At 39.1% G+C, this 144,179-nt stretch overlaps 2 long non-coding RNA genes across 2 annotated transcripts; one reads left to right on the forward strand and one right to left on the reverse strand.

Moving 5' to 3' along the window:
* Window positions 1–37,023: 37,023 nt before the first annotated feature.
* Window positions 37,024–102,082, reverse strand: LOC122214608. Its single transcript, XR_006199991.1, has 3 exons — window positions 101,965–102,082; window positions 38,118–38,292; window positions 37,024–37,074 (listed from the first exon to the last, which is right to left on the reverse strand). It is a non-coding gene; the product is annotated as an uncharacterized LOC122214608 (long non-coding RNA).
* A 37,121-nt stretch (window positions 102,083–139,203) lies between these two features.
* Window positions 139,204–143,258, forward strand: LOC122214607. The gene is made up of 3 exons (XR_006199990.1): window positions 139,204–139,364; window positions 141,207–141,224; window positions 143,010–143,258. It is a non-coding gene; the product is annotated as an uncharacterized LOC122214607 (long non-coding RNA).
* The last annotated feature ends 921 nt before the right edge of the window (window positions 143,259–144,179 follow it).

The raw sequence follows: 144,179 nt of genomic DNA on the forward strand, positions 1-144,179 counted from the left end.
GAGCATGCACATGAGTGGGGGAGGATGAGGGGGGTAGAGAGAGAATCCCAAGCAGACTCCACACTGTGAAGATGGAGTCCAACATGGGGCTCAATCTCACAAACCGTGAGATCATGACCTGAGTCAAAATCAAGAGTTGGATGCTTAATCAACTGAGACACCCAATGCCCCAATTATATTTCTTTAATAAGAGGTAGTCAAAGAATTTAAACTCTATACCCCTCAGTTTGCGATAGTTATCTGGTGAACTCATTCACACTAAGACATGAAAATATAACTTCACCCAAGCATATCCGACTTTGAAGAGCAAGAGGATAATGCCTAGAACTTACTAGATGGGAATTTCTGAGATCATTTATAAGATACGCACGAGTAAATTAGTGTTACTGGAACCTTCCAAGTTAATTTTCTAAATTCCTCCTTTGACCATGCTTAAGATAACTAACTGGAACATTTTGCTTACATAAATTTCTGGATATCCTTCTAATGTGGGGAAGAAGTGAAGAGGAAAATAAAGATATGATCCCTCCCAAGTAATAGAAATCCAATTCTAAGATTACTGGATGCAGGGATTGTCTCATTCTCATAGAAACTATGTCACCCTACAAAGCTCTACTTGTTCCAGTTGCTGCCATAGGAACTATCCAATGAATACATATTGTTACCTCCATTGGCATAGAATGGTCTGGAGTACTATTATTCAGCATTGGTTGCTTTGCTCACTTACTTATGAGCAAAGAGAGACAGATACAGATGGTATGGTGTTGTTCTGACAGAATTATGGGAAGATGGCAAGGGGCATAGTCTCACATTTCTATCCCCTACTAAGTGAGTATACCAGCCTCTCAGTCCCTCCTAGCCCTTATTCCTTCCCTTTGGAGTTTCCTTATTCCTTTATCCTATAGCCTTTCTGCTGTATACTTCCTGCCAATCCCCAAACCTGGATCAATCCCACATATATGCTTTCTCCACAACTGCTCCCAGGATTCCTCCTAAGGGTTAGAGAAAACTACAATTATGCCCTTTTGGCTACATCATGTTTTCTGAGTCATACTTTCACAGCTTCTCCTTGGCCTTTCTTCACATTCTTTCTCATTGCCCATGAGGCCTTCTCCAAAGTTTACCAATTCAATCAAGCATCAAGGTTCCACCTCTACCTCCTTCCATTCACACAATAGCTCTACTTGTTCCACAGGAGAAAAAAAAATACATGCCAGTGTGCCACCACCTCCAATTTTAGCAATCCTTCCATGCATGGTTACTTACTCCCTTCTGACTCAGGGGAATAGGGTTTTCTCTCCCATCAAAGACCAACTTCTCCACTTGCTGTGTGTGTGTGTGTGTGTGTGTGTGTGTGTGTGTGTGTGTTTAATTTACATCCAAATTAGTTAGCATATAGTGCAACACTGATTTCAGGAGTAGATTCCTTAGTGCCCCTTACCCATTTAGCTCATTCCCCCCTCCCATAACCCCTCCAGTAACCCTCAGTTTGTTCTTCATATTTATGAGTCTCTCCTGTTTTGTCCCCCTCCCTGTTTTTACATTACTTTTGTTTCCCTTCTGTTATGTTCATCTGTTTTGTCTCTTAAAGTCATCATATGAGTAAAGTCATATAAGACTGTATCAAGAGATGCATAAGGGCATTATATCATAATTAAGGGGTCTATCTACAAAGACCTAACAATTGTAAACATTTATGCACCAAATGTGAAAGCACCCAAATATATAAATCAATTAATCACAAACATAAAGAAACTCATTGATAGTAGTACCATAATAGTAGGAGATCAACAGCCCACTCACAGCAATGGACAGATCATCTAATCAAAAAACCAATGAGGAAACAATGGCTTTGAATGACACACTGGACCAGATGGACTTAACAGATATATTCAGAACATTTCATCCTAAAGCAGCAGAACATACATTCTTCTCCAGTACACATGGAATGTTCTCCAGAATAGACCATATACTGGGAAACAAATCAGCCCTAAGTAAGTACAAAAAGATCAAGATCATATCATGCATATTTTCAGACCACAACACTATGAAACTCAAAATCAACCACAAGAAAAAATTTGGAAAGGTAACAAATACTTGGAGACTGAAGAACATCCTACTAAAGAATGAATGGGCTAACCAAGCAGTTAAAGAGGAAATTAAGAAGTATAGGGAAGTCAACAAAAATGATAACACCACAAACCAAAACCTCTGGGATGCAGCAAAGGTGGTCATAAGAGGAAAGTATATAGTAATCCAGGCCTTCCTAAGGAAGGAAGAAAGGTCTCAGATACACAGCCTAACCTTATGCCTTAAGGAGCTGGAAAAAGAACAGCCAATAAACCCCAAACAAGCAGAAGACAGGAAATAATATAGATCAGAGCAGAAATTAATACTATCAAAACCGAAAAAAAAAAAAAAAAACAAACAGTAGAACAGATCAATGAAACCAGTAGCTGGTTATTTGAAAGAATTAACAAAATTGATAAACTATTAGCCAGTTTGATCAAAAAGAAAAAGGAAAGGACCCAAATAAATAAAATTAAGAATGAAAGAAAAGAGATCACAACCAACACAACAAAAATAAAAGCAATAATAAGAGAATATTATGAGCAATTATATGCCAATAAAAAGGGTAATCTGGAAGAAATGGACAAATTCCTAGAAACATATACACTACCAAAACTGAAACAGGAAGAAATAGAAAATTTGAACATACCCATAACCAGTAAGGAAATCGAATTAGTAATAACAAATCTGCCAAAAAACAAGAGTCCAGGGCCAGATGGCTTTCCAAGGGAATTCTACCAAACATTTAAGGAAGAGTTAACACCTATTCTCTTGAAACTGTTCCAAAAAATAGAAATGGAAGGAAAACTTCCAAACTCTTTCTATGAAGCCAACATTACCTTGATTCCAAAACCAGACAGAGACCACACTAAAAAGGAGAACTATAGACCAATTCCCTGGTGAACATGGATGCAAAAATCCTCAACAAGATATTAGCCAACTGGATCTAATAATACATTAAAAAAATTATTCACCACGACCAAGCAGGATTTATACCTGGGATGCAGTGATCGTTCAATATCCACTTGCCGTGTTTAATCTACTCTTCTCTAGGTTATACAGGTAACTATTCTCTTTCTCATTCATTTCAATTCCTCTGTCTCAACCAAATCCATTCACTTTAAAAGTATTGGGGGATCTCAATGTTCATAAACTATTTAACTTTCACATTCCCCCGCCCCAAACCTGAGGTTATGACCTTTGTCTCTTTATCCCTTACCTCTCAATTTCTTGAAGAGTTGTACACACTCATGACTCCATTTCCTCACCCCTTTTCTCAACTCTAATCTAGCAGTTTGCTCAAACCATTCTAATTAGACCATCAATGAAGCACTAATTGCTTCAACTCTTGGCTCTTTTCAAGCCTCAACCTTCTTGGGATCTCAGTGGTGCGTGACATTGCTATCCCACCTTCTCCTCCCAGAGACGTCCTTTTTCTGCCTTCATGAAGCCAATCTCTGCTTTTAGCTCTGTCAGCTTCCATACTATCTCTTTCCTTAGTGTCAGTGCTTGTTTCTCTGCCATCCATGAAATGCGGGATTCCCTAAGCCGTCACCATTGATCTCCTCATTCTACATATATCTGTGGGAGTCCTTTCCCCACTCACATGGTGTCAACTATGGTTCAACACCACTGGTTTCCTAATATGCATCTCTAGACAAAAGTCCTCTACTAGGTCATCCTGCCTTGAAAGTCTTCCCCTCTGAGCAAACTGTATCACCTCAGCAAACTCTATACACAGATTTGATCACTGCCTTAAAAATTACAGTGGGTCCCTTGGTCTTCAGGGTGAGATCACCTTCATTACTAGGTTTATCAGTCTTTTCCAAGCTTGTTCTAGTCCTCCTTTTCAAACTCCATCCAGTATTTGTTGGATCAATGTAGTAAATATTACCCAAATACAGCGTGGTCTGCCTATAATGCCTTACCCTATCCCCACTCCTACCCATAAACCACCCTCCCCCATTAATCTCACCCAAAATACTAATTCCAAAGAAAAGAACTAATCATAGCTGGTATTTATTGAGTGTTCACTACATGTCAGAGACTATGGTGAGTTCTTCACATGCATTATCTCATCTAATCTGCAAAACGACTTGATAGATAAGCATGATTATTATTATTACCCCTTATATATATAGAAAAACCGAAACTTTCAGGTTTAAGTAATTTCTTTAATGTCACAACGTTAATAAATAAATTTGATCTGACTCCAGAGCCTTCTCTCCTCAGCACATGACCCAAAGTCTTGTGTTTTTCCTACATATTTCTGTTTGTATTCATATCACACTCCTCCTTAACTACTCATTCATACTTCCATCCTCTGGTACCATATTAAAAACTGGTTTTATTCATTTATTCCCTCTCCCCACCACACCCCTCCAACATTCTTGACAAATACTGGTGGTTGAACAAATGCTTTCTACATCTGAATTTGAAATAAGGGCTTTATACATATTGACTAAGGAGTAGAGTGAAACTTCAATGCAAACTATCTAATAAGCCTGACTGTAAAGGTGACTGCCAGCACTTTAAATGATCCATTTACCATTGAGTCCCAGAAAATGGCAAACATGTACAGCTCATTCTCTGTCCCTCAATCTCTAAACCTCTTGAAATGTTTTCTGTGCAGAACTGTCCAAATCACAGTGACTTACCTTGAAAGGATTTTCTGTTGATAGAAATCTATGGTTTTCATTTTTTTACAAGATAAACACTCAGAATTGTGACTTAGCAGCCCTGTGAAACTGAGATGTTAAGGCCAAGTGACCATCCATTGAAAATATTACAGAGGCAGAAATACAGCTCTCACAGATTACAGTCACAATAACAGTTTCCTATTCTCCCTAGGATATTCTGTGACATCTTACATTTACCTTGGATGGAGAGCCTGCATACTATAAAGTAAATGGTGAAAGAAGGGAGGAGATGGTCAAGTAAGCAGAAGGGCATAAAATAGAGTTATCACCATGCTCTCATTGTATCAATTTGTCTTTCTCAAATACAGAACCTGTAAGTCTCTCTACACCTCTCCAACACATTACAGGGTAGTTTATCTTCAGCTGTACCCCAATACTAAGTACTAGCTTTCCAAAATCCACTAATGCTTGACTTTTGAAATTAGTGACAGGTAGCTGTATTTTACTTGGGAATAAAATGGATTTATTCCTTCAAATGGATGTAAAAAGTTTCCCTTTTTTAAAAGTGCTGGGAGTTATTTCTTTTAAAAAGGCAAACATGAAGCCAATGTGCTATAACCACCTGTTGGCTTGAGCCCTTACTCTATCTTTCTTGGGGTTTAGTCCTCCATATTTTCTCCTCCTGACATCCATCACCATAATACGAGGACAAAATAATGAAAGACTTCCTATGTAGGCTAATAGAATTTCAGGGCTGATAGAGAGAATGGGGAAACCACTAACCCAAACTCTTCATTCTGCAGATGGGAAGAATGAAAGTCAGGGAGGAGAATGACTTTCCCAGACTTCAAACATTTTGGGAAAGTCCTGCTGAATCTGGCAAGAGACAAAACTGTGTATCACTTCCCAACTCTGCATTCAGTGATATCATGTTTGTAGATTGACAATGGTCAGAGTGGAAGTAGGTACACCTGTAAGACACTACAAATTGGGTACTGTCTCCCCCCAGAGAGCTGGTTTACTAGCACACCACTGTTATATATTTGTAATATATAAATGAAACCTAACAATCTGTTTATATTCTCATGAGTCATGTCTTATTTCTTTTGCCCTCTTTTTCTTGCCTGATTGTCTGCTTTCATTAATTCATAAACAAGTGGCTGTTGACCACTTTTTATATACCAGGAACAATGCAAATATTTGCAGATAATGTGATAAAGAAAACAACAAAGTCCTGCCTTCATTGCACTTACTCTAATAGGGCACATAGGCATTTAGCATATGATAGTTATAGCTATAAATAAAAGGCTTAATATGTGCTGAAAGAGCATGTACAAGAGAGACATAATCTAGGCTGGGGCACTGATATATTTCAAGGAGATCTTCTTGCCAACCTATCACAACATGGTCTATGTGATTCCAGAATATGTTTTGCAGCCAGAAAGAAATGAGTTTGAGTCCCAGCTTTAAATATTCTTGTTGTGTGACCTTGGACAAACTCTCAAAGCCTTCATTTTCTCTCAACTAAAATGAGGATCATCACCTTCTCCATAGGGATGATGTGAGGATTGAATTGATAAGCACATGGAATATTTAGCCTCAAGGCTGGCACACCACTGGTGTTCAATGAATAGCACCTATGTTTATGATTGGGATGATTAGTATTATCTTTTCTTCCTACTGCATGTCTAGAATGTTCACTCTGTCCATGTCTTTACAGGACACCAGCTTTGCCTCCATGTGTAATTTCTCTGAAAACGTGGGGGACTTGCAGAGGCCATCTGGCAATTGTGGACACTAGCCAAATTATCACTAATTGCCTAAATGCTCTGGCTCTCTTTGGTAATGGCTATGGCAGGTCTAATTAGTGCAGACCACATGACATCTTTGAGTTGCTGCTGTTGCGAGCTTGAGCCCAAGCCAGCAGCTCCAGTTTCCTCCAGAGTTTGGAGAGGAGCCTTTGGAGAATCATATTAACAAAAAGCTGGGGTTGGGGGGGTCCTGTCTTCTCCCACACCCTTCATGTGGGAGCTTGCTGTGACTAAAAGAAGCACAGAGATTGTGATTAGAGGGACAGATGGAAAGTGGGAACATTCACTTAGCAGCTTTTAGTGACCTCTGAGGAGTGATCTTTAAGCAGCTCCAAGCTCTTGGCCTGGATTTTGATTTGCAGAGCTAAGGCCAGGGTCCCCCAGCCTAGGGTAGGAAGCATATGCTAGTTCCAGGATTTACCTACCATTTAGCCTCACAGCTGCCTCTTTTTGCATTGCCATATGTGGTCATGCCTCAGTCTCAGTAACAAACACCAAGATATATGTTTACTCAGTATACTGTCTGCACACAGTAGGAACTCTGCAAATGTTAGCTGAATAAACAAGTACAGAGAAGTGCTATGGTGTCCTTCACTGTGGTGTGCTTCCTGATTATTACACATTCTACCCACCACCCCGTCTTTTGTTTATGCTGAGAGTCAGACATAATATAAGAGGAATGTATGGAAAACCCTTGCGTGGAACACGGCAAATGACCATACAACTTTATTATCAGGTGCTATTTCCAAAGACAAGCAACAAGACAATGTTTCTCTAGGCTTAGCCATGGATAATGTCAACATACATTTGAATGACATTAGCCCCTATGCCCCTGCACTGTGGCCTTGACTGAGTTATTACAGGTATTCACACCCTCGGCTTTTTCTTGTATTGAAGGTCAGAGAGAAAAATGTTAGCATCTGCTGAATCTTGGGTGGTCCAGCAGTTAATAGTTTACAAGGCTATTTTCAATGCAACTGTCTCACACTGCCCTCCTCCAGCCCTTTTGAGAGAGGTGGGGATTATCAACTCTGTTTAACCTTTGTAATCAGCAGAGATGCCAGTCTCAGCAACCTGTCCAAGGTCACAGAGCTCATATAAGAGATGAGAAAAACAGAGAACATCACTAAATTCTGCAAACTCTTCCTGCCACAACACTCCAGGGTGGCATTTTTCTTTTTCCAGACAAATTCTACAGTCACTAGTATTTACTTATACCAAAGCAGGAGAGAGAGGGGCTCACAAACATTGCTTGATTTTTCATTGTCAAAGTAACCTGGCTGAGGGAAACCACATGAGGATTTTCCACCAGGGGATGAAAAGGATTTTTAGACACAGAAGTATGGCCAGAAAAAAAGGGAAGTCACAAGTAAAGAAACTTATGTATATATAATCTGCCTCAAAGGTACACCACAGAAATAAATAATCAAACTTAAATGTGTCCCCTAGACTAGCCTGTAAGTCCCCAGGGAACTGTGATTAAGTGTCCAATGGTTGTTTAAGCACCCACATTCTCTATCCCAGCTCCACTTCACACAAACCACAAACTGATAATTTGTACAGCTGGTGACAGTGGGGGCCAAGTTGCTTTCACATTTCCTTTACACCATGACTTACAAGTTCCTAGAGCGATTTTGTGGAAGGCAATTTTCCCACTTCTCCAAAGGACTCCATACTCACTTCTATAATTCATTCTGGCTTTGAAGAATTGAGAAAAAAATATTACAAAACTCTTTCAGTAAAGGACAAGTGTGTGTGTGTGTACTGGGGGAGGAGGGCTGGATGGGGAAGCCTGCAGGGTTCTGAGATTAGGCAATACTAATGACATTAAACAAACTCTTGATTTCTTCCCCAGGCTGAACCACTGATATTATAATAGGTTTGCTATTGGAGATTTTTATTCTTTCAGATAAATCCAGAGTCTGACACCTAAACTCTCCCTTAAGCAATGGCTCATGTTTACACGTGTTTTTCAATAAAAAGCAACCTAGAATTTGAGAGTTGGAAAGATGTCTATGGAGACAGACTGCATGAATTTGAACCAGAATGTTCTACTGAATTAGCTGTGTAACTTTGGGCAACTAAGTTCAGCCTTCTGAGCCTTTTTTCCCATGGAAAGGACACCAATGCAAATCCTCTAGTTAAGCCACTGCTGAGGCAAACAGGTCCATGTGGGCTGAGGCCAGCTTTGCAGAAATGCAGCGTGAAACTCACACATATCCCTTTAGGTTCCCGGGCTTCACTGCCACAGTGGTGTGAGAAGCATGCAGGAAAGTGACTGGTACTCACACGTCTGCAACCCAGACCTGTGGGGTCACCCTTGAACAATTGGGAGATCATTGTTCTGAGTACTTCCTTAGGGCTCTGTAGGGAAAAATGTGTGGTTTTGTAGAAAACTAGACCCTGCATTGCCTAGACCCTGGAAGACTTTTTTTTTTTCATGTTTATTTTTGAGAGACAGAGACAGAGTGCAAGCAGGGGAGGGCAGAGAGAGAGAGAGAGGGAGACACAGAATCCAAAACAGGCTCCAGGCTCTGAGCTATCAGCACAGACCCCAATGCAGGTTTCGAACAAACAAACTGTGAGATCATGACCTGAGCTGAAGTTGGACACTTAACCGACCGACCCACCCAGGTACCCCTAGACTCTAGAAGACTTCTATAGAAGCTATTTTACACACACACACACACACACACACACACACACAAGTGATTAATTTGTAATGATGTCTGAAAACCACACTGTTCAGATGCTTCTTTCAATCATCTAGCTGAACTTTCTGGATGGAGTCCATAGGTGTCTCTCTTTTAAAGACTTGGGCTATAGGGTTATACCTTTCCTTTTCTTAACTCCTTGCAATAAACTTCCTCAACAACATAGTCAAATACTGTTAGAGAACATAAACTCCAATAATTACACAGAATCTGAGCTGTCATGACTCTTACTGATGATGTGCCCATTGAAGATATCAAAAAGCCCCCTTCCATAATGGCTAGGTAAGATCCATTTCTTCCTATGTGCTGGCTATTAATGAATAAAAATAATCACTTGGTGTGATCCAGAGTCGGTGTGATCTTTAACTGTGTAACAAGAGACACAATTAGCACCAGGCTTGGGAACTGTTATTTTAATGAGTGTTGATATAAAAGGATCATTACCTTTTTTTAGTATAGGAACAAAAGACTTAATATGCCAGTTGGTGTCTGTAGACAAGCTAAATGGCTTAATTATCACCATTAGGAATCAGGTATTGAAACTGTGTTACAAATTGCTGAGGACTGAATTTTGTGCAGAGAGGGGTGTCATCAGAGAAAGGAAGGAGGAAAGAGGTTGTTAACAGACATTCTGACAGGTCATTTTCCTATTTCATTTCATTGTACGCACATAAGAACTCCCTCTGAGGTTGATGAAAGCAAGGAGTCACAAGTATCCAGAAACACTGATGGAACAATCATGGGGTTCTCAGAAGTGAGACTTTGTAGGGCTCCTGCAGCTGTTCTTGAGGTGGGCAGGGGGAGAAGGGGCCCTCTGAGAACTCTTCACACATTCCTCCATGTTCTGCTGCCCTCTTTAACATGGTCTTTTCCCTCTCACCCTCCACGGCCTGCTTTGTACTCTTTGCCACCTTCATGTAATTCCTCAGGCCACTTTCTATCTTGAACTTCCTACACAATCCTTTTTGCTACTTTAAATCCTACCTACTCCTCTTGAATCCATTCAAATCACTCTTAACCAAGACAGTTTCTGCAGAATTCTAGCCCACTGTGGTGTTCTGAATTGGTTTTAGTCAGATCTATGGCAACCAGAACTTAATCACTCATGAGTGGCCTCCTCATGTCAGCTCCACCTTTCACTTAGATGCCTATGTCTTTTGGTATCAAGGACTGCTTGAAGGAAAAGGGAATGCATCAGTTAGGATGAGGTTCAGTCCTGAGTGACAGGAAACTCAACATGTACGTGTGGTGGCATACTTCACAAGACAGACATTTGCTTCTTTTTCATGTAAGCACTAGAGATAATATAGTGGTTCTATGACTGTTGGAGACCCAAGCTCCTTCTATTTTGTCACGCTACCATCCTCCACACACAGCTTACATTGTTAGTTTCAAGATTCCAATTAACTTTACCAATTTATCCAAATAATAACAAACATTTATAGAATAACTTCTACATCTTAAGCCCCTGTCCCAACCCATTCCTTACCCCCTCAAGGCAGAAACCAAAATAAAAGCTTACCTACAGGTAGTTTACTTGGGAATGTGACATTAAAGTGCCAGGAGAAAGGGATAAGAGGCAGTGTAATGGGTTCAGGGAGGGAAAAACAATACAAAATTGTGTTACACACAAAGGCTATTGGTATTTAGTCCCTTGGGACATTAAAAGAAACTGTTAAAAGATAATTTTTCAAGTTGAGTAAACCATGATTCTCATACAGATAGAAAAATGGACACATGTTAAATATTTACCTCATAATCCATGAGGGAACTAGACAGATATTTTAATCACTTTACAAAAGAATCCAAAGAACAGACATATTCACAGATGAGGAATATTGAAATGAATGTACAAATGGAGGCAAGCTTGCTTTTGCCACAGCAGGAAAGAAAGTCTTATGAACAGGACATAATATGTCTATAGACAAGAATAATTTTGCATTGCTGTGAGTCACTTATAATTTAGGGTATTGTAAAATACTTCATAGAGAATCAGATAATCTGGAAGGGTATCCTCTAGTATCTAGACAATTCAGGGGCGAGTTTTCTAGAAAACCACACATTTTTCCCTACAGAGTCCTAAAGAAATACTCAGAACGATGATCCCCCAATTGTTCAAGGGTGACCCCACAGGTCTGGGTTGCAGACGTGTGAGTACCAGTCACTTTCCTGCATGCTTCTCACACCACTGTGGCAGTGAAGCCCGGGAACCTAAAGGGATATGTGTGAGTTTCACATTGCATTTCTGCAAAGCTGGCCTCAGCCCACATGGACCTGTTTGCCTCAGCAGTGGCTAAATTAAAAGGCAGGCTGAGAAGAATTGCATTGGTGCACTTTACATGTGGTGCATTGGTCATCTAATAACTCTATTAGACAGATGGAAAAACTGAGGTGCACAGGATGTTGCCCAAGGTCACACACCTACTTTGGTAAGAGACCCTGGTTTCAAATTCACACAGTCTGTCTCCACAGCCACTATTCCAACTCCTACATTCTAGGTTGCTTTTTATTTGAAGACCACATGTAAACATGAGCTGTTATTTTGGGGAGAGTTTAGGTGTCAGACTCTAGATTTATCCGAAAGAATAAAAATTCCCAATAGCAAACCTATTATCATATAAATGGCTCAGCCTAGGCAAGAAATTATCAAGTGTTTGTTTAATGTCATTAATATTGCCTGTTCTCACAACTGGGTGGGCATTCCTTCTACCCCACAACACACAACATTGTTTTCAGGATGGCCTCCTTTGAGAAACATGAACAACACAGAGCAGAGAAGACAGTTAATGTGTTTTCAGCACTCAGGAGACCTTTCTGACCACACGAGCCATCTAGAATCATGTGTGAAATATAGCAATATTCAAGGTTCAAGGACAAGTCAGAAAAGTCTAATCTCTTTCCCTGCCCCTTAAAAGCCACATCCTCACAGGAAGAACTATGAAAAGAAGGAGAACATGCCTAGAAGTTCTACTTTTCTACAACCTTGTCCTGGTTTTTCTTTTGGAGAGTTATTGGGGTTTAGATTTGTTGTCCCTTTAATCTTTTACAAAATTCCTCTTTCCAAAGGAACATCCTAACATTTTTATAACAACCAAGTAAATAATACAAAACATACATAAGAAAAAACTGTAACCATCGAACCCACTTTTGCTTTTTTTTTCATTCTCCTAGACTAATGGATACTAATAGCGTGGTGAGTATCTTTCCTATTCCCATGTGTAACAAAAACATAAATGCGCACACACAGATTTTTGTCACGTGATTTTTTAATGCATCTTATCATTTGCATTATGCTCTAACTTTCTTTCTTAGGCAAATAATGCATTGTGGACACTATTCCAAATCGTTAGAAGATGAGTTCTTAATTTTTATCATCTACATAATGATATGTAATACGATTATATGGAAATCCAATAGCTAATTTCACCCACACCTCTAGTCTTGGAATGCTTTTCCCTCCATGACCTCATCTTCCCCTTCCTGGCTCTTGTCATGCAGGCAGAGTCAAATCAACTTCCTGGAAATGAGGATGCTTCCGAAGGTTTCAGGCTAAGAACACTGCTCAGAGTCATGCAAGTTCTCCTGGATTTTCAATATCTATTGATAAGGCAAACACCAAATTTGAATAGAATAGTGAAAAGGACAAAAAGCCTCCTGCCTTTTCTCAAGAATTTCTAATTGCTTTTTTCAAGAATTTCTAATTATGCCTAAATCACACAATAAAGAGAAAGGTTCAAGATACAGCAGAATTCAGGGTGTATCCAAAAACACAAATTGATCAGTGATGCAGGTTTAGGTCATTCAGTATAGAATCCACTCCGCAGCCCCATGGCACAGCATCCATAATCGAGTTTGAGTACACTTTTAAGTCTTCCACAAACCACAGAAAGGATGGTTTAAAAATGAGAGATGATGGGAAGAAAGAGCATTGCTCAATTTCTATCTTGCTTCTGACTTTTCTGTAAGGCAAGAGTGACAAAGATAAATGACTGGAGAAAGAAAATATAGACAGATATTGATCCATCAATTTCTAGTTCTATCATATACCAATAACTACTGATACAAGAAAGGTGAAATTCAAGCTGGGTTGAATGCCTTTAAAATGCTTTTTGTGTTTAGGTTTCTGATAAAGAGCATTTGAAGACACCAAGAGAATTCACAGATGAAATACATGAATGGCTATAAGGCATCTGTGAGAAATGCTGGAGAAAGGATAGCTCATTCATTCATTCATTCATTCAGTCAATACATTTGTTGAGCATCTACTATTTGCCAGACACCTATGATAAAAAGGTGAACAAAAGGGCAAGAACCATGCCTCCACATTGTAATGAAAACGTAATGCAATGAACAAGGAAATGAAATAATGTAAAATTTTAAATTGTATCAAGCATATAAGGTCATATGTACTGGTAAGCTTCATGTGAGATGTATCATTCAGATCTGGCTGCCATACCCTCAGTTGAAGCCTGACAAACTAGAATATACCTAAGGAGACAGTTCTTCATGATAAAGAATCTGGAGGTCTTGACATTCAAGAAATCATAGAAAGAAATGATGTTGTGTGGAATAGAAAATTCATAGTTAATGTGACCCTTGTCTTTAAATCCTTCAACAACTGTCACATATATAATCCCTTTTTATATATGAAATCATAAAAGCTGGACAGTCTTGCAATGAGGAAAATGTCAGGTCAATATACAAGACAATGTTCTGACAACTGGAACTATCTGCACATGGACCCTCTATGCTTTGGGAGATAGTGGGCAGTCTATCACTGGAGGAAATAAAACTGAAGTAATAGGTCCACCACCTGGAATATTGTGGAGGGCATGTGTATATAATCAGCAAAATAAAACCAAACCTACTCTTTACTTCCTTCTCCTTCTAAATGGAGTCTAGGAGAAAGAACCTTGGTCCAAGAACTTAGTCCAAGACCTTGAAGTGGTGGTTTCACCCTGAGCAGGGTTTGGAGAAGCTTGAGATATCTCAATTTCTCTTCACAAGAAAGGGAAAAGAATTTGTTTTGATTCTGATTGGGAAGGGATCTAGAAGAGAGGACAAAGGGAAATAAATTTAAAGATAAGAGATAACAAGTGTTGGCAAGGACATGGAGAAAAAGAAAACTTATTATAGGCATACCTCTGAGATATTGTGGGTATGGTTCCAGACCACCACAATAAAGTGAATAGAACACTAACACTAGCCAAATGCATTTTTGGTTTCCCAGTACATGTAAAAGTTATGTTTACGCTATACTATTAAGTATGCAATACCATTATGTCTGAAAAAACAATATATACACCTTTACTAAAAATACTTTATTGGGGCACCTGGGTAGCTCAGTCAGTTAAGCATCCAATTCGGTTTTTGTTTTTTTTTTAAGTGCTTATTTATTTTTGAGAGAGAGACAGAGACAGAGAGACAGAGAGACAGAGAGAGAGAGAGAGACAGAGTGTGAGCAGGGGATAGGCAGAGAGGGAGGGAGACACAGAATCTGAAGCAGGCTCCAGGATCTGAGCTGTTTACACAGAGCCCAACGCGTGTTCAAACCCACAGACCGTGAGATCATGACCTGAGCTGGTCAGATGCTTAACCAACTGAGCCACCCAGGCGCCCCAAGCATATAATTCTTAATTTCGGCTCAGGTCATGATCTCATGGTTCAAGAGTTTGAACCCCATGTCCTGAGCTCTGTGCTGCCTGCTTGGGATTCTCTCTTTCTCTTTCTGCCCCTTCCCCACTTGTGGCACATATATATTGTGCCACACACACTCCCCCTCTCTCTCTCGCCCTCTCAAAATAAATAAACATTAAAAAATACTTTACTGATAAAAAATGCCAGCTATCATCTGAAATTCTGATAGGTTATAATCACTAATTGCAAGTCACTGTAACAAAATAATAATGAAAAATTGAAATATTGTGAGAATTACCAAAATCTGACACAGAGACACGAAGTGAGCAAATGCTGTTGGAAAAATGGTGCCTATACACTTGCTTGATGAAGGGTTGCCAAAAACCTTCAATTTGTAAAAAATACAATCCAAATATCACAATAAAGCAAAACACAATAAAACGAGGTATGCTTCTACATTGTTGGTGGAAATTTAAATTGGTTGAGCCACTTTGAAAAACAACACATAAATTCCTTAAAAAATTTAAAAAATAGATCTGCTATATGATTCAGCAATCCCACTTCTGTGTATATGCCCAAAAGGAATGAAAAGAGAATATCAAAGAGAAATTTACAGTCCTATGTTTATTGTTACATTATTCACAATAGCCAAGATACGAATGAATAAAGATGCTGCGTGCACGCATACACGTGCGCGCGCGCACACACACACACACACACTGGCATGTTTCTCAGCCATGAGAATAAAAGAAACCTTGCCTTTTGCAAAAACATGGATGGACCTTGAGTACATTAGCTAAGTGAGAGAAGTCAGAGAGAAAGACAAATATTATATGATATCACTTATGTATAAAATATGAAAAGCCAAATTTGTAAAAACAGAGAGTAAAATATTGGTAACCAGGGGTTTGGAAGTGGAGGAATAGGAGACATATTAGTTAGGGGCAGAAATTTGCAGCTAGTAGTAAATAAGTCCTAGAGATCTAATGCATAGTGTAGTGAATATACACAGCAGTATTGTGTTGTAATAGTCAAATTTGTAAGGGAACTAGATTTCAATTACTCCCACAACAAAAAAAAGAAATGGTAATAACATGACATGACGGAGGTGTTGCCACCATAATGGCAATCATATTACAATATATAAATGTACTAAATCAACATGTTGTACAACTTAAGCTTACCCCATGTTATATGTCAATCATATTTTAAATAAAAAAGGAGAAAAGAGGAAGGAGGGAGAAAGAACATCTGGAATATGACTTGATGAAATGATCCATCTACTGTTTGAAGAAGAGTTAAGTCTAACATCCATTTTTAATTTGTTAGTAGACCTGATTTCAGAAAGTATTCTGTATGAATGTGTATTTAAATAAAGAAACAGGACTGGGTCCCTTATTTCTGTTGATTTGGAGAAACAGGAACAAAAAAGTTATATTCAATCATTTATTCATTTCATTTATTCATTCATTTAACAAATATGAATGAGGCACCTATAATGTCTTATGAATCTTGCCTTTTGCAAAAACATGTATGGACCTTGAGGACATTAACTGAGAGAAGTCAGAGAGAAAGATGAATATTATATGATAACACTTAGAGCTGCAAGTTTTTAGAGCTCTTATATATTGATGTAAGGTGATACTGATTGTAAAATGCACTATTATTTTATGTAACACTAAGAGAAAAAATGCTTCCAATTAGACTACAACTTTAACTGTAAGTTGGATCCCACTTTCAAAGATGCTAAGATTAAAAAAAATAAAATGTATGTCTTAGAATCCATGAAATACAATAGTCCTATTTTTTCTAGGCCCTGCTTGGAATAACACCTATTAGGTATAGTGGCCACATTTTAAAAAGGAGCTGATGAAAAGGAAGTTTTCCAGAGAACACTGATATTTGGATACAATCAAAAAACAAAGAAAAGTAGAAGAAAAACACACACAAATACAACCAAAGCAAGAATATAGAGCTAAAAAAAAGAAAAATGTAGAACTGGAGATGCCCATGGGAATCAAGTCCATAGGTATTCTCATAAATCTTCCCACTGGTCTGGTATCTTCTCTAATCCATAGAGCAGAGGTTTCAACTAAGGGCAAAAATAATTTTAGAAAATATAGTGAAAAGATATCCCAAAAGAGTATCACATGTAATCCTGCTCTGTAAAGTGTTTAAAAAGGTAATCTTTATTAATCAAAGAAGTTAGGAATAGATTTAATTACAAGAAAATTGAGATAGTATTATTAATTGCAAGAGTTTGCAGGACACTTTATATGCAAAGGTATATTAAAACAAAACCAATACACAAAGGAGCAGTTTTCCCAGGTTTTTTTTTTAACTTTTCATGATAATACACTAAATATTGACATATTTGGAACCTTTTTCTGGAAAACACCAAATTGTCAAACACTTACCTAAAGTACAACTAAATAGCTTTGTTCAAGTGGTGTTCTACCCAGACACCTAATGTGTATGCTTAAAGTGGAGCTGCTCTGATTTAAGGTGAATAGAAAGGCTATAGGGAGGGAGTGGCAGTGCCTAGTAGGTCTAGGTCATCTCAGTGCCCTCAGGGGAGCACTCGAGTCCTCTCCAGGGATGGTTAAATTCTACAAATCAAAGTTTGGAATAATGTAACTTCTAAGGTTCGTTACAATAACGTGCTAAAGTTGCCTCCTATTGATTCTTGAGGGCGAATTCTGCTCATATCTTCCCAACTTCATGGTCAATAACATCAAGTATAGCATGAAATCAGCCACTGTGGGAAGATTTACACCTCAGAAATGAGCAAACACCACAAATCAGAATTTGTTTTCCAGAGTCATTTTTCCAGCACACCACTGCTTGAAATTATGAGTCCAACCTACCACAAATTTTGAGGTGAGAGAGCAGAGGTTGGGGACATGACCATGGCTAGGACTACTTTTAGACAGATTTCGCATTCTTCTGCTTCTTCCAGAATGTCTTCCTAATTTTGATTTCAGCCTATTTAGATATAAAGAGCTTTCCTTACATGTTTTTGCTGCCACGTTTTCTTCTTGCTTTCAACTTCTATTGCATTTGTTCCAAGATACTAGGCTGAGAACTCATCAGGGGTTTGAGAGTTACAGAAAGATTTGCCAAATTCTCTCTCTCTCTCTCTCTCTCTCTCTCTCTCTCTCTCACACACACACACACACACACACACACACACACACACATTTCCTCAATCAAAATTTTTGAAAAGTATATATAAGATCGTGTATGTATGGGGGAAGTATATGAGATAGAGAGGAATTATATGAAAACAGCTAGGAAACACAACTTAGGGCTTTACCACAACTATATTCTATCTTGTATGGTTTGGTGTGCCATTTTTCTTGTCTTCTTAGACTCAGTCTACTCAGGCTGTTATAACAAAATACCACAAACTAGTGGCTTAAATAACAGAAATTTATGTCTCTCAGTTCTAGAGGCTGGAATTCCGAGATCAAGTTTCCAGCAGAGTCTGGTTTCTGATGAGGGCTTCCTTCCTAGCTTGCAGGTTGCTACCCCTCACACATGGAGAGGGGGAGCGCTGTCTCTTTTCTTGCTTTTATAAAGCCACAGAGCCCCACCCATAAGACCTCACTGAACCTTAATTACCTCCTAAAGATTCTATCTCCAAAATTAGTCCCAAATTAAGTCCCACTGAGAGTTAGGGTTTTAACATATGAAAGTAGAGGTGGAGACACAACTCAGTCCACAGCAGACTCCATGTTCCTTAAGGAGAGAGCATAGGTTAGCTATCATTATATGTAAACAAACACCTACAGCATGGGTTACATTACACGTGTTTAAATACACAGTGATTGAGACAGGACCTCCCACCCCCAGTTTCTTCTTTCCATGTTGCCTACTGCTCTTTTCTAGGATTAGATAGAATTTGAGGGTAAGAGTAATGAAGACACAGAGCCTAGAGAAGGGAAGTAATTTGAGTTAAAAAAGTGATTTGACCTACTTCACAGCACAGAGTAGGAACTGAATAGATATTTTAAACTGGTGGACTGGATGTCCCAGGTCACACAGTGATTAGGGACAGTGGTTCATAGGGATAACAGTTAGGTCTTATTTATTTCTGTTTCCATAGTGTTTAACATACCAGGGTCAGGTGCTCAATGTACTTTAATCAATTGATTGTTTGTGACAATGGGGAAGTCTCTTTTATCCTCTTTGGTACAGTTATGTCATCTGTACAATGGAAATAATAATGTCTTAAAGGTAGGAGACTGTATTAACTGGTCTTTTGGTCCCATTGTGCACAGAGCTCTCTGCTCTTTGTTAACAGAAGAGAAGATGATGCAGTGTAGACAGGAAGTTAAAGGGGAAGGCAAGTCCCTTTTCTTTTCCTGCATATTTCAAAACTATCCTGTTCCAGGTCTTTATTCCCTGCTCCTGTTCACTGAATTCTTTATGTGGTTGTAAACTGACCAAAGAATGGTAGAACTTAAGGTTAAGCTGATTTTATGTGACAATGGAAATAAAAGACAGAAATCAAAGTATATGTCTTCCTTGGATGATAAGGTTCTCAGCTATGATCTTGCACAGAGTCTCTATGGCTGTGCATCAACCATCCAGATGAAAAAATTAAGTGCCCTTGAATCACTGCAGTCTTCTCTTATGGCTCAGCTGGATGGTGGAGAATTACAATTGTGTTCATTGCTTACACAGTATTGTGACACTCAGAAGACCAACCTGACCTAATTTGTAATCTCTATAACCACTCATCTGAAATTATATACAAAATATATTTTTTTCTCTCTATATTTTCTCCCAACAGCAAAAATTTTGGATCTCATTTGTCTTAAAATGTACGCATTGCTTCATGGGGTCTTTCAAGAAAGAATAAAACCCAACACAGCTCAGCAAGGGTTATTTAGAAGAGGGTGCCATTTCCTTTCATTCCACGCATTGGGAGGCCTGGCCAATTGGGAGTCAAGAAAGCCTGTCAACTTTATTTAATTAAAATGAAAGGAAAGAAAATCCACTTGAACATTTCTAATCAACAGGAGTCTAATGAGTCATGTTGGTTCCTGGAGTTGAGACACAGTAGGGCATTTTTGGAGCTAATTTGCTTCATTAATATTCAAAGGATGTAGATCTCCCAGCATTTTCTAGGAGACACAAGAGCCAAATACATCAGAGAGAAGTTTTTATTTTGCATGTGATGTTAAACAGATGTTCCTCAACGAACCAACTATAGCACCTAATATAAAATGTCCATTTGAACAATTTTCATATTTCCTGCCTCATTCCCACTTTCAAAATGGATCTGTAACTCTTACCTCTAAGATTTCTCCTCTTCTCAAATTTTTAGATTTGATACTGACGCTACTAAGACAATGGTGCCTGGCTCCGGAATAGTGGAAATCATTTGGCCTTTGGAGCCCATCAGCCTGGGTTCAAATTCAAGTCTATTCAATTTCCAGGTGTTATTTTTAAAAATAATTTGGTTAACTTGTCTTTTGTTCAGTAATTTATAAAGATTTGTTAAGCACTTCTGTGCTAGGCACTAGATCAATGGGAGAATCGAGGCGCTCTGAACCTCAGTTTCCTCTTCTGTAAACTGGGGGCCAAATGTTCTGTTTCACAGGATCGTAGTATTAATGAAATGGGACAGGATAAAGAAGACACACGGATCACAGTGGTCATTCAGTAAATGGTAGTTTCATCTCCCCCAGTCCAGGATCACCATACAGCTACAACTATATTCGGGCATTTCATTGCAAAGTTGTGACTTTGGCATAGAATCGCAAAGTTGAAAGGTAGGGTTTTAAAGGCCAATCTGTAAAGTATGGATAAGCAGAAACTCTCTGCGAGGATGTAACCTAGACCTTGTTGTCATTTATAATGTGATCTATCAGACAAATTATAAGTCAGGTACTATTAATTCCTTAGGCAAATACTCCTTGCACAGGATCTTACATGTAGCATGCATTCAGTAAATGGTTTCAGAAGTAAGAATGACCCAACTAGAGAAAGAGTGGTATTTACATCTCTACCCAGGAATAATAATAATAATAATAATAATAATAATAATAACAACAACAACACTCTACAAAATGTACAAAGCTATGTTCACTCATTTAATTCCTACTTGGTTATGTACATATGTGTGTCTATACACTTACACAGATCCACTATGTTTAAACATAGTTCTAGGCACTGGAAATATTTATAAATAAGACAATGGCCTTGCCCTCACAGAACTCATTTCTAGTGAGAAAAAATGGGCAGTAAGCAAAAAGAAATAGAATGTCAGTAGTGGGAAGAAAATGAAGTTCTTCAGTTACCTCACACATTCCTGTCCCAGAGTCTTTTTGAAGAAAACTGAAATAATATGGGTAAAACTAAAGAAAACCAATATAATATTATATTAAAGAAGTATGTGTTATTTCTTGACAAGGTGGTCGTGGAAGAGGTCTCTGAGAAACTGTTGTTACAATGAAGTCCACAGGCTAAGCTAAAATCTAAGGTAATAACATTCCAGGAAAAAGGAACAGCAAGGGTTGGGACCTCAAAGTGGGAGCAAGATTTGTATATTTGAAGAAGAGCAAGGTGACCTGTGTGGCAAGAGGAGAGGGAAAGTAGAAGAGAGGGCAGAGGTGGTGGGAGATGAGGACCAATTCTAGTAAGTCATGGTAAGGATTTTAGATTTGATCCTGTATGTAATGAGGTGAAAGTATTCAAATATGGCCCCAAGAATCCCTTCCCTGGCTCACACATGTTATTCCTTGAATTAAGACGTGAAGCCAGTTCCCATGCTCTTATATCTAGGCTGCCCATGTGAGAGCTCTGATCAAGAGAATAAGTAAAGTGATGTTCTGGGACTTCAACTCCAGGCCTCAAAAGGACTGGAAGCTTTTGTCTCCTTCCTCTCTGAGCACTGGGAACATTCTATCTCAGAACGCAGCTACCATGTCACTTGGAGAGACTGCATGAAGAATTCATTCGGTCCGGTCAAAAGCCCAACAGAGCCTCTAGCTGACAGCAACATCAACTTCCAGCATATGAGGGAGCCATCTTGAATGTTCCATACCAACAGAGCCCCCAGAGGACCCCAGTAAACACAGAAGGGAGGAGAAGTGCCCAGTCAGCCCACAGAATCATAGAAGATACTAAATCATGATACAGAATCATGGAAGATACTAAAATGGTTTTAATGAAGTTGTGAGTGTAATTTGTTACACTCATCCAAAATAGATGAGAAGCCATTGGATATAAACTCCAGTATGATATCTAATGTTGATACTATCCCTAGAAGGTAGGTTTCACTATAACAGGCATATCTTGGAGATATTTCAGGTTCAGTTCCAGGCCACTGCAATAAAGTAAATCTAATGAACTTTTTGTTTCCCCGTGCATATAAAATTATGTTTACACTATACTATAGGCTAGTAAGTGTACAATAACATTATGTCTAAAAATATACATACCTTAATTTAAAAAAGTTATTGCTAAAAAGGGTTAGCCATCTTCTAACCTTTCAGTGAGTCATAATAACTGATCACAGATCACCACAACAAATATAATAATAAAGAAAAAGTTTGCAAAATTGCAACCACTACCAAAATGTGACACAGACACACAAAGTAAGCAAATGCTGTTGGAAAAATGAGCCAATAGACTTCTTGGCACCAACCTTCAATCTGTAAAAAGCACAATGTATGCAAATCACAATAAGGCAATAAAACAAAGTAAGCCTGTAGTCCCTATTATATATGTAAAGATACAGAAGTTAAATATGAGTTGCCAAAAGTCACAGAGTAGCTAAAAGTCTGGTGTCAAATATGGGCCTTCTGCAGAGTTCCTTCCCTTGAGTATTGTTGAACATGGATCCAACAAAACAGAGCCACCTAAATTTCATGGACATAATGGGTAATTCCAGATGCTCCATTAATCACATTGCTATATACCTGAAATGTGCCTATTAAAGTATCTAAAATTTAAATTTAAAACTAGAATTCTTCCACCATCTGTATCAGACTATTTAATATCCAGACTAAAATCACTCTGGGGATGTTGAATATGTAAGATAACTAAAGACAATGTCTACCAAATGTTTTGTAGCTGAAGGCAAAAAAAAAAAAAAAAAAAAAAAAAAAGAGCAAATTCATGAATTTACCTTTGCTTATTCTGAAATTCCAAAGTCAGTATTAGTCATCTACATTAGGGACTTCCATCTTGAAGAGAGACTACTTATTTGAAAATGTAAGTGAACTTATTCCCGGGGGCAGGGTGGCGGGGGGATGCAAGACTTATGAAAATTAAAAGGTGTGAAAAGTAACTATATTTAGACAGTCAGGTTAAGAAATCAACATTCAATTTGTTTGCTGAGTGGGTAACCTGAAAATAAATGCATGAGTATATTTTCCTTCTTTTGAGTATACTAGAAACAGAGAACAGTAAATGCACTTTCCACCACATGCACTATGCTAACAGCCTTTGAAGTAGTGCTTCTTTTTCTCAATATAGTGTCTAGGTGCAGGGGATGCTCACATTACATGGTGAATTGCCTAGGGTATAGTAGCCCTCAATACATGTTCATTTGTTGAAAATGTCCCTACTCCAAGACTCAGTTTCTTCATCTGTAGATGAGGATGTGGCCTAACAAGGTAAGCAGGTGACTCTATGATCTTTACTTGCAGTGGACACTTCCCCTTGTGAGACTTTCCCTTTGATCCTAGACTCTACCTTACACCCTTTTTCGAAATGGTACTTCGGATGTTCTACTAGTTACTCACGGTAGGTCCTTGAGAAGGAACCACTTATCCTTTGCCAGGCAAGTATATGTTGCTCTCCAACCTCTGAAATTTATGTCCGCATGATCCTCAAACCATGGAAATCTTTAACCAAAATTCTTCTTAAAATGTTTGTCATTTTAACATAAGGAAGATGATTATACCAGTAACTGTACTGAACTACCCACCATGGACTGAGCTGGGTGATTAATTACTTAAGTACTAATTATCACTTCATTCTTCACTGCAGTGTTTATGGCATCTTTGTATATTTAGCATGTAGAAAGCACTTTAGCTCTTTTGAATGACAAGGTGAGCAGAATAGCCTCTCTATTAAAAATGTCTCTATAATTTGTGAGTCATAACAAGTCATGTTTTTATCTAGACTTTAGTCATCAAACTAGAAAGTTAAGATATAAGAAATTGTTCCAGTAGATATAAAGGGGTGGGTGGTGGAGGGCAGAGGAGAATACTAGTAAATAAAAGCAGAGTCACATAGCCTTTGAAAGAGTACCAGCTGTGTGCAAAACATTGTGTTAGGCCTTTAGGGACCTCAAACTAGAGTATGACAGTGTCTACTCTTCAGGAACCCATTGTCTAGATGGACAAATACAATTACCATGGCTCACTGTGCTAAATGTCAAAATGCAACAGGATATGCTCCAGAGATTTGATGGAGAGAAAGGTTGATGTGGGTGGGAGCTTGGACAAAGAATGTAAAGACAACTCCCTGGAGGACAGAGGACCTGTTTATATAACCTGCAGCATCTAGCTAAGTGCCTGGTATATAGTTGATGCTAAAGAAACATTAGGAGAATTCAACATAAGATGTACTTAGTCAAGTAGAGAAGAGGACGTCTGAGTTGAATGCACAGAAAAAGCAAGGTGGGGATGGTTGGTCCCAGTGACCTCTGGAACACAAAAGGCAGGCCTGGAGCAGGATGTCCAAAAGGTGAGAAGAAAATAATGCTTTTTCAAAACTATCTCCTCAAAAAATCTCACCTACATCTCAAAAATGCCTTCTGTTCCACAGACTCGCATTTATTACTTAAACTCTACTCCAAAGTTTGTTGGAGTTTATTCTTTTCTGAAACAGCCATGGGACATCTCTCTTGGAATATTCCACTGGGTCCTCAAAGTCAAGTACTCTGAAATCCTTCTCCTCAACTCCCTCCTAATTTTCCTTTTTTTGGTATTGAGAACAACTTCACACAAGACTTGAAACGATATTGGTACTCTTTAACCCCCTTATGCTCAGACATATTCTTGATGATTCTCCATCGACCCCTTTTGTGGTCATCCACACCCTATTCTCACTGACAGCCCCTTCTGGCAAACAAGGTTCATACCTCCCTTCATCTCCTTTGATCAATTATATATGATTTTATCATCTCCAGCCTGGACCCACTACAATCCTTTCTCTCATATTAACCTCCCAACAGAACAACTTGCATCATGGCATCTTTCATGTACACACCCATTACACCAAGTAAGCACCTACTATATTTCCAGCTCTGAGTTTTCTGATCACCACTCTCCCATACACATACACACAGAATCAGAAATAATTTCTCATTCTTCTTCATTTGTATCATATTTATGTGATCTCTGCTTTTATATTTGTGAGATACTTGGAACCATAATCATGTCTGTCATAGTATTGCTTGAAGCATCCTAGCACCATGGTCTTGCACACAGCTAGTGCTCAATCAATGGTTATGACAAAAAAAACAAACAAACAAACAAAAGAAAATAATGCAGGATGTCAGCACTATACAGCTTGAGGATCCTAAATGCCAGGCTAAGCTATTTGGTCTTCATTCTACAGGAATTTGAAAGCTCTTGAAGATCTTAGGTATATTAAGAGCCATCTGCAAGCCTATGAATTAGGAAGATTGTTCTGCAATCAATAGATAGAGTGATCTGGGGAGAAGAATCCTCTGAGCAGAAAGAGCCTTGATTTTATGAAGAATTGTGATACCTTAGATGAATGAAAAATTGGTTAAGAGAAAATAAGTACAAATATCAAAATGAAAATTGAGAAAAAATAAGTCTATCGTATATCAAGTGTCTCAATAATCCTTTAGAATTACATGAAGATGTCATTACAGTATTTTTCAGTTGTCTGTGGTAATCAGGCAGAGTAGATAGTGTTAATATAACACCATCTTAAATCTTTTCTGGGATAAAGAATAGTAAAAATAAACTATATACCTATGTAATAAAGGAAATAAACCTTTGTTATGTCAGGATCTCTCTCTCTCTCTCCCCCTCTCTCTCTCTCCCTCTCCCTGTCCTTCTCCCTCTCCCTGAGAGAGACAGGGAGAGGGAGAGAGAGAGATTGAGACATATAGATACATAGATAGATAGATAGATAGATAGATAGATATAAAGTCATCATCATCTAAGGTAGAAAAACTAACTTTAAGAAGCAGTTTAGTTTATTTGCACTGACCATCAGGTGAGAGAAGTATATGTGAATATGGAAAGGGTTAGAGAAAATTCAAAAAGAGGTAAACTAAGATCTCTAGAAGTGCTATCGAATGAATTACCAGACTCCAGAAAGTTGTGGCATCCCCATAGTCACATGACATGTACATTGGGCCAAAAGCTCCTCTCAATGATTCATCACCTTGGCCACAAAACTTGGTCCTATTTTCTATGCAACCAGGTAGATATAAGAGTAATTGAAGATTCCTGCCAATGTCCTAATATGAGTGAGGAGAGAAAAGATATACTGACCATCTGGGTTTGGAAATTGACTCTCTTTTTTCTCAGAAAACAAGGTTTATCAAGCTTAGGGATGTATATTTTCCAGCAACTGCTTCCCAAACCACCAGTTTGTTGTTGTTGTTGTTGTTGTTGTTGTTGTTGTTGTTGTTGTCATCATCATTGTTTTTATTCAGAGATGTGCAGCAACCATTTATTATATACATATATATGATGATAAAATATAAAACATATTTATATAAAACATTTATATATTTATATAAAATATAAAACTTTATATATAATATAGTATATATTGTCATATATAAAACTATATATATAAAACATATTTATATACATAAATAGTTACATATAGTTATATATTGCTATAGTTAAGGAGATTCAATAGTGAATCAGATAGATTTGACCCCAATTCTCATGATATTGCAGTCTAGCCAAGAGAACAGGCATTCAGCAATTAAATACCACAAATTGCGATGAGTGTGGTGACTAGGGAAGTTACCACAGGACCTTATGGAGTAGCCAGGGGGTATGAGGGAGAGCATCCAAAACTAGTCTAGCACATCAGAAATATCTCCTTCTGGAACTGATGTTTAAGCCGAGACCAGAGTGTAAAGAGAAGGTAGCAAGTAAAGTGGTGAGGAAACACCCAGCCTAGGAAAGGCTGTGTGCCAAGGCCAGGTGATCTGACAAACTGGAGGAAGCTCTAGGTGGCTGGAATATTGAAAGAGGGTGCACAATGATGAGAATTGAGAGCTAAGAATATTAAGAGGGCGTATGACCTTCTAGTACATGAAGAAACACTTGAAGTGTTTACAGCAGATGACTGACAGTGTCATATTTATCACTAATTATAGTTATCTGGGAGGAAAATGAACTAGAAGAGAGAAGATGAGAAGCCAATGCCTGAAGATGCCACCATCTTCTTCTTCTGCCATCTTGAATTAATTCTTTCAGTGACTTTTTTTGTGAATACATTTCTTTTAGGATGCTCACAAGAATCACATACTAGCACTGTCCTTCTGATGTGATAAAGAATACATATATCTGACACACAATGTGGTAGGAAAACAGGGGTAAGGGCCCTCAGAGCTGGTACCAAGTGTCCATTGAAGACATCTCCATTCACCAGAGAGGATGTTTCCTTGACTCCAACATCTCTGCTGTAGATTCCAGTCAGGTCTCCATGACTTGCCCAGACTTCTTCCATTCCAGCATCAGTTGACCCTATTGTCTTGCTACTCTGGACTCCTTCAAGACTTAGGTCAACTGCTCCATGTCTAACTTGCCCAGGCAGCCTCTGGAATTCTGCATCACATCTTCAATGTTCTGCTGCCCTGCCACCATCAGGGGCATGTTAAGGATTTGGGGGAAAAGGGGAATAACATCACATCCCCAAAGCAAAGAGCAGGGGCAGATTAGCAAATGACACTTGAACATACACTTAACAACCTCACAGGATACACACTTTCTCCTCAAATGATACGTAATTCCATAGAAAAAATTATCTAAGCTGTTGGCTTAAAAATATCTAAACACCTCATTGATTTAGAGATTATTTCTTAAATAGTAACTACTAGTTACTTTGGGTGATGCTATGAAAACACCAGTAGATCCTGGAGAACTCTCTTATTCACCCACTCACTTATCCAGACATGCACAAGTAAACAAGACCAAGACACAACTAAGCAAACAATGCCAATACAATTAGATGACAGCTAAAACAGATAAAGGGTTTTCAAGTCCTATGATGAGTCAAAGAGGGAAAACTAATCCTGTTTGGAGATGTCAGAAAGTACTCTCAACAAAAGTGATGCATGAATAGTTTATTTAATAAAACTCATGGTGGTATCAGTATTATGAATAATAGCAGTATTATGAATAATAAGAACAATTATTGATGAAGTAATGACTGTTAAGTCATAAGTGATTTTTCTTAGATTATCTTATTAATTGCCATGAAAGCCCTATAAGGTAGTTGTTTTTAAGATGTCTTGCAGATGAAAGAACCAGAGACACATAATATTAAGCAAGAGGGTAAATAGTTCAACTATTGTATCCAAATCCAAGGGCTGATATCTTTCCATTGCTCTATGCTCCTAAGACTTAACAAGGTAAGCAGAGATAGGAAAATGGAAGATGGAACATTGTGAATGAAGGCACGGAGCAAAAGAGAGCATGGAACATTTGGGAAGTGAGTGTGATTGCTCTGCATGAATAGAAGATACATGTGCAAATGTGGTGAGCAACTAGAATAGTCAGATCCTTGCCAGCCAATGTGTTGGCACTTTACTCTGAAAGCAACGGTGCGAAGTCTTTGCAGATTATTGAGGCAGAGGGTGGCAAGAGTAGATTAGCATTTTATAACGGTCACTCCAATGTCAACCCCATTGGAGGGAAAGTGGAAATGCAGCTAGGGAGAATGGCTGCAGGAATCCAGGTGAGAGCACTGGGGGCCTGTACTAGGGCACAGCAATGGTAATAAAGAAGATGGCAAAACAAGACAAGTGGATAGAGAAGTAAGTAAGCAAAGCAGAGGGCAATTCTTAGTTTCTAGTGGGAAAATAACCACAGTTAAATCTTTGAATATTATTCTTGGAAAGGAAAGCTTTCATTATCAAGATCATGGTAAAATCAAGTACACAACTATTTTGAGAAATATCCATTACATAACTGTGCATGTAAATGAAAAAAGACCACACATTAAAGTTGTGTGTGTGTGTGTGTGTGTGTATGCTATTTGTTTTTGTCATCAAAATATATATCTATATCAATTATCACATAATAAGCACTTTGGCCAAATGTATCAGTAAGTCCAAACCAGCCTTTCTCTGTCCACATAAAACTCTATCAATGACCCAAACATCTAGCATACCCAAAAGCAGATATTTTTTAATAATTTATTACAAATGAAATTCATTTCCACATAATGATATCCATAAATTCCATCTACAATGCTTCATTCATAGACAAAAGTCAAAAACAGTGATTGTGAATAATTGCAACCCATTGGAAAATCAATCTTGCTAGAACTCAAGAAAGCTTTCTCACTGCTGCCATGTAAAGGAAACAATAGGAAATTGGGAGAAACGTATAATGAGTTGCTTTGGGATGGGGTATATTATTTCACTGAGCCTCTCAGCTTCTCTCTTTTCTGACCTTGATTTCCTATTTACATTTTATCATGCTCTTGTGGAAACAGTCAGAGGCTAAAATAAATCAACAGAAATGTTCTAAGTATTGACAATGGCTAGATAAAAGGTGAGAAGTGTTCTTGGGCCAGAGGCAAAGTGGGTAACAGAACACTATAATGAGTTAGCAACTGCTTGTCACTACTTCCCAAGAAAGCATTCATTTGTATGTTTTATCCACAATATCAAAAGCCCTTGAGAGGAAGGAACAGACTTAATTGTGACCTTCTCTATCCTTAGCACCTATTACAGTTCTTAACCCAGACATGATGACAAGATGGCCATTGTTTCTCACCTCAACACAAGGATGGGAGTTAACTGTCCAGGCTCATAAACAGTCAGTGTGCAAAGTCACAATCTACTTCCATAGCATTTCAGAGATAATGCTCTACAGTAAAACTTTGAGATGTAATTTGTGTATTGGAAAGACAACATTTTAAATTTTGTAACATTATATTGAATTTATATCTAGGTTTACTGGAATTTTATAAGCAACTAAAATTTGTGCCACTGGGTCTAGTTTAGAGTATTATAATGTAAATAGAATACTGTCTGGCTGTCTAAGAGTAGTTTATGAGTATTCAGGTAAACCTCTGCAAGTAGCTTTTTAAAAAAAAATCTGGGAAAATATACATAACATAAAATTTACTACCTTTGCCAGTTTTAAGTACACACTCCAGTAGCATTAGGGATGTTCACATTGCTGTGCAATCATCACCACTATTTATTTTCAGAACTTTTTCATCATTCCAAACTGAAACTCTGCATGCATTAAACAGCAACTCCCCATTCATCCCTATCCAAGCCATTGGTAATCACTACTCTACTCTCTCCATGTATTTGACTACTTTAGGGATCTTGTATAAGTGGAATCCTACAACTCTGTCCTACTGTGTCTGGTTTATTTCACTTACAATACTCTTTCCAAGGTTTATCTATGTTATAACAGAATTTCATTCATTTTTAAGGCAGAATAATATTCTTGTGCATATGTGCCTGTGTGTGTGTGTGTGTGCACCACATTTCACTTATATATTCACCCATCAATGGACATTTAGGCTGTGGGTACCTTTTGGCTTTTGTGAATAATGCTGCTATGAAAATTGTTGTATAAATATCTGTTCTACTCCTTGCTTTATTTTGGACAAATACCTAGAAGTGGAGTTTCTAGTTCTAATCCTGTGTTAATATTATGTTTGTTGGTTTGTTTATTTTTAGGAACCACCACATCTTTTTTCCACAGTGGCTGCACCACTTTATATTCCCACCAACAACACACAAGAGTTCCAATGTATTGATGTTTTTCACAACAATTATTATTGATGCTTGGTTTGTTTGGGGTTTTTTTTGTTTTTGTGTTTGTTTTTGGTTTTGTTTGTTTGTTTTTTTTTTTCATGCTAGGTATGAAGTGGGATCTCACTGTGGTTCTGATTTGCATTTTCCTAATTGTTAGTGATGTTGAACAATTTTTTTGTGTCTTTATTGGTTATTTGTAGATCTTCTTTAGAGAAATACCTATTCAAGTCTGTTGTCCATTTTTTAAACTAGGTCTGATTTTTGTTGTTGAATTCCAGGTATCTTTTCACAACAAGGAAAAAATTTCTTAAAACAGGGCTTGGCAAACTATGACAATGGGCTCTGTGCCTATTGTAAATAAAGTCTTATCAGACTACAGTCACGTTCATTGGTCAATGCACAGCCTACAGCAGCTTTTATACTACAAATGTGGAGTTGAATGACAGCCATAGAGACCATATGGACCACAAAACCTAAAATATTTACTACCTGGCCTTTTACATAGAAAGTTTGTCAACCGCTCTTCTAAAGATGCCATCTGGTTGGGCTATTTTTGAAAAGATACCTGGGGCTAAGAATCATAATTTTGTTCTTTTATATTTTGTGTGCATAATGTAGTCTATGATTGGCCTATGGTTTAGGGTTGCCAGATAAAATAAAACATGCCCAGTTAAATTTGAATTTCTGATAAATGAAAAATAATGTTTTCATATAAGCATATCCCAAATATTTCATTGGTCATACTCACCTTAAAACATTGTTTTGTTCATCTGAATATCAAATTTAACTGGGTACCCTGTATTTTTATTTACCTTTCATGACAATCTTAGTATGGTTTCATAAAATCAGGGTCAGTAATGAGCCCCAGAGTTTTGGGGGAGCAGGAATAGTTTTGGCAGGTTTTACATTTTTCCACATTTTCAAACATTTTTTTCCTGCTGTTCTCTTTGCTTGAAAGGCCTTTTTACATGTTGCCTTGTGAACTCCTGAGACTCAGAACCGTTTGAAGCCTTTATTGACTCACCTCAGGTGAAGCTGGCGCCCTTTCTCTATGATTACCTTGTACAATGTTAATAATATAATCATTATTAGTAGCAACAAGAGCTAAAACAGAGTCGATTTCTATGTTTGAAGTGCTCGAGAACGTGTCGTAGGTCTTCAACAAATAGTTAATGAATAAACTTAAATAAGATGGTGCATGAATTAAATCACTGATGGGCACTCTTTTCCCCCTCCTTTAATTATCCTGTGCAGCCAAGACTGGTTTCCAGCTGTTTAAGAAATTGCATGATACTAGCTTCTGGACCATCTCTTTACCACTATAGCCCAGAACTCTCTTCCTAAGCCTCAGACATGCAGTGTTCCTCCTGTAGCAGCCAAGAGGGGTGGAGTATCCCCATGTGCCTACCAAATGTTCCCCATCAAAGTATAATCCATCCTGCATTCTAAGTCCTTTGACATCCTAGCTTTTGCTCCTCCGTGAACACAGGTACTAGAATATTTGCTGCAAGTGTGTTTGTTAGCCAGGGTACCCTTGCTGATAGGTAGCACCATACATTAACACACTTGTAATGAAAAGTACCTAAGGAAGGGTCTCACAAAAGGTGCTAACTTGGGGACGAATTTTCTTTTTTTTTTTTAAATATAATTTATGGTCAAAGTGGCTAACGGACTCAGAGGCAAAAACTGGGACTACAAATAAAGGGGAAAGCTTCCCCACTTGGCTCTCCTCCAGTCTTTGCCCATTCGCCTTCTAATCAGTTCCTTCCCTATCCTTACTCTTCTGTCCACTGTTTGGGGATGACTCTATAAACTACATTTCTCAAGTTTATTTGCCAAGTGGCTTTCCATTAGGTTCAGCCAGTGGGAGGATCCTGTGGGAAAAGCCAAGGCACTCTCCTCTTCTCTCTCTGTCACAGGCAGTATCTCTGGCAGAGGCTGTGTTTCCACCATGATTACACTTAGCACTGAGCAGCCCTGGCTCCTTGGCTCTGGTCACACCACCTCCTCTGTTTGTTCTTCAAGCTTTGAAGTGACAGTGGATTCCTGTGATTGTTAAACTCTGAGGTGTCTCATACCATTTGGCTTTTGAGCCCTCCCAGCAGCTTTCTAAGAAGTTGCTGCCATTTTATTCATGGTATTAAATTGCTGGCAAGTTCTGTTTCCTAGACCCCTATATGATAAACCTGCCCTTCAGGAAGGGGAATGCAGCAATTTTGTCATCATTTCCCGGGACAGGGCCAGAGCCAGGGGAAGAAGGATTGCTCTGTATTCCCAGGAAATAGTAATTATGCTTGTGCTCATTCTAGATTTCAATTGGACAAGGTAGGAGGAGGATTAGGGAAGAAGGACAGGTATAAATGTCACTAACATTTGTTTACCACTTGAATGTCTAGGATTTTTAATTAATCCTTAGATCAATCCTTCTGGGTATTATTATCCTCAAGGATTGAAGAACAACCTTCAAGGTAAGCAACGAGAAGCTACTGCTTTGAAAGATTGAGCTGAATTTCCAAGGTTACATAGCTAAAGAAGCCACTACTATGATTAGAGCCTAAAAGGGTCTTTTTCCCTCCACTCTACTGATGAGATAATTTTCATAAATGCAGAAAAACTCGAATTCACAAAAATCAAATCAGGTTAAACAAACAGTATGTTCAACTCTGTCATGGTTGTGAAATAATTCCTCACACTTGAGGTTTTTTTAACATTAACATATAATTAAGAATTGATGTATTTTCTGCAAAACAAATCAGATTCACCTATACAGACAACTTCAGACATACTTAGATGCTCTAAAAGGTAATGTTCCATCCAAAAAGTGTATTATCTCATAGTATTTTATGACGCCATCAGGGGGCATCGTGAGCCTCTGGGTCTGTCCATGAAACCCTGGCTGATCTAGATCCACCTGACGATGAAATTACACACATGTTTAGCTGACCACTGGGGGAAGGTCAATGATGGACATAATGAGTCACTTAAACTCCATGGGACATTTGAATGCAGGGGGTCAGCTTTTCTACTTTAGGTAGTGAGTCGTGCTCTAGTTCAGTTTAGCTCAGGTAGCTAATTCTTCTAGTAACCCCAAAGACAAAAATAGAAACCTTATGTTTTAGAGTTCAAGATAATTCTATAATTGAAAAAGCGAAGACACTCTATTTTAACATTAAAAACAATGGAAAAATCATAAGCCAAACACAAAAATGAATACTGTTTTAACTACCTAATATATGTCATAGTGTATATGTATGTATGCATATGTGTGTGTATATACAGATGTATATATACACATAAAAACACAGTATACATACTAAAAACAACTAGAACTAAATGGAGCATTAAAAACACCTAGTATCTATCCCTAACTTTATAAAAGAAGACATTTTGAGCAAAAGAAGTCAAGGTACATGTACAGGATATATCTTATTCACACATATATACACATGTACACACACACATACATGGAGAAAAAGAATGAATACTGTGCATCTATACATCAATTAAAGTCCCTGTCAGTGAAGTGGTAGAAATGACAATCAAATAACAATTATAAGAATTTTGGTTGGAAAAGAAACTGTCTTTGGGCTGCTGAGCCTTTTGAAAAGGTGACTCTTTGATGGAATGGGACGGAGAAGAACATACTGTTCTGAAGAGGAAATAAATAGCATGTGGGGGTGGGACAGAAGAGAGAGAAGAGAAGACTGGAGAAGAGAGGAATGTTAGTAAGAAACATGAGAGGCGTTTTAAAAGCAGACATTTTAGGTATTTAGCTTGTTTTATGTGTTTGTGGTTGTGCCAATATAAGGAACCTCCAGAGCCTCTAACTCTCAGCCAAGTCTACAAAGCACACAGCCTTGTGTATGGGTTTGAGGTAAAATCAAGGTAAAGGTACTGAGTTCTAGGAGTAGGTGGCAAGGAGAACAGGCAATAGGAAGTGAGATTCAAGGAAACTCAACTGCTCAGTAGGAGCAGGAACTCTCCACCAGCAGAGAGCATGAGTCTGCAAGGTCTAGCAAAGGTCTGGAGAACTTGGGACAAACACACTGCCCAGGGCTTGAGCTGACTGCTTGAACCATGCATGCAGGCTTCATGGAAATCCCATTTTTGATGTGCTAGGGATGTGGGCAGGTTCTAGTCCTCTCGTTTCTGGGTTGCTGGGAACAGAGTCTGAAAAGGTAGTAGTGCTCTCTGAGATTTGAGGCTCTTCTGGGGTGGCCAACTAAGAAGAGAGCCACAATCCCACATTCACAGAGGGATGACCAGAAAGACAGAGACTTGACAACCATGGGGTGATGCCTACCAGGGGCAGAGGGGAAGCTCTAGCCTGAAGCCACAGGGGTTGCTGAGGACAGTGAAGCTATGGAATTACTGCCCATTTACATGACTGTCCTCAAATCTCAAACCCATGTTTAGCCTTCTGTTATGGATGGTTACTATCATCTCAGCAAATCAGCAAGATTTGTGTCCTAACAACCAAAGTTAAGAGCTAAAAGCTACACACTACTATCAGAAGGGATGGAAGGTAGAGAGAGACAGACATGTGTAAATTGAGCCAGAGTGTCCACTCCAGATGATTGAGAGTGGGGGACCACATCTGGAAGTCTAAGCTCACACTAGCATCATCTGGAAAAAAATGTGTTTCTCTAGTTGCCTTCTCAACTTGCACATGCACCTTTCAGCTCTGTTCCTTCCTCTTGCATCACTGGAAGGGTCTGGATGGTGGATGTGATGGGAATTAAAAAGACAGCCACACCATTTTTTAACACAAGTGACAAAAACCTGATTCAAAATACCTTAACTAAAAAGAAAGTGTATTGGGTCAGGCAATGGGAAAGTGCAGGTGTGGTACCACCTTTGGGAAAGACCAATATTTATGTGCTATAACAGTAGGGCTTGGTCTCTTGCCTTCCCTCTGTCTCCCTCCATGTTTTCTGCTGACTGCCTTTCCCAGGAGGGGAAGACGGCTTTCAACACTCTCAACTTTACCTCCCACTTAGCAAGTCCTTTGGGAATGAGGACCCTTGTCTCTCCAAACACCCTTACACAAACTCACAAATGGTCTTTTGGCTAATATTTAAAACTCTTATCCATTCCGTAAGTACTTATTGAGCTCTTATGATCTTCAAAGCACTGTTCCACAGCTAACAAGACAAAACCCTTGTTCTTAGAAAGCAGCTATTTATGTGCCTGAGCTATTCCCGGGGAGAAGGGATACTATGCCTGGAATGATCTGGACTAGATACTCACCACCATGGGGCCGTGGCAAGGAGTTCACACTGTGACTGATGGTCCCATTCAGACATCATGGAATGAGGGAGGGACAGTTTTCCAAAGAATACAGGTGTTTCAAGCACACAGAACAATTGATGTACCATACAGCATCTCACTTACTGTTTTCTCTCTTAATAAATTCCAGAGCTGTCACTTCAAGCCCACCAGCTGCATTTACGTATTCAGACAGGAAAGGATGCCAGTGGAGGCTTTTTTTTCTGGGACAGCTTTCATAATCCCAGATAAGGCAGCAAACACACAGGTGTTTAACAGGTATGAGGAATATTGTCTACCACATCCAAGTCTGCAAACTTAGTAACTGTGTTGGCATCTTGGCAGCTGATCTTGTTTGCATTTATAAATTAAGTTTTTAATACTCAACATTTGTATAGGTGGTATTTTTGGCATTTGACTTTTGTCTTGAAATCAAAATGTCATGGTATTTTTTAAAGTGCAGAGATTTGAAACAAATGCAAAGCAAGAGCCTCTGGCTTGGAAAATAACTGGACTATGGTCATCCTGAAATGGGATGTAGTGAGAGACCCAAAAAGACCATATCAATTCTTCTAACAGGGGCCACATCTGGGCATGCCCTTAATCTTGAAATTCCAAATACTTTTAACAGTGTTTGTGTCTGGAGGAACATCATAAATATAATTCACGGCACCTAGGAGATTCAGGAAATGAGATTATATAAATAAGGGGATAGGAAGGTCTTATAGGTGTCACAAGTACTTGGTGGAAGGTTACTAAAAACTAGCTTTTTTGTTTCACTGAATGTCAGAGAAAGTCATGTGGCTGTGAACCTGAGGCAGAAGGATGATAGGAATATTCAATGCATGACAAAAAGGGTGACACCAATCAGCAACCCTGGGCATTGCCCTTCACGAACACTTACCTTCCTGTTTTATACTTGCTGGATCACTTCTCTTTCCTTTACCGGATTCTAAGTTCTGCAAGGACAGAGACCAAATGTTTCTCACTTACCTTTGAAATCACAAGGCCCAGAAAAATGCTTTTCACATGAGGATGAGGATGGGGATGGGGATGGGGATGGGGATGAGGATGGGGATGAGGATGGGGATGGGGACAAGTTTAGTGATGACAGGGTGCCTGGGTGGCTCAGTCGGTTAAGCGGCCGACTTCGGCTCAGGTCATGATCTGGCGGTCAGTGAGCTCGAGCCCCGCGTCGGGCTCTGTGCTGACAGCTCAGAGCCTGAAGCCTGTTTCGGATTCTGTCTCTCCCTCTCTCTGACCCTCCCCCATTCATACTCTGTCTCTCTCTGTCTCAAAAATAAACAAACGTTAAAAAAAGTTAAAAGAAAGTGATGAGAATGGTGATGAGGATGGTGATGAAGATAGTGATGAGGAAGGTGAGGAGAATGGTGATGAGATGAGGATGAGTTTGGTGATAAGAATGGTGATGAGGATGGTAATGAAGATGAGGATGAGGATGGTGATGAGGATGAGGATGGTGATGAGGATGGTGATGAGGATGGTGATGAGGATGGTGATGAGATGAGGATGAGTTTGGTGATAAGAATGGTGATGAAGATGAGGATGAGTTTGGTGATGAGGATGGTGATGAGAATGGTGATGAAGATGAGGATGAGTTTGGTGATGAGGATGGTGATGAGGATGAGGATGGTGATGAGGATGGTGATGAGGATGAGGATGGTGATGAGGATGGTAATGAAGATGAGGATGAGGATGGTGATGAGGATGGTGATGAGGATGAGGATTAGGATGATGGTGATGAAGACAGCCAGCAGTTACTGAGTATTCCTCATTTTCCAGGCACGATTCCAATCACTTTAAATTAATTAATTCTTGGAATCATCCTAACACCCTTGAGGGTGTTATTACCATTACTTTTCCCCCCACATTGTAAAGGCTCATAGAGGTAGTGATTTTTCCAAAGGTACACACCTATGAAATAAAAAAGGTAAGATGGAAGTCCAGGTAATGTGACTCAAGATCCTGAGCTATTAAATACCTGTTGAGTGGATGAGGAAAGGCCTCTTATGATCCAATTACTTTATTTTTAATTCCATGAGAGAGAGGAAAAGAATGAAGCATTCTGGATACTGTCTGTGAGTAGAGAGCGGGGAAGTGAAACACCTTCCAGAACCTCATTTTGTTGAAGTCATAGCAGCAGATCAATCAGCGACCTAAGTGAAGATTTTTTTAATTAAAAAGTTTTAAAATCAAAGTAATACATTCCTTTGAACGAATGTTCACCCACCCTTCACAACCTCAGTCCTGTTTGGCAAAACATTACTGACCCTTGGTTGTTTCTTCTGGTAGTTCTTCATACTTGAACCTCATAATCAATATCAAATTAAGTCATTATGTATCACCTGCCATATAGTAAGGCAAGATTTGGATAACTTATATCACTCTTTTTTTATTTTTTTAAAATTTTTTAATGTTTATTCATTTTTAGAGAGAGATACACAGAGTGAAAGTAGGGGAGAATTTTTTTTGGTCTTTTGATAATGCAGAAAAAGGAAATGAGGAAGGGATATAAAGAGGCCTGTTGCATGGACTCTATCTACAGTGTGGTTAACCACCCTGGAGAGAAGCCTGACCCAGTGTGTGCTCATCTTTCTCCTTTCTGCCAAAGAGAATTCATGTAGTTAAAAGGTAAGGGGGGAAAATCTTGTAGGAAAGCACCTAAATCTCCTATTAGAGTTAAATTCTCTGGCCCTGAACTAGCATAATCATTCTCAAACATGGGGGTACAAAAGAATTACCTAGTCTTTGTAAACCATGCAAATTAGCCAGAAACCAAGAGGTTCTAATCTCAAGGATCTGAGATGGGTCTCAGGGATCGTCATATGGGTGGGCAGGATAGACGTTGGAAAATCACCGATATGACTACTGAAGAGTCTCGAAGGTGGGATCATGCACTGCCAGCAGGACTGCAGGAAAAAAATGTCAGCCCTGATTCCAAGGAAATACACTTTACTAATGTTCAATACATAAATTGGCAGAAATGCTTGTATATAATTTAAAATAAACACATAAATTAAAGCTACAGAATGAAAGAAAATAAGTTTTTAAATTGAACTAAAAATTTTGGAACCACTACAAAAGATCATGCAGCAAAATATATGTATCCTTCCCATTCCTGACCCCCCATTCCTCAAACTCCCCTCTCCAAGTTGACCCATTAGCCCTGATATCTTTTCTTTCCTTCTTGGGAGTCTGTGTATACACAAATACCTAAATCTCTTTTTCCCTGGACACAGATGATAGCTTGTTAAAGACATTAACCAGTATCTTGCTTTTTCTTTATTTCACTAAAAAATATAAGGTGTTGGTTCTGTCTTATCAGCAGATGCTGATGTGTCTCATTCTTTCTAGGTAGAAGGAAGCCACATAATGAAATGATTTTCAGCCCTGACTCTTGGGCTAGAGTGTCTGAGTTGATATTTCATCTTTGCCATTAACTAGCTGTGTGACCTTGAGCAAGTGACTTAGCCACTCTGAACCTTTGTTTCCTCATCTGAAAAATGAGAAGAATAATAATAGCACCTATCTCATAGGACTGAGTGAAGATTAACTTAGTTTATGAAAAGTAATTAGAACAGTGTCACATGCATTGTATGTGCTTATTAGCAAAGGAAAGAATCAGATGACTCTGATGGGAGTGGGCCAAGGAACATACTTAGAAAATCTTGCCCTAAATTAAAATGGTTTCCTATATTTCTTCACTCCTTCATTCATTTATGTACTGAGCACTTAGAATGTATCATATAACAAATGTAAACAAGTGAACAAAAAGAACCCACTCTTGCCTCACAGAGAATCCAAAGAGAGGAAGGAACATCTAAGAGTAGAATTTTAGGATATATACCACCATCAAGGGTTCTTAAAACACACAGAATAATGTAGTCAGCCTCAATAATAATATCTCTCGTATGGTTGCTAGTCATTTAAAATTTATAAAATCCTTGAACTTTTTATTTATCAAAACTTCTCTGTGGGCTTGTTCACTATCCCTGCTTTGCAGAGTAGGAAATAGGGAGACATCACACTTAAACAACTTGTTTAAATTCAAAGTGCTAAAAAGGGCCAGAGCCAAAAGTCAAACCCTGAGATCCAGCCTTCATCTCTGACTGCCTTCCCATCTCACTGTGGTCCACTCTTACTGGGAGCAGAGCCTGGGGAAAGAAGATATATTATTACTATAACCTGCCTATTGTCTCAGAAAATCACACTCCCAATCTTGTGGTGATCATTTATGAACCAGGCATCTGTTCCAGCATCCTGCCCAAGGCCGTGATGGATGTAATTCACCCCTCAGTAAGGGAGGGTTTTCTGTGATCTCAACTGGAAATGCAATCTCCGTGCAGCGAGCTTCCTAATTCAATAGTTTTGGGCCAAAAAACCCACCTCTTCTCTTGTTTCTGTAGCTGTGATGCCCTCTAGTGGGAAAAACTGGCATCATGCCCTGAAAGTTGCGCTGAGTGACAGGATGTCGCTCATAGTCCTTCCTGACAGGGTGTGAATTGCCACGCATAAACTCTGATCTGCCTTGGCCTAACTCAGCATTATTGAAACACTGGGTCACATCCCCAGATTAAGATGTAAGAGCCTCCTTAAAGCCTCAGGATGCAGAATTATGTCACAGATAACATATCTACCTTTTTATTTTAAACTATGTGTATTTCCTACACGTCAGGGGACAGCCTCCTTCCACAACACACACACACATGAATCTAGAAATTATCTGGCCCAGAGACTGCACAGACAACTAACCGAGACTGGGATTGTGGAAGTGTTTTTCATGGCCTGCACAGTGCTTTTTGCTTCTTCATTTGTTGTTTTTTTCTAAAGTGAATTTAAACATTTAAATGTTTTTAGGTGATTTATACTCTCTAGTTATCCATATACTTTTGTTGTTGTTAGTTTTTTATGACTTCCCATTGTTTCAGCTTGATTCCCCCAAAACAGATCCAAGACAAGGACTTGAATACAGGTGTTTCATCTGGGAGAGGATCTTGGAGGCTGTGAGACAGTGGGGAGACTGAGACAGGGAGGAGAGCAATGCCAATAAAGAGTATGTTATGGGATGAACTGTGTCTCCCCAAATCCCCATGATCCAGTCCTAGCCCCCAGTACCTCAGAAAGTGACTGCATATGGCTAGGGGGTCTTTCAAGAGTAAGTAAGGTAACACAAGGTGACATCTGTGGGCCCTGATCCAATAATGACTACTACCTTTATAAGAATTGGAGATCAGGACACAGACACATACAGAGGAAAGACCATGTGAGGACACAGGGAGAAGGCGGCCATCAGCCAGTCAAGCAGAGAGGACTCAGAAGAAATCAACCCCTGCTGACACTTTGATCTTGGACTTCCAGCCTCTAGAAGGAGCAGATACATTTCTGTCTGTGGTCTGTGGTCTCTTTTTATGGCAATCCCAGGAAAAGAATACTGGATGTTTGAATGAACGAAGGGGCCACTGTTGTTGGCAAATGGGGCTCAGTCCTGCTGAGGTCTCTCTGAGAAACCAATGGGAACACACCTCAGAATTGTGCTGCCAGAGATGGAAAGGCTGGGGCATTTGCCCTAGCATGGTCCCCCCTTGGCTGAGGGCTATTTCCAGGAGCACTGCTGATTGCCCTGTGAAAGATGGAGCAGGCTTTTCTGATGTTGGAGAGCAATGTCTGAAGAGAGAGGAGCAGACAAATGCAGGCAGTTGAGGTGAGAAGCTTTCATAGTGTTCAGGATAAATGTCCACCTTCTGTGCGGGTAACCCAGAAGTGGGCCAAGAGGAAACAGGACCAGCGTCAGCTGGGCCTGCTACACTAAATCTCTCTTATCAGTATTAATCTCTATTAATATGCTGTGCTATAACCTCACAATGAACTAACTGCTTTGCACATTTACATCAATGCAAGTGCTAAGGGGACATGTGTACTTCTGCACTAACTGTCCCTCTGCCTTGAGCACCCACCTCCCAGACTCCAACATGTCTTCTTCTGACCATGCATGTCTCACTCAGGTCACATCTCTTCCAGAGAGCCTTCCTCTGACCACAGAAGCTGCCCACCACAGGCATGCTGGACAGACCTGTCCAACTTAGAATCCCTGCCACTCCCCCCATGCATGCAGTTGTGCACATGGCACCAAACATCCCCGAGCCTTTGCATGTGCTGCCTTTTATATGAACATTTATTTCATCATGTGATGTTTATGAATCTTAATAAGAGGACAGTGCTTGCCACTGTTGTACAAAGCAAATGTATGACAGTTATCACTTTGTTTTTCTCCATTTGTCAATTTACCACATCCCCCTTCCAATGACAAGCATTGTTCTTTTGCGTTAGGGCAAAGCTAATGATGATGCCCCTGCATTGAGTACTGTTTCTCAGCCACAAGATGCTTTCAAATGTATCATCTCAGGAGGCCTTCAGACACACTGGTGAAACATAGAAAAGGAGCAGTATCACCCCTACATTCTACAGACTTGCAGACCAGAGGCCAGAGCAACTGTGAGGCATCCCAAGGTCACCCAACAAGGTTGCAACAGAGCCACACTGAGAAACCAGTTCTCTAACTCCCAGCTTGGAGTCATTTAATGTTCAGATGCCGGTAGGAAACAAAGTCTCATTTCACACACAAAATAGGATAGCTCTGAAAGAAAGCAGAGCAGCAAGAATGGCTTCTAAGGAAATTCCCCATGAGAACTGACTGTTTCACTGGCTAGGGATTCCTCTATCTCTTCATTGGAATTGTTTTGTTGTTTGGTTAACAAATTATATAAATTTGAAAAATTTATATAGTATATATAGTATAGAAAAATTTTTCTATATATAGTATAGAAAAATTATATAGTATACTTAAGCAGCTTATCCCTACCGCCATAGCCTGAAGAATCTATTGGCTTATTGTTCTAAAGTTTGTTTTCCATCTAAATGATGTTACAGATTAATAACCAACTATTGCACGTGTAATCATGCCAAAGCCTTCTCAGTTTATTTCTTTGCACTTTTTTTCTGCCCTACACAGCAGCTAGAGTGATCCTTTGAATCCATATGACAGATCATGTCACTGCTTTGCTCAAAACTGTTTCCCACCACAATGAGGGTAAAAATCATGCCCTACATGACCTGCTCCCTGACTCCTCCTCAACTCTCAGACCTCATCTGCTATCCCTCTCCTCATTCATCCTGATACAGCCTCACTGGCCTCCTTTCTGGACATACCGACTGTGTGTGTGTGGGGGGGGGGGGGGGGCCTTTACACTTGAGGTTTCCTTTGCTGGAACTTTCTCCCTGATTTGTGCATGCCTACCCTATGCCTCTTTCATTCTTTGTTTAAACATTATCTTTTAGTGTGACTCTTCACGCAGGAAAGGATTTGCTTGCTTGATTTGCTGTCAAATCCCCAGCTCTTACAGAACTAAATAATATTTGTTGAACTGATAAAGAGGATATCTATATATGTAGTGTTTGAGTAGTTGTTAAATATACCTTATTTAAAATAATTCCAATAAGGAATCTAAACATATGCCATGGATAGATTATGGACAACTCCACTATAAAAATCTCACATATTGATCACTTCTGTAACAGGAAAATATGGGGAAGTCTCTGACATTGGCAGATACACCGTTATTGAAACTGTAAGCTCAGATGTGAGTTCTGACTTACCACTGTCAGTAAGGCAAGTAAGAAAGACAAGAGGGGCATTTGGGTGGTTCAGTTGGTTAAGCATCTGACTCTTGATTTCTGCTCAGGTCATGATCTCGAAGTCATGGGATCGAGTCCCTCATAGGGATCCATGCTGAGCATGGAGCCTGCTTGAGATTCTCCTTCTCTCCCTCTCTCTCTGCCCCTCCCCCACACATGTTTTCTCTCTCTCTCTCTCTCTCTCTCTCTTTCTCTCTCTCTTTCCCCCCCCGACCTTTGTCTCAAAAATAAAGAAGTACACTTAAACAAATAAAATGATAAAATGAAAAAGTAAACTCTCCATTAAAAAAAGACAAGAAGAAAATGTGTCTAAATGCATATGTAACTCTTAAAATCTTTTTCAGAATCTGAGGTTGCATAAACTTCTCAGTGTCTGACTTAAATCTCCCATGTTGACTGTTCATCAAGCACCTACGCTGTGAAAAAAGAAGAAGAAAGCTCTTGGGAGGGACATTGTTTATATTTGAGTTTCCTCAGCAGATCCCAAAGAAAAGGTTGGGGGCATGTAATTGCTTTGGGACATGATGCCAGGAATCAAAGTAGAGGAAAGGGAGAAGAGACAGGGAAGAGAAGGAAGGCAAAAGAAAAGGGTCCTAACAAGCAAATCATCACTGAAGACAAATGGACTCAGTCCTCCTGGGAACCCTGGGAGAGACAGCCTCTGGAAAAGGAGATTGTGTGGCAGTGTGAGTAGCAAAGGCAGGCATGAGCCACCAACCAGCACAGAGGAGGGCAAAGCCCTCTGTCAGAGCTTCAGGAGACATCCTGAGGAAGTGACGGTCAACAGGAGCCTTGCCAAGCAGAGATGATGGAGAATGGCATTGCAGGCCCTGGAGCCAGCTTACACAAAGCATAGACGGGCAGTGGAGACAGATGTCAATTCACATACCTGGGTGTTTTAGACATGTGACTATTTCTCCAATAGCTGAATTTAGTTTTTCCTTTGGGCCATCCACTGGGTGAAAGAAAATCAATTTAGGTCCCCCACCGCCCCCACCTCCCCACTGCCTTCTCACTACAGGGATTTGCAGAAGCTCCAAAGGCAACAGGTAAGGTGAAAGTATCTGGTTCGGTGGTTTCAGGTCCTGATGATTAATTTTATGTCCCAACTTGGTAGGAAGTGGTGCCTGGATATTTGACCAAATACCAGTCTAGATGTCACAGACAAGGTAATTTTTAAATGAAATTAATACTTAAATCAATAGACTTTTGAGTAAAACAGATTACCCTTCATAATATGGAGGCCATAGAGAAGAAAGATGGAACTCCCAAAAGGAAGAGGGAATTTTGTCTCCAGACTGCCTCCAGGCTCGAGCTGCATCAACTCCTCCTTGGGTCCCCAGCCTGCCAGAATCTGGACTTGCCAGTTTCTATAGTCACATGAGCCAGTTCCTTAAAATCAATCAATACTTCTCTTCTTCTTCCTCTCCCACTCCCTCTCTCCTTCTCACTCTCTCTTTCCATCCTATTGGTTCCATTTCTCTGAAAAAACTCGAACATTGACCTACTTGCTTTGGAATCCTTGGAAGTAAAACTGTTGCCTCTGGCCTCCAGTCACACTTCCTCAAAATAGAGGATTCCATGAAAATATCTGTTTTCTCTGTGCCCCTGTAGGAGGGATGGAACACTGGTGGTTCTCTTGTGTATCTCTGGAACCAGAAGAGGCTCTGTGAGGTGTGTGTGACCCTCTGTGCCTAAGCATGTCATGGCAGCCTTTCTGTGGTACAACTCCCTCACCATACTGAGTACGGGGGAACCTCACCAGCCTCAGCCCAGGATGCTTTGGCTTGGGGTCCCCAAACTTATGTTCCCATCCCCAGCCCCTTGCCAGAACTCGATGGGAGCAAGATTGCAGAGGGTGTGGAAGGAAGAATTCTGAGAGCCAGGCTCATTCTCAGGAGCCTTGCTAGCAAATTACCCTAGCTTCCCCTCAGGCATCCCGCCTCTCTCTACAATCTTAAACTGTCATTTGTTCCTCCTGTTCTCTTCCTCCTGTTTTCTCCCTCACAGGATTTTTTATAGTTGTGTGCTGGTTCTTTGTTATTCATCATTGAAAGAGTAAGTTTTCCTTAACCATCTATAGAGAAGGGAACAAGGGTGTGTTTCAGGTGAGCGGGAAATTTTTCTTCCACTCAAGTGTTTATTTGTGAGTTTGTTTGGCCTTTACATCTCTCCAGGGAAAAAGGGGTTTATATGTGAGTTTGTATGGCCTTTACATCTCTCCAGGCAAGAAAAAAGTGGGGGCGGGGGGGCAATGAGACTGTTCATACTTTAATTCTCTCTTTTCTTCCACTACCTCAGTGACAAACTTCTGTCTGCAAACATGGCTTTCTCTGTGTGATTCTTTGCTTAGACTCACCTCCTTAATGTCTCAGACTGAGATTAAATTCAGGGCAACTCCATCTGTCAGCCATGGCCCTGTTTGCCAACCCTACTCTCAAGTAATTTTTTGGTTGACATCAAAGTCTGCTTGCTTGGCTTCTAGAATCATCCTTCCCAGGCTTTTCCTGAGACCTTCAGTTTCTTAACTGCACCCCTGCTATACCTCTATTTCGTGGGTCTGTCTTTCCACCTACGTCATCGTGTGGGGCTTCAGCAATCTCCTTCCACTAAAGGTGAAATTTTTATTTGTCTCTCTGAGAAACTTTCAGCTGCTGTGCTCAAACCAGATGTCTCTTATGGGCTCATTATCTAGTCCAAGAGGACAGGAAACCTGGCTCTGCCCAGTCATACCTTTTTCTGCACTTAATTGTTTAGGTTTGAAAATTCAGGCCCTGAGGTCTCTGGACTTCATTTTGAAGATCAGGTCCTTACAATTGAAAAGCCTTTCTTCTCAGAACTTCTCTGTCTGTAATGTACTTGAAAAGTGTGTTTTAAAACTCAAAAGCCAAGATCTGACTTTGGTGTTACCTGAGATGTGCCCAAACCATCATGTGCTAAACCAACGGATGCTTCAAGTTTCCTGGCAGGCAATGGATTTAAAAAATTATTTCCTGAGGATAAACACATACCAGCTAACATATCAAATTATTATTCTGCCACACAGCATAACGGATAACATTTCAGAGCCCGTATGCTACAGCAGGAGCTAATTATCTTTTATTATGGTGCAGCGAATCATTACAGACAAAATAACAACTAAAAATAAAGAAGTACCACCTAAGTGCAAGGACAGCATTTTGGCAAAGAATCTTTTAGCCATCTTTCCTAGACCAATCAATCTCTCTCCCTGTAACACTAGCTTGCTTGCTCTCTCAGGCTGTTATGATTTAAAACATATTCCTAAATATTTTATCTCCATTTTGTAGTAATTTGACCACATGTCAAAACTGTTACACAAAACACATGATACAAATTTACTATGATTTTGTCAGAGGCAGGGTTATCCAGAAATCATTAATAGTATAAATAAAAATATTTTATAGGCATCTAAAGATATGTATTACATTTCTCCTATCTCTCAGAAAACTATTATTTCTGGAGTCTGCAAACTATAGTATAATGTATATTAGAGCCAAATTGAAAATTTCTAGGTGATAATATTAAATAGCACTAATATTTTTAAATGTTAGCTACTCTTTCTCTCTTTAAATGTTAACAGAATAGAGGTAACTTAGCATGTTTCTCTTGGCACTATCTTGTCGGAAAAATAAACTCTGAGAATTTATTTGTATATGCAGTCTTTATTTCATTCAGTTTTGTATGAAATACCATAACCTTTATTACAGAACACATTGCAACTTTTTATCTTTGGTCTGGAAGTTTTCTAATAGCCTGTGCCCAAAGCAATACAATTCTGACATTTAGATGGAGTCAAATATCCAAATATTTCAAATGGGTTGTTTCATGTTTTTTTTTTTTTTTTTGGTTGAAAGGAATCCAAGGTGATCCAGAAGCTTCTATTGGTTAAAAGTGAATTGCAAAGCATTGTCAGTGATTCTGTATCCACAAAAGGAGGAATTCAATTGAAAAAAATACATCAGGAGAAAAAGTCAGACTAAGAGGTTGACAAGCATGAAGCAAGGGGCCAGAACACCTAGGTTCATGAGCTTATTCTAGCTTCTTAACCAACTTGGGTCTTGTTTTTCTCATTGTAAAATGGGAAAGTAATAATAGCTCCTTAGCAGAACCATTTTGAGAGAAAGGTGGCATGTGAAAAACACTATACACACAGTGAAATATGTGCAACAGGTGCCATTATTAACAGAACATTGCATTTTATCCCAAACCATACATAAAACATTGCATCTCTCAGGGCACCTGGGTGGCTCAGTTGGTTAAGTGTCCGACTCTTGATTTTGGGGTATGTGTGTGTGTGTGTGTGTGTATGTAATTTATTGTCAAATTGGTTTCCATACAACACCCAGTGCTCATCCAAACAGGTGCCCTCCTCAATGCCCGACTCTTGATTTTGGCTCAAGTCGTGATCTCACAGTTCATGAGTTAGAGCCCTATGTTGGGCTCTGTGCTGACACTCTGGAGATTGCTTGGGATTATCTCTGCCTCTCTTCCTCTCTCTTTCTCAAAAATAAATAAACTTAAAAAAACACAACATTTCATCTCTGTGATGTGTCTTCAAGTTATCTCTGACTTAGGCTGGCATCCCTAGGAGAGTCTGAAACCATCATGCTTCTTGGGGAGGAAAAGAGAAAAGGGAAGGAGGAGAAACCAAGGAAAGATGAGGTTTCAGCTACCATCCAGCCCCAGCCTGATCCCCTGGGGAGCTCTGAAGTATGAATGATATCATAAGGTCATCTTCACTTAAAGCAAAGGGGTCTTTAGCACCTCTACATCTGTCACTGTCTGTGGGGTAGGTGGAAGTGATGTAATACCCCAGGCATTTCCAGGTAAAGCAGCTCTGTCAAGGCCAATTCTCCAGCAAAGGGTATAGTTGTGGGCTATCAGCAGCTAACCCTCCCAGCACTGGGGGGGAGGGGGGCATGGAAGGATGCCCCACCTGGGCAAAGGAGGTCTTGACTAGGGCACCACAAGCATCTTCTATAATCAATTTGTTGACCCCAAAACATTTAACCTTATCCAGATCTTTCTCACATTGATTCCCTGTGCAGAATCAAATTCTCTGTTAGTCTACGCAAAGCCTCAACTATAAAACCTGTAGCAGCTTAAAATAGAGAAACTGGTAATGTGTTTAAAAGTCACCAGATTCATATAGTCTTATCATGTGATTCACAGATAAAATCTAGATATGAAAATAAGATTTGCTCTTGTTTATAGATCCAGCTGTTATTTACTGAATTCCCAATATGTGCCGAGCCCTCTGCTACCTATTTCCACACAGTAACTCGTGCCAACCATACAACCGTCTTATGAAGTTGTTATGTATTATCTTCCTTCTGCCCACCTTGTAATTTTATGGCTCAGGAAAATGAAGGCTCCCTTGAAGAGTATTCACTGAGAGATGGAATTGAAAATGTTAATAGTCCAAATGACCAAGATTACCTTCTAGTTCTTAAGGAATGTTAGAGAATGTTGAAAGTTATCCCTGGCATTTCACTTCTACAATTTGTAACCTCGATGTGTGTCAAGGTGCACATAGGAGCAATGATGAACAGAGCAAGCAGAGCTGGTCCCTGCCTTCTAGGAGTTCACAGAAGGATGGGGGTTGTTGGTGGCACCAATGATTCCTCATGAATGGTGGTATCCTGAAGAGAGCCAAGGAATTAATTCAAAATGCCTTTACTGAACACCTTCTCATGTGCCCAGGATTGAACCCAGAGTGCGGTAAGGTACATTAAGGAATAAGCCGCAGTCCCTGCTGCAAAAGGGTGTATGGTCTAATGATCTAATGTGTCCTTATTATTCAACTTTCTGGCTCATAAGTCCTTACCTTAAAATCTAATCTTATCTTTACCTCAGTCTTATGTTTGATTTATTCCAGAATGGACATGTTAGTAGCAGTCCCAAGGGTTACATTGTTCCACCGACGCATTTATATGCAAAACATCAAGTCTTTGCTAGAGAATAAATACTGACATTTGTCCTATAGGGACCACATCAGGCAAAAACGTAAGAACTAAATTAGATATCTTCACTTTAGTAAAACAAAAAAATCACATTCCTAGAGATGTTGTTAAACATCAAGCATAATCTTGAATAATCTGAACTGCAAGAGTTGCCATTTTATTTATTTTTTATTTTTTTAATATGAAATTTATTGTCAAATTGGTTTCCATACAACACCCAGTACTCATCCCACCAGGTGCCCTCCTCAATACCCATCCCACCCCCCATCAACCCTGTTTGTTCTCAGTTTTTAAGAATCTCTTATGGTTTGGCTCCCTCCCTCTCTAACCTTTTTTTTTCCTTCCCCTCCCCCATGGTCTTCTGATAAGTTTCTCAGGATCCACATAAGAGTGAAAACATATGGTATCTGTCTTTCTCTGTATGACTTATTTCACTTAGCAAAGCACTCTCCAGTTCCATTCACGTTACTACAAAAGGCCATATTTCATTCTTTCTCATTGCCAAGTAGTTTTCCAGTGTATATATAAACCACAAGTAATCTACACATTCAATGCAATCCCAATCAAAATTGCACCAGAATTCTTCTCAAAGCTAGAACAAGCAATCCTAAAATTTGTATGGAACTACAAAAGACCCTGAATAGCCAAAGTAATTTTGAAGAAGAAAACCAAAGCGGGAGGCATCACAATCCCAGACTTTAGCCTCTACTACAAAGCTGTAATCATCAACACAGCATGGTATTGGCATAGAAACAGACACATAGACCAATGGAATAGAATAGAAACCCCAGAATTAGACCCACAAAAGTATGGCCAACTAATCTTTGACAAAGCAGGAAAGAAGATCCAATGGAAAAAAGTCTCTTTAACAAATGGTGCTGAGAGAACGGGACAGCAACAAGCAGAAGGATGAAACTAGACCACTTTCTTACACCATTCACAAAAATGAACTCAAAATGGATAAAGGACCTGAATGTGAGACAGGAAACCACCAAAACCCCAGAGGAGGAAGTGGGAAAACACCTCTCTGACCTCAGCCGCAGCAATTTCTTGCTTGACACATCCCCAAAGGCAAGGGAATTAAAAGCAAAAATGAACTATCAGGACCTCATGAAGATAAAAAGCTTCTGCACTGCAAAGGAAACAATCAACAAAACTAAAAGGCAACCAACGGAATGGGAAAAGATACTTGCAAATGACATATCGGACAAAGGGCTAGTATCCAAAATCTATAAAGAGCTCACCAAACTCCACACCCGAAAAACAGATAATCTAGTGAAGAAATGGGCAGAAAACATAGACACTTCTCTAAAGAAGACATCCAGATGGCCAACAGGCACATGAAAAGATGCTCAACATCTCTCCTCATCAGGGAAATACAAACCAAAACCACACTCAGATACCACCTCATGCCAGTCAGAGTGGCTAAAATGAACAAATCAGGAAACTATAGATGCTGGAGAGGATGTGGAGAAATGGGAACCCGCTTACACTGTTGGTCGGAATGCAAACTGGTGCAGCCGCTCTGGAAAACAGTGTGGAGGTTCCTCAAAAAATTAAAAATAGATCTATCCCATGACCCAGCAATAGCACTGCTAGGAATTTTCTGAAGGGATACAGGAGTGCTGATTCATAGGGGCACTTGTACCCCAATGTTTATAGCAGCACTTTCAACAATAGCCAAATTATGGAAGGAGCCTAAATGTCCATCAACGGATGGATAGATAAAGAAATTGTGGTTTATATACACAATGGAATACTACGTGGCAATGAGAAAGAGTTGCCATTTTAAATAGATACATTGGATTTATTGGAATAAAAACTTTGATCATGCCAAGCATTTCAAGTATTCCAAAATTCAAACAATAACTGAGTTTTCTTTATTTAATTTTTTAATGCTTATTCATTTTGAGAAAAACAGGGGGAGAGAGGGAGAGAAAGACAGAGAGACAGAGAGGTGTAGGGGCATGGAGAGAGAGGGGGAGGGTGGGAGAGGGAGGAAGGGAGGAAGGGAGACAGAGACAGAGACAGAGAGAATCCCAAGCAGCTTCCACTATCAAAACAGAGCTATCTCAAGGACCAGATCATGACCTGAGCCAAAATCAAGAATCAGATGCTTAACCAACCAAACCACCCAGGTGCCCCTACAATAACTTAATTTTAATTATTCCCCCTGTTTCATCAGATTCCATCTTGATTCCACCTCAGAAAATAAGTCATTTCTTTGTCTGAACTAAACAGGGATTTATCTATCTATAACTAATGGCAGTGGTCAACTCCTGGCTCACATTAGAGATATTTCTATACAGTTATCATATCTTATCTCTCTTAATGTCTTATCTCCCCTAACACATCCCCTTCTAGATTTTCGGCTCCTTGAAGTCAAAATATTTATTCTGATTAGTCTTTGCTTCCTTTGTGGCACACAGAAGGCATCCAATCACTGATGGCTGGCTGGATTCATGAATGAATGGATGAGTATAGAAATGAAAAATGTGGCATTCTTTGCCTGTGTTCTCTTGGGGCCATTAAAGACTACAGGACATTATATGATTCATCCAGAACAGAGAATGAAGGAAGAGAAACTTAGGGATAGAACACTTGCTAGTGGGTAAAAATGGTTGGCAGAGAACATAAGCCTTGCACATAGTATGTGCTCAAGGAAGCCTCTTTGAATTGTGTCTGAATTCCACAGGTGCAAACTGGGTGAGGGATTTCCTAGACATGCATACCAGGAGCCAAAGATTGGGGGAAAAAAAACAGGAAACAGAAGCAGGGAGCCGGATCCACCATCCCTTGAGCTATCTGAGTACTATCCACTACATCCCTGTCCCACTTGCGCTCCCTGACATCTAAAAACTCTTTCAAGAAAGAACATTTAGAGATAAATATTGATATCTAATTCTCCTGGGTAATTTTCCTGGATACTTATTCTCTGGCCTCTCCACATTCATTGTCTCTTCTACAGGGGACAGCCTTAACTTTCATTTGGGGACCCACTTCTCCCCAGCTTCACCATAGAATCTGGACTTGTGGTGTGACAAATGGTGTGGACCTGAGATAGGTGGTGTGTCACATACTCTGGCCCATTGTGAATGGCTCAGAAGTGGGCATGTGACGCAGAGCAATTTGGTAAGAGTGAGGTTCGGAACTTTTGCTGGGTCTTCTAAATAAAATGTTCACTCTTCCACTGTATTTGAACCTAGAAGAATAGAGGACCTGGGCTGCTAGCAGCCACTATGACTATGCAGAAAGAGCCTTTTTGAAGAAAGCTACCACACAGAGGAAATGGAGACAACTGGATACATGAACCCCTTCATCATTTAGCACCTAAAACAGACCTTCATCTGGACTTTCTTTTTATGTGATCCAATAAGTTCCTTTTGTGCATAAAGCCAGTTTGGGTTCAGTTTACTGTTACTTAAACCATGAGACCCGAGAGAGAGTACAAATGCCTTGAAGGAAGTGTTACCATATGAGTAAAATTTACAGTAAAAAAATAAAGGACTATAGCAGACACAGATGGTGCCTCCCCCAACCCCACCTGCTATATCCAGACTTCCACCCAGGTGGAGGTGAAACTGTAACTTCAGTGGACAAAAGTCATACAGGCTGATGGTTTCCTCAATTGCCCAAATTTCTGCCTGAGGACTTTCTCTAGTCACAGGATCATGGCCATTCCATACACATGGCAAAATGGGGAAGATAATGTACCAAGAAGCAAACTTTAACCAATGAAGGATATGAGTTGCCACCCCTCAGTGGGATCATTCTGATTTGGGTTTTAAAAAGTCTATCTAGTAGAACAAAGTCCTGCTCTCCCACAGTAGTAACTCACTCACTGAAACTACCTTTACTGTTCCTCCCTTCCCATCTTGCCTCCACATTCCCTCACTGCACTACATGGAATCATCTCTCAAATAAACAACTTGCACCCAAATCTTTTGTCCAGATCTGTTTGGGGTGGGGGACTCAAATTTAGGAAATGACTGGGTAAAAAAAAGAAAATGATTGATAAAAAATGTTTCTAGAAGGCAGCAGGAGGAGGGGGAGAGGGACTAGTAGGCGCTCCCATGAAAGAACACAAAATACAGAAAGAAGACATATGAGAACCACTTGTCTGTAAGAAATAGCCCACAACACAACTGTGCAGAGATCATGTGTGTAACCCAAAGCCTTCTCATCTCTATCATAAGGAAAAGAACATGAGATTTGGAACCTCAATATCTTACAGCTCTACCACTTTCTGTTAGTGTTAATTTTCAGTGAGTGACTTAAAACCTTTAAATCTTGTTTTCCTCATCAAGGGCTGATAATACTGATTGTGAAGAGTGGTTTGAGGTCAAAGAACAAAAGACAGGAAAATGAGTTGTAAACTCTAAAGCACCAGGCAAAAGCAATTATTTCTGATTCTCAAGTACAGAAAAGGTAACGTTCCAAGACTAAAACCAGATCTGAACATAGAAGAGAAAATCACACTGAGAATGCAAAGTGAAAATATTCCACCCGAGGAGATTACTCAGACTTGAAAAAGGATAACTACATGACACAAACATGTGTTAATATTAGATGGTGCCACTTCAGTAGTTACTGGTTTATTGTGATCCGTCAAGGAAGAAGTAGAGTATTAATACAAATCCATACTCTACAAATACTATAAAGATAAAATTGGTTTAAAAGAAGATGGTCAACATTATTCTTTGAAGGTCCCAGATGGATATTTTAGAAAAGGAAGTCAGCAGTAAAAGTGTTTTATAGCCTTAGAAACTTAACTAATTTAGAATCAGAAGTTTACTGCTTCACCAATATTTATGTGATTACAAATTTATCTAAAAATTTGCTTTTGTCCCATATACCCAAGGTTATTAATGAGCCAGCTGCTGGTTATTAATCTTCATTTCCTAAAACAAAACTGGCCTATGTTCCTTGCAGACCGTACATCACATACAGAAACCATATCCTGGAAGCCAAATTAAGCTTGAGTCAATAGCCCGTTAAAGCCAAGAGTTGTGGGCAAAAGCCATAGGGAACTGCATGTCTAACGTTGCAGTGATGGAACCACATTCAGATGTAGAAAGGTTTTGGAAACATTCTATTTTTTCACATAGCAAATAACTTAGAGCTTTAAAACTTGTTTTTTTTTTTTTCGTCTTTATTCCACTCTATTTTTGTACAAGTGTTTCATCTACTACAAATTGGGTTTCAAAGACAAGGTATAAAAGGGCTGAGCCAACATCCATCCACTGACAAGTGAGAGACAAAAGTTCATATGAAGAAGAATGCTAATATTATCAACATTGCTTGTGAGTTTAGTAGCTTTCAAGAGGTGCTAAGTGTTTTAGTTACCATTTTATCTCCATCTCACAGATGTGCCATCTGAGACTCCAAAAACTTCCCTGATATGCCAAAGGTCATAGAGATCATTTGTGGTACATCTCAAATCTGAATGTAGTCTCTTCCAGGGCTCTGCTCTTAATAACTCTGTTATCTGTATCTCCCACAAGAAATAAACTAATGGACTTTCATAACTCTTGTTGACCAGGAGGACTGACAGAATGCACTAGGAAGTTGCTCAAACTTTTACTACTCTTCACCAGAGTAGATGGGATTTTACGTAAACTCTCATACTGAATTTGAAACAGACACATGGAAGCCCATCATCTACCAGTAGATGGTAGGTCTTGTATTGTCAAGTCACAGGGGTCAAGCCTTAAGACAAGACAGCAATTTCAGCCAATGCCTTCATTGAAGACTTGTTAGGAACGCAGAGGACTCCACTAGGTCATGCCCAGAGTTGTGACCACAGAAGCTATGAGATAATAAATGTGGGTTGCTTTAAGTCATGATTTTGGGGGTAATTTGCTAAATACCTGCAGATAACTAATATAGTAATGTCTTTACATGTGCACATCTGTAGGCCTTACAAAATCCACAAGAAAATAACCAGTACAATTGTGAAGGTTAGGGTTTTCGATAAGGGCTTTCCACCAACCTTACCTTTAAAAAATCAGAATGGAATATTTGCAATAATCCAGTTTTTGAACATGAAATTTATATACTTCTTTATAAGATGATGCATTTGGCTGAAGTTCTTGCCACAAACAGGCTTTTCATCATTTTAGAGATTTTTTTTAAGTCATTAAGGGGAGAAATAGACATTCACATTTAATGATGACTTAGGACTATCCTACATATTCAATCATAAAGCTTTTTATCCATAATAGAGTAATTAGCATGGAGCAGTGAAATTCTCAATGAAGTTGTGTTTCCAGAACATGAATTATTTATTTCCTATTGATACAATGCATCTCTGTCTCTTTCTAATTTCTTTTCATCGGATGTTTGCAAAGACATCACTTCATAACCAAGGAATTAGAGAGAGGCCAATGACAGGTAAATGGCTTTACTAAATGCTCACAAGTTCCTCCAAAGATTTTAACCTTCATGGGAGATGAGTCATTGTTGGTTCCTAAGCAATTGCTTGCTTAACATCGCTGGTTTATATTCCAATTTACTGAATCGAGATACATGCACTAAGCAATAGCCACTTACTGTCCTCCACAAGTCCTAATGACTATGTGTGGGCATTTTATTATTTTGTTTTCCCACACTAGCTTTCACCTTCTGAGAGGGATTTCTAACTTATATTCAGGTCTTGCTAGAAAAGCAAGTGATGAGAAATTCACTTTGAACGGTGTATAAGGGCTGAAACGTGAGTGACAATAGCTTATATCAGAGAGACAAGGATCTAGAGTTATTAAAGACCTGACTTTACTTACATAAACACCAGGAGATGGGAGGGACAGGACGTATTTACTACCACTGCTGTAAAGGAGCAAGTGAGGCTTGTCCTGGGTAAGTGTGTCTCTATATTCAGTTCTAGAAAAGCTGGTGCTAGGTGTTAAAATGTATCAGTTTCTTTGTGGTCCGCTTGCTAAGTAAATTAGATCCACGGTTACTATTAGACCCTGTCATTAGGTTCAAAGGGTTTATTTTTCCTTGTATGGGTTTTCAGAAAGTGAATATGATAACTGAATCAACATGCATCACGAGAGATGGGGTGTCAGCCATCTGTGACGTCACAGCCATCTGTGATGGTGACGGGCCAGCATCTGACCCCTTCCCCACCAGAAAGACTGTGTAAGAGAATTCTGAGGTCAGTACGTTGATGAGGCAACATGGAGAGCTGCTTCTTTGCTCGGGTCACATTCAAAGTTTCTGCAGACCTGCAAGGCTGTCACTCAAAACGATGCATGGTCATTAATTCACTGGTCATTCCAAGCATGGGGACTTGTCTGGGACCAGGTTGTAGTGTCAGGAGTGTGAAAATTCATGGAGCAGAGAAGATACAGGGTCTTAAAGACAAGCCAAATTGAAAGTGTACCGGCTGTCAAAATGTCTGTTAGTGTACAATTTACTGTCGTGCCAAACCCTTTTGATATATTATCTCATGTAATTTTCCCAGGGACCCTCTGAGACAATGGCTATTTGTGGTTTCTCTCCATGGTATCTATTCATAGCTGAGAAAGCTCTGGCTCAGAGAGGCAAAGTGATTTAGTCAAGGCCAGAGTTCTTAAGTGGAAGGCCCTGGATTTGAACCTAGATTTGCCAGCATGTAAAGCCACACTGGCTGCCCTCTGAAATTGTTGTCTCAAAAGGTTAAAGACAGACTCACAGCAGGACATCATCCAGGAAAGGAAAGGAAGGGAGGAGAGCAAAGTTCATTGAGGACCCCTAAGCCAATAATAGGGTGGCTATTCTTTATCAGGAGTATCAGGGGTCAGGCAGGAGGGCTCAAACTCCACCCAATAAACAGGCATTCTGGGGAAAGCCACTGTGTCTCCAAGGAAGAACAGACAAGGACATTAGTTCATGCATTCTGTCATTTACTCATTCCATAAATATTTATTAAGAACCTATTATGTACCAGGCACTATACCAGGCACTAGTTATATAGTGATGAATAAGAGGAACAGTAAAGTTTCCTGCTGTAACAAGTGCATGTTCAGGTATAGGAGATAGGTAGGAAGGTTTGCAGATTTGCAGATGATTTCAAATAATGGTAAGAACTATGAAGAAAACAAAACAGGTAACAACACAGGCTAATACACCTATCTCTGAGTGTCATGTAATGTAAGTGGTAAGGGAAGGTTTCACTAAACTTAAAGATAAGTTAAGAAAAAGACCCTGCTAAGGTCTGAGGTGAGAGACAGGCACTGCAGGAAGGAAGAGCAAGTGAAAACCCCTGAGGTGGACATAGGCATGGCATGTTTGAGAAACAAAAGAAGGTCATCTGGCTGGATACCAATGAGCAAGAGGGAGGCAGAAAGACACAGACAATAAGAAGACCTTCTCATGTTAAGATAAGTCTGATGAGAAGCCACTGGGTGATTTGTAGTGAGAAACTAACAGGATTTCAATAGGGCCTGGAGGCTGGGAAGAATTGAGATTAGTAGCCATAGCATGTGGTCAGTGCTCCAAAGTGGGATGCTGACTTCAGGGCATGAGGTCAGGGAGGGTTGGGCAGTCACAATACAGAAACAAGAGGAGACAGAGTGGCCATGTGGGGGCAACATGGGAGCCATGGGCAGATCTTGAAATCTGCAACCAAATGCTGTGTGTGCCTCAATGTTCACCGATTCTACATGCATACTGACACACAATCCTGGGTGCACGGATCAGCACACTCATAGAGTTGATGTTCTGGTAGAAAGAGAAATGAAACAGCTATGTTAGGTCATCGCACTCAATAATAAGTGCTCCAAGATAGAGTGGCTGGGCACTGAGCTTCTCTAGATCAGGCAAGACTCCATGGAAGAGGTGACTCCCAAAAGATGCAACTCACAGAGGCAAAGATGAGAGCACTCTAATCAGAGAGAACAGTGTGGAAAAAGGCACAGAAACAGGAAAAAATCTTACGTTGGAAGAAAAGGAAATCAGCCAGGGAGCCTGCAGCTTAGACAGCAGAGGGGAGGTAAGCAGTAAATGAAGGCAAAAGGCCGGTAGAGGCAGTTTAGGTCAGAGCAGAGAATCTATCCTAAAGCACAGAAAGGTTTTCTTTAGAGGAAATGCACAATTCACTTTACCGAAAAAAAAAAAAAAAATAAGTAACAATAGTTAAAAGTTAACTGAGAACTTGCTATTAAGTGAACATTGCATTTGCTGTTATTACTATATGCCAGTAACTGTTACAAGCACTTTACTTAAGTTAGGCTTTTACTCCTCAAAACAACTCTTACAGCTAGGTACGCTTTTGTCATTTTGCTAATGAGAAAACTGAAGAAAGGAGAGGTTCAGCGAGTTTCCAAAGGTCACACAGCTCGCCAATAGCTGAACCAGGACCTGAAACTAGGCATTTGATTCCGGAGTCCCTGCTCTGGTCTCTCACGCTAGGTTGATGTTCTTTAATATTCAAATATATTTGAGTGCAGGAGGTCATAGGGAGATGTGAAAACCAATAGTATGGGTAGAGTCAGCATCTGGGGTCACCCTGAACATAGAGTAAGCAGAGTTATTCTTCACTTTTTCCCCTCTTCTATGTATTCATTCAAAAGTTTATTTGACATTTACTATATCCCACACACCATGTTAGATGTTAAAGATCCCTGGAGAGCAAAAACAGAGATCCTCATTGGTGTGCTCTCAGTCTGTTGGGGGGGGGGGGGACACGGGTATGAAATAAGCAGAGAAATGATAATGATTTGAAATTAAAACAGCAATGGGTATCATAGGGGAGACACAGGTGCTGCTCCAAGAGTAGAGGACTGATACAGCCACCATGAAATAGTAAAACTCAAGAAAGAATTATGTACCTGAAAGGCCTTTTATTTAGAAAGTACTTTTGGCTCCAGATTCCTGAGTGTGGCTACAAAGGCTCAGTGGGAAGGGGTGGGAAGATGGTTAGCATGGAGACATGCCAGGCTCCTCAAAGTGACTCCACAGTCTGGATTTACAGGTGAGAGATAAATTGTTATCTTTAATCACCCTTCTTGATTTTCCAAGTCTGCTCAGTCTAGCAGGTAAGAGAACCGACTCGGGATATGTGCTTGGACCAGGAATAAATGTGGTTATTTGGCTGCATTGTCCTGTGGACCCAATCTCTAGTGAAGCTGGATTTTCCCCCAAAGGCATGGATTAGGAACATCAGTGGGAGAAGGAAGACAGCTCTTCCAGAGATCTTGGCATTTTAGCATGAACCACAAATATTAAGGTAAGAGTGAACTCTAGGAAGCAGGATAATAGGCAGAAAAGTAAGCAAACTCTGGACTCGACCAACCAGGTACCTGTTTTAGTTTGGGTTTCCCCCAGAAGCACAGCCTAAGTCAGGGATTCCAGGGCAAGTAGTGTATCTGGGAGGTGACTGCAAGAAACCCAGGTAAGGGTGTAAAGATGGGAGAAAGGGAAGGCAGTCAAAAAGGGTGTGTTTTCAAGTCAATTACTAAGGAACTAAACCCTGTGAGCTTAATCCTACTAGAGAATCCAGGGTGAAACATGGACTTCAAGTTTATACCATTCAAAGGGTGAAGGAGGTGGGGTGTTTATCCGCTATTCCCATCAGTCAGTCACTGGATGAAGGTAGCTCCGAGGGATGTTAATTCACCAGACTCCTCTACCTGCCCTATTTCCAGGCAGAGAAAGCTCAGGTGAGCCACAGATAGCATCATGGGTATAAGCACATATAAATTAGGCTGCACGCATAGAAAAGGTAGGTGCCAAGGGGATAAGGGCATCTAATCAATAGAAATCTCCATACAAAGAAAGCTATATATACCTAACTTCTTGGGGCCTCAGTTTCCACATCCATAAAGGGAAAATAATAATATCTCAATCTCTCAGGACAAGAGTCCAAAAGAAAGCCAACCTCATAGAGAGATGCTACTTGCACAAAATTTACAGCACATCAAGTGTCCCCACAAAGGTCTGTTCAGTGAATGAATAGATGTGGGTGTATGCTGGAACCAGCTTGCCCTGCCTCACAAGAGCATATTGTTAAATATTCAGGAATTTTGCAAGCCACTTGTTAAACTGTTGGTAGCTCAAAACCAGCCATAATGGGTGGTCTTTACACACTACAAGATCAGAAAATACTGCACATCAGGTTATTGTTTTTTTCTTTTTTTCCTCTGAGAGCCAGATCACGAGCATACCACTGAATATATGTGGAAGTATTTGGCCTAGCATCATACAGGAGGTGCTGTAAAATGTGTATTTTCTTTCCTCCAATGAAATTAAATGTGGTGATGAAAAAGCACTCCTTTGCACTGTGTTTTTCATCTCATTTCTAGTTGCCAGCAAGTGCTCCTCAAAGTGGGCAATTATCTGTTATTTTTTATTCATTTAAAGAATTAGAGGGGAGATAAAGGAAATATGATGAAATGCTAAATCTAGGTAATGAATACATAGGAGTTTATTATTCCCTGCAATTTTTTGAGCATTTAAAATACTTCATAATAAAATAAAAGGAGGGAGAAAAACTAAAGATGCCCTTAGCTTCAGTTCTGATGCCATGGTGCCCCGGGATTGGACAGGATGAGGGTTTCACCATCAATACACACTGAGAAACACCTGAACAAGAACAAGTGCCACCATCAAATGTGGGACCAAAGCAGGGCTGCAATTAAGCCTTCATCTGCCTGTGAGGCTGAGCACAGCGAATTTACATGGAACTTTTGAATTATCCATAATCAGAGGTAAAGGGAGAAAAAGAATAATTAACACATATCGCATACGCCTTGCAAATATCAGTGATAAACATATCTGATCAAATTGTGGTGTTTCCCTCATCGATTTCTTTTCTCATTCCTGGTAATTTTCATTAGAATTTGGCTACACTGATGAAATCTTGCCGTCTTTTGCTTGGCTCCTCTTGTTTCTAGAATGATCAGTAAACATGATATATGCAGGGAATTGCAGATAGTACTTCTTTTCCTCTACCAGACCATAGTCCATCAAGTTTTCAAAATAATAAATTCTTAATACCAAAATGTTTGCCACTAAGTGTCTATAGACTCAGTTTCCTATTTCTCCACCAAAGAATTATGAAGAAGATCTTAGGCATTACTAAATTCAACCCTCGTCAAATGCATCCATCTGTTTTGAGTCCCTGTCAGTGGGGCACGTCCAAACTCCGCTAGAATCATTTTAATTTGGATGCACTGATCTGTGCTCAGCTGCCCGGACAGATCCCTTACTTACCCCCCTCCAACCAAACATGAATGTGTCCCCTTAGTCTGACGTCTTCAAAATTTTCTCAAGTCAGATATTTTCTCCATACTTCACTGTTCTGGACTCTCTCCTTCAGACGTTCTCCATTTTAGATACACCTATGTTTCTGACTTTATGGGTTTTTTTTTTTTTTCCATTAGTGTAAACCTATTTCTTTCTTACTATGGCTGCTTTAACATAATCACTGCGTTCTATCCATAATAGTTTTGACTTAAAATGTTTTGATAGGTTGGTGGGTGGGGCAAGGAGGTGGGTATTTCAGAACTTTCAGTGAGCAGACCTGGTTTCTGGAGTTGTCTCCATCTTGATTTTCTGTTTCACCTTGCATAAGTAACTTAATCTCTCTGGGTCAAGTTTCTTGTGCACATTCACAATGTGCACTAGATCCCCAAATTGTTCATGTTTGCTGAAAGCTCATTATTTCTGTTATTTTACCTCTAACGAATGAAAAATCCTGACATTGGGGAATCAGGAAACTATATTTTCCAAAACCTCTCTTAGTGTTTCTAAACAAACTGATCCATGGATATGTGTTAGGAAAAAATAAAAACATAACAACATTGGCTAACATGTATGGAGTAGTTGCTTAGCGCTTTACAACTCTGGAAGTCAGGTATTATCTTGTCTTCATAGCTAAGGAAATAGAGGCCCAAAAATGATTAAAAACAAAACAAAACTTTCCAGGGGACATACATCCATGAAGTGGAAAGCTGGGGTCTCAACCTAGGCAGTCCATTCTCAGAGCCCATAATCTTTCCATTGCTGTGTTGGACTATTCTAAGAACCACTGCGTAAGAGGATGTAAATGATCCTTTCAAATTTATTATCAACTTTTATTTTTTCCAGTAATATTTTACAACTTTTGTACTGATTTCTGAAGGCTCTATCTTCTTTGTGATGGGTTAAATATGTTTTTAAATAACTTCTAGCTATTTGGCTAAATTTGGCTATTGTTGTAGGCACTGCTATAAACATTGGGGTACATGTGCCCCTATGAATCAGTATTCCTGTATCCCTTGGATAAATTCCTAGTAATGCTATTGCTGGGTTGTAGGGTAGATCTATTTTTAATTTTTTGAGGAACCTCCACACTGTTTTCCAGAGCGGCTGCACCAGTTTGTATTCCCACCAACAGTGCAAGAGGGTTCCCATTTCTCCACATCCTCACCAGCATCTGTTGTTTCCTGAGTTGTGCATTTTAGCCACTCTGACCGGTGTGAAGTGGTATCTCAGTGTTGTTTTGATTTGTATTTCCCTGATGATAAGTGACATTGAGCATCTTTTCATATGTCTGCTGGCCATCTGGATGTCTTCTTGGGAAAAGTGTCTATTCATGTCTTCTGCCCATTTTTTCACTGGATTATTTGTTTTTCATGTGTTGAGATTCCCATCACCTGATGAATGGATAAAGAAGATGTGGTTTCTATACACAATGGAATACTACTTGGCAATAAGAAAGAATGAAATCATGCCATTTGCAGCATTGTAAATGTAACTGGAAGGTATTATACTGAGTGAAATAAGCCAGTCAGAGAAGGGCAAGTATCATGTTTTCACTCATATGTGGATCTTGAGAAACTTAACAGAAGACCATGGGGAAAGGGAAGGGAAAAAATAGTTACAAACAGAGAGGGAGGGAGGCGAACCATAAGAGAATCTTAAATTCAGAGAACAAACTGATGGTGGATGGGGGCGGGGATAGTGGGGAGAGAGGAAAATGGGTGATGGGCATTGAAGAGGGCACTTGTTGGGATGAGCACTAGGTGTTGTATGTAAGCAATGAACCATGGGAATCTACCCCCAAAAACCAACAGCATGCTTTACACACTGTATGTTAGCCAATTTGATAATAAATTATAATAAATAAATAAATAAATAAATAAATAAATAAATAAATAAATACATAACTTCTAGGCACACAGGGAAAATTCTCCTAGCATTAAAAAAAATGGTCCTTTGGAAATATTCCTCTGCCTAGAATATCTCCTTCACCATTTTTAGCCACCTTTGCTGTTGTCATCCAAGAATCCACACAGATGCCATTCCATCCAGAAAGTCTTATTGATATTCTATCCCTACTAATTAGTATGTATTAGTGATTAATGTGGGGTATATTATCATTATCAATCAATGTTGATGCATATATCTCCAACTTTTCAGTGCTTGGGTTAAAATCATAGACCCTGACCAGCCTCCCATTTGGCTTCTTGCCTAGGAAATACAGCCAAAGGAGTTGAGGAGTAGATAAGGCTAACCAGGAATCCAGTCCAATCCTCATAGCTATGTACTTTGCTCCTTATCTTCAAAATCTGGTCTTCAATTTCCACCAGCTCCTCTCAGATAATTTCTTCACCATCTAGATTGTTGGTCTGCACTACTCTATCTTTTGCCCATAACATGTGTGTTCTGGGGTTATTAGCTACAATAAGATACACACACACACACACACACACACACACACACACACAAATAACATCTAATCATTCATTAGTCCCTTCTCCTTAAAGAATATCACAAAATATCTTCAAAATCAAAACTCAAACTTCAGACTCCAAACTCATGACCACCATCTTTAGGTCTGATTCTGGCCCTACTATTTACCCAGATGTCCTAATCAATACCTAAGCATTCTCCTTCACTCTTCTCTCACATCCAATCGATTCCTATTTCAACATAGACCACCACTATCTCCTACCTCCAAAGGTCCCCCTACCTCTCATCCTGCTCCCCTACAATTCATTCTAAACAGACATCTTTCTAAAATACAAATTTGATTATGCCACACTAAACTGTGTCAGGAGGCTCCCCTGGCACCCAAAATACAGCCCAAATTCTTTAGCAAGGGAAATAAAGTGATCAAGACATAGCCCCTACCTACCTCTCTTATTTCCCTCGAGGCAACTGGCCCCCCAATTTTGCTGAACCACTGTAGTTTTCTGTATATTCTCTATCAAGTGGTCCTTTGCATGAACCTTCCCTATGTTCCATTCTCTTGTTAACTATTTTCTATTTGCTTTTCATTATCCAAATTAGTTATCATTTCATCCAGGAAGCTTTGCTGACTCTTTCTTCCCAACTTTCACCAAAAAAATATGGTACCTCTCTCTATAGCCCCTGTGGTTTCTATTGTCATTAATTAACTTTGTTTTCACCATTGGCAGATTTTACTCTCTACTCCAAGCTTTCCAAGGGAAGGAACTATGTCTTTTTTGATCCTGCTTATAGAGTTCAGTAACTGGTAGATATGTGGCACTTAGTATGTTCTTTGAATAAATTAATATTTGTTTGCCTTTAATCCACCAAGGATCTTGGTGCATTTAATATCCAAGATGACAGCAGGATAGAACATTACATGAAATATCTAGAAAGGATAGACACCATTTGCTCTCATTCTTCCAGGAAAGGCATGAAGCTTTGAAACAACTGTAACCATCCCTTCAGATAAATATTATAAGATGGAATAGTGTTCTATTTTTAAAATAGAGAACATCTTTCTTTTCCTTGGATAAGGCACAATGAAATCCATTTCTATTCCGAAAATAAGAAAAATAAAAAACTTCTTTCTAAGTTAATATCCAAGAACTTTCTGTGGAGGTAGTTTCAGCAACCATAACTTGACCCAGAGAATATCTGAATCCTTGTGATAATATATAACATTACAGCAGGTTTGTACTTTTAGAGCAATGTGAAACTCAGCTAAATTTATGATACTGCAATACAACGATATAGATTCCAAAGACTATTTCCTGGGCATGGAATTCAAAGACCACAAACAAAATATGGGCTTTTTTTTCTCTATTTCTATTTACCTTCCCAAATAACTTATGAAGCATTGCTCTACCATATAATCATCTCTACCATCTCAGGAACTATTAAGAGACTGTATACCTTGACACAATGCAGAATGGAGGCCCAGATTTAAGGACATTGTAAGTTACATAGGACTAATTCTAGTTCCTTCAGAGGACACATTTCTTTGGGGTCTGAGTTGAATAGCCTAGCTGCACATTTCTCTTCCCAATCATCTGAATGGTCAGCATTTGAATCTCAGTTCATATAGCAGGCAGGGGACCTCATTAAACGCTGTGTACTCAAAAGGTCAACAATTTCTCACACTGAAGAAAGGAAAAACGAGAAACCCCTCCAGAAAAACAATTGAAGAATACTGTAAATGTTAGTAAATGAGAAAATGCAGGAAAGACCCTGCTGGAAGAAGATACTGGGCAAAACAACAAAGCACAAAGGGAAATCCTCTATCACCCATCATGGTCCACACTGAGGTCTTCTGGTTAACCAACGTTTTGATTAGTTAGAAATTTATTACCTATTAAAATGTCCAACGTTCAAAGAAATATGATAAAATTAAGTAACACTCAAGGTAATTTACTTTCTCTTGTGATTTAGAGAAATTCAGGATATGGCAGGAACTCAGAGAAATCCAGCAAGCCAAATTATTCCTTTATTCTTATTTCTCCCCCTGAAATCAAGTTCCTGCAAAATCTCTGTTAACTTGTACTCAGCTACATCGGACCTCCATGTTGCCATCTTTAAAATGATGGTGACAGAGGCCTGGGTCTCTCCTAGTTTTAACTCAGTAATAATATATTCCCTTCACCACAAAGTTATATTGATACAGGGAAAAAGCCAGTTATTGATTTCTGTAATGATATTTTCCCCCCCCCCACCCCGGCCCCCATGTAGACTGCTAAGCTCTTTTACCATTGCAGAATTTCTTAATGGTGTTTCTAGAAAATCAGATTTGGAAGACAATTTGTTCTGTTGTTAGATGAATTAATTCAGAGAAAATCATTTGATACTTTTAAGTGTGTTGAGTTTTTCTTGTATTTTCTCAAATATAGTTTCTCTAACACATCATTGTGATTGTCTTTAAAATTAATATTCTGAGGCTAAAAACTCCAGAGTGGACACAATGGGCAAAAGATATTCAACAAAGTGAAAGAATACTATGTCTAAGGAATATACAAATGCTTCTTTTTCAAATTTTCCTTCCAAGAGAAGGTTGTAACATCCATCAAACACTATTTCAAGCAGGCAGCACATTTATTATTAGCCACTGAAACCCAACCTTCTAAAATTTTCCATATTAATGACAGCTCCTAGGGATTATTCCCATTTAGGAGGTTAGGAGTCATTACGCTTTATTATCTTCCATGTCAACAAATATTATTGGGAACAAGTGAACTAAATATTCAAGACATTTAATGCATTTATTTACAAATCCCAAGAATGAATTTATTCATCTCGTTCCATTTGGGTTCATGCTTCATCAAGCATTAAAAAGCCTTCTACCACATGCCTTTCATAATTTGACAAGTCTGTCAGCCTGGCTCTACTCATGTGCATGAATAGGTAAATCTGTAAAGACACAAGGTGAGATAAAAAAAAAAAAAAACTTAGTTGTTTCCAAATGACTGCACTAATCATTCTAATTGTGCTTTTGTGAAACATCTCCTTAAAGAACTCTGAAATCTCATGTCCACTCTGGCCAGTGTAGGAACAAATTATCCTCCCATATTATGTCAAGCCCCAATTATCCATAAATTTGACATTCAGTTGTCTTTTCTTTTCAAATCTGTAGATTATTTCTTTAAAATGAGCACCAAAATGAGGGACAAAAAATAGGGTGGTAATCTTTTAAAACAGGTATCCACATCACTGAAAAATGTTTGCCTTGTGGAAAGGTTGATGTGTGCAGTGTCAATGCATTTGGTAGTTCTAAATTTGATTATTTGAGTGTGTTGGAATCCTTCAAGGCAAAAATTCTCTTAGGCAAGTGAGATGTTTTTGAATCAACATATTAGGGCCAGATTGCATCAAATAAAAAAAGAAAAAAATAGTGAATGATTACTGCTTCTAACTGAATATCTGGGGAATTCTCTGAGCAATCTAGGCCACTTGACTGCCCCTGTGAGAAGAGACTAAAGATGATGATTTAAAAACAGCTAACATTTTGTTAATAGTATACATTGTTGAGTACTGCGAAGACAATCTGAATTCTCATCCTAAAAAAATAAATAAAGCCAGTTTACCTCCCAATGGAGATCAGAAGCTTTCACAAATATTTATAGGTTCACTAAGATTCATTAGATAAAAGTTGACTATAAACATTATGAGAAAATGCTGAAAATATTCAGGGAGAGAAGGAAAGAGAGTGTAGACAGCCAATAGGAGAATTCAGGAAGATGTGTTTTTCAGTATTTTCTTTCTAAATATACCATCAGGAATGCTAGTGATTATTCTCTGATGCTAAGCTTATGAACGGCCTTCTTTGATGTCCTAATATATTATTTCCTCATGACACCTAGTAGATGAATTTCTGAAAAGCTCCCTTACAGACCAAGCTATAGGGAACGTGTGACACCAAAAGACAGATCAGATCTGAAGGGAAATTAGACCTGTAGCCATGACAACCAGAGTAATCAAGTAGCACATTTTTCTAAGTTGGGAATGAGAAAAATTCAAAACATTACTAAGGGAGGCAAATTCTTTCCTAGCTCACCATGGGGTGAGTGCTGAGGGAAAAGAGTGGGTTTTGATGGATTTGTGTTGGGTGAGAGAGTCAAAAGTAGTGTAACAGAGCTAACGTAGGATTTTAGCACATTAGGAAGCCCATACTCACCCACCTATGGAAGGCACAGGGTCAAATTTAATGTGTTTCTTCAGACAAGAGAAGAATGTTCACATTTATAAAGCCTCAGTGAGAAAAATTAATCTTGCAAAGGAAATGCTCTGTTGATACTAGAGGAAAGGTGAGTGCTGATATTCTTGTATCCAGTCCTTCACCCCACATATATACCTTAGGCACCTGAAGCACTGGGGCAATGCATCCAATTGGATAATGGCTGCCTAAATAGTAAAGTGAACAGAAGGTGAACAGCAAACCAAAGAGACTTTTCTAGAAAGAAAAGAAGTCCTCTGTATAGATATATAGAAACACAGGACTCTCCTTGAGCACGTTTCTACGCTTCAGAGGATGTTCTCCCCCTCTCCATCATCACTTTCCTCCGTAACATAGAAACCTTACACACATGACGTTCCATCAAAGCCAATAGTTGTGGTTTTCAAACATTAAGCATGCATAAGAATTACATGGAAAGTCAGTTATATGTTTAGGTTTTTAAGTCTCCACCCTAGTGGTTCTAATTTAGTAATCTGAGGTAGAATCCAAGAATCTGCATTTTTAACTACAGGGAATCCTTGGACCTCAATTTGACAAACAGTGGACTAAGGAAACCATTTTCCCTTAAGAAAAGATGCACACTTAGAAAGTCCAGATAGCATAAGACAGAATATACTTCTTCCAAACTTGGAGTGGGGAAACAAAAGGATAAAGACAAACATTTGTTTTCATTAATAAAATATAATTATTATGTGTAATAACTATTAAATTTTACATCCTGATATTTAGGTCACTTCAAGCTTCTGCTGGAAATACTGGACATCACCTATACTTAGTTATGGTTACTGTCCATGAAAGGTCTTAGTCAGATGAGATGGGGGTGTAAATGAATGGGACTTTGGGAATCATATTCGGTCTTAAGAAAGTCTTCATTGTAGGAAAACCATTCCTAAAAGAAAGTGTTCACACATATAGCGGCCAAGTGGACTGTTTTCCTTTCTATATAAAGAAATTACCAGGGGTCCTGAGTGGCTTAGTCAGTTAAACATCCAATTCTAGATTTTGGCTCAAGTCATGATCTCATAATTCATGGGATTGATCCCTGCATCAGACTGTGTGCTGACAGCACAGAACCTATTTGGTGTTCTTTCTGTCTCTCTTTTCCCTTCTCTTTCTCTTTCTCTTTCTCTTTCTCTTTCTCTTTCTCTCTCTCTCTCTCTCTCTCTCTCTCTCTCAATAAGTAAATAAACTTAAAAAAGAAAGAAATTATCTTTGGAGATGGGACTGAATTCTAAACTACAGCATTCTGGGGTGGCTACATGGCTCAGTTTGTTAAGCGTCTGATTTTGGCTCAGGTCATGACCTCATAGTCCACAGGTTCGAGTCCTGTGCCACGCTCTAAGCTAACAATCTGGAGGCTGTTTCAGATTCTATGTCTCCCTCTCTCTCTGCCTCTCCCCCACTCGCCTTCTCATTCATTCATTCTCTCTCTCTCTCTCTCTCAAAAATAAATATTAAAACTTCTTAAAATCTAAACTATGGCATCCTATTACAACCATGGCATGACCAATGGGAACCAGAAGAGTATCCTAATATTGGAAATACAGGAGATACAATAGTCAGTGTTTTCAATCTATTATCAATTATAGGGAATTGTCTTGGAGTAAAGCTCACATTACAATTACCTGAATTCTACTTTAATTGATTTAAGGAAAGCTGTGGCTATCTGACTACTTTGAAATGGGAAAATAATTAATGGATTTTCTACACCATTACAACAAAGACAGGTATGCAAATGTCAAATTATAGAATGTCAATAAGATTTTAATTTGCTGGTTTATATTTCTAAATACCCTACGATAGTTGGTTATTTGGCTGAATTTTATAGTAAAATATTAATATTCATTCCTCAACTGTTTTGTTACATCTGGCCTTCCAAACAATACAGTTTGACTCTCTGACTTCTGAAGCACTAAGAAGAAAGAGAGAAATGCTTAAGGATACTTTTTAAAACTGAGTGAGAGATTTTTAAATATAAGGGATTCTCTCTCTCTCTCTCTCTCTCTCTCTGATGGGTTCATTACTGTTGTCCTATTCTCCTGGCAGTATTGTTTTGAGAGTCTTAGATTCTGAACTCCTAGAAAATTGAAATTGTACCTTAGCCTATCATTTTATCTTAAAAGACTCATAAAAGATATGCCCTAATGATCAAAATAGCCCACAGTGATTTCCATGGCACAGCCCTGACCTAGACAAGCAAGTTCATACACCAGAGGTGAGGAGGAATAAATAACAACTAAGCACTTCAATTATCAGTAGAATATCTCACTTCACTGTTTCCTGTTGCTTTGTGGGTCTTTCCTCAAAGAGAGCCTGATCTTACTCATTTATCTACAAGACAGGTTTATAAGCTGTAGAGGAAGCTAGTGGACATTTTCCAAAGTGCATTTATACCTCATTTCCCACTCACTCAAAAGTACTACTTTAAGGTAGAACAGAAAATATTACTTACCATGGAAATAGAGGAAACTCAGAGTAAAGGAAATAACAAACATTGCATAAGCTATACATGGTAAAACTAGGGCTAGAACTCAGATTGCCTGACCTGAGGTGCAACCCTGTGAGCTCTGGCCAACCCTCTTATTTTCCTACCTCTTGGTATTTTGTTATTGAAGTTCCTCATCACTAAGGCTTATCATTAAGTATTTATTTAGCATCTACTATGTGGAAAATATTTAATTCATCTGTATAGGCCAAGGTATAGTCATGTTTTCAACTTCCACTACCTGAGACGTCATATTATCTTCGTCTGTGCAAAGGGTACAGACTGGATTGACTCCAAGGTTTCTTTCCTTCTGGGGCCAAGCGTGTAGTTTTTTTTTTTTTTCTTTTTCCCAATATATAACAAGGGGGAAGAAGATACAAGTTACTCAGGCATAATTTAAAAGGTCTGCCTATTCAATTGTCATTTAAATTTCCAGGGAAGTTGGAAGACGCAGCATCTTCCCTTGTTTCTGGTGGGTTAATAACTTCTACATTACATAAAACACTAGGTTGCTTAATGATATATCATAATAGAGAGGGTAATAACCAGAGGGTGCATGCTTGTTTTGACCATTTGTCATGCTGCTGGCTTGAAACCATTTATTTCTCCTAGTCACTATGTTACAGCCCAGGTTTGTACTTGTCCTGTTCCATAAATCATTAGCTTAATTGAGAAAGAGACCAGATCCTTATTAATCGCAATTATCCTTTGAGACAACATCCCCCACCCCCCACCCCCCCCACACACACAAAATCCAACAAAATCAGATGAACAGACGTAGTCTAGTTTGAATCTGGTCCTCATCTTCTAAACCATTTCAGAAGAAATTATTCTGGCATAGTATAATTCTGATGTCATATCCATTTGTATATAATAAGGATAGTTAAAATATTTTTCCAATAAGTGCCTAAGAATGAAACTCTCTCTCTTATATATTTGCTACAGTGGAGGATTTGGATTCAGAGGACCTAGCTTGTATTTCTGAGGTATATCACATATGCTATTGAGCATTCTTTATTTCTCAAAGTGCTTTCATGGCTTCCCTCTCAGTACATCCTCAGCACAACCCAAAAAGGGAAAGAGGACAAGTTGTAAATGAGGAGGGTGCAGTATCTACATAGGACTACAGTGAACAGTCTGAGGTCTTAAGTCAGACAAAGACAGAAGTCAGACCCCGTACCTCTAACTTCTAGTCTAGGGGCCTTTGCCTTCAGTTGCACTATGATTTTACACAAACTAGGATGGGTGTTACATAAGGAGTCATAGCAGCTTAGCCTCTGGGCTCTCAGTCTTTCTGTCAGTGGATCACTCTTATCTTTCTTTCCCCCTGGGGTCATTCAATCACACAACTGGGTTCACAGTAGGGAGCTGGGACATGAGCAAAATCTGAGAAAGACATTTAGGGTCTCAAGCAATGTTAAGATTTAATGGACACACTTCAACCAAACCCAATGACAATTAAAATACCAAACCAGAAAAGAAGCATGAGAACATCCAGGAGTGTTCTTAGTTTTCCTAAATGGATACCTGGATGCTTGCTTTCTCACATAATTTTTTTCCAAAGAACATTTTGGAGGGGTCTCCTGCTTTATAGATATTCCAAGCATGTATACATTGTGCAATCAAAAGCAGCCACTTGGAAGTGAATAGCAAAGAACACACTCAGAAACACACATACTTCTCATCCTACACATAACCAATGCCTACAGCAAGGGACTCTACCAAACCAGTGCCACCTCAGGCCCAGCTTGCTGTTGGGGTATGTTGTCAGATCTCTGAGGAAAGTTTCCATGAAGAAAGGCACAACAAACAATGTGCTTCCCTGAGGTGCCATCCTGTCAACTCTGTTTCCTTCCACCAGGGCTAGAAGACTGGGTGCTCTTCTAACCAAGTCAGAATCATTTAGCTCATGAATAATCCTGTCACAACTAGTGATACGCTCCACTAGAATCATTCAAAGTTAATACAAGTGTAAGTTTAAGAGCTTGATAAAATCCAAACACAGCTTCCTTGCTGGGGACGTCGGTGGTACCAAAGAAAGGAATAGTGGGCCCAATAACTTGATAATAAATATGCCCCTTAAATTGCCAGTGGGAGGATACGATTCCCATTGTGTCCATTAACTCAGGAATTGTTCTTTCTGTTTGCAAGTGAGTTTTGAAAGGAACAATTTGCATTTCCAACAACGGTATCTCAAGCCTGTGACAAGATTTAAACTCCATATCAAACTTCACTCTGGCAACTGTATATTATCCTGTCCTAACTCTTCAATTAGACATTTAGTTATGAATTGATTTCCCTGGTAAGTAGTTGATTCTGTGGTGGAGGTGAGGCAGAGGAAAGGATTGCTGTGTGGCCCCCACTATTTGCAGTGCTGGTTTGCTCATCTAGACACACAAATCATACATGTGTTTATGGTGGCAACTGGTCCTAATGGCCCAGTTATATTTAAATTCAAAGTACAAACTTTAACAAAAAATTATTCATGGTTTACTGTGGAAGAAAGCCAGGGTGACAGCTAGCCACTTTCTCTGTAAATAAGCAAGATAATAACCAGGCAGCACATGTAAATGATAGCTGCTGCATATTTTAAGCAGTGATGGTATCGCTGCTAAAACAATACTTTATTCTAAATTATGTTTCATCTGAGACCAATAATATTGGGAGTGAGTCATTAGCCTCTGTTTTTCTTTGAAAAGAGCTGATTATGTGTTATCAATTCCAAAGACCTACCTGTAGTTAAAGCCGAGGACAGCTCTCTGAAGTGATCAGGGATTTCACCTTGCCAGAGAGAATTTCCCCAAAGGACTAGGATTAGCTGCCTCCATGCATTGAGCACCCATTAACTGCAAGGTTTTTATATTTGGAAACAGGGATTGAACCCATTATAACCTAAGTGCATAGCAGCCAAAGCAGTGTCTTGTGGATTTGGGAAAGAAGGGAGATCGGTTTTGATGGTCCTTGACCCTGACTGTCCACAGTTGAGCTCATGTGTGGAGAAATTTCAGCCCTGCTACATCCTTCTCATTCAACCCTCCTCCCCCACATGTACATTTATGCAGGCTCAACCTCATCCTAGGTTGTGGGATTAATCCTGAACTGAGGATCAAAGGAAGAGAAGGTTGGCCCCAACCTCATCCTCTGAAAGGCAGCACCTTCCTCTGTTTGTCTAGTTCCCTCTGGGAGTGCACCATGAACTGATAATATCAAAAGATGGAAAGAGTCTGGACCCCTGAAAAACCAAATGGATAAGAATTTACACTTAGTTGCACTGCAATCTACTTGAGCAAAAAGCAAACTGTCCTATGATAATTCACTGAGATGGGGGATTTATTAGTTGCTAACAAACTATAAAATAATGCACACCTCTTTCCCTGGACCCCACCAAGCACCCCCATCATTTAGCCAGAATGACATATGTGCTGTCATTTCAAATGCCAATCTTACCCTTTAAAGTCTTCTTCAATCATTAGTCTTCTTTTGACTCCTGGCAACTCTCCACCACCCATTGAAATGTTGGCTGTCCCTCCACTGTGTGATGGGGTCAGTAAGAAATGAAATGAATCAAAGCTCCTGGCTGTGCCCCAGCAAGTTGGCTGCAAGTACAGCCAGTTTTAATTGATGGAGCAACTTACTGAGTCTCTAAATTAAAATATTCGATTTGAGCCACATGACATCCTAGGATCTGCCTGACCTCTCTCTGGGGCTCAGAGGTGGTGACATCGGAATACAGCAGGAAGCGGTAAGTGCACCTGTTCTGTAATTAAGGTCCTTCCTCACTCTTCAGGGAATGATGCCAAAGCTTTGACTTGAGACACAGGGCAGATAAAATGTTAATTGCAATCATGTAGGAGGAGGCACAAGGTATGAGCTGCACTGCTCACCTTGTTAAGTCAGATTTCCAGAAGGCGGTATCTGAGGGTTGATGGCTCTATTAGCATTCTTACTGTGCTTTCTAAGCCTATAATATTTGCTGAACTCTCTCCACCAAACACATGGTTAAGAAGAGAAAAGGTGCCTGGTAGGTAAGAACAATGGGGCTCACAAGTGACAACTTACCGGACTGGGGGATGTTATACATGCAGAATTACTATTATTATGCATCGTACATTAAGTCTGTCTGGAATGAATGCTGATCCAATTCTGTCAAACACAGAACACCAAAAGGCACATGTGCTCAAAGTATGCTCCCTTAGAAAATGTCCATATGAAGATGCTCACTGGGAAATGTGTAAGCATTTTTCCCTTTGGTAAGTATATCAATAGATTTTGAGGAATTGACACAAACAAATTTAAAAGGGAAAGGAGAAATTATTGGCATAGCTCTCACCCTTAGGTGAAAACTGACCCCAGTCTTCTGACTGCTGTCCAGTGGCATTCCATTATACTACTCCCTGGTATCACAGTGATCACACCTTTTCTATGAATAAACTTAGGATGTCAAATATATGGAATCTGAGTAGACACTATCTAACTCCACTATGTCATATCTAGCTAATTAATCTCAGCACTGTTGTTCAACCACATTCTCCAGATGGCCAGTACTAATTGACCAAGGTTAATAAAAGAGATGAAACTAATTGTTCATTCAGATACTGGACATTGCATTTATTATTCTGCTAATAATGCCTTGAAGGTATCCCACTAGCACCCATCTCCTCCCACCCCCAGACCCCTACAGTATGCTCAGGAAGTCAGATTGATCAGGGCACAAAATCCACCTTCATTAGCCTCTGGCTATGGATCCTGGGAACACTCACCTGACTTTTCTTTTCTTTTCTTTTCTTTTCTTTTCTTTTCTTTTCTTTTCTTTTCTTTCTTATGAAAAGAACTGAATGTCTTTTTATTTTTTTATTTTTGAAATATAATTTATTGTCAAGTTAGCTATCATACAGAGTACACAGTGTGCTCTTGGCTTCAGGAGTAGATTCCCATGATTCATCACTTACATACAACACCCAGTGTTCATCCCAACAAGTACCCTCCTCAATACCCATCACCAATTTCCCCTCCCCCCTAGTGCACCCATCAATCCTGTTTGTTCTCTGTATTTAAGAGTCTCTTATGGTTTAACTCTCTCTCAGTTTGTAACTATTTTTTCCCTTCCATTCCCCCATCGTCTTTTGTTAAGTTCTCAAATTCCACATTTGAGTGAGAACATATGATATCTGTCTTTCTCTGAGTAACTTATTTCACTTAGCATAATATCCTCCAGTTGCATCCATGTTGTTGCAAATGGCAAGATTTCATTCTTTTTCATTGCTGAGTAGTATTCTGTTGTATATGCATACATCACATCTTCTTTATCCATTCATCTATTGATGGACATTTGGGATCTTTCCATAATTTGGCTACCTTTCTGATCCTCTGTTGTATTACTGAAACCATTCCCCATAGGATTAATGGTTGAATCTAGCAGAAAATTTAAAGCTTGTCTTTCAGAGAACTGTTTCTCCCTGATCAGGTATCTTTCCTTTTCAGATCCCACTAACAAATCCACTAGCTATTTCTGCAGAATCCTGGACTCAAGGTTAAGTGAAATGGTTCCAGCCTCAGAGAAAGCAAGGCCCTATATTCCTAGCCTGAGATAACAAGCCCAAGACCCTATCCAGTCTATACCAGCTCTTGGAGCATGCCCACAGCCTCCTCTCCTTGTCCTAGATAAAATTTTGCCTCATTCTTATGTTGCCTCCACCTTAGAGTAAACATAGGATGTATGTTTCATACATACATACATACATACATGAACACATGCTCAATGTACATGTTCCATCATTCCTTATGAATAGTCATAAGGTCCCCTGACCTTTTTCATCAATATGTATGTCATCTCAACCCCTATGATTCTAAAAAAATTGGTTTGTCCCCTTTGAGGGTGGGGGATTTGAAGCTCATGCTCCTGTCTCTTCATCTGGCTGCTTCTTGAATCAACACTTCCCTTGTTGTATACCTGATGTGTCAGAGATTGGCTCTGCTGTACCTCAGACAAATGGATTCAGGTTCAGTCACATTATGCATAAAAATGAGAAATAATGAAATTTTTATTACAGTATGATTGGGTAAGTATTATATAAGATGAAATATATGAAAATACCTAGCACAATGCCTGGCATATCAAGGGTGCTCAATAAGCATGGGTTCATTTCATTTTTCAGCATGAATAGCATTGAGATGCCATCCAGGGACAAAGATAACTTGCTCTCAGGTCTTATTTTTCTTTTACTCCCCCATAATGTTACACCTATTAAGTAAGAAACATAAACTCCATGACTTACTTCACACTTAGAAACAGGATTCACAATAGTGCTGAAAATATGAAGGCATGCATGCAAAATGATTTTTCAAATATTGAATTTTGTTCCCAACAATGTTGGCAGAGAAAATTGGTATAAGCTATAGGGTTTCATGCATTACTACTAGAATGAAGTTAAAGCTTCCTGGGCTTTTTCATGGAAGAGGCTAGAAGATGAAGGCTGGAATCTTTGGCATGTGTTAATTAACAAAAACAATGCTGGGAACAACTTTGGGAGATGAGGAAGAGGAGTCTCTTGTTTTCCTAGAACAATAGCTGGAACTCAGAGCCCGTCAAACTCCGCCTACAGGTGCCCTATAGGTGCCACAGAAGTCAAGCAGATTATCAAGGAGAAGTGAATGTGAGATAAGAAGAGAAGCAGCAAGCCCACAAACCTGTTCTCTAAGGACTGTAACAAGGCAAGACTGAAATCTTTGAGCAACAGATGTCAGTTCCTTCAATCAATGAAAAATCTCCAGCACCACAGAGGAGACCATTGAGGTTGGAGTGAGCCAGGTAGGTCAAGACAAAAGAAACCTGTTTCCATCTGATATGTATGTTAAGGGAAGATCCCTGAAGGCCATTTCAATGACTCCACACAGCCTATAAGACAAAATCTGAACCTCTAAGCATAACCTACAAGGCCCTCCATGGCCTAACCCCACCATTTTCTCTAGTCTCATCTCTTACCACTCTCTGCCTCATAGAGCAGCTCCACATTGCTTAAAACTCTGTGCATATCGGGGCGCCTGGGTGGCGCAGTCTGTTAAGCGTCCGACTTCAGGCAGGTGACGATCTCGCGGTCCGTGAGTTCGAGCCCCGCGTCAGGCTCTGGGCTGATGGCTCGGAGCCTGGAGCCTGTTTCCGATTCTGTGTCTCCCTCTCTCTCTCTGCCCCTCCCCCATTCATGCTCTGTCTCTCTCTCTCTGTCCCAAAAATAAAAAAAAAAAAAAAAAAAAAAAAAAAAACTCTGTGCATACCATGATGTTCCTCTTCTGTGGGCCTTTGCTCACATTGTGTCCTCCACCTGGAAGACATTCTCTCCCTTCTTCCATTCCTCCCACCAACCTCTTCCATGTCTTCTAAACCTCAACAACAGTGGTGACTGGGTGGCTCAGTCAGTTAGGCATCCAACTTCAGCTCAGGTCATGATCTCAGGCTGTGCTGACAGCTCAGAGCCTGGAACCTGTGTCCTCCTCACTCTCTGCCCCTGTCCTGCTCGCACTCTGTCTCTGTTTGTCTCTCTCTCTTAAAAATAAACATTAAAATAAATAAGTAAACAGACAAACAAAAACTCAACAACCCCAGGGAGTCTCCCACAAACTGTGTCACATGCTTTTTCCATGTGTCCATTAATTTACTGAGCATAAGCCCTGTCCCTGCACTTACCATCCTGCTTTATGACTAACCACCTCTGAATCTTCTAGTTTAACCTATAAACAGCAAGAGGACAGGACTCCATGCTTTCCAGGGCTGTAGAGCCAGTGCCTAGCACTGTGCTTGGTACAGAACAGTACAGAAATGGTTACTGGATAAATGATGCCTGGATGAGGAATGAATGACTAATGAATGCCTTAGACATGGAAAGGGAGTAAAAGAGGGAAACCACATCTTACAGACCACCTACTAATCACTCCAACCACTCCCACCCAGAGATATGGAAGTGTTTAGGTGACAATATGTGGGAAACACTTAAGACTGGGGTTTCTAGAATTGTCACACTAGCTCTCCCACCACACAGAGAGGCAGCCAACCTACCTAGCCCTGAGTATATCCAGTTTCTTTCCCCAGAGATGGCCTTAAAGTTACATTCCTTTTTTTACCCCTTCTGATATAGAAAAATCCCCAGTGCTCAAACACTAATCACGTTAGACTGCTTGTCACTTCAGTTGACACCAGAGGTGAAGCTATGTCCACTCCAGCCTCAGCTCGTCATCAAACCTGATGACAGTGTGATGATAAAAAGTGACATGAGACACGGCTAGCATACGTGCACCACCCACTCTTGGTGATGTGAGAGATTTAGCTCACAAGCATTTTAAGAGCAGAAGGAAAGAAAGTGGTTTCTCAAAATTTGTGGTTGGAATAAAAAGGATAGGTAAAGTACCCTCCAGACAGCATCATGATACAAATGGTATTAAGTGATGCAGTATTTTTTGTGAGCCATTTAACTCATTACTCCCTGACATAATAATAAATGTTACAAATATCCAGTTCATATTACAACCTTGCTTTCCAAGAGACCAGTTGATCTGTTACTTACACCACACAGGAGTCAATATGGGAGCTACGGAGGATAGAAAAATGTTTATTTTGTGGCCCCTCGAAAGGTTATCAATTCAGCCTATTTGCTACAATGTACACTTTCTTCCATTAATACATTTAACAAATATTTGTTGAGTTCCCACTCTGTGCACACCACTACATGAAGTATTGGAGGCTTATTTGGGTCAAGAGGGAGGAGGGATGACAAGACTGGGAGGGTGAACTGACATCTGAAATGCAAGTTGATGAGATCCTAAAATAAATCTTTCTTTGGCAATTTTTCAGTGATGTTCCCTTTAACTTTGTGGATCCAAACTGGGTTTGCAATGTTTGTGATAGCGAGTGTCAAGTTTATGTTCTATCTTTCTTAGAAGGTGAAGTAGAAGTAGCTTTTGGATATAAGCAGAAGTCTTAACCAAAGATGCAACAAGAATTGATTTATTCATTAATAGAAGATACAGCATCCACAGTAACCCTGATCTAAATATCCTGGTAAGAAAACTAGGAGAAATGGAAAGGTAATGAAGAAACTCCAGGAGCTTTAGAGAATTCAGAGAATGAGGAAAGGTGTTTAAAGGTTAAATGAATAATTAATGTTTAATAAAATTAACAGTGATTAATAGCAAAGTGACATTTCATCTTAACACCTGGTACCACTATTGGAGAGAGAATTAAAATCATCAGAGAAGTGACTTATAAGGACTTAAGTAGGTGGTGAAAGCCTAAGGATTTAGGACCAGGATATCTGAAAAGGGCAAAAGAAAAGGGAAAGAGTTGATTTTTCTCCCAAGGGCAGGAGAGATGAATGAGAAAACAAGGAAATAGGGAAGGTAGTGCTGATACTGGGCATAGAGACATGAGCCAAGAGAGCCACTGGCACAAAGTTGGCTCTAAAGAATTTTAGGAAGGAGAAATTCTAATATCCAAGGTTAAAATTGTTTCACGTGCAAGCGTGCAATGTCACCCTCTCCTCTTTTCCTCTAAAACTTACAAAACCTCTCAAAAAACTTTAGGCTACTATAGTTTTCCTGGAATCCAATGAGTTTTATATTGAATTACACAGAAAAGCACACACACACACACAAAAATGCGTGTGGGAATAGAATTCCTGAGGCAAACAAGGGCAAGGGATTATAATCCCTGCAAAGAATTCACCGAGCCCTTGAAAACTCCCACAGACATTTGAGGGGCTGCTTACTTCTAGATTACTTTGGATCTTTGAGGCCACTGGGAGTTGCTATCAGGGGCACAATTTTGGGGCATCCATCTGTAGGTGTTATGATTGTGTCAACTGGCCTTCAAACAATCAAAATCTGGAAAGTCATCTTTCTTCCTTGGCAGAAAAGTAAAAGTTACTAATCAAAAGCAAGACTTCGCAATTAAAAGCACAGTTGAAACTTAATCAGTTGGTAGGGTCAAGTAAATGCTACATTTTCTTTCCTAATCTACCACTGAGTGCAAACAGGCAATAGAGACAAATGATTTTTCTATGAAAGTTCATATAATATGACCACAACTTTCAAGGGAATCTTGAAATCAGCAATTGTAATAAACCTCATTTTTCTCACTACAAAATAAAGTTATTTAAAGTTATTTTTTAAAAAGCTTTTTAAGTTTATTTTTAGTAAGAGAGAGCATGAGCAGAGGACAGTTAGACAGAGAGAGAGAGAGAGAGAGAGAGAGAGAGAGAGAGAGAGAGAGAAAATCTTAAGCAGGTTCTGCAGGGTCAGTGCAGAAATCAATGTGGGGTTCAAACTCACGAAACTGAGATCATGACCTGAGCCAAAATCAAGAGTCAGACGCTTAACCGAATGAGCCACCCAGGCGCCCTGAAAAATGAAGTTATTAATGGCGACATTTGAATAACGTCTGTAGTCTAGTTAACAGTATTGTACCAATGTCAGTTTCCTGGTTTTGGTAATATATGTAGTTATGTAAGATGTCATTATAAATTGGGTTAAGGCTACATGGGACCTCTTTGTACTAGTTTTACAACTTCTTATATGTCTAAAATATAAGATAAAAAGTTTGAAAGAAATGGTGTTAATATCTTTTTCACAGGTAGTAATGACTAAATGCGATAAAACATGAAAATATATGGTTAAATTGCCAAAAGTGCATGATTCTTGGTGGTTTAATAATCATTCCTATTCTCCAGCTCTCAAAACCAATGGTTTTTCTCAGGGTAATAATAGCTAATGCATATGTACCCCTTACATGCGTCAGCTATCACTTTAGTTTTTTTAAGTCTGTTACCTCATGTAAGTCTCTCAACAATTCCATGATAGACTAATAATGGTTTTCTTTTTGCAGGTGAGCAAAATGAGGCTGAGGGAAGAGACATTTGGTAAAAGTCACATAGCTTAGAACTGGGTAGAATTGGGTCACAAAGCTAGATCTCAGATTCTAGTGCCGGAGCTCTTCAATACCACACACAATGCCTCTCCTTTTGCAGTCTCACCTCCCCAAGATACCAGAATAAAAGAGATTATGGTTTGTATTCATTTGTTTATTTGCTGCATAAAAAGTCACGGCAAACTCAGTGGCTTAAAGCAATACTCTTTTATTATCTCATCATTCTGTAAGTCACAAAGTTGGAGTATGGCATGGCTGGGTTCTTAGCTCACATACTCATGCACTGAAATCAAGGGGTTGGGTACCTGTATTTTCATATAGAGCTCAAGGTCCTCTCCACGTTCAGATGGCTGTGGCAGAATTCATTTCTTTGCATTTTAAGACTAAGGTCTCCATCTCCTTGCTGACTGCCAACCAGAGGACACTCACAGCTCCTCGAGGGTACTCTGATACCGTGCCATGTAGCTCCCTTTATCTTCAAAGCCAGCAATGGAGACTCTCCCTACGTAAAATCCTTTTGGATTTCAAATCTCTATCCCTGGAAGAGTCTAGGCTGTTTTAAGGGCCCACCTAACTAGGTCGTCAGTCCAGGATAATGTTCCTTTTTGTAAAACCATCTGTGTCACATAAATAACATAAAGATGGCATGGCATATATCAGAGTCACAGCTTGGGGATTACCTAAGGGTCAGGATCTTCAGAGCCCTCAGAATTCTGCCTATCCCAGTACTTTTCCAACACTGCCAACCTTCTTAACCTTGAAGTACAAGGGTATGAAAAGATAAAAGACCATCTCAAGTTAACCTCAAAATGCAGTTAACTGGCTAACCCAGGCCTTTGGTATGTATTATACAACTGGGAAAAGTGGTGTGCTACCTTTCCCAGAGTTCCTTGATTAATGGAGACTTAAATGCATACCAAGAGTCAATGTTCTCTTGTTGTTGTTTATTTACTGTCCTATTTTGACTAGGACAGAAATTGCTATGAAAAGAATATATCAAGGAACACATGGAATGACAGCTTATCAGGATAACTAGGAAAATCCAGACTACATTCACTCATGCGACATGGTTACTCTTTAGGGGACTCATAGAGGCACGACTCTCCAAATGGACTACTTTGAGTATTTTCCTGTCAGATCAACTGTTGCTAAATGTTAAATGTAAAGAGGCCAAAATACTAAAGTATCAAAGGTTTTAGACCTCCCTCTCCACCAGAGGACAAAGAAAATGCTATATTCACCCCCCAGCTCTTCTTCCTCTCCCCCACTGCTCCTGCAACACCTACCACTCTCCAGGAAAGAACATCAGGGCCAGACTGTTATTTGGATTTGTGACAGAATCATTACAGAAGGGGCAGGAAGAACAAGACTTAGGGAGGTTGAGGTAAGAAAGTCCTTTACAAGAAAGGCTAAGTCAATTTATAAATTAAAAAGCTGAAGAGAAGGAAGAGATAAGACAGAAAAATGTGTGCAAGCTGAAAGCAAAAAGTAGCAGGGGGTGGAGTTAGAAAATGAGCCACTTGAGAGAATATGGGATAGGAAGAACAAGGAATCTTTCAACCTCTTCTGGAAAAAAAATTCTTAACTCAATCTGAGTATTAATTTGCTTGAGGGGGGAGGATGTTCCTAAATCTACTAAAACTATATGTAAAATTGTGTGTGAATATAATTTCTTGAAAATTAATCTATAAAGATTCTGGGAAGGTTATTTGACCCTAAAAATATTGTGAGAAAGATACCATTACTATGGGAAGAGCTCCAGAAAATGCCTGTATTCTTCTGGATAAGACACAGGGTTGTTATTATAGTAAAGGACTCAGACAATTACAGGCAAACAGAGGCCCTGAAGATATAAGTCACTGGCTTCCTGGTTATGCATGGGGCAGGACATACCTAGCACATACATCATAAAAGTGTACCCAGTATTTGATGGTTGAGAAAGCTGGCCTAGTAGATATTCTATTGTCGCTTGGTAACAGTATGTGGTGGCCAGCCTCCAAAATGGCAACCAATGACCACTTCTTTCTGGTTTCTACACTTTTTTGCACTCTTTTTGCATAGTGAACCAGGGGAGGCTTGAGTGACCAACAGAACACAGAAGTGGTAATATTTTGCTATGGAGATTAAGTCATGGAGGTCAAGTGTTGTGGCCTCTGCCTTGGTCTTTTGGATTTCTTACTCTGGAAAGCTAGCCACCATGTCAAGAGGGCACTCAAGTTGCCCTATAGAAAGTCCCACGTGGAGAGGAACAGAGGTCTCTCAGCAAGAGCAAGCATCAACTTATCAGTTACATGAATGAGCCAAACTAGAACTGGATCCTCCAGTCCCCATCAAACTTTTTTTTTTTAATTTTTTTTAACGTTTATTTATTTTTGAGACAGAGAGAGACAGAGCATGAACAGGGGAGGGGCAGAGAGAGAGGGAGACACAGAATCGGAAGCAGGCTCCAGGCTCTGAGCCATCAGCCCAGAGCCCGACGCAGGGCTCAAACTCACGGACCGTGAGATCGTGACCTGAGCTGAAGTCGGACGCTTAACCGACTGAGCCACCCAGGCACCCCCCCCCCCCCATCAAACTTTCAAATGACTGTAATCCTGGCTAATGTCTGAATGTAATCTCATGATATATTCAAGCCAGAACTACACAGTCATGATGCTCCAGAACACCTGATCTACATATGTTGTATAAAATAGTCAATTATTATTCTATAAGCCACTGAATTTTTTGAATAATTTGTTACCTAGTATCTAGCTAGTTAATAGGCCAATGTGCAGAGGTGGTGCTCAATTATGAATTACTAACACTGATATTCAATCTAATATAAACAAAGGTAACATCTGATAAAAACATAAATGCATGTTTTTGCTAATTATGAATGATAATGGTGTCATAACTTATAAAGCACACAGTAGCACATTTTTACCATTGGCTGGCAATGAGTTTATTCCCTCCTGGTTACAGTGGGAAAATGCAATGCTTATATTTTCTTTTGACATACTGATTTCACAAGCTACTATAGATCCCTCTAACTCTGCAATAAAACCACTACCTATCAAACAACAACACCAAAAAAATCCACGTCCTTTCTACATTGCTTGCCTTTACAATAACAAAGGGAAAAGCTTATACTAATCCTCAGCTGGATTTAGAAACCAAAGAAAGTGAAATGTAGCGGTATGCTAGTGACATAATAATGAAAATCATCAAATTGGCATTAATACTGTTGATGGAATTTGTTTAAGTAATAAATTTAAATGTATTCACTACACACCTTGAATAATATTATATTCTCTACAATCAAAAATTAATAAGCATGAAAGTCTACAATGTTTTTATTTCTGAAAAGAACAAATATTATGGCCTCATAAGAACAATTGAGTGATCTCAATATTTTCTCCCTCAAATATAAGGCAATTAAAGATGAACCAACCACGAAGAAATATTAATAACTACAAAATGAAAACCACTGAGGAAAAACTCACAAACAAATGATGGATTGTGTAAACTAGATCATTAAAGCCTAGTAATTTCCAAGGTTTGCTGAACAGATAAAGTATTATTTATTTACAACATGAGGAATTATAGTCCCTCCCTTTTGCAGTACTCTGGTAATGACAAACAGTGTCATTTGGAGCATTTTCAGAAGGCAAACTGTATATTTCTAGAGGTAAACTATATTTGTGTTTCAATGAGAAGACCAAAGTCTCTCTCAAAAATAAATAAATAAACATTAAAAAAAAAGAAGTTCAAGAAAGACAGGTGATTGCTGAGCTTTTACTGATAATCTTTTTAAACATCTAACAGCAGGGATGAGCATGTCTGTAGCAAGTCACAAGAAGAAAGTTAAACTAGTATAGGCAATAATAATAATAATAATAATAATAGCAACACATAGTGAGATTTATTAAATACTTACTGTAGATTGAAAAAGTGACCATAATCACTCCTAGCTCTCCCCCCATTTAAACTCTTTGCAATGTGACAGATTTTCGTATGAAAAGGTAGTCTACTTCTCCATTTCACAGATGAGGGTTGGCCTCATGACTTGCTTGGTCTAAGCACCATGAGAGAAAGGATGTGGGAGGGCTTGCTGGAGGATGTGGGACCATGCAGAGATAAACTAAGCCATCTCAGAAACTTACCACAGACGCATTAGTGAGCAGATCTGAGACAAGAATAACCACCCAGCAGAACCCAGAAAAAAAGGCCAACCCATAGAATCATAAGTTCAATTGATGGTTGTTTTAAGTCACTAACTTTGGGGTAGTTTATTATGTAGCAATAGTTAACTGGTATGTGCCAAGCATTACCTAAAGTGTGTTACACACATTATTTAATATAATCCTTGCCACATGCTATGAGGTAGGTAGTATTAGTATCTCCATTTTAGAGGTGAGAACCTGAGGCATAGAACAACAGAGGGAATTCCTTGTTTAATGTACCTGAAATATTCCAAGGATATGATCCTACTGGATTCAGGTATGACTGGTCTAGATCTTTAGGCAATGTCACCAGGACTCTGCTTTAATTATTATCCATTTCTGGCTCCACTTTTCTCTTCACTGTATGGATTTATCCTCAAAGTCCCCTTCCCTGGGGTGGCTATCTGCTCATAATCCAGAGGAAAATAGCTCAGGTAAAAGTCTAGGGAGGCTCTGACTAGCTAGACCTAATCATGTGCCCAATTCAAGGACCAGGGGGCAGGTGAAACCTTATGACTGGCAGTTCCATCAGAATCACCTGGTGGGGACGGGCTAGAGAGCAATAGTTCTGGGATGGAGAAATGAATACTGGGCGGACAGTAGCATTATGCCCTCTGCAATGATTCACAGATTCATTACGTGGATTCTAGGACCCCTGAGTGCTGACGTGATTGGAAATATTTGAACTATAACATCGAGTCTGTCTAGAACCTGGTGTACCCTCCAACACACAAAACCAAGGACTCCACTCTTCTAGTCCCCAGGCACCCTTCTCTTCTCCCATCTCTCCATGCCACCTTGTCACAGCTCCTCTCCCTGAATAATAAGAACACTCTCTGGCACTTTTTAGTTTTATAGATTTAGCTGATGTTTGAAGAACAGCATTTTCTCCACAGCTAAATTGGAAAGTGGATTATTTGCTTTACAAAAAGATTCTCGACTTTACAAAGGATTTCCCAGAAGAGGACTTTAAATAGCAACCTCCCCCTAGTGCATTTAAACTATAATTCCATTTGCAAGCTACTGCTTCTCAATACCTCAAATTTAGTTTACTTGAGGGGCTAGGCTAGGCAGGGACTTCTAAAAGTCCCTCCAACTCAAAAAGTACATGAGTCTGACCAACAACTCATAGCAGAAAGACCAGGATAGTGGTACTTGTTGCTCTCACCTGTAAAAGGTGTGTAAGAATGTCACCTACCACAAAGTTATGTTGTGAGGACCAAATTAGTTAAGATAGATGACATGTCTAGCACATTGCTAGTACAAATCAAGTAGTCTGCCTGCAACTACTTTGAATAGCTTCCAACCCGTTTGGGCTTCCTAGCCAGAGGTGTCCATTCAAAATGTAAATTCTACCTTGTCACACCATTCCACTCAAAATCTCAATAGTTTTTCAATGCCACAATCAAAAACCTCATTCCTTGGAAGATTCAATGAGAGCCCAATGCCTGGCCTTCCCCTGGCTGCTAGAACCATTACTCACCATTCTCATTCCCATCTTTACACAAAATCTGATATTTTCTCCAAATTACAAGAAAATGAAATTTCTTTTCCTCTTCTTCTACCTCCTCCTGTGAGCCTCAGCTCCATTTCTGTGCTCTCCTTTGCAATGAAACTTCTTGAAAGATTTGTCCATGTTCATGGTCTTTAGTTGTTCCCTCCCCACTCCCTACTTGAAATCTCCACTTGGATATAAAATGCAAATCTTATCGGCATGTCCAGCAACGAACTCCTAGTCCCCTCCTTCTCTATCTTGCTCTCCCTGGACTTTTTCTCACATAAGTTGACGCAAATCCAAACTTCTGGAAATCTTGCAGAAGTGTCTGTCTATCCATACCCACCATCCATATCCATCAGTTAACCCTATTGCCTCACCTTCAGAGTACAAGTGAAGAATGACCACTTCTCACTAACTGCATTGCCTTCCACTGGCCTATGCCATAGCTGTCTATTGTTGGAATTACTGCAATAGCCTCCTCATTACCTTGGCTTCCACCCTTGGCTCCCAAACCTTTATTTCCAGTAGAGTAGGAAGATAAATCCTGTTTAAACAGCAAGTCAGATCATGTCCTGATTGCTGAAAACACTTCAGTAGCCATTTCACTCCGAGCAAAAGCCAAAGCCCAACAAAGACCAGAAGGCCCTCTGTAATCTAACCACCACCCAGATCTTTTTAGCTTATTTCCTACTAACTCCCCACCTGGTCCACTCTGCTCCAACCATGCCAGCCTGCAACCTTTCCTGAACATGACAAGCACACTCCCATCTTTTAACCTGGCTGTGTTCTCTACCTGAAACACTTTTTCACTGGGTATCTGTGGAGTTCACCCCTCACCCTTCAGACTGTCACCTTCATAATGAGGCTCCCCTTTATCAGTACCTTCAAAAGCAGGAGTTGCCCCCACCTGGAGATACTCATGATTCTCGTTACCCCTCACCATCTGTTTCCCTTGCCACTTTCTAATGTACTATATAATTTCATTATTAGGTTTATTATTCACTGACTCTCCCTTTCCCAAATATATTAGCCCCTCAAGGACTGTAATCTTAGTGTGTCTTGTTCATGTATCCCACACAATCAGAAAAAAAAAGCCCAGCATATAACAGATGCTCAATAAATATGTTAACTAAGTAGATGCTCTTGTCATGCTGGTCTTCCATTCTCCTAAAACTTGAAGCTATAGTTCATACATCACTTCCTCAGAAAAACCCTCACTGATCTCCCTGGTAAATTTCCTTAATGACAGACCCAAAGTCCCTCTGCTTCACAGAACTTGTTTTTTAAAGTTTATTTATTTTAAGAAAGTGTGCGTATGTGAACCACAGAGAGAGAGGAGGAGAGAGAATCCCAAGCAGGCTCCATGCTCTCAGTGCACAGCCTAAAGCAGGGCTTGATCTCACCAACCTGGAGATCATGACCTGAGCCGAAATCAGGAGTCAGACGTTTACTTGGATGAGCCACTAAGTATCCCTGCTTCATAGCACTTTTTTTTTTCAATATATGAAATTTATTGTCAAATTGGTTTCCATACAACACCCAGTGCTCATCCCAAAAGGTAACCTCCTCAATACCCATCACGCATCCTCCCCTCCCTCCCACCCCCCATCAACCCTCAGTTTGTTCTCAGTTTTTAACAGTCTCCTATGCTTTGGCTCTCTCCCACTCTAACGTCTTTTTTTTTTTTTTTCCTTCCCCTTCCCCATGGGTTTCTGTTAAGTTTCTCAGGATCCACATAAGAGTGAAACCATATGGTATCTGTCTTTCTCTGTATGGCTTATTTCACTTAGCATCACACTCTCCAGTTCCATCCACGTTGCTACAAAAGGCCATATTTCATTCTTTCTCATTGCCACGTAGTATTCCATTGTGTATATAAACCACAATTTCTTTATCCATTCATCAGTTGATGGACATTTAGGCTCTTTCCATAATTTAGCTATTGTTGAGAGTGCTGCTATAAACATTGGGGTACAAGTGCCCCTATGCATCAGTACTCCTGTATCCCTTAGGTAAATTCCTAGCAGTGCTATTGCTGGGTCATAGGGTAGGTCTACTTTTAATTTTCTGAGGAACCTGCACACTGCTTTCCAGAGCGGCTGCACCAATTTGCAATCCCACCAACAGTGCAAGAGGGTTCCCGTTTCTCCACATCCTCTCCAGCATCTATAGTCTCCTGATTTGTTCATTTTAGCCACTCTGACTGGCGTGAGGTAATATCTGAGTGTGGTTTTGATTTGTATTTCCCTGATAAGGAGCGACGTTGAACATCTTTTCATGTGCCTGTTGGCCATCTGGATGTCTTCTTTAGAGAAGTGTCTATTCATGTTTTCTGCCCATTTCTTCACTGGGTTATTTGTTTTTTGGGTGTGGAGTTTGGTGAGCTCTTTATAGATTTGGGATACTAGCCCTTTGTCCGATATGTCATTTGCAAATATCTTTTCCCATTCCGTTGGTTGCCTTTTAGTTTTGTTGGTTGTTTCCTTTGCTGTGCAGAAGCTTTTTATCTTCATAAGGTCCCAGTAATTCATTTTTGCTTTTAATTCCCTTGCCTTTGGGGATGTGTTGAGTAAGAGATTGATACGACTAATGTCAGAGAGGTCTTTTCCTGCTTTCTCCTCTAGGGTTTTGATGGTTTCCTGTCTCACATTCAGGTCCTTTACCCATTTTGAGTTTATTTTTGTGAATGGTGTGAGAAAGTGGTCTAGTTTCAACCTTCTGCATGTTGCTGTCCAGTTCTCCCAGCACCATTTGTTAAAGAGACTGTCTTTTTTCCATTGGATGTTCTTTCCTGCTTTGTCAAAAATGAGTTGGCCATACGTTTGTGGGTCTAGTTCTGGGGTTTCTATTCTATTCCATTGGTCTATGTGTCTGTTTTTGTGCCAATACCATGCTGTCTTGATGATTACAGCTTTGTAGTAGAGGCTAAAGTCTGGGATTGTGATGCCTCCTGCTTTGGTCTTCTTCTTCAAAATTACTTTGGATATTTGGGGCCTTTTGTGGTTCCATATGAATTTTAGGATGGCTTGTTCTAGTTTCGAGAAGAATGCTGGTGCAATTTTGATTGGGATTGCATTGAATGTGTAGATAGCTTTGGGTAGTATTGACATTTTGACAATATTTATTCTTCCAATCCATGAGCAGGGAATGTCTTTCCATTTCTTTATATCTTCTTCAATTACCTGCATAAGCTTTCTATAGTTTTCAGCATACAGATCTTTTACATCTTTGGTTAGATTTATTCCTAGGTATTTTATGCTTCTTGGTGCAATTGTGAATGGGATCAGTTTCTTTATTTGTATTTCTGTTGCTTCATTGTTAGTGTATAAGAATGCAACTGATTTCTGTACATTGATTTTGTATCGTGCAACTTTGAATTCATGTATCAGTTCTAGCAGACTTTTGGTGGAGTCTATCGGATTTTCCATGTATAATATCATGTCATCTGCAAAAAGCAAAAGCTTGACTTCATCTTTGCCAATTTTGATGCCTTTGATTTCCTTTTGTTGTCTGATTGCTGATGCTAGAACTTCCAACACTATATTAAACAACAGCGGTGAGAGTGGGCATCCCTGTCGTGTTCCTGATCTCAGGGAAAAAGCTCTCAGTTTTTCCCCATTGAGGATGATGTTAGCTGTGGGCTTTTCATAAATGGCTTTTATGATGTGTAAGTATGTTCCTTCTATCCCGACTTTCTCAAGGGTTTTTTTACATTTTTTTTTTTTCAACATTTTTTATTTATTTTTGGGACAGAGAGAGACAGAGCATGAACGGGGGAGGGGCAGAGAGAGAGGGAGACACAGAATCGGAAACAGGCTCCAGGCTCCGAGCTATCAGCCCAGAGCCTGACGCGGAGCTCGAACTCACGGACCGCGAGATCGTGACCTGGCTGAAGTCGGACGCTTAACCGACTGCGCCACCCAGGCGCCCCTCTCAAGGGTTTTTATTAAGAAAGGGTGCTGGATTTTGTCAAAGGTGTTTTCTGCATTGATTGACAGGACCATATGGTTCTTCTTTTTTTTTTTTTTTTAATGTGATGTATCACGTTGATTGATTTGCGAATGTTGAACCAGCCCTGCATCCCAGGAATGAATCCCGCTTGATCATGGTGAATAATTCTTTTTATAAACTGTTGAATTCGATTTGCTAGTATCTTATTGAGAATGTTTGCATCCATATTCATCAGGGATATTGGCCTGTAGTTCTCTTTTTTTACTGGGTCTCTGTCTGGTTTAGGAATCAAAGTAATACTGGCTTCATAGAATGAGTCTGGAAGTTTTCCTTCCCTTTCTATTTCTTGGAATAGCTTGAGAAGGATAGGTATTATCTCTGCTTTAAACGTCTGGTAGAACTCCCCTGGGAAGCCATCTGGTCCTGGACTCTTATTTGTTGGGAGATTTTTGATGACTGATTCAATTTCTTCGCTGGTTATGGGTCTGTTCAAGCTTTCTATTTCCTCCTGATTGAGTTTTGGAAGAGTGTGGGTGTTTAGGAATTTGTCCATTTTTTCCTGGTTGTCCAGTTTGTTGGCATATAATTTTTCATAGTATTCCCTGATAATTGTTTGTATCTCTGAGGGATTGGTTGTAATCATTCCATTTTCATTCATGATTTTATCTGTTTGGGTCATCTCCCTTTTCTTTTTGAGAAGCCTGGCTAGAGGTTTGCCAATTTTGTTTATTTTTTCAAAAAACCAACTCTTGGTTTCATTGATCTGCTCTACAGTTTTTTTAGATTCTATATTGTTTATTTCTGCCCTGATCTTTATTATTTCTCTTCTTCTGCTGGATTTAGGCTGCCTTTACTGTTCTGCTTCTATTTCCTTTAGGTGTGCTGTTAGATTTTGTATTTGGGATTTTTCTTGTTTCTTGAGATAGGCCTGGATTGCAATGTATTTTCCTCTCAGGACTGCTTTCGCTGCGTCCCAAAGCATTTGGATTGTTGTATTTTCATTTTCGTTTGTTTCCACATATTTTTTAATTTCTTCTCTAATTGCCTGGTTGACCCACTCATTCGTTAGTAAGGTGTTCTTTAACCTCCATGCTTTTGGAAGTTTTCCAGACTTTTTCCTGTGGTTGATTTCAAGCTTCATAGCATTGTGGTCTGAAAGTATGCATTGTATAATTTCAATTCTTGTAAACTTATGAAGGGCTGTTTTGTGACCTAGTATATGATCTATCTTGGAGAATGTTCCATGTGCACTCGAGAAGAAAGTATATTCTGTTGCTTTGGGATGCAGAGTTCTAAATATATCTGTCAAGTCCATCTGATCCAATGTATCATTCAGGGCCCTTGTTTCTTTACTGACTGTGTGTCTAGATGATCTATCCATTTCTGTAAGTGGGGTGTTAAAGTCCCCTGCAATTACCACATTCTTATCAATAAGGTTGCTTATGTTTGTGAGTAATTGTTTTATATATTTGGGGGCTCCGATATTCGGCACATAGACATTTATAATTTTTAGCTCTTCCTGATGGATAGACCCTGTAATTATTATATAATGCCCTTCTTCATCTCTTGTTACAGCCTTTAATTTAAAGTCTAGTTTGTCTGATATAAGTATGGCTACTCCAGCTTTCTTTTGGCTTCCAGTAGCATGGTAAATAGTTCTCCATCCCCTCACTCTCAATCTGAAGGTGTCCTCAGGTCTAAAATGAGTCTCTTGTAGACAGCAAATAGATGGGTCTTGTTTTTTTATCCATTCTGATACCCTATGTCTTTTGGTTGGCGCATTTAATCCATTTACATTCAGTGTTATTATAGAAAGATACGGGTTTAGAGTCATTGTGATGTCTGTATGTTTTATGCTGGTAGTGATGTCTCTGGTACTTTGTCTCACAGGATCCCCCTTAGGATCTCTTGTAGGGCTGGTTTAGTGGTGACAAATTCCTTCAGTTTTTCTTTGTTTGGGAAGACCTTTATCTCTCCTTCTATTCTAAATGACAGACTTGCTGAATAAAGGATTCTCGGCTGCATATTTTTCCTGTTTAGCACACTGTAGATATCGTGCCAAGCCTTTCTGGCCTGCCAAGTTTCAAAAGAGAGATCAGTCATGAGTCTTATAGGTCTCCCTTTATATGTGAGGGCACGTTTATCCCTTGCTGCTTTCAGAATTTTCTCTTTATCCTTGTATTTTGCCAGTTTCACTATGATATGTCGTGCAGAAGATCGATTCAAGTTATGTCTGAAGGGAGTTCTCTGTGCCTCTTGGATTTCAATGCCTTTTTCCTTCCCCAGTTCAGGGAAGTTCTCAGCTATTATTTCTTCAAGTACCCCTTCAGCACCTTTCCCTCTCTCTTCCTCCTCTGGGATACCAATTATGCGTATATTATTTCTTTTTAGTGTATCACTTAGTTCTCTAATTTTCCCCTCATACTCCTGGGTTTTTTTTATCTCTCTTTCTCTCAGCTTCCTCTTTTTCCATAACTTTATCTTCTAGTTCACCTATCTCTCCTCTGCCTCTTCAATCCGAGCTGTCGTGGTTTCCATTTTGTTTTGCATTTCGTTTAAAGTGCTTTTCAGCTCCTCGTGACTGTTCCTTAGTCCCTTGATCTCTGTAGCAAGAGATTCTCTGCTGTCCTCTATACTGTTTTCAAGCCCAGCGATTAATTTTATGACTATTATTCTAAATTCACTTTCTGTTATATTATTTAAATCCTTTTTGATCAGTTCATTGGCTGTTGTTATTTCCTGGAGATTCTTCTGAGGGAATTCTTACGTTTGGTCATTTTGGATAGTCCCTGGAGTGGTGAGGACCTGCAGGGCACTTCCCCTGTGCTGTGGTGTATAATTGGAGTTGGTGGGCAGGGCCGCAGTCCGACCTGATGTCTGCCCCCAGCCCACCGCGGGGGCCACAGTCAGACTGGTGTGTGCCTTCTCTTCCCCTCTGCTAGGGGTGGGATTCACTGTGGGGTGGCGTGGCCCATCTGGGCTACTTGCACACTTCCAGGCTTGTGGTGCTGGGGATCTGGCGTATTAGCTGGGGTGGGTAGGCAAGGTGCACGGGGGCAGGAGGGGCAGGCTTAGCTCGCTTCTCCTTAGGTGATCCACTTCAGGAGGGGCCCTGTGGCAGCGGGAGGGGGTCAGATCCGCTGCTGGAGGTTTGGCTCCGCAGAAGCACAGAGTTGGGTGTTTGTGCGGAGTGAGCAAGTTCCCTGGCAGGAACTGGTTCCCTTTGGGATTTTGGCTGGGGGATGGGCGGGGGAGATGGCGCTGGCGAGCGCCTTTGTTCCCCGCCAAGTTGAGCTCTGTCTTCCGGGGGCTCAGCAACTCTCCCTCCCTTTGTCCTCCAGCCTTCCTGCTTTCCGAGCAGAGCTGTTAACTTATGACCTCCCAGAGGCTAAGTCTCTCTTGCTGTCGGAACACACTCCGTCCGGCCCCTCCGCTTTTGCCAGCCAGAGTCGGGGGCTCTGCTTGGCTGGCAGGCTGCCCCTCAGCCCCAGCTCCCTCCCGCCAGTCCGTGGAGCGCGCACCGCCTTGCCGCCCTTCCTACCCTCTTCCGTGGGCCTCTAGTCTGCGCTTGGCTCCGGAGACTCCGTTCTACTAATCCTCTGGCGGTTTTCTGGGTTATTTAGGCAGGTGTAGGTGGAATCTAAGTGATCAGCAGGACGTTCAGTGAGCCCAGCGTCCTCCTATGCCACCATCTTCCAACCTCCTCCCATAGCACTTTTGAGACATCTAACTTATATTTGCTTTGTGACTACCCAAGCTCTCTCAGGACAGGGAAAATTCTGTTTTTATTTATCATCTTTATCACTAATACCTAAGAGTCTTTGCATATAGTAAGTGTTCAATAAGTATTTTTTAAATAAATGAATAGCAGTTGGTTATTCATATTATAAGAAGTTAATATTCCTTTACTCATCAATGGCCCCAAGCACATACACAATTAGCATGATTAAAATCAACCTTCTTTACGAGCACATGGGTGGCTCAGTCAGTTAAGCATCTAATCCTTGATTTTGGCTCAGGTCATGATCTCACGGTACCTGGGATCAAGCCCTCCACTGGGCTCTGCACTGACAGCATAAAGCCTGCTTTGGATTCTCTCTCTCTCTACCTCTCTCTTTGCCCCATTCCTGCTGTTGCATGCTCGCTCTCTCTCTCTCTCTCTCTCAAAATAAATAAACTTTTTAAAAAATCATTAAAATTTTTTTTAATGTTTACTTATTTATTTTGAGAGAGGGAGAGAGACAGAGAATCCCAAGAAGGCTCCCCACTGTCAGAAGAGAGCCCAGAGCAGGGCTCAAATTCACAAACCATGATATCATGACATGAGCTGAAACCAAGAGTTGGACACTTAACCAACTTACTCCTCCCTAGGCACCCCTAAAGTTTTTCAAAATTTTATTTCCTTTATTTCCAGTAGAGGAAACAGTTAATTGTCCCCCAAATAGGCCAGTGGTAACCTGCAGGGCTCCTGTAGATACTTTGCCTTCTACCCTATGTAGCTAAAGGACTGTACCCAAGTGATCTGAGTGCCTTCTATTAGAACTTTACCTCAGTATTAGTTGGTTTCATCTGAAACAGGCCTTTTCATTTCCATCTTAAAAGCATGCAAATATTTTTGTTTTATGAATAAAAAATTGAAATTTGCCTGGGGAACCTGGGTGGTTCAGTCAGTTAAGCATCTGACTCTTGATTTTGGCTCAGATCATGATCTCACCTATGTTGGGCTCTGTGCTGACAGCCTGGAGCCTGCCTGGGAATCTCTCTCTCCCTCTTTCTGCCTCTCCTCCACAAACACTGTGTTCGCGTGCTCTCTTACTCTCTCTCAAAATAAATAAACTTAAAAAAAACAAATAGAAATTTGCAAATTAGACTCCAAAAATATCCATTCTTAATCTTTTCACTTTAAAGTGTTTTCTTTTTAAATTTATTTTATGACAGATTAATTCAAAATTCATCATTGTAAGAGAGATGGGCATAATTGCCCAAAAAAGAAAAAGATGGTGGCACATCTCTGATCTTCTGATAACTGTGTAAATACTGATATTCTACATGCATGGAATTATGACTAACTGAATTAGGGCTGATATCGTATACCCCGGATTTGTTGGGTTGTGTTAGTAATTTAACACAGAAAATTACTGATATAATCCTCTGGTTAGTAAAATTAAATAGAGCTTCTTTCTTGATACACTATAGCCTTTTTAATCTGGGACTTGAGAAGGCTCAGAATGAAGAGACATGGGTTAACTGCTTATGTATTCCTAGTTTTCTCCTCAGAACATTTACATAGTATGTCCCTGTTGGGATGTTCAAGATTGACTGCTGAGCACTAAATAGTCTGGGCCCAGCCACAGGAATAGATTAGTACACAGAAGCCTGATGGAATTTTCCTCTGAAGAAGGGCTCTACCTCTCCTTCTCACCCCACTCTGAAAAGACACTGTAACTCTTGTGGGGTCTGAGGCCTTGATAAATAAAGCAGTGGCAAAGAGGGTGGGTTAGGCATCTTATATTTGCCAAGGACTCTTGAGAGAAAAAAGGAAACATTTTAACAATTTTACTACCAAATATTTCAAGCATATAAAAATGTATACAAATAATAAAACTAACACTCTTACGTCCACTATCAAACTTTGCCAAATCTTAATATTTTATCTTGTATCAGATCTAGTAGAAATAAAAGGGAACATCAGAGATGTGATTGATGTTCTCTAAGGACCCCACCTGTACCACACATTCACCTGTCTTCTTTCCAAGACATATTTACTCTCCAGAGTCTAAAGTTTACATTGACATGTGTTTTTTATTGTTATCTATACATTTTTTGTGTGTTTTAAAATATATTCTCTAAGCAAGTTGTACATACACACACACACACACACACACACACACACACGCATGCACCTTGGCTCACTATTCTATTTTTTAGATGTATCCATATTAAAACTTGAATAAATCACATTCCATGTCATCTACTTTAAACCAGTGAATTGCATTTCAGCATTTAAACTCATAAGTGATGGGGCACCTGAGTGGCTCAGTCAATTAAGCGTCTGACTTCAGCTCATGATCTCACAGTTTGTGGTTTCAAGCCCTGCATCAGGCTCTGTGCTGACAGCTTATAGCTGGAGACTGCTCCAGATTCTGTGTCTCCCTCTCTCTCTACTCCTCCCCTGTTCATTCTCTCTCTCTCCCTCTCTCTCTCTCTCTCTGTCTGTCTGTCTCTCCCTCTCTCTCTCTCTCTGTCTGTCTCTCTCTCTCTCAAAAAAATAATAAATTAACATTAAATTCCTAACAGATCAACTCATTCTCATGGTGGTATATGTTCATGTTGTTTCTTTTTCTTGGTATGGCAGGGGTACTGGTGGCAGGAGTGAGGGAAGAATAAAGAGCTACTTTTTCTTCCTGGTGATTCCAATATGTACCCTGCAAGAGAGTCTGTGTGGTTAAAAGATGTCTGTGATGATTAACCTTACATGTCAAGTTGTCTGAACCATGATATCCAAATTTTTGGTTAAATGTTATTCCAGAAGTTTCTGTGAGGATGTTTTATGGATAAGATAAACATTTAAATTGATGGAATGTGAGTAAAGCAAATTGCCCTCCATAATGTAGGTGGACTTCAATCAATCAGTTCAAGGAGAAGAAAAAGCTAAGAGAAAAAAGCCTGAGGTCCCCTGAGCAAGAAGGAATTCTTCCAACAGACTGCTTTGTCCAATGAAATGCAACTCTTCCCTGAGTCCCCAGCCTCCCAAGCCATCTGGTAGATTGTGGATTCACGGAGTCTTCAGAAGCACATGAGCCAATTCCTTAAAATCAATCAATCAACCAATCAATCTGCATGTGTGTTTGTGTGTGCACATACATATATGAATGTACATACACACACACATCCTGTTCCTTCTATTTTTATGGAAAACCCTGACATAAGGTCAAAATATAAATTTCATTTGTTTTCATTTGTGGCTGTCTGGTCTTTGGAGATCCAGAAACTTGGGAATGGAGCAAAAGCAATGGACACATTTGTTGTGTACGCTTTTCTAGTTGTTATGTATGCTTTTCTTTCACCTAAACTTATACTTTCAGCCCTGGGCCATGAGTTATTTTCTCTACTCTCTGTGCTTTATCAGAAGATGTAAGATAAGGGGCACCTGGGTGGCTCAGTCGGTTAAGTGTCCGACTTCAGCTCAGATCATGGTCTCACGGTCCGAGAGTTTGAGCCCCGCATCGGGCTCTGTGCTGATAGCTCAGAGCCTGGAGCTTTCTTCCCATTCTGTGTCTCCTCCTCTGTCTGCCTCTCCCACACTCATGCTCTGTCTCTCAAAAATGAATAAACATTAAAAAAAGAATTAAAAAAAGAAGACACATGATTAATCTCATAGGCACTCAACTATTGTTTATTAAATTATTAGCTGAATAAATGTGCGTGGTAATTTCAGAGAGCCAAATAGGGATAATAGTAATAAAGGGACCACTTAACCAACAAATCCATCAATACAAATACACCTGTGTGGCATGGTCATATATTTAGCACTATACTGGAAAGTGTTGGGTAACAGGGTCCAGAGAGACTTGGAAAAATAATTGCAATGGTGACATTTAAGGTCAAAACATAAAAGCACTCAAAAAATGCCGGTACAAAAGAAGCATGTGATAAAAACAAATATAAAAAGAATCATAAGATAGTAGTGATAGAAATAAATATGAGAATAAGTATGAGAAGAATGAGAGGTAGCATGATACAATGATAAAAAGAATGCCGAATTTGGGAACTGAAGGTCTGCATTCAAATCCTAACACTGCCACCCTGTGTTCCATATAATCCTTGGCCAGACAATTAACTCTCTAGCCTTGTTTGCCTTTTTTACAGAATGACTTTCAATTGTCTCTCACTGTGTTCACCCTCTAGATTTCTCATGTGTTGAGTGGTGAATAAGTCAGTTATATGAACATCAAGTACTAATTTATTGATTTCCCTCTACCTGAACATCAAGTACTAATTTATTGATTTCCCTCTACCCTCTGTTTGTCAATCACAAAAACTACTCTGTTAATGAAGTAAAGCAGCATTCAGTACTCAAGGTGCTATGTTTAAAATTTTTTTTTACATTTATTTATTTTTGACAGATGGAGAGAGAGAGAGCACAAATGGGGAAGGGGCAAAGAGAGAAGGAGACACAGAATCAGAAGCAGGCTCCAGGCTCCGAGCTGTCAGCACAGAGCCCAACGCGGGGCTCGAACTCACAAACCATGAGATCATGACCTGAGCTGAAGTCAGACACTTAACCGACTGAGCCACCCAGGTGCCCCCCCCCAATGGTGCTATGTTTAAAAGAAACTACTGAACTCTGTCAAAATCCAGTGACATTACCAAGTACAGGATGAACCACTCTGCTACTTCTTGGATGACTTCACATTTTACATCCTGTTCTGGACACTTCAGAATCTTGTGACAGATCAGATCATGGAACATGGGTCATGTAAATGCCTTCAAGTTGCTCAAATCAGCAACCCCATAACAAGATAGGCAGTCAGATGAAATTATCAGAAGCACAGATGGCACTCAATCGGGCTTAGTGTGGGAGAATTCCTTCTCAAAACATGTGGGGATTGAGTTCTCCTTTATGCTACCCCTTTGTGGAAATGCTTTATGTTTAATCAACCTCTCTTTGCCCACATGCCTGAGAAATGCAATTCCCTTTTCAATGGGGAAAATTGGCCCCTGACTGATTTCCATTATATTTATATATCCTTTGCCTTCCTGGGCATGCATCGGCTGGGTCTCTGCAGTGACAAACTGATGGATGGGGCTCTATGGAGTGGAGAGGAGATGCAACTCCATAGGACAGAGTTCCTCCTTTCCATCTATCTGCTCTGAAGGTATACCATCTCCCAGCTGGAAGCCACAGAAACACAACACAAAGATCCTGAGACTCGGAAAAGTGCTTTGAAAAAGAGAACTGAGAAATATAAAGTACAGTTAAAAGTGTCAGGGTATTCGGTTACAGTCCTGGCTCCACTGATAGCTAAATAGGTGACCTTGGATAAATCACATAAACTCATTAATAAAATGGAAATCTTTCTACCTCATTTCTCTTGTGAAATAACCAAAAAGTGAAAACTTATATTAGGAATGCAAGGTTTTTTGTGTTTTTTTTTTGATAAATATGATCATATATAGTCTACTAGGGATAAAAATCTCAAGGTGCTTCCTGTGGTACCCTCATTGGCCCTGAGCAGTAGAGCTTTGTGGTTACATGTAAGGAAGGGATTTGGAAGTCACCTGCAGGATTTAAATCTCACCTCCAACTCTGGCCATAGGTGTGACCTCACATAAGTTCCTCAAACTGAATTATCAACCTTTTTTTTTTCCTTATCTACAAAATAATTAGCTCACAGAGTTATTGTCATGTTAGTTCACGTATGACAAAATTAACATAACTGAGTTGATTCTAGTTCTGAAAATTATTCTGGACACGCTGGTGTTATTTGGTATAGTATTTGTGTAAAAGGCTGAAAAGAAGCCAACGTAGAGGATGCTAACACAAATCGTAGAGAAGGCAAAGTTTCTTTCTATGTCTAGTGCCAGCAGGCACCCCCAGACCCTCGTTCCTCCTTCCTGCTATCCCTTTAGTGAGCTCAATGGGATTTTAAAGCAGCTCTTCCTCCACACTGCCCAATAGAAGAATGAAATACAGATATAAGATGCTGTCCTCCAAAATGTACATTTTGTGGGGCCAAGCACAGGACACAAAGAAAATCTAGAGGAAAATTCTAGAGTGTACATACAAATGCTCAAGACATAGGATGTCAGAGATGAAGAGGTAAGGGAATCATCCTAGTGGGATATAAGCCACCATGGCTGTATCACAAAATCACAAAATCACAGTGAGTTCTTTTGTATTCACAAAATCACAATGAAGTTCTTTGAGTGTCTACTGTGAAAACATTGTCCAACATACTTTATTGTCTATAATCTCATTCAGTCCTCATAAATCTCCTTCAGAGTAAATATTACCATTCCCCCTTTAGAAAGGAGGAAAGGCTCACAGTGATGTCTCCTGGATGAAGTCACACAGAAGTTATGAAAAAGAGTGAGTCTGTGATAGGTTTTTGCAGCTCTGCCTTACCTTCCCAGAATTTTAAAAGTTCATTTGGCTGGTCACATAAAATAACTCACCCCTAAGTGTCCAGGGCGGTCTTCTGGATTCTGGACCTTGTGCTGTTATTTTCTTGCTTTCATTGGCCCACTGGAAGCTTCAGTTCCCAAAATCTGCAGATAAGGAGTAGTTCCAAAGGTTCCCTGAGCCTAAAAGGGAGAAGGAAATAATAGGTAGATGAAATCATAATTGCACAAATAAAAAATAATGGCAGAATAGACCACTAAAAATAGGAACTAATATTTCCTGGAAAAAGAGGGCAACAAAGTTTAAGACTTTATCTTGAGAAAATAAAACTAAAATGTATTAAAGGGAGTTAATTTTACATTTAATAAAAATATAAATTATACTGCAATTATTTGACAATTATTAAAGTTAACAAAGAACATTTGAGATCATTTTCCAAAGGAATTACGTAACTGCATGCCCATGATACCCTCCAATGTAAAGGGAATCATTCTTGCAAAAAAAAACACTGAGAGTTCATCAATTTTCCCAAAGGCTTCCCTGTATCCTTTGATATTCAAATCATCAAATTATTCTCCTTTGAAGCCTATCGTGTCATCCTCCTTGTCGATTTTTCTCTTCTTCAATTATTAACTGGTCTAACTCTGTCAGATCCTCATTTGTCAATTATTTTGCATGTGATTAGAGAAATTCTTCATCATCCCTTCATCTTTGCAAAATCCTGCAGCTTTTTCCAAGATGTGCAGTTTCCTTCTGCAGTCAAATTGGAATATACATGTGCTATGTTGTCAGATGTCTGAGAGAACCCAGCAAAGGTACCAATACTGTGGATGTAGAGAGCAGTATGTTAAGTGAAGAGAGATATTCTCATGGACACTAACTGTAATGAGGGGACAGTTTATTAGTCCATGCCCTCATTCACTGATGCCTTTCATCCCACTCTCCTACATAGCTGTAACTCTAGGGGTGATGGTAAATAATATTATGGTAAAAAGATTCTCTGTATTAGGAAGAATAATAACTCCTAAGTCCTGGGGAGCTCTTCACAGACAGCAAGCTACTTTCACATCCATCACCAGTGTATCCTAACACTATCCTTTAAAGAGAGGTGAAGTATTTTTATATACAATTTCACAGATGAGGAAACTGAGACTCAGCAAGGTGTACATTTTTAAAGAATTTCTTCCTAACCTACTCTCCATCTTCAAAGTATTAACTTTTGTTTACTATTTTCTTGCTTGGCATTGAGTACTGTGCTAAGTATTTTACATGTAGCACCCCATTTATTCCTGATAACTGTCTGAGTGAATGATTACAATTAGGCATTATTAACTTAATTTTGTAAAAACAAAACTGAGGATAATTAAAGTTAAGGAACTTGTTGTGTTAAGTCACTTATTGCTACAACAATCCTGTATAAGAAATGACCCCAAAATCTCAAAGGCTTCCAACAACCATCATTTATTTCTTACTCAAAGAATCAGCTGGAGGGCTGAGTTGACTCTGGTTCAGGTAGTAAGTTGGGTTCAGATCTGTTCCATGTGGGTCATTTATGACCCATGCTGAAGTTGCAGTAGCTATCTGGGGCAAGACCTCCTCATGACATGTCAGCAGTGCATGAGGCTATGTTCATGTCATATCCCTGAACCTGTCACTGTCCAAAATGAATCACTGAATAAAACCAACTCAATGGAAAAAGGGCATAGAATCTGTCTACACTGCTGGGAAGCACTGAAGAGTCACATGACTAAGAGTATGGGTGGATAACCTATTATAGGTGTGGGCAGGCAAAGAGGGTAACAGTTACGTATTTTGTATTTCTGACAACAGCCATATCTTACCACTGGCCCAAGTCTCCCCACCAAGTTCTGACTCCAGAGCCCATGCTGTTAATCACCTCCAGGTACTTTGCAGGAACTGCACCCAATGCACAAAAGTGAGTCCTTGTGGTCATGTTGATACTATATCACCACTTCCTCCTGATCAAAGTTGTTTGTCACCTTCTAGCTGAACCCTCTTGATCCTCCTCTGTATAGATAGCCCCGTGTAGCTCAGGAGCTAACCCAGAACTGGATGATTACTCTCTGTATTTCGAGGACAGCAGCTAAGAAGAAAAGATTTCCTCCTGGGCTGCACTGACCTTAATAGTATATTGAAACAGCAATTCTCAGTTCACAAAGCATTTTCATAGTTCTTATCTCAATGGGCCCTTCTCCCTTAAATTTCAGGTGATAGACATTATCATAGCCATTTTAAAGATTTAGAAGCTGAGGCTTAGCAAGACAAAAGACTCTGCAAATACATAGTTCATGAGCTCCCTGGTCTGGAAATGACGTGAAACCTTCTGTTTAATGTACTTCTATCATCTGGGCAGGCCACTTACTGAGGCTCCTGCAGATGACTTCACTTAATTTTCACAGCAGTGAAATGGGCCAGATGTTCTTATCTGTTTCTGTACACAAGAAGTTAGAACTGTCCCAGGTCATAAGCGAGGGAAGTGGCAAAACCACAGTCCAGCCCAGCTGTGTCACTGCACTGCCTCTTCCTTTAAACTCTACATGCTATTTTGTTTCTTCTTTCATCCTTGTCCCACCTCTCCACTAGGCAATCAGCTGCCAAAAGCCAGATGGTCTCTTGCCTCAAACCCTTGTGATGTAGCCAAACCATGGTCTGGACCCAGGATTTGTCTTTGACTCCATACCTGAACATTTTCGTTCTTCTTTTCTCAGTCTCCTGTATGCTACTCTGTCTAGTTCCATCTGGATCAATTGCTTTCTGACCCTCAGGCCTACTGGCTAGATCTTGATGCCTATTACCTCTCATCCTGCCACACAGAACTTCTCTTCTTAATGTCCTATTTTAAGACATTTCTACATTTACACCTCTATCAGTTTGGACTGGAATGTCTTCAAGTTCAACTTTTGGACAAACAGGTTTTCAACATGTTTACAAGAATAAATCTATCCTTGATGTTTTTGTCCACAATATGTCTCATATATTTAAAATGTTCTTTTTATTTAAATTTACATATAATAAAATTAAACCTTTTTATGTATAGTTCCATGGCATTTAACACATGAATAAGTTTGTGTTACTATCATAACTGATGCACAGAACCATTCTGCCACTTCAAAATTCCCTTCTGCTTTCCCTTTGTAGTTACACCCTTCTTCACTCCTAACAATTGATATCCACTGATTAGTTCCTCACTGCTATAATTTTGTGTTTTCAAGAATGTCATATAATATGTAACCTTTTGAGCCTGGCTTCTCTCACTCACGATAATGCCTTTGAGATGCATCCAGAATGCTGTATGCATAAATAGGCCATTCCTTCTTATTGCTGAGTAACATTTCATTGTATGGATGTGCCCTGGTTTGTTTTTACATTTCCCTGTTGAAGGACATTTGGAAAGTTTCCAGTTTGGACTGATTATGAATAGAGCTGTCATAAACATTCACATATAGATGTTTGTATGAACAGAAGTTTTCATTACTCTAGGATAAGCATCCAGGAGCAGACTGCTAGGTCATATGATAAATGTATTCTTAACTTTATAAGAAAGTGCCATACAGTTTTCCAGAGTTAGAGGTAGTTTTCTTACCTACCTCTATGCAGTTTTATTACAGGCAGACTTTTGTTTGTTGGTTTGTTTTGTTTTGTTTTGTTTTAGAGAGAGTGCAAACAAGGGAGAGGGCAGAGGGAGAGAGAGAAAGAATTTTAAGCAGGCTCCATACTCAGCACAGAGTTCAATGTGGGGCTTGATGCCACGGCCCTGGGATCATGACCTGAGCCAAAAACCAAAAGTGGGACTCTCAACTGACTGAGCCACCCAGGTGCCCCTCACAGATTCTGTTACAGTGCTTACGCCCGGTCTTTGCTCCTCCAGATTTACTCTTGGCTCTTCTCCATCTTTCTCCATGCTCAGAAGACTAGTATCCATGGCTACACCAAGTAACTCCCTTATTTTTTGCTTCCCATTGGGTTTGGCTTGTGGGAGGCACTGTTAAGATGGCAGAAGGCAGGAATAGAAGGATGTCAGGATTTGCTTGCCTGATACCTCCCTTCTGGTTGTCACAGTTGTTGTAGCTCTCTAACATAGCCATTGTTTCTTCCAGGCCACACACTTTGATTCCCTTGCCTCCATGGGCCTATTCTTGGTCACCAGGGGTCAATGCACTGTCTCTGGTCATTGTATATTCTTTTTATATTCATATGTTTATATTCTTTTTATATTTATATTAATCTTTGCAAAGTCACTATAAAATAGGAAGATAGCTGAGAAAACAGAGGCACAAGGATAAATTGCCTGAGGTCACATAGGTGGTAATTAACAAAGCCAAGATGAAAATCCAAGTCTTTTGACCCTTAAGCCCATGTTCTTCCCAATAAACTGACTGCATCTTATTTGTGTCAATTCTCTTATCATATATCCCTAGAGATAATTCACCACACATGCTGGGAACATTAAAATAAACTAGCAAAGTCTTGAATTTATGGTCCACATCTTCTCAGCATGTTGACTACATCAATATAGCTTCTCTTCTTCCTATTTATCTGATTTTCTTTCTTATTTTTTTCTTTTTTTAAGTGAAAGAGAGACAATGGGGGAGGGGCAGAGAGAGAGAGAGAGAAAGAGAGAGAGAATCCCAAGTAAACTATGCACTGTTAGCACAGAGCCCAACGTGGGGCTTGAACACATGAACTGTGAGATCATGACCTGAGCAAAAGTCAGACGCTTAACTGAGTCACCCAGGCACCCCTGATTTTGTTTCTTTATTCCTAATACCCATGGTATCTTTTGTATCAATTCTAAGCTTAATAAAAAAATGATCAAAATTCCTGAATAAAACATGGGAAGGCTAAATAAAATATTTTTGTTCTTAAGTGAATATTGTCTAATGCTAATATGCCCTATATTCATTATTTCAATGAATAATTGAATAGATTAATAATTTCTTTTAAACTTTAAATATTTTAACATAAACATCTACTGGAATAATCGTGAAATTGAAAGGAACCGTTCTTATTTAACAAAATAACCAATGCCTATGGGTGTCTGGCCTTACTACCCTTAGGGAGAACATGAATATAGACACAATGCACAGCTCTATATGCACATTCATCTATTCATTCCTTTGCAAATTACTGACTTCATTTAAGTCATTTACCCAACGTCTTTCTACTAGTAAATAGAGTTGCTACTTCTCTTGATTTTCACATCAGCAGTCTATTTACTATGAGAGAGTAATTTAAACTGGGATCTGTAGAACCCCAGGGGTCCCTACATGCACTCTTAAGGATGTGCTAGGTGCTCTTTAGGGTAACCAACCACCCCAATTTTTCCAAGAGTGAGGGTTTTTCCCAACATGTGGGACTTTCAGCACTAAAACTCAGAATATTCTGGGCAAACTGTGGGACTTTCAGCACTAAAACTTGGAATATTCTGGGCAAACTAATGAAATGGTCATTCTAACTGGACAGAATGTGTTTGAATTCAATTACAGGAAGGTCACCCAGATGATTCAGTATATGTGTGTATATACACACATACACATACATATATATAGATATATACACACATGTGTATATATATATACATATATATTAATATTACTATTGGAATTATGCAAACAAAATTATTTGTAGCTTTAATCCTCTTCCCTACCACATTTCCTTTCCCTTATCCCCAACTCCAGAGGAGCCAGAAGCAGAAGACTGAGTTGGGGGTAAAGTGGAGAAAGGAGAGCAAAGAACAGCCTGCATTTCCTTCGCCATTGCTGGTCAGTGGAATGCAAAGAAAACCTAAACTTGAATGAGCAGATCAGCTCTGAATTTGATGACAGACTGGACTCTTGAGTTCTCCGTCTCTGAAAATGATATTGGTAATTATCTCAAAGTGACCAGAAAACTAATGGAGTCTGCTTAACGCAGCAGGTGGGAAAAGAGAAAGGAATTCAACAGACATTTGAAGGCAGAACTGGGCATAAAACAAGGCCCTTTCTTGGCTGTTCCCTACCAAAGCCAGCCTGCTTTAAAAAGTAGTTATGGGAATGCAGGTTATCTCTTTGGATATTGATTTCAATTCTTCTGGGTGAATTCCCAGAAGTAGAATTGCTGGATTATATGGTAGTTCTAGTTTTAATTTTTTGCAAAATCCCTATATTATTTTCTATAGCAGCTGCATCATTCCCACCAACAATGAATGTGTTCCAATTTCCCCACATCCTCACCAACATTTATCTTTATTTTTAAATAATAGCTACCCTAACAGATATGAAGTTTGCTTTTGATTTTTACTTCCCGGATGATTAGTGACACTGAACATCTTTTCCTATATCTGTTGGCCATTTGTATGCCTCTTTTTGCAGAAATGTCTATTCAATCTGATTATTTGGATATTTTTGCTATTGAATTATAGGAGTTCCTTACACATTTTGGATATTAGCCTCTTATCAAATATATGGTTTGCAGCATTATTCATAATATCCAAGATACCTGAACAACATAAATGTTGATCAATGGATGAATTTAAAAAAAAAAGAAAATGTGGTATATACATATGATGGAATACTATTCAGCCTTTAACAAGAAAGAAATCCAGGGGTGCCTGGGTGACTCAGTCAGTTAAGCATCTGACTCTTGGTTTTGGCTCAGGTCATGATCTCATGGGTTTGTGGGATTGAGCCCCATGTCAGGCTCTGCACTGACAGTGCGAAACTTGCTTGGGATTCTGTCTCTCTCTCTCTCTCTCTCTCTCTCTCCCTCCCTCCCTCCCTCCCTCCCTCTACTCCCCCCACCTTGTTCTCTCTCTCTCTCAAAATAAATAAATATTTCAACAACAAAAGGAGAGAAATCCTTCCATATGTGACAACATGAATGAACCTGGAGGATATTATGCTAAGTGAATATGTCAGTCACAGAAAGAAAAATACTTCATGATGTCACATGTGGAATAGAAAACAGTCAAACTCATAGAAACAGAAAGTAGAATGGTGGTTGTCAGGGGCTGGGAGAAGAAAGGAATGAGAACTTGCTGTTTGACAGTTATAAAGTTCCAGTTATATAAGATAAATAAGTTTTATAAATGCTGTTTGACAGTTATAAAGTTTCAGTAATATAAGATAAATAAGTTTTATAAATATTTATACAACCATGGTGCCATTTTTAACAATAGTGTAGTATACACTTTAAAGCTTATTAAGAGGATAGGACTCATTTCAAGTGTACTTACCACAATTCTAAAAAAAAAAAAAAAAAAAAAAGGTAAGGCAGTTATGAAAGAATCAAAGGCCCCAGTGAATGACTTATATGTGGAAAAGGAGAGGCAGGGATCAGGGTTCTCAGTCTACCTATGGGAGAAACTGGAGTAACAATGATACTTCCATGTATTATTAAGGCCAAGGACGTGGAGATGGAAGGTTTAAGTTCTAGTAATATTGTATCACTTCCTGGCTGTGAGACATTGGGAAAGTCATGAACTATTTGAAGCCTCACTTCTGCATCTGTGACATGGGAATGGTAATATCCACTGCATATGGTTCTGGTGATGGGAAAATATGTATGCACAAGTGCTTTGTAAATATAAAGCACTATGGAGACATGAAATATGATCATTGGCAACAGAAAGAAAATCAAGAGAAAGAGTCTCAATAAGGCATAGACAGCTGGTTTTCTATGAGGTCATTCTCAAAGGAAAAACCACAGAGGAGTGGATGAATCCTTAGATAGTAGAAAACAAGACCAGAAATCAAGGTCAGGGTTGTTGATTTATGGCTTTCTCAGGTGACAGACAGCCACAGTCAAGTATTTTGTACCACACCCTTCCCTCACTCCCTTGTTCAATTTCAACTCATCCTTCTGATTTCATTCATCTTAATGAGCACTTCCTCAGGGAAGCTTTCTCTGAACACCCTTCCCACCTGTCAGAAAAAGTCCACCCCAACATAGTTGAAATGTCACATTTGCTTTTTCAATTACTTGATTGATGCACCTCTCCACCCAACGCCTAGATAGCAAGCACCAAGGAGGAAGGAACCAGAACCATGGAGGTTTATCTTTATATCCTTATCACTAAGCAGATTGACTGGTGTGGAATAAATGTATACTGAAAACCTTAATGAATAAATGAATAATACATTCTGCCCCATCTGTCCTTCCTGATCTGCCTAATAAGACTATATACCATCTATCCTTGAATTCTGAAACTTTATTATATCTAGCCTTTCATTGGAGTTTAAGTTAATGTTGTGCCTCTCCAAATTGACTCTCTGCTCTGTAAAGACAGATGTTGGTTTGTCTCTATTTGTTCACCCCACATTGCCCAGGATGTGGATGAACTCATAGGTGGTACTCAGTAAGAACACAGTGCCTCTTAGTCAGCTCATGAATCCACTTTCTCCACCACCCTTGCCAACTGCACCCAGGGGAGTGCTCAATTCAGAAATGGATGCCAACTGGATCTCTAATTAAAGTAAATTATTCAGATTCTGACAAGGCCTCCACACGCATAATGGATCTATAGAGTCCTTTGTCCAAACGGTCTCAAACTGCACCTCAGAGTCCCAGGGTTCACTGCAGAATTTCACAAGCTGAGCAGACAGAGAAGCTTGGTGGGAGCCAAAGAGGAGATTTTAAGTTTCCTCATCTTTTCTATAGGCCAAGAAGCTCTCCTCTCTGTTCGATACATGGGGGGTTCAGGTTAAGATTTTAGTGGCCAAAAACAACTCCTCTAATACAATGCTAGCATTTTACTTAAGGGGAATTACCCAGATAATGGAGGGAATTGGTGGCTGAAAACTGACAGCAGAACGCCACACATGAGAAAACTACAGTGATAATCTCTTCCGAATGGAGTATTTTTCAAGTTTCTATGTAATCTGAGCCTCAATTTCTATGAAGGTAACAGTCCCCAGAGCCCTCTCTGTATCGCATATTCTATTATCTGGCTGATTTGGCATTGTTAATAATATCATTGAGAGAGGAGAATTTAATAGTCATCCATAGAGACTTGCTGAGCATGTCAGTGTGTGAGCCCATGCAAGTGAATTCCCTCATGGGTGTGGGCTTAGGTATGTCTTCCATAAAAGAAATCATCCTGTCATTAATCTGTGTACAGCCACACTTGTCAACAGTAATCACAGCAACATCAGTAACCGGCAGAACACAGAATAGATATTTTGGGGGAAATGGACACATCTAAGACATTCCAAAAACAGAAATCTAAGTACGCAGGGTCTATTTTCATTGACAATGCTTTTTTTTTCATTTATTCTTTCTGACTTCCTCAATGAATATAAGTTTATAATACTATTTTCCATTTTGTAATCTTATGGGCTGAATCACTGAAAACATACAATTAAACCAGCAAAAAGAAGGAAGCTATTTTAGGCACTATAAGACAGGGAATATTGAAAATGTCCCAGGACAATAGACACTTTTTCTCTTGAGAAGCGCTGCCATTAATCTAACCAAGAAAAGAAATTTTCTGGGCCTAAATGATCATAATGAAAAGAAACATACACACACACACACACACACACACACACACACACACAGCAACAGATCACTGCAAAAGAAATTCAAAAATAATGAGAGAAAGTTGGTTAGCAAACAGCATGAGTCTTAGTGTTTATTTAAAGGAAAAAAATATTTAAAAACTACCTCTCACAAATCATTCTCAACCTCTTTTGTTCTCAATACTTTATGTACTTAAAATCTATTGAAGACTCCACAGCATGTGTTTATGAGAGTTGTATCTTTCAATATTTACCATGCTTAAAATTAAAATTGAAAAATATAGAGAATATTTATTAATCTATCTTAAATAACAATAAACTAATGACATTCATAACATATTTCTATGAAAAATGAAAAAAAAAAGGCTTTCACCACTGAAAAGCTGTGAAGCTCAGGTTGGCAACTATACATTTTTCTGAAATTCGAAATAGTGGCATGGACCCTCAAATTTGCCATTGGCAACTAGTGATGGCAGCTGTTTTTCTTGAAATGGCAAGCTCAGTTCATTCATTTTAGAGAAAATGTCTGCCAAATGCCAAATACCAATACCATGTCAGTTAGTTGGTCTTTCAAGTAAAAATGCTGTTCAATGAAAAAAGCAGATAGTTCTACTCACAGCTCAAACAACTGCTGACCACGTTTCCTCAAGATAACCATTATATCATACTTGGCTTGCAACAGAAATATTTCATGTGTGCTTATTATTTCTTCACACAGAATAATTAATTAAATTAATAATGTTGCTGCCTCATCAAGGACAGTCCTAAGTGAAACTAGCATTTTTTTAATATGAAATTTATTGTCAAATTGGTTTCCATACAACACCCAGTGCTCATCCCAACAGGTGCCCTCCTCAATGCCCATCACCCACTTTCCCCTCCCTCTCATTCCCCATCAACCCTCAGTTTATTCTCAGTCTTTAAGCGTCCTTATGGTTTGCCTCCCTACTCTCTAACTTTTTTCCCCTTCCCTTCCCCCATGGTCTTCTGTCAAGTTTCTCAGGATCTACCTAAGAGTGAAAACATATGGTATCTTCAATGAGAAAGCATGAAATATGGCATTTTTTTTAATACTGTAAATACATGGTTTGAAGAATACGAAGACTCCTCATATGATTTAATCCTACTGCCTTGGTTTGTATTAAAGCAGCATTATTTTTGAATTGGCAGTATCAGTGGAAAAAACATATCGCATCTTGGCATTATTATGAAAATAGTTTGAACTTTCAGACTCCATGAAAGGGTCTTGGGGACCTCCAGAGGACTACAGGGATGACCAACTGTCTTAAATTCTTCTTCTCTTTCTTTCCTCCCTGTGCTTGTAAACAAAGCCAGTGGAAGCCTGGAGACAAATACTGATGGGCAACCACAGGTAACTATACCATGACTCCTGTCCCCAAAGAACCCAGGCTCCTTGAAAGCCCCATCTCCTAGTGATACACTGTCTTTCTTCCCCCACATGGACCCCTGTCATTTACAACAAAAAAAGTCCCTAATCAAGCAGAGTATTCAAAAGGCCCAAACCTGACCTTTCAGGTTTGACTCCATTCCATGGATTTTCCATAGCGTACTTAATATTATTTATATCTATAATATAGTAGCATTGATTAATTGATCAGTATGTAAACATTCATTCTCATTCTTTTTCTTACATTCTGAAACATGTTATGAGTAAGTTTATTAGATTAAATTATATGAAATTTCCATTTTTGAGTGTGTCAAAAATGGTTGAATAAAATCAATTTCATATAGTTCAACCTAATAACCAAAGTATTATTTTCTATTATTAGAAGGGAAAAAAACAAAATACATCAGCTGAAAGAAAATGGACTGTCTCCAAGTGATGGGCAATTGTCCATCCAAGGAGGGACATTTACTCCAATAAAAAGGAAATTCAGTGAGGTAAAGATTCCCTGACTTAAAATGTGTTTAAGTTGAAACAAACAAGGCAATTTTGGACCCTGCTGGTTTCGCTCAAATATTGAACACATCCGTTTTGTGTTTCCATGACCCTATATTGTTGAGGAAGATAGATCTCCCATTGCTGATGTCCTTCCATGTGGACATCTCTCACACACCCCATCCCACTCACTCCTCCCCATTGAGAAATTTGAGATAAAGAACAGGAACTTAACTGGATCTACCCACCCTTTCTCTTAGGATGACACATTCTGCTCTACACCTTCAAACTGTACCTTGAACAGGGGCAGCCTCCTAGGTGAGAAGAGGTGGGCTGTGTTGCTGTAGCACTGTCTTCAGTAGAAACTTTTATAGTAATCTGGGGTTCACAGTAAATAATCACACTATAAGCCCATACCCAAAGCGCTGACTCCTCAATGTCTAGCTCTCAATATGGCAGGAAAAAAAAGATTAATTTTTGGCTCTTTAGACATCCACATGGTGTTGTTCATATTTATTCACCCAGTCCATAACATAATGCCTGGCACACAGCAGCCATTGAACAAACTTTTGTTGAATGAGTGAATACTTGCAAATACGTAGCTTCTTAAGAATTAGACTCTGGGTTACCCATGCATGAAGCCCATGGGAAGAAGTTTATATTTTATGTTAAGGATGTTAAGGGAGTGGGAAATTACTGAAGGTTTTAAACAGGAGGATGCATGATCAAATTCATGTTTAAAATGTTAATTAAATAAGTATAAAGACAAATGGAAATTTGTTTCTGGTGGAGATCCAGACAAGGGCAGGTGGTGGCGAGTGTGGGAGGAGAATGTCATATGGATCTGTTTCCACCTCATTACTTTCATGGTCTTCTTTCCAGAGATGAAATGGGGAACTAGGCATCCTGCTTGATCTCTGTAGGTGGGTGGTATTACTTTTGCGACCTGCTCCGGATATCTGGCTGTTTGTCCTTGATACAACAAGGCCTCTCTGGGGCTTATGATGATGATGTCAATTATTTTCCTCAGAGGGAAAATAAAATTGACTGTGGAATTTTATTGATGAGTTTTGGCTATCTGCTTCTCAAAGATAAAAAGCCTTCCACACATTACATGACTGGCAATTTAGACACTCCTTCATAGTCATTGTGGTCTAGTGATCATGGATGTCAAGTGGGGACAAATCATTTTCTTGTCTTTGCCTTCTGTCTCAGAACTGCTCTGTAAACAGGCTGATGGAATATTTCAGATATGGCAAGCGGACCTGAGGACTGGCTTTAAGGTTTTAAGGGTAATTTTACCACTTACCACTCTCACCTATAAATTGGTCTCTTTTCCCTTAAAAGTCACCGTCTTTAGTAAAAGCCACATCATCTACAACATGGAATGAGGAAGAGACTGCCAGCCTAGCCAACTAGATCAGCTGGATTAATCATGACCATTTGTAGGATAAAAGAGTAGATCAGCAAAAGCCCATATCTAAAATCAAATTGTAAGAAAAAGTTGAAGTTGGAATTAAAGCCAATAGCGACCAGGAGTAAATGTACAACAGTTTGACATTGTCCCAAACTCACGGGGCTATTTGTTATCAAATACAAAGGTAAAAAGGAAGCATAATAGCTATTGATACTGTTTTTCCCCACAATCCCTAAGACTTTGAACTTGGATTCCTGATGAAAACTGGTAGGGTTTAGATCATGCTGCAAGTGAAGAGCACAGAAGTGAAACCACACCACCTTTCAAGTCTCCATCATAACAGGATTAAGTGTTCCCCTTTACCAGAGTCACATTCATCAGAGAAATGTTTGCTTACAAGTTCAGTTGTGCAGTTTTTTGCATGGATAAGCCATAGAGTCTAATTCTTAAGAAGCTAAATATTTGCATTCATTCATTCAACAAATATTTACTGAATGGCTGCTGTGTGCCAGGCGTTATACTACAGACTAAGTAAATAGATATTAACAAAACAGACACAGTCTGTAACCTCAGGATTACAATATATGCAGGCATGTGCAGAATATAAAATTTCCATTTCTTCTCTTTTTTAACGTTTATTTTTGAGAGAAAGAGACAGAGTGTGAGGGGGAGAGGGACAGAGAGAGGGAGACACAGAATTGGAAGCAGGCTCCAGGCTCTGAGCTGTCAGCACAGAGCCTGATGTGGGGCTCAAACTCACGAACCGGGAGATCATGACCTGAGCTGAAGTCGGATGCTCAACCGACTGAGCCACCCAGGTGCCCCTAAAATTTCTATTTCTAAGCCAGATACCATGAAAACAATTTAACCTATGCAATTATTATACAGATGAGAAAACTGAGGTCTAAGGAGTTACTTTCCTAGAATCACATAGATAGTAAACAATAGCATCAGAGGTGATGATAAACACCATTAATCTCTATTGAATACTATGTACCAAGTTCCTGGTAAGCAAGTTCTTGACATGGGCTACTTTCATAACTTTTCATGTAATATTTCTAAGATAAGTACTATGTTCATCTTAATTTTCTAGATAAGACAGATATATGTTCATAGTCCTGGGAAATCATTGAGCTAAGGTTTATTTCTAGGCAGGGTGACTTGAGGAATTCCTAATCACTATTATACTCTAAAAATATGTCAGCTCAGCAACACACCCCCTCATCACCAGTTAAAGTCTAACACCTACTAGTATCCACAAAACAAAGAGAATTTATCCAATATATAAAGAGAGGGTGATACAGTAACCATCTGTTTGCTTGCATTAAAGCCAGGAGTGGCCATGCAAAAATAAAATAGCTTTGAGATTTCCAAAAAGTATCTTAAATCTTGGTCACTGGTATATCAAATTTTAAACTAAGAATTATACATGTTATAAAATGATTATTCTTAACAATAGAGGTTGAAAGGATGTAAGTTCCTTCATTTTACCAGAAAGCTTCCAAGAGGATCTTGAAATTTTATAACTTTCAGGTCCCTCAAAACTTATATTTGTCACTACTTTAGCCATATAGAAGTATGTCTTAAGAGTTAACTCTGGCTTGACGTTTACCATGAGACTTTGGGTAATTCATCTCTTGGAACCCCTATTTCCATATCTGCTAAATGGATATATACATTCTTGGCATCATAGGGTTGCTGGGAGAACGAGAGTGGCCATGTTTATATAGCAAGAAAGATCAATGTTACATGTTGCTTCTTATACCTCAATTTCCTTGAGGCTGGCTTTTATCTGTAGTAACAAAACCTCAAGATACAGTGGCTAAAATGACTAAGGGTCCACCTTTCCTGATTAGTAAGTCTAGAAAGAGTCTCAGAAATGTCATGGGGATCCAGACTCACTAAATCTTACTCTTTAGCCTTCCTTAGTGTAGACTCTATCTTCATGGTCTCAGAATGACTGCTCTACTCCAGATATTGTGTTTGCATTTCAGGAAGAAAAAAAGGAGAAGGGAACATGAGGTATGCCAGTTAAATTCATCTCCTTATGTCAGGAAAAATATTATTATTTCTAGGAAGTCCACTGTGTAAGGAGAGAGTTAATTTGTACGGAATCTGTAATAATTCTATTCTTATCTCAGGGATGCCTGGGACCATGCCAGGAAGCATGGTGCTGACCTTTGGGCAAGAAAGGGATAAAATGCACTGGCTAGTGGTTTATAATATTATGTTTAAAGTCCGAAACTCCCCAGAAGGCATGCTATACCAGCTTCTCTATACTGTTTACTGCAAACATGTAGATTGATAGGCTACAGCTGATTTACCTGGTTTTATAGCCTAGTTTGTGTTATTTGACCAGTAGGGTATAAAAAAACTCAGTAAACTTGTGCCTTAGCAAGCTATCTCACATGTATCTTGATAGTTTATTATCTGGTAAGGAAGTACCTCCTCTGAGACTGAGAATCTATGCCTAGGTATCTCCAACCTCCCTGATGTTTACCCATGATTTCTGTCTCCTGCTATATTGTATCTTACGTCATCATTCAAGATACATATGTATGTATATGTATATTTATAGAGATATACATATATATCTAATTTAAATATATATCTCTATATATTTGATATATAGATATATTTATACAGAGATAATATTTATGTGTCTAGAATTTATATATATGTGTGTGTGTACATATATATATATGATCTGCATTTACACATAGGATCTCTATTTCTGTGTTACACACACACACACACTTATGATTTGTTTTATTTATCCAACCCTGGGTAAACGTTGCAACCATCCAGTTATATCTCATTGATAAGAAGTGAATCCCATGGCAATTTGAGCTCTATGAGCCTTGGGTAGTGAGAATTTTTACCTGCTAACACTTCTTAAAAAAAATTGGAGTTGTGAATACATGAAAGAGAAAGTCATTTATCTAGTATAACATTCTCAAACTTTTGCTAACATCAGAATTATCGATCGTGAGGCCCCATCCCCAGAGTTTCTGATTCAGTAAGTCTGGGATGCAGCCTGAGAATTTACATTTTTAACAGCTTCCCAGATGATGCTGTTGCTACTGGTCCAGGGATTATACTTTTTAGAACCATTTGCCTCACAGAACGAAAAAGGATGGGATTAGTTTTGCTTAATCTCTGACAGCTTCTACTGGGTTGATTTTATGGTCCAAGCAAAGCAGAAAATAAATGAAGAAACCAATATTAAACCTGGATGGGACTTATTTCTATTTTCCTGGGGAAAACACCAGATAAATGTCAGCCCATTTCATTGGCTTTATTTGGTATGGGGACCAGAAGCACGCTAATGAAGAGGCTGGCTATTTGGCCAAGGAGTTTTAAACCTATCTCAGTGGTGACGAGTGAGCCACCTGTGCCAAATGCCATAGAAGAAACACAGAGGGAAAATGACAGATGAATCCTAGGGACGGCCAGTTCTGAAAATGCCATTTTCCACCACAAAAATATGACCAGAGAGACCATGCATTCCAGAAGCTGCCAAGTAGAAGCAACAGAAAAAGAGGAGAAAAGCTGAGAAGTGATGCCAATAGCTTTTTATTACAGGTCTTCATTTACTTCAGCATAAGGTTTGTGTTCCGTCTATCATGGGAAGGAAATCTGAGGCTTTTGGACAAGCCATTGGAGAAAGACACTAGACCTAGCCTGGCTTGAGAGATACCTGACCCGTCCCTTCTCTCCTAAATTCTAATGACCTATTTCCCTAAATCTTGTTTGATAAAGGTCTATGATTCTTTACCCACAATTCTGAAATCCAAACTCTCTGAAAACCAAGAGTTTGTTGTAAAACCTGACGTGATTACATTCGGCAGCAAAGCCTGAGGTAATCTGACATAAAACTATTCATAGTCTTTAAATTTTCTTACTTGGCATGAACAGTTCTACATTTCACTGCAGAAAAATTAACACACTTGATTATAAAGCTCTGCCCAGACATGCTGGGGAGATTTTACACAATGAAATATGCATCATGTTACCTTTCAAAAGAAGAATAATTCTGAATTACAAAATGGATATGGTCCCGGGAGTTTTTAATACCGCTTTGAGGACCTGACCTTTGCTTTGTCTGATCACGTTGGTTCCCATTTTTGATGAATCTTTCTGTCACAGCCTTGTCCAGATCTCCTTCCCCCGGGGCACCTTTTCAATGCATCCAGATGTTCTTGAGTTTCCTAGCAACTAGAGATGTGATGCCACTAGTCTGTGGCTGAATCCTATTTTGAACTCAGCAGGAAGCCTTGCTCATGAAGTCCCTTCTCGGTGGACTGAAACTCAGGAGAGTAAGTCTGAATCTTCTGACGTGACTGCTTACTTTGGGAAAATCACCTTAATAGTTTAATTCCTCTGTTTCTTCCCTTAGACCACATCCCTGGCAGTATTTTTATACACAAAGGGAAGAAACCAAAGCTCAGAAAAATTGATCAACTTCTTACATTACTGTCTCAACATGATTCTAAGACACAATGTTGGAAGCAACTTGAGGCAAGAAACAGATTCCACCATCTTCTATACAGAACAAGCTGCATAATTTGCAGTGCCTTGTGAAAACAAAAGTACAGGATCCCTGGTCTAAAATGTACTAAAAATTTCCATGTGGAAACATGAGAGAATTTAAACCAAACACCGGTGCTTTAAGTGTGAGGTGGTGCATGGATGCATAAGGCACACGCCCATGAAGCTGGCACTGCTACTACATTTTCCACAGCACCTAATATAATATGACTTGATGAAATAATGTTTTAATTGAATGCCATCCATGTCAATTGATGGGAGGTAATGCCAAGAAATGACACCCACAAAATATTATAAAGTTGACTTCACAATATGCCTCCTTACTTTAGTACTATCCATTAGACAGTCTGCTTAACTTGCAAACTGCCTTTTTATGCATTGAAACACTTCTGAAGCAGGCATATTGCCCAGGAGATGCCAACACTGCTAAAAACCTATCTGTGCTCAAAGTAATTTATTTTCCTTAAAGCTTTTCCTTCCTTTTATAGACCAAGTTATAACCTCTTCCAGAAACCATTACCCAATACTTTCTCAAAACACTTTCTTTTGGTTGTATTGTGGATGTGATGGCATGTCCATTTGTCATGGTGAGTTTATAAACATCTAACATCTCTTCACTGAATATTCAACTTATTCAAATACTGCCAGCTCAGGACATGAAAAGAAGCCAATCAGCCAGTAAGGCCAACCTCTACACAATTATGGTTAATTGGTAGAAAAGTTTGGTTTTATTGTGAATAAGCTGGTAATGTTCAATTATCTGTATACATGAAAGGGAGAAGTATTTAAAGTCTAAAATAATGCACAATTCAAAAACCTCTTTTGTCACTGTAGAGTTGTCTTTTTTCCCTACATTCTCCTCAACTGTACTTTGTGTATGATGTGTGAACAATGCCATGTACACAAAATACACAGGCAGTTGAGTCAGATAAGCCAGAGACTTGGCTAGTGTCTCCTTTTTGTCACCTTGTGCAACTCTAACGACAAAACTATGCTCAAGCTTTGGGGAACCTTAAATATAAACAATCCCTGCTTTTTCATATCATGGGAGGAGAATCTGAAGCTCAGAGAGGCTTCTTCCTGCAGTCCTATCCATACTGGAAACTGGAATCAGATTCCCATCTTCCCTGCTCTCTTCGAACTCACAAGGTAGCTAAGGGCTTGCCTTCTAATGTACTAGCCTAGGTTCCACGTCAAAAATAGAGCTAAGCTGTCAAGGAAACTATTCAAAGTACATCAGGCATCCTGTTATTTTGATTTTTCAAGTGTCCACAAAATAAGTTCCTTAGGGTGGTAAGCATTAACTATCATCAGGTCAAGCTATTTACTGAATCATTAAATAACATCAAAAACTAGCTAAATAGCACACTGCCAGGCACCTAAGGAGTTAACAACAACAAAGAATGAGGTGATAATATAGTCATCTTCCTCAAGACAGGAGTCAACAACCAATCTGGGAGACAAAAGTGGGTTGTCAATGGACCCTAACCTCCCCTGGAGCAAGTTCTGTCTGTGTGCCTTTTATCTCTGCAGCCAAAGCAATCCTTCCAAAAGTGAAGTCTTCACAGGTTTTCTCTGCTCTTAGAATAAGTGCTAAATCCTTACTGCTGTCTTTGAGGTATAGCACAATATAAACTAGGGGTCAGAAAACTTCTGCGTAAAGGGCCAGATAGTAAACATTTTCAGCTTTGCCAGACAATCTCTATGGCAATGTCTCCATTCCATCACTGCAGCAAGAAGGCAGCCACAGGAGCTTAGTAAGTGAACAGGCAAAACAGTGGTGCAATAAAACTCTGTATAAACACAGGTAGTGGGACGATCTGGACTGCAATCCATGGTTTGTGGATTCGTGGTATAAACTATGTATCTCAAACTTTATGCCTACTAATCACCTGAGGATCTTGTTAAATAGAGATTTTAATACAGTCTGTCTGGAGTAGAGACTGAGATTCTATATATATTTTTAAAATCCAAGTTAGTTAACATATAGTGTAATAATAGTTTCAGGAGAAGAATTTAGTGATGCATCACTTACACACAACACCCAGTGATCATCCCAAGTGCCCTCCTTAATGCCCATCACCCATTTAGCTCATTCCCCACACAAAACCCCTCTAGCAACCCTCAGTTTGTTCTCTGTATTTAAGAATCTCTTCCTGCAGATGGCAAGATTTCATTCTTTTTGATCGCTGAGTAATATGAAAATCTTCTCTTTTTCTTTAATCTATTCATTCAAAACCCATCTCAGGTGCCCCATTCCTTAAAAAAAGATGCTCCACAGAGGTCAAGCACACCCCATATGCTCTCACTGGTCCAGACACCTCTCCATCAGAGTGATTATCACATTTATAATTTTATATTTGCTTGTGTCGTTCTTAAGGGCTGTCTCGTCCATTGGAATGTAAGCTGCTTGAGAAGAGATGATATGCCATTTTGGTTATTTTATACCATGTCCCTAACACAGTTTTCTGCAATAGTTGATACTCGTAAATATTTAATAAATCAAGGAAGCAATTAATCAATCCTTATTGTCTAGAATGGCTCATAGTAGATAGGCACTCAGTTAAGACTGGCTAACTATTTTTATTTTATTTTATTTTATTTTATTTTATTTTATTTTACTTATTTTATTTTATTCATTTTATGAGAGTGTTTGTGTGCATGAGCCAGGGAGAAGGGCAGAAGGAGGCAGGGAGGGAGGGGCGGGAGGGGAGGGGGAGAGAGAGAGAGAGAGAGAGAGAGGGAATATCTCAAGCAGACTGTGCTGAGTGTGGACACAGGGCTTGAACCCACGATCCTGGGATCATGACCTGAGTCCAAATCAAGAGTCAACACTCAACCGAGCCACCCAGGCACCCCAAGATTGTTGGATAACTTTTAGGAAGTTTTGGAATTCACAAAATTTAAAAATTTAGAAGGTTTTTTTATACCCCTTTACTGTTCTCCTTCCCTCCCTTCTATACTCTACTTCTCTCTCTCTCAAAACCGGTAATGTCCAGTGGAGATTTCTGCAATGATGGGACTGTTCTATGTTGTCCAATATAGTAGCCAGCAGTGCTACTGAGAATCTGAAATGTGCTGGTGCAACCAGGGAACTGAATTGTAATTGTATTTAATTTTAAAATTTTAATGTGAATGGACACATGTGGCTCGTAACTACTGTATTGGATAGTACAGCTCTAGATTTTCTTGGGGTGATTATATCTATTATAAAACCAATGGCTATGATGATAGTTACTAAATCATTTAGAATTGAATCACCAAGAGTGTGAGGGAAATACCTTGTTTTGGAATCCATTGTATTGCCCTGTGTCTGGCATCAATTGTACTATGCCCTTAGCTTGAAGTAGATCTGAGTGGTACATCTTTATGATGGCTCAGTGCCCAAACATGCTCCTTTGTGAAAATGTGAGAATGCTCTTCCTCATCTTATTAAACACAATCACATTTATTCTTTTCTGGGGGAAGTGGGGTTAACTTGAATATGGGTTTTTATCATACTTTTTAATAATTCACATAATTCACAAACCATAAAATTCACATCTTTAAAATGTACAATTCATTTAGTACATTCACGATGTTGTATGATCATCACCACTAAATCCAGAACCTTATAACCACCTCAAAAAGAAATTTTATACCAATTAGCAATCACTCTCCATCTTTCCTTATCCTAAAGCCCAGGTATTCACTACTGAATTTACTGTGTCCTTGGATTTGTCCATTCTGGACACTTCATATAGATGGAATGAAATATGTGGCCTTTTTTGTTTAGTTACTTTCACTTACCATGAGGTTTGATTGTATCAGTACTTCATTATTTTTATAGATTGTATCAGTACTTCATTATTTTTATAGCTTTTTAATGGTACAGCACATTTTCATTATCCATTAATTATCAGGCACTGGGGTCATTTCCAGGTTTAGACTATTAGGAATAATGTTGCTATGAACTTTCATGTACAAGTTTCATGTGGGCATAGTTTCATTTCTCTTGGGGATATACCAAGGAGTGGAATACCTGGGTCAAATGATAGCTCAATGGGACTGCCAAACTGATTTCTCAAGTGGCTGTGCCACTTTCCAGAAGCAATTAGGATGGTTCCAATTTCTCCACATCCTAACACTTGCTATTATTGTCTTCTTTATCATAACCCTCTTAGTGCATGTGAAGTGGTATCCCTTTGAAATTTTAGTATGAAATATACTAATTAATGATGTTGAGTGTCTTTCATGTGATTATTGACTACTTTGGAGAAATATCTATCCAAGTATTTTCCCCAATTTTTAATTAGGCTTTTGTCTTTTAATTTTTGAGGTGGAGGAGTTCTTTATTCTCCATATAGTCCCTCAAAAGATATATAATTTGCAAATATTTTCTCCCCGTGGGATGTCTTTATACTCTCTTGATCATATCCTTTGAAGAATAAATAAGTAAATTTTAGTGGAGTCCAATTTATCTATTTTTTTTCTCTTTTGTTGCTTGTGCTTTTGGTGTTATATTTGCCAAATATTAGGAGTCACAAATATTAATTTATACTTGTTTCCTTTTGAGAGTTTTTTCATTTTAGCTCTTTATGTCTTGGATCCATTTTGAGTAGATTTTTGTTAATGGCATGAGGTAGAAATCCAACCTCATTCTTTTCATGTGGACATCCAATTGTTCTAGCACTGTTTGTTTAAAAGACTATACTTTTGCCCCATGAATCATGTGGTATCTCTTTCTTTTTCTTTTACTTGCCTAATTGCCTTGGTTAGGACCTCCAATGCAATGCTGAAAAAAAAAATGATGTGAGTGGACTTCCTTGTTTTCCTGATCTTGGGGGGACACTTCACTTTTTTACACTTAAGTGTGATGTTAGCTATGGGGTTTTGGTGGATTATCTTGATCAGGTTGAGGAAATTCCCTTCTATTCAGGCTTGTTCAAAGTGTTTTGAATCGTGAAAGGATTTTTGGATTTTGTGAAATGTTTTTTCTGCATCTATTATTAAATCAAATGGGTTTTGCCCCTTTGTTCTATTAATGTTATGTATTACACTGATTGATTTTTTAATGTTAGGCAAACCTGGTATAGCTGTGAGATAAATCCCACTTGATCCTGTCATATAATCCTCTTTATATGTTTTTGGATTTAGTTTGTTGGTATTTTGTTAAGATTTTCATTTTGATATTAATAATGTATACTTTTTTTCTTTTTCATTTAAAGTATTGTCTAATTTCCTTTTTCTTTATCATTCCCTTGTTGCCAAGGAACATCATACTTTGTATGATTTCAACTCTTTCAAATGTATTGAGATTAGTTTTATGGCCTAATATATGGTCTATTTTGGAAAATGTTCTCAATACACTTAAGAATACATATTGTGTAGTTACTGACTGAAGGACTCTATAGACGTATGTTAGGTCTAGTTCATTTAGTTTGGGTAAGTCTTTTGTTTCCTCAGTCATCCTCTATTCAGGTGTTTTAGCCATTATATAACATAGAGCATTGATGTTTCCAACTATTAATGTTGAATTGGTTAATTATCCTTTAAGTCTATCAATTTTTGCTTCATGTATTTGGGACTATATTACTGGCTTTATATCTGTTTATAATTATTATATCATCTTGGTGAAATTAACCTTTTATTATTATAAAATATCCTTCTGTGTGTCTAGCTTTTTCATAAAGTCTGTTTTGTCTAATAGTAGATCCACTCCAGATTGTGGGGTTACTTTTTTATAGTATATCTTTTTCTATTCTTTTGTTTTCAACAGATTGTGTCTTTGCATATAAAGTGTATCTTTTTAGACAGCATTTAGTTGAATTATTTTTCCAGTTTTACTGAGAAAAAACTGTCATACATCACTGTGTAAGTTTAACATATACAGCATGATACTTTGATTACAATATATTATAAAATGATTACTACAAAAGGTTTATTTAACAACCATCATCATAGAGATAATTTTTTTTAAAAAGAAAAAAAGGAAGCAGCCCAGGTGTCCATCAACAGATGAATATATATACATCCCATCCCGTGTGTGTGTGCGTGTGTGTTTGTGTTTGTGTGTGTGTGTGTGTGTGTGTGTGTATGGGATGTGTGATATATATATATATACACACAATGGAATATTATTCAGCCATTTAAAAAATGAAATCTTTCCATTTACAATGATGTGGATGGAGCTAGAGTATAATGATAAGCAAAATAATTCAGAGAACAGCAAATACCATATGATTTCACTCATATGGGGAATTTAAGAATCAAAACAAATGAGCAAAAGAAAAAAGACAAGGATACAAACCAAGAAACAGACTCTTAACTATAGAGAATAAACTGATGGTTACCAGAGGTGGGTAGATAAGGGGGTGGATGTATAGGTGATGGGTATTAAGGAGTACACTTGTGATGAGCACTAGCTGATGTATGGTGTAGCTGAATCACTATGTTGCACACCTGAAACTAATAGTGTATGTTAACTATACTGGAATTAAAATAAAATTTTATAAAATACAAAAAAAAAATTTATTCTTATGATAAGAACTCAGAATTTACAGTCTTAACAACTTTCTTATGTAACCTCCAGCAGTGTTGACTACAGTCATCATGTAGTACATTACATACCAGTACTTATTTACCTTGTAATTGCAAGTTGGTATCTTTTTTAAAATGTTTATTTATTTTAGAGAGAGAGAGAGAGACAGAGCATGAGCATGGGAGGGGTAGAGACAGAGGGAGACACAGAATCTGAAGCAGGCTCTGGGCTCTGAGCTGTCAGCACAGAGCCCGATGTGGGGCTCGAACTCACAAGCTGTAAGATCATGACCTGAGCTGAAGTCAGCTGCCCAACCAACTGAGCCACCCAGGGGCCCCAACAAGTTGGTATCTTTTGACCACCTGCATCCAATTCCCCCACCCCTCAATCCCCTGTCTCTGGTAACCACAAACCTGACTTCTGCTATAATATTGGTGTGGGTTTTTTGTTTGTTTGTTTGTTTGTTTGTTTGTTTGTTTGTTTTGGGGTTTTGGGGGGGCTTTTTAGATTCCACATGTAAGTGAGATTATACAGGAGTTGTCTTTCTCTCTCTGACTTATTTCACTTAGCTTAATACCATCAAATTCCATCATGTTGTTACAAAGAGAATTTCCATATTTTTATGGCTGATTAATATTTCATTGTACATACATAGCACAGCTTCTTTATCCACTAATCCACTGATGGGCACTCAGTTGTTTCCATGTCTTGGTATTATAAATAATGGTGCTATGAACATGAAAGTGTAGCTATCTTTTCAGATAGTGTTTTTGTTTCCATTGGATATGTTCCCAGAAGTCAAATTGCTGTATTATATGGTGGTTCTATTTTTAATTTTTTGAGGAATCTCCATACTGTTTTCCATAGTTGCTGCACCAGTTGACAATCCCACCAACAGTACACAAGCGTTCCCTTTTCTCCACATCCATGCCAGCATCTCTTATCTTTTGATGATGGCCATTCTTACAGTTGTGAAATGATCTATCTGTTGGTTTTAATTTTTACTTCCCTAATGACTAGTGATGTTGAGTATCTTCTCATGTACCAATTAGCATTCGTTAACCTCTTTGGAAAAATGTCTATTCAGGTCCTTTGCCCATTCTTAACTGGATTGTTTGTTTCTGCTATTGAGTTATAGGAATTCTTTATATATTTTGGATATTAACCCCTTATCCAACATATGGTGTGAAAATATTTTTTCCCATTCCATAGGTTGTCTGTTCACTTTGTGGATGGTTTTCTCTGCTGTGAAGAAAGCTTTTTAATTTGATGTAGCTCACTTATATTTCATTTGGTTGCTTGCACTTCAGGTGTGATTTCCAAAAAAAAAATCATTACAAGAACCCATGCCAAGGAGCTTTATTTCTATGTTTTCCAAGGGTTTTCCAATTTGTTTATCTTTGTAAATAACCTGTTTTTAGTTTAGTTAATCTTTTCTGTAGCTTTTCTGTTCTCTATTTCATTTACTTCTTCTCTAATCTTTATTTTTTCCTTCCTTCTGCTAACTTTGGGCTCGATTTTTCTTTTTCTTATTTCTCCAGATATAGAATTAGGTTGTTTATTTGAGATCTTCTTGATTCTCTTTCTTTCCTTTTTTTCTTTCTTGATTTTTAATGTGTTTATTGCTATGAAATTTCCTCTTACAACCACTGTTGCTGCATCACATAAGTTCTGGTAAGTTGTGCTTCCATTTTTATGTGTTTCAAGAAACTTTTATTTCCCTTTTAACTTTTTCTTTGATCCACTGATTATTCAAGAGACTGTTGTTTAATTTCCATGTATTCGTGAATTCTCCAGTTTTCCTCTTGCTCTTCATTTCTAGTGTTATGCTGTTGTGGTCAGAGAAGATACTTAGTATAATTTCAGACTTCTTGAATTTGCTAAAATTTTCTTTGTGGCTGAACATATGGTCTATATCCTAAAAAATGTTCCATGTGTATTTGAGAAGAATATGTGTTCTACTGTTGTTGGGTAGAATGTTCTGTATATGTCTGTTAGGCCCAATTGGGCTATAGTGTTGTTTAAACCCACCATTTCTTTATATTCATTCTCTGTCTGGATCATGTATTCATTGATGAGAGTAGGGTATTTAAATTCCTAACTACTATTGTATTGGTGCTTACCTCTCCTTTTATCTCTGTTAGTTTTTGTTTTATACATTAGATACTTCAATACTGAGTATATTTACAATTGCCTGTGAGGTGAGTCCAGAATAGAAGCTCCCACAAAGCAACCTACAATGCTAGGGGTGCTAGTTGTTCCCCTAGGCTCTCTTTCCTCACTGAGGAAAAAGGAATTCCTTCTGCATGGTTCTGCACTGACCTGGGGGAAGAACCACGTGGTTAGGATGTAGCTGTTCCTCTTACCTTTCTAATGCAGTCCATCTTGGTCTCTGTGGTACAGGGGAATGTTTCAGCCTCATTCACACATTCTAGGAGTCTCTCAGTGGTGTCTTGTTTGTAAACAGTTGTCAGTTGTTTTTCTTGTGAGGCGGACTGAGGCAGGAATGACCAAGGCTGCCATCTAAGTGATGGCACTCCTGGGTAATTTGTTTTTTAACTCATTCACCCAATCTCTGCCTTCTGATTGGAGTGTATAATCCATTTACAATTAATGTTATTACTGATAAAGTAGAATTTTCCCTGCCATTTTTCTATTTATTTTCTGTATATCTTATAGTCTTTCTTGTTCCTCTGTTACTTCATTTTTGCTTTCTTTTTCTGTTAAACAGACATTTTCTGGTGTATTATTTTAATTATTTTTCCATTTCTTTTATTATTTTTTATTACTTTCTTAATGGTTACCTTACAGATTACAATTAACATTTAGTTGATAACATTGTAGCTCAGATTAATGCCAACTTAATTTCAATAGTATACAAAAACTTTGCTTCTGTATACATACATTTCTTCCCCTCCTCTTATGTTGTCATTGCCATATAAATCACATCTTTATAAACTGTGTGTCCATCAAAACAATTTGTAAGTATTGCTTTATGCAGTTGTCTTTAAATCAAATGAGAGAAAAAGGAGTTACAAACCAAACATGCATTTATGTTGTCCTTATTATTATTTATTCCTTCCTACAGATTTAGGTTACTTTGTAGCATCATTTCATTTCAGCCTGAAGGACTTTGTTTATTATTTCTTACAGGGCAGGTCTGCCAACAACAAATTGTCTCAGTTTCTGCTTACTGACAATGTCTTCACTTCTCCATTTTTGAAAGATAGTTTCACTGGATATAGAATTCTCAACTGACAGTCTGTTACTTTCAACATGTTGAATATGCCATATGAGTTCCAGGCTTTTGATCAGAAATCAGCTCTTCTTATGGAGAATCCTTGTAAATAATAATTTTCTTCTTTCTTCCTGCTTTCAAGATTGTCTCTGCTTTTGGTTGACTGTTTGCTTATAATGTGTTTATGTATTATCTCTTAGAGTTTACCCTACTTGGAATCACTGAATTTATCTGATGTGGAAACTAATGTTTTGCATCAAACTTCAGCCATTATTTCTCCAAATATGCCTTCACTTTCCTTCCTCTCTTTCTAGAACTCTCATTAAGAGTGTATTAAGTTGCTTTTTAGTCTCCCACAAGTCTCTTAGGCTCTATTTTTTTAATTCTTTTATCTGTTTTTCATTCTGAATCATCTCAACCCATATTTAAGGTCGTTGCTTCTTTCTTCTTCCTGATCAAATCTGATGTTGAATCCCTCTGGTGAATTTTTAATTTCAGTTATTATACTGTTGAACTTCAAATTTCTCTTTGGTTCTTTGTTTTAACATTTTTTAATGTTTTATTTATTATTGAGAGACAGAAACAGAGCATGAGCATGGGAGGGGCAGAGAGATGGAGAGACACAGAAACCAAAGCAGGCTCCAGGCTCTGAGCTGGAGCCCGATGTGGGGCTTGAACTCACATTCCATAATATCATGACCTGAGCTGAAGTTGGATGCTCAATCGACTGAGCCACCCAGGTGCCCCTGGTTCTTTGTTTTAAATAATTAATATTCCTTTACAGATACTCTCTATTTGGTGAAACATTGTCTTTATCAGCTTGGGCTGCTATAACAAAATACCACAGACTGATTTCAACAACAGAAATTTAGGTTCTCTTAGTTCTAGAGACTGGAACTCAGAAATCAGGGTAACTGGATGGTCAGATTCTGTTTGGGTATCTCTTCCTGTATTGTAGAGGCTGCCTTCTCACTGTATCCTCTGAGTTGGACATAAAGGGAGAGCAAACTCTCTGCTTTCTCTTCTTAGGACCTCACCCTTGTAACATCATCTGATCTTAATTACCTCCCAAAGACCCTATCTCCAGATATGATCACATGAGGGATTAGGGCTTCAACATAAGGGACTTAATACAAAGGATCTGGAACTGACTGACATTCTGAATAAAAATCCCTAGTACATTTTCAGTCCACCTCTTTTTGTCCTATGCTGCTGAAGTTTCAAAATCCTACCCTTTCTCTGATCTGTTTTTTATCTGTGACTTTTAAATTGTAAAAATATGGTTCTAAAACATTCCAAATGAAAGTTCCAAACATAGGAAATAATTTCAAAAACATTTACTGAATTCAACAGAAGCCAGTGAAGCTGCTGATGAAGCATTTCCACAGATCTCCATGGTCTCCTCTATAGTCTTTTCCTCTGCCCTGCTGACCTAGCTTCTTCCCACTCATTTTCTACTTCCTTCCACATCTTTTAAATTAACCAAGGTTCTTCCTTTCCAACAGAAAACACCTTGTAATATTCTCATTGTAAAGTGTTAAGTGATGGATGATACAGTAAAAAGGAACACTGAGACTTAGTTTCCAAGATTACTTTTATATCCAGACTTAGTTCATAATTTGTATTAGAAAAATTTCTTCTTCCCTCTCAAAGTACCACATGAAAATATTGATCTCTACAGTTTTATTTTTAGTGTTGCATGAATCCACAACATAAGTTTCATAAGTTGCATAATAGTGTTATTATTAAGTCATCACCCCTAGGCACTATATATTTTTTAAAAGTATATGCATTTAAAAGAGAATAAAGAACGATGGCAATGTTATATCTTAAGGCGGGACTCACTAGTGGTAAGATTTCAGGTACTATATACTTATTGTATAAACACTTATTTAGGGTCCATGCTAAACACCCTCCCTATGTGTTAGTAATACAGAGATAAGTGACCACTGCCCTATAAAAGCACATAGTCACACAAATTAATTTTTGGAGAAGATTTAGTTCAACCAGAGTTGGTAAATGAAATCTTACCTCCCTTGCCAATTTCACTCTATTAGTAATTCCCACCTTAATAATCATTTTGGCTCCTCAGGATAGACTGCTGAGAGTGGATAAAACATATGTGTTATGTATATAGGTGATACAATTGTACAAGGGCCACAGATTTCCTTTCCCTACTCTGAGATTACCTCATGCAGTGACTCCTTTTTGCTTTAGTTTTCCATCTCTTCATGTTAGTTTTCCTTCTTGTTCACTATGTTTTACCTCCCTGAATCTTACCTCTCAACTATATTATGGGGATAATGATAGCACTTACTTTATGGGACTGTGGGAAGACTAAGTTAGAAGATGTATGTAAAAAAAAAGACGTATGTAAAACAATAAGCAGAGTCTGATACACAACAGAAAACCACTATCCTCTAAATCATTGGTTCTCTATTGGTTTAGAGCAAGAGTTAGAGTAGAGTTATTTTCCCTTAAGGGGACATATGGCAATATATGGAGTTATTTTTGTTGTAACTTGGGGAGGTACATTACTGGCATCTACTGGGTATAACCCATAGATGCTGCTAAATGGCCTACAATGCACCAGCCTCCCACAAAAAAAAGAATTATCCAGCCTAAAATGTTAATAGTATCAAAGCTGATAAACCTTGCTCTAAATTAGTGCTAGAAAAAAACGTTAAAACAAGTTATGACTATAATATATTAATTTTTGTTAACTCTCAAACTAAATATTTGCCTACTTTTCTTAAAATCATAACACAATAAACTCAAGAAAAGTTACTGTATGCTTAAGAGCAGGTACCAGGCAACACAGAAAGTAAAGCCTAGCTTCTCTCCTTCCCTACGTCCTTCTCTCCATCTCCTCCTATCTCTATTTTTCCGTCTGTTTCTCCCTCGTTCCCCTCTCTCTCCTTTTACCCACAGTTCTGCAAAGATGGCTTCCAGGTGCAAGCAAAGATTTGCAAAGAGCATCAAGGCACATCATTTGCATTTCAAGTTCACCATGAAAATTTATGTTCCTGCAACAAGCAGGAAGCCCAGGAAGCTGATTTTCTCTGGTGACATATGCACTCCATAAGGCAGAAATTGTTGTTGTCAGAATAACTGAGCTAAAATATCAGGATATTTGCCTAAACTCAGAGAGCTTGTCATATAAATTGCCACTGAGCAGGGACTGCATATGGGATTAGAACCTGCCTTTTGGAGAGGTGATTTGTCAGCCCAGGCAGCAGAACTGGCACAGTAAATAACACTAAAATGAAATGAGCTACATTCTCAGAAATGGTGTACTTTATGTTGCAATGGGCAGTTAGGGAAATAGAGATAAGTAATGGCTACCTACTACATGCTCACATTTCTACCTAATCATGGCCTCCTCAGTCACAGGTACTATGTACCAGTGTGGAGACTGACCATGGGTCTGACATCTTTGATGGGGAGGAATATGTGCATATAGCTAATAACATGGGAGAGGAAATAAAAATATGGGTCTTGGGAAAAAAACAACAACATAGTGACATGAGTGGATACAGTTTGTAGGTTAATCAAAACTAGCTGGGATTAAGGAAGACTTTGAGAAAGTACATTTGAACTCAGTTTTACAATATGTGTAGGATCTGGATAAGGACTTCTTGAACGCCAGGACTTCAAATCCATGAATTCGAATGGGAAACAAAATCACATCTTGATATTCACCAATCTCTGACATTTAACATTCCTTCATTTACTAAAGTAAACCACACACATAATAGTTTTGGTAGAACCTGTGATTCGGTCACCAGTAGAAATCATAGGTACCCTCATGGCATGTTACTACATTACAGATAATTGAAATATTATTTATGTTCATCGCTCCCTTGAAATTACAGTAATTATTAGACCAACTGTTACATCTTATTTATGAGTCCATTAGAAAAGCACATACATTACCCTAACAAATTAAGTTTTTAAATGTGTGTTCATTATTTTTAAATATAATTGGCTCTCTGTGTAAATTTATAGATTTTATATTATGCATTTTAGAATGCTGTTCTGACAAGAAGTGAACAGACTTTACCAGATGCCAAATGGACCCAATGGCACAAAGGAAACTAAGAACCTGTAACAGAAAATGGAAACTGGAGAGGTGCCTGGGTGGCTCAGTGGGTTAAGCAGCTGACTCTGGGTTTCAGCTCAGGTCATCATCTCACACTTCATGAGTACAAGCCCTGCATCAGGCTCTGCAGCTGGCAGCATGGAGCCTGCTTGGGATATTCTCTCTCTCTCTCTCTCTCCCCCTCCCCTACTCGTGTTGTCTCTGTCTCTCTCAACATAAGTAAATAAACTTAAAAAATAAAAGAAAATGGAGAATGGAGTGGACACATTTGTCACATAACAGTATAGACATATATACAAAAGGATGACTCCATGATTTTGAGAAATGACTTCATGATTTAAGAATAACAAGAATTAGACCTGATATTTTTATAGTTCTTTAATGTGGTTCAAACACTGATATTAGTCAATTTAGCACTCTAAAAATTTTATGAGGTCGTTATGATTACTGCCCCCATTTTACAGATAAGGAAACACACAAAGACAGGTTGAGTGATTTGACCATAGTAGCACAGCTGTTAAGAGTTAGAGGTGACCAAGCTGACAACAACTATGTTATACTGCTACACAATAATAATGGCATTCCTAAAAATAGCAATGATCATGTGCTAAGTGCTGCATAGGCATCAGGCATTGTGATAGTGCATTACAAACTTCATGTAGTTTAATTCTTATGACCATTCTGGAAGGTAGTTATTATCCCTACAGTACAGAAAGTGAGGCTTAGAAAAACTATGAGATTTTCCCAAGTCAGACAATAAGTGGCTAAAGGAGAATCTGAACTCAGGTTAATATGATATCAAGCCTGGCCTCTTAATGTCTGCAGCCAGGCCAAGAAGTTTTATTTTAGTCTGTGGCAACAGGGAAACATTAATGGCTTTTGATGGGAAACCTACATTATATGATCTGTATTTTTTTTAATATATGAAATTTATTGTCAAATTGGTTTCCATACAACACCCAGTGCTCATCCCAAAAGATGCCCTCTTCAATACCCATCACCTACCCTCCCCTCCCTCCCACTCCCCAATATGATCTGTATTTTAGACAGATTGACATGGCAATAATATGGAAGATAGTTGGAGCAAAAAGTTGGAAGCAATGAGATCAGTTAAGCAGCCATTGGAGAACCTGTCCAAGGAGAAGTTAAGATAAAAGTAAGCAGAGATAGGAAAGGCATTTGAGGGAAATAATGCTATCTGGTATAAATCAGACATCACAGGGGGCAGTGTAACAAGTGGAGAGGCCAATGACACCACCCAGGTGTCTAGCTAGTGATTATGGGACCACTAAATGGAACAAGGAACAAAGGAGGACAAAAAAACCATGAGCTCTTCCTTGCACATAATGAATCTGAGGTACCCATGAAATACCTTGGTGGGTGTATTCAACGGAAAGTTGGAAGTTTGGGTGTGGTCCTCTATGACTGAGATGTAGTTTGTGTCCTGCAGATGTTCCTACGTTCCAGGACTAGATCAAAGTAGTGGAGCCAATGGAAGAGCTGAGAAATGGACAGAAAGGCTTAGGATGCAGACATCAAGAGAGGAAATTGTTCTTAATAATAGAGGGAATTAGTGGAGACAAGAGAAAAAGAAAGAGCAATAAAACAATGAAATATATCCTCAAAAAAGAATTTGAATTCCTTTATTTTTCATTTTATTTTTGAGAGAGAGAGAGAGACAGAGTGTGAGCAGGGGAGGGACAGAGAGAGAGGGAGACATAGAATCCGAAGCAGGCTCCAGACTGTAAGCTGTCAGCACAGAGCCCAACGCAGGGCTTGAACTCAGGAACCATGAGATCATGACCAGAGCTGAAGTTAGACACTTAACCGACTCAGCCACCCAAGCGCCCCTTGAATTCCTTTTTTGAGGCTCTTTAAAGCAGGTAGGAATAGTCTTCTTAGACATATTTAAGTCCTTATTTGCATAGAGGCAGAGAGATGGAAAAAATGACACTATTAGGTCCTGCCTGATCCAGTCACAGATTGGGAGTTCTAAGATAAATGATGAAAACAACATTTGGGCTCCTGCATAAGGAGAGAGGTTAAGACGGGGAGCAGGTGAGTAAGAAACTATCTTTTCAGTCGGAAAACTGGAGTGAGGGAGGTGTGTGTGTCCATGTGTGTGTATGTTGGGGGCTGGCCTTAAATTGTTTACATTTATATGCCACGGTTACAACATTGAAAAACTCTAGAAACAGCTTACATAGAAATTTAAACCATGAAAATAGAAAAAGAGCCTGAATATGAATGTGGTAATTTCTATAAAAAGCCATGATTCTTTGGTTGGGGGGGGGGGGGATATAGAGTGGTGGATAATAAACTACTCAAGCAGGTGAATCATTTTAAATACCTGGGAAATCTCAATAGCCCAGGGGAGGAAAGAATCCTGAAGCTAAGAGATTAAAATTTATTACAATAAAGAAGAACATTAAAGGAGATTTATAATATCATCACAAAGCCGATTATTAATTTTGGCAGGGCAACTTGGATATGGAAAGAAGAAGATAAAAAGACAATATGGTAGAAGCTGTTGAAATGAAATTTCCTGTCTTACTTGAGGCTTGGATAAGATTTAAAGAGTGAAAATACACAGGATGCAGAATATTGGTAGTGAGTGGTAATTGGTGACCAGAATTTACTTTTACAAAAACAGAAAAGATCAACTGGAAAACACATTGAGACTTTGAAATACCAGGTAGTCTGAACCAAACAAGACACCCCAGAAAATGCCTGCCCATTCAAATATAGATCCCATCGATGCCAGGAGTGAGAACCAGTCTTCTGTGTCTGACTCAATTAGAAGTCTTCTGATTTGCCCACTAACAGAAAATCAAACCCTCCTTGACGAAAAGAGAAAAGTCTTGACTTCTGAACCAGGAAGTACTAGGGCTAGCATTACATTTCAAGTCAGCTTGAGGCAGAGGCTCAAATGCGTTCCCAAGAACTCTGTTCTCTTTGTCTCTCATATCAGCTCTGCTCTTCTCTTCCTGTGATTTCTTTCTCACTCAGTCTCTCCTCCTTATCTCAAGGTAGCTGCCAAGCTCTAGACCTTACCTCCTGTCAGTTTTCCAACCAGTGGGAGAAGCACTGCTCTCCTTACAATGGTCAAGCATGAATCTCAGATATGATGCTCACTGACCAAATGGGAGCCTTCTGCCCATCCCCAGCCAATCACCATGCTCAAAGGAATGTGATATGATAATAGGCTTAAACCAATCTGAGCCCAGCCCTGGAGTGTGGGGGACAGGTAAAGATTAAATCATAGGAGTTAAAAATGAGGGGCGGTTCCCCAACAAAAAGTAGGGGATGTCTTTCACAAATGGGGACAAGGAATGCAAAATATAATAAACATTCACTGTAGTTAACAAGCTTCAGTTCTGAGAGTCCCACCCTGTGTATAATTTAAGCTTCTTATGCTAAAATTTTAATCCATTCCGTAGATCAAGGGTGGTGTCAAGTACATATCAATAAGCAAAAATCCTCATTGTTGCAATGGAGAAGAGTCTTTTGATATTTCATATGGGTGGTCTGCCTAATTGGAGTAATTCTAGTTATTGTAATTGAGTTATTTTCATATTTGTGCAAACAAGTTAAGGAAGATGATAATGGAATATATATTTAGCAAGGTAAAATCACCTATCCACACAGTCATCAAATATCATATTGTTTATCATGTAAAGAGCCTTTGATTCTTTTTTTAAAAAAATCTTTTAACATTTATTTTTAAGAGACAGAGAGAGACAGAGCACAAGTGGGGGAGGGGCAGAGAGAGAGAGAAGACACAGAATCTAAAGCAGGCTCCAGGCTCCGAGCTCCGAGCTGTCAGCACAGAGCCCAATGTGGGGTTCAAACCCACAAACCATGAGATCATGACCTGAGCCGAAGTCGGCCACTTAACCAACTGAGCCACCCGGGTACCCCTCAATCGTTTTTTTTTTTTTAGTTCCTCTGGTGATCACCTGTGTCTCTGTGCTGTAAGATGTCCACCATTCACTGGCTCCAGTTTCACTAAGAAAGGTCTGAACATATTAATTACAACCTCTTAGACTTCCGTGCAATTCATGCTGTTGAGAACATCAAATCTCTTGGAAAATAACAAAGGTGGGTAGGGGTTAAGCATTACAGATTTTGGCACAGCACACAACAAAGCAGCACACAGTCACTTTTTTTTTAAGAGAATGTGATTTTTAAAGAGAATGTGATTATCATGCAGAAGAAAGAAGTCAAAAGGCACTGGATCTCCTGCTCCATAGGTGGGGGTATTTGAACACATTAACACATTAAACTTTTTTAACATCTGGGAGAAGAGTTACACTCTCTATGTTATAGTTTCACAGTGTATAATTACAAATGCCAATCCAGCCACAGCAAATGCTGCCTTGAATATATTAAAGGAAAAACCATGCATCTCTGGGGGGAGAAAAAGTAAGAGAAGAAAATTGCATTGTGTCATCATCCACCAGGCAGGGGTATTTCTCTGCACTGGGAGTGCAGAAGAAGAAAATATACATATAGGGAAAAGTCCCTACGCATGAAGGCAGGTACCAGAAGTGGCATTCTGTTCTGTCTGCTCAGTCTCACCTCTTTCTTCCCACACTCCCTCTTCTCATTTGCCTAAGAGAGCCTCAACACAAAACAGCTCAAATAGACGACTCATTAGAAAAATACACTTCTTCATAGAAACCAAGCTCTGATTTCTTAGAATCTTACTTACAATATGATTTTAAAAAAACAAAAACAAAAACAAAAACAAAAAAAAAAGCTCTTTCTGGCTGCCTTCACATCATGTTGTCAGCTTTCAAATACAAAATGAATTACAATTCTTTTGTGTCACCAAAAGCAAAGCAGATAGAAAATCTTCCAGGAGGATGTATTCAAGAAACTCAGCAAATCATGTATTACAAATAGACAAGCAAGATGCCCCAGAAATACACAATCCAGTTCTTTTTCGGTGTCTACAAGCATGAGAGGGATGTTCAGGATCAGTCTTCCATGGGTATGGCAGGTAGCTCTGAAGCACATTCACTCCCTCGTTGAATGGACATTGGCTAATGCTTATTATGTGCCAGACACTGTGCTGTTTACCTCCATATGTTTTTTCATTCAATCCTCACTTTATCTTCATTTTTAGTGATGAAAAACCTGGGGGCTCAGAGAGGTTAAATAACTTGTCCAAATGCATAAATCCAGACAGTGGTAGAGCCAGGTTTTTGACCAGCATCTGCCTGAATCCAAAGCTCATGTATTTTCAGTACACCATACTGCCCTCTGTGAAAGGCACTTAAAAAAAATTTCCCTGCCTAACGTGGGGTTAAAGATTCATGAAGATGATGCTACCTGGACCTCAGGGCCCAAGGTTAAGTCTCACCTGAGATACAGGGACTACTCCAGGGCCTCCAGCCACCTTGCATTCAGCAATGTCTGCATCTAGGACCTTGGGAAGAAGAGAGGAATCTTCCTTCAGGAAACAACATCAGGACCCAGGAAAAGGTGGCTCAAAAGGGAGCACCAAAGACTCCCCTGGGCTTACCCTCAGGAATGAGGACAGAGAGTCCAAGGTTGAGGAGACATCCATCTAAGAAAGAACATCAAGTACTACAGATCTGGGTCAGTGCTTTGGGAATGCTTGGACATCTATGGGATTTGCCCCTTCCCTTTGCATCTTGTTTATGTTAAATCTTTTTATGATTTCAATGTTTAGAAATCAACTCCCTGAAGCCAGGAAGAAGAAAAAAAGGCACAGGAGCATATTCGCCTGAGTAGCCAGGGAGGTAGGGCCATACGAATGGCATTCACCTCCACAGCCTGTCCAGGGAAGGGTGCAGTGGCTTAAAACTATGTCTACAAATTGATACTCCACTCATGAAGAGGTGGAGCCTAATGTCCCTCCCTTTGAGGGTGGGCTAGTCCTAGTGACCCACCTCGAATGGGAAGTAGAATAGAGCAGAAATCACAAGTGACTTCAGAGATGAGGTCATAAAAATGGTAGTATGGCTTCCATTTCAGTGGCTCTTTCCTTTGAGTCACTTACTTGGGGGAAGCCAGTTTTCAGGTTGTAAGTAGCCCTATGTAAAGACCCACATGGCAAGGAATTGGGATCTCCTAACAACAGACACAGGAATGAGGTTGAAAGTGAATCCCCCAGCCTCAATCAAGTTAACACTTTGACTACAACCTCGTGACAGACCCTAAGCCAAAACCACCCATGTAAGTCACTCCCAGATTCCTGATCTCAGAAATTGTGTAGAATGATTCATTTTGTCTTAAAGGGCTACATTTGGGGATAATTTTAACACAGCAAGTACTACATATAAATAATATAAGAGATACCTCAATGTTCAGAGAAGAATAGCATTGAAGAGTAAGGAAGGCTAGATGATTCTTGAGGCTTTTCTGATTCTTGAAGCATGGCTCTGAGACCCAATCTGGGAGGAAGGGGGCTTCCTAGGCTCCTTACCTGGAAAAAAACTGGAGAAGTTCCCAAAAAGGTTAAAAAGGGGAATATTTTTTTTTCTTTTTTCCCCTATGTAAAGAAAACCTGTTTACAGATCTTCCAAGTGGGGCACCTGAATGGCTCAGTCAGTTAAGCATCCAACTCTTGATTTCAGCTCAAGTCATCATCTTATGGTTCCTGAGTTTGGTTCCAGCCCTGCATCAGGCTCTGCACTGACTGGGATTCTCTCTCTCCTTCTCTCTCTGCCCTTCCTCTGCTCCATGCTCACACGCACATGTTCCCTCTCTCAAAATGAATAAATAAACTTAAAAAGAAAGATCCTTTAACTGAGGACTTTAAGAGACAAAAGAGATGAACATAAGGGAAGGGAAACAAAAATAATATAAAAACAGGGAAGGGGACAAAACAGAAGAGACTCATAAATATGGAGAACAAACTGAGGGTTGCTGGAGGGGTTGTGGGAGGGGGGATGGGATAAATGGGTAAGGGGCGTTAAGGGGTCTACTCCTGAAATCATTGTTTCACTATATGCTGACTAATTCGCATGTAAACTTTAAAAAATAAAAAATAAAATTAAAAAAAATATCTTTTGTGCAACATAGAAATATAGGAAACATATTTAAATTTATGCTATACAAATGTTTGTGTAAAGGAGAGTGATGATATATTATTAGCTGTTAGAAAATCATATTAAGCCATCACAAAATGTGCCACAATTGTATCTTGGTTGTCTCTTCTCTGGAAGATGCTGACTAGGTATTTTGGGAAGTGAGAGGTTGTTCTTGCCATCAAAGGGCACGGAGGTTTCTTACAAAGCAGAGATACGAAGAGTCATCATCTATTCAATAAATGCTTCTGTACCAGTTACTATGTGTCAGGTACTGCATTTGCCTGTGGACAGATGATATGAAATCAGATGCAGCTCTGCCCTTGGGATCTTGGAGTTTACATGGAAACAGACAAGATAATAAGATACTCTAATACTACACGTGATAAGGAATAAGCATTGGATATTCACAAAAGCACAGAACAGGGTGTTAACATAAGCATATACAGTAACACCTTGGATTGCAAGTAAGTTGTTCTATGAATGTTCAACAAGATGAGCAAAGATTTGTAATAAGTTTTAACTTGATAAAGAAGCAAGGTCTTGCAATTTGAGTATTACATGACCCAAACATCACATGATCACAACTGAGCCAATGGTTCCTCTCTCTCTCCCTCCCTGCCTCTCTATCTCTCTGTCTCTCTCTCTCTGAGATTGTGGGTGATCATCTCCCATACTCAGCTGCTTTGTCTCAGGCTGCAGTGTTTGGAAGAAATTAGTGATTTTTCAGAACATTGGAAGGTGCCCACAACTGGCACTAGTGTATCTTTTGGGACTTCAAAGCACCTATGGACAGTCCTTTGCTTTTCCATACAAGAGTAAGCTTAGGAATGCTTTGCTTAATTCTGGGTCATTAGATAGGTTTCCTGTTAAAGTTGCACAAAAAGAAAAAGACTCCACTCAGCCAACAGACAGCAGTGATTCTGTTAGTGAAAGTGAAAGTCGTCCTGTACAATAACCCTCTACCCTCTTCTCTCCTTCACATCAGCCACGAAGGCTTCCAAAGGTAAGTGCAGTTTCATCTGTTCATTTTTTCTTTATATTTTGTATTTTCTTCATTATTTTGTATTATGTTACAGTATTATAATCACTTGTATATGAATTTTTTGGGGTTGTGGAATGAATTATCTGAGTTTCCATTATTTCTTACTGGGAAATTCACTTTGATATACAAGTGCTTTCGATTACAAGCATATTTCTGGAATGAAACATGAGGGAACGCTTCTAGATAATTAACAATACCTAAGTTTGAGGTATGAAACAAGAGATGTGGACACTAAGAAGTCTGAAGAAGTGAGACTTCCCAGTGGGTTGTGATTATCAGAGAGAATCGATTAGAGAGGGAAATACGGGCCCTTAAAAGACAAGTGATGAATCTACCCCCAAAACCAAGAGCACACTGTATACACTCTATGTTAGCCATCTTGACAATAAATTATATGTAAAGGAAAGTGGTAAGGAAAATAGTCAAAAAAGTGAAGGAGACATGTCATAGAGATCACTTTACCAGTGTTAAATCTTTACATGAGAGTATTTAAAAGAGGGGAAAGAGCATTTGAGAAAGTCAGTGTCTTAGTTGCTACAATAATGCTGCATGACACACAATCACCTAATCTCAGGGTCTTTATGACAAATTCATCTTTTTTCTCACTCTTGAATCTTTGGGATAGACAGGGCAGCTGTGCCTCAGATTATGAGTTGGACTCCAGTTCGCTCATGTGTGTGCACTCTGGGCCCTAGCCTTCAGGGACAGTGGTTGCCTGGGGTATGCTCTTCTCATGGTAGGTCACAGACAGGGAAATCCATGCAAGCAAAGTTCTGTTTGAATCATATTCACTCAACTTCCCTCAGTGGAAGCAAGTCATATGCTCAATTTCAACAGTCATGGGATGGCAAAATATACTCTACTCACATGGAGAGGTAATGCAAAGTTACCTGGCAAAGACTGGGGTTTACAATCTTCTTGTGAAAAAATGGAAACAGTAGTGCAATTTATCATAGCCAGTCAGAAAGTTTTTCATTTATGGTCCAGGAAGTAGAGACCTATTAAAGTTTTTGAGCATCAGAGTGGCAGGCAGTGGAAACATTTCAGTAGAGCACAGATCAGACATTGGAAGCTAGTGCCACACAGTTCGTGTGTACAGCAATAGGAGTGGTAACTATAATTTAACAATGGTGATCAAGGAGAATGAAGTCTGGGGAAATCACTTGAAGGGTGGACTGAGAGGACTTTAATGACTGATTGGAAAATGACGACAGACAGATAAAGCTAGAAGAAAAGTCCAAGATGATTCTAATGTCTCGTATTTGGATGAGGAGAAGTTGTGTGTGTCATGCTCACTTAAAGGAGTGGAGTTGATGTGGTAGATGGGAAAATAATAGACTGTGGTATATGATATGGGGTCTTATGGTGCATTTGATGTATGGAGTAGCCAAGCTGGGGCAGCCAAGAAATGTCTAGAAGGTGGAAAGTTCCCACTAACATCTGGGAGAAAGGTCAGATTTGAATATGTATAATTAAAGTCCATCCATATGAAGGAGTAGTTGAAATTCTCAAGGAAGTGAGCATAAATAGAAAGGACCCAAGTTTATAGGACGAGGATACTGGGGTGAGGTAGATGAACAAAGATTGTAAGACAAGGATAGTGATACTCTGCATGAGAAACAATAACTCTGTAGACAATAATACATAGGAAACAAAATCCTCGATGTAATTATCTTAGATATGTCTTTGTCCATATTAAAATTACTTTGGGATTTTAAAACAGATTGCATTTCTGTGCCTTTGTAGAGCATTATCTATAAAACAAGAACATGTAAAGATGGGAATTTACGGATGTTAAAAAGCCAGAAGAGAAATGCAGCAGCTGGAGTGTTCATGAAAGCATAATCTGTTATGTGTGGAAATAAGCAGCATACATTTGCTATGATGGGGCAACCCTTATGAAACTTCATTGCAGCAAAGTGAAAAATCCGAGCAGAGAAACTTTTCCAGCCAAAAGGGAGAAATGTGATGAATTCTTTTAATTTTCTTTAAAGTCAAATGCTCCCTTGCATATGCCAGTATCACAAGAGAAGAACAAAACTGGTTGTGTATTCGTATTGTACACTTCTTTAAAAATTAAATGAATCCACTTAATGTATTAGATAATCACTATTTCTTCATGACCATATTATGTATGATGTCAAGTCAGACATGTACAGTAGAATCTTAATTGAACCATGGAAACATGTACAAATGAGACAACATTCATCCATTATACGGGATATGCACGCAAACTATGGTTCACAAAACACTTTTGTACACATGATAGTCTTTGATCTTCACACAATGCCTATAAAACAGTCCTAGGATATGTTCTTACTCAATTTACAAATGAAGAAACAAAGCATAAAACATTAAATCATTTTCTCAATATCATGTAGCTGGAGGGTCGAAGTGGCTTTCAAATCATGTTTGGTGTCCTTCCTATTCCATCAAGATACTTACCTACACAAACAGGAGTCCTCCTAAATCCCTCCACCTCCTCCCCTCCACTGAGACTTCTATTGTCTATTTATTGCCTGCCAGATAAAATTCAACATTCTTCACAGAGCATACAAGCATCTTTGTAATCAGTCTTTCTTTTACCACTCTGATCTCACCCTCTGCCACTATCTTCCCACCCACCTCAACACACGGATTTCTCCACCATGATTATCTGGTGACCAGGGGGCTCCCTCTGGTCTTGGTGGTGCCGCCTGAAGAGGGCAAAAAGAAGTTTCCCCACTTGGGTCATCAGGTGTTTCTTGACGGAAGAAAGTGTGGTGTGGTGGGATTCCTACCGGTGTCTCCCAGCTTCCCAGTGTCTCTGAGCAAAGGAGTGAGTACTAGGTCTTTAGGGACAAAAAGGCTGTCTGGACTAAACCGCTTGCTATAACCTGGTTCCTTTTTCTGGTTCTGCTGGCCCATCTGGAATTT

Source organism: Panthera leo, chromosome A2 (genome assembly GCF_018350215.1).
Source record: "Panthera leo isolate Ple1 chromosome A2, P.leo_Ple1_pat1.1, whole genome shotgun sequence".
NCBI classification, from domain to species: Eukaryota; Metazoa; Chordata; class Mammalia; order Carnivora; family Felidae; genus Panthera; species Panthera leo.